This window comes from Eumetopias jubatus, unplaced genomic scaffold, assembly GCF_037043125.1.
Source record: "Eumetopias jubatus isolate StellerSeaLion01/CBP00866 unplaced genomic scaffold, mEumJub1_p1.0 scaffold_15, whole genome shotgun sequence".
Taxonomy (NCBI): domain Eukaryota; kingdom Metazoa; phylum Chordata; class Mammalia; order Carnivora; family Otariidae; genus Eumetopias; species Eumetopias jubatus.
The window spans coordinates 41,536,953-41,681,131 of NW_028274821.1; the positions used below are offsets into that span (position 1 = coordinate 41,536,953).

The following is a 144,179-nucleotide window of genomic DNA, read 5'->3' on the forward strand; positions in this document are numbered from 1 at the left end:
TGCTGTTGCATCTGAAAAAACAAGGAATGTTTGTAAAATCAGATGAAAATAATAATGTTAAAAATAAGTCTCAGTCTAATATTTGAGGAGCTCTGGGAGAGTGGAGAAGGATCAAAGATGACCTTGATCATCTGCAGAATAAAATGATGAAATGGAAGTTCATGGGCCCTTGAACTTCAGAAAAAGCAAACCTCACAGATACATATTTGAACCAGAATTGGAAATACACCTATGGTGATTGGGTGATCATAGCAGATAGCAAGTAAAGGCCAGAACTCCAGGAAGCATGCTTTTGGGAGAACTTTTCTTTAAACAGAACTGCAGCACATATAAATAAGCACTCCCTGACACTTGGCACCATTCCAACACAGGCCACTGGCCTTGTTTCAAGGGCTCAAGAGTCCCATAGGGCAAGTGGCCACCAGAGTGGACAGAGTAGGACTGAGGGGAAACAACACCATCCAGAGGCTGGGGGGATGGGCAGAGGGGAGGAGATAATTTCCCAAGACCCATTCCAGGCCCTATGAATCACAAAATCTTAGGGCATCTAGACAATCACTAGAATCTTCATTAACTCATTTTAACTAAATGCATTTGAATTTATGATTTATAAAGATGGAGAAAATAAGAGAAAAACAGAAATATGTAAAAAGAAAAGTCAATGAAGAATTAATCAGAGTAATTCCAAAAATTTTTCCAGTTAGTCATAAAGACCTTTTCAATTATTATTTTCAGTCAATTTAAAGGAAGGATGAGAAGTAGAATCATAACGACCATTGAGACTATTAGTGCCTCATCACAATGTAACTGTGTTTACAGTAGTGTCAAAAGAAGAAATACTCACTTGTCTTCAAAAGGGGGGAAACCTTCTTCTTTATACACATCCCACTGATTTGAAGCCCTTATCAAAGACTCATAGAGTGACCTCAAAGTTCAACTCTAAGTTCCCAGGCCAGGTAGGAATGACAGTCACATAGCTCTGCTAACCTGCCTACTTTGCCAAAGACATAGTTATACTGTTAGATTGCTTCAATGATTAAAAATCTTCCTTGACACTGATTAATTTGAAGTTCACTTCCCTACAGCTTCTACCCACTTGTAGAGGAAACAGAATCAATGAACTTCCTTTTCCTATGTAACTTGAGACTTCCTTGTATCCAGGAGAAGCACAGAAACATTCAAATATATGTCCATATAGGAGTTGATGTAGTTAATCTTCCATTAATTATCAATAATGCCCTTCTTGTCACTGATCCTACAAAGCAGAACCTCTGCTTCAGTCTTAAAATTTATACAGCACTAATCAAAACCCTGGCTCTCCATTTAAAAAAAAAGAAAGAAAATTATACCAAAAACTATACAAATTGCACAAACTGTCAGACACATTGGCAGCCCAAACCCATCACATATGCCCCTCCAAACATTAGATAAAATATTGTCACTTCAGCACTCGTTCTTCACAAAGCACCCTGAATCCAAAGTAACTCCAAAAATGCAATATTAGCTGATGCCACATGGAACTGGTGCCACCAGGGTATCAGGAACAGGCCGGGAAACAGATAAATATTTGTAGTGTTTATGATATTACAACAATTAAACAGTCAATGGATAGACTATCCATATTATCAGGTAACTATAAAGAGAATAGGACAATCAAAGAAAGACAATTATCGTATGGTTTCACTCACATGAGAAATGAAAGAAACAGCGCAGAGGATCACAGGGGAAGGGAGGGAAAAATGGAATGGGAAGAAATCAGAGAGGGAGACAAACCAGGAGAGACTCTTAACTATGGGAAAGAAACTGAGGGTTGCCGGAGGGGAGGTAGGTGGGGGATGGGGTAACTGGGTGATGGGCATTAAGGTGATGAGCACTGGGTGTTATATGCAACTGATAAATTACTGAACTACATCTGAAGCTAATGATGTTCTATATGTTGGTTAATTGAACTTAAGAAGAATAGGAAGTAAAAACAAAAACAATAGAAGAAAAAAAAAAGACAAATTTTAATGAGATACAGGAACTTCTTTTATATTTGTTTGGTAATGCAGAGTTAAAATAAAATAAAAATAACCACAATAGCTCATATAGTTTTGAAATTATACCAGAAAGATAAGTTTTTACTGACTTTCGCTCTGACCTACAGCTTCTCACAAAAACATTGTGGGTGTATTTATACTTTTAAAAAGTAATGCTACCAAAGCTCTTCCATGGAATTTATAAACTATTTCTCAAGTTGCATATAAAATAATTATTAAACATATTTCCACTGCTGATATTGTAATAACAGTTCATTTTATTTCCTCTCGCCTGGACCTAAAATAAAGCTACGTAATTCATATTAATAGCACATAGTGAGAGCTCTCACCATGCTCTCTGAAGGGCTAGTTCTCTGACTCAAGTTGTATTAATCATCTTCCACTGGAAACATATCTTCAGTATTGGTCAAGAATTAGCACCTTAAAGAAAACAAGACCAAAATACCTGCTGGGTTACAGACTCACGTCGCAGGGAATGAACAGCAAGGAGCAAATTCATAATCTGCGTTATTGTCTGTGACAAACACATGAATAAGTTTAAAGGTATTTGAATTTCTGCACTTCCTTCATTTTACAGCAGAGGCCACAAATTCAGCCAATATTTTTGTGTTGGTATTGTAATCAGTGCATAAAAACCATAATTATTACAGCAACTCATATATTCATATAGACTTTCACAGTTTACCAAAAGCTATCATAGGCATCATCTAATTGAGCCGCCACGAGCACCAAGCAGTTGTGTTGCCTTCCCCCTCACCCCCGACCCCGGGGAAATGGAGTCACAGAAAGAATGAAGGACTTACTCCATCCACGTCAAAGTGCTACTGACTAGCATAGGTGGGCTCCAGATCCCAATCTGGGGATGTTCTGTTAAACTACAGAGGTTTCCATGATAAGTTACTCTTCAAAATAGAACAGAAATAGGACCACACCCTGATTTGTGGATCCATGAATTATTTTTCCTCGCCCTGGATGCAATCCTGTCATTAACCCCAACATACGGGCGGGGAGTGGGGGTAGACAGAGATGACCGTAGAATAAGACTCGCACTTTGTGGTAACAGTTTGAGTTAAACAGTTTGACACTGTGTGCTGAAAATGCCTAATACACAGACTCACAGTTATAAAACCAAAAGAGACCTTGAAAATTCATCTGTTCTTTTTCCATTTCACAGATGAGGAAAATACGCTGATGCAGAGAGCAGGGGGCTCCCTAGAGGTCACCCCAGTGACTGCTAAGCAGTAGCAGAGCCAGGCTCTCTCCCGCATTCTGCCCTGATTGTGTTTCCCAGATAAAGGATGAAGCGTGGTCCAGATATTTACAAGGAACCATCACAGTGCTAGATAGATTAGAAAATTAGATCTTACTCACCAACATCATGAGTATAAAAATTATTGATATTTTACATACCATTTAAAGCAGCAGGAACTTTGCTTCCTATAGAAAAAATAATCAACGTATGTGTTTTAGACTCTCATGGCTAAGATTGAGGATAATTTCTAAAATATGACTTCTTCTTCCCTTTAGACAATTTTTTGAATTTTGTTATTATAATAGACTTAAGTACATTCAAAAAAAGGATAGTCACTCAAAAACGTCACCACCTTTAACTTACATGAAGAATAAAAAAAACCCAAAACCTAATATTTCACCATCTTTTCTAGACACAGTTCCCTTCAACCCATTAAGGACACTATCCTATCCCTATTCACACCCACGGCCTGTCTTGTTCAGGAGACTTCAGGTTTTTGTTAATCTATTTTGAATGTAGGTGATTTTTATTTCCCCTCTTAAATTTAAATACTAGGCAACAAAATATCTCTGACCAACAAATCTAAAAATGGCTCAACTTATCAGCCCTTTGCTACTTAAACATAAATTTCCACATTAAAAAAATAATCTAATCAGACTTTATTGTACCTGTGAGTCCTTTAAAAGACTTCTTCACTCTCCAATTCAAATCCAATATGAAATTCTTCTTGGAGAGGCAAAATATAAGAATTTTCTAGACAGTACTGAACATTGAACATCGTTTCATAGGAAAAAAAAAAAACTGACGCAGACCAACAGTAAACCACACAGATGATAAAAAATATTGACAATAAAATTAGTTTTTTGTCTCTCATTCACAAGATCACTTTTCCATTTTAATACAAGGTCTAATCTAGAGCAGATGTCAGTGCTAACTGAGGGGAAACTCCATCCTTCGTGTTCTGATCAATCGGAGGAAGTTTTTTTCCAGAGGTGAAGAGCTGCCTGAATTCGGAAGTGTAGCCTGGACTCCATGGAGTAATCTTTGTAGTTGTTTCTGAAGAAAATAACAATGAAATTGTAATGTCAAAATCCCTTTGTATCCAAGAGCAACACCACCACCTCCCCTTCTTCTCATCTTCATTCCTTATTTGCTTCCAAACGTGAATATGCATTAACAGCAGATCTTGTTAAAATGTAGATTCCGATCCTGTGAGCTAAGGAGGATGGCAATATTCCCTATTTCTAGAAGCTTCCTGGCAGTGATTTGAACGTCATACTTTGAGTAGCAAGTTCCTATTTAATGACCAAGCCATTCACAAACACAGCCAGAAGCTTATGAAGAGGGTTTAACAAATTTTGTGAACTATTCTTAAATAGTTGACTTCCTTCTCTAAACCAGGAATTTTAAGGCAGCTTCACGTGAACATTATCAATCACCCCCCCAGAGAAATCATGCTGAACATTATCAACCGCCCCCCACCAAGAGAAATCATGCTGAAACCATCATGAAACAACTACAACAAAGAAATCAGGATTATGTGGTGATACCAAAATTACTTACTCCAATTCTCACAGGCAAATATCAATCACTTGGCCAATAGTTATGGGACAATGTCAGAAGGGGCCATAGAAATCCGCAGATTAGTTAAAATGTTTACTTAGCTCATCCATGTTCACTTCTGTCTGCTAGAATTGTTAAGAATCAGCACAGTGGAATGACTTTGACTTTGGGCTCCTGCTTTCACACACCACCTTGGCCCGTGGGTGAACTGTAACTCCTTTGCATGGCAATACTGTCCTTCTACAGCCCTTCATTTTAGGGAGGGCTAAGAGCTACTCACTGGTAACCTTGATAAGGGTTAATATTCACAATACGGGTTACCAGAGGATGTAACTGAGTATTTTCCTAAATGCCTGGCCACTAATTTTGGCAACTTTGAGAAGCTCCAACAGAATAAGGGAAAATGCAGACAATTGAAAGTCTTGAAATTACTGGGAAGTCCGTTTATGGTGGCTTCATTAGCACTGGCTTAAGTTAGTGGTGACTTTTGATCACTGGTGGTCTTTTTAGTAGTGAATTACCAATCTTTTATTCTCATCATTATAAATTTGTCTTATTGTGCATTGCTCAGATAACACCAAGTAGGTCCAAACAATAAATACTGCAAACAACAGTAATGAGAGTCCCTAATTTTCCAACAGCTAGATTTGAAGATACATACATGTCAGCTGAAATACGAGTCATTCTCACTCTCAACAAAATTAGCTTTAAAAGTGACTCACTCTGATATCACCCTTTATTTTCTTTAAAGATTTTTATTTATTTGGAGAGAGAAAGAGAGCACAAGCAGGGGGAACAGCAGAGGGAGAGGGAGAAGCAGGCTCCCCACAGAGCAGGGAGCCCAATGCGGGACTCCATCCCAGGACCCCGGGATCATGACCTGAGCCAAAGGCAGATGCCCAACTCACTGAGTCCCCCAGGCGCCCCTGATATCACCCTTTAAAAAAATTAGCAGCAGCAGCACCCTCTCTCGGTTCTGTAATGCCCCCGAAGCTTCTTTCCCATTACCAGGCTTTATTCACAGCAAAACATCCTGAAACGTTGCCTGAAGTAGCTGACTCCATTTTCTCCCCTCACAGGTCAAAGTCACTGATAATCTTCATGCTGCCAGGTTCAGCAGCCACTTCTCTGGACTCACCTTGCTTGACCTCTCAGCAGCCATCCTCACAAATGACCACTTGCTTCTCTTTGAAACACTTTGTTCACTTGGCTTTCCCGGATGTCTTCCTAACTCACTGGCCACTTCTTCTTAATCTTATTGTTTCATGTCTAAAATGATGAAGTATCCCAAGGCTCTGTGCTGAACCTCTTTCTCTAGTTATATTACTTCCCCAGAATCACTTCAAGTATCATGGCTTTAAATATCACTGTCTCTGTGCAGGTGACTTTGAAATCTCTACATTCAGCTTTGATGTTTCCACTGAACTCCATTCTTATATATTTTGTCCATCTCCACATGGACACCCAACAAGCACCTCAAAATCCCATGGTCCTAAACAGAAGTATGTTTTCTCCTTTCCTGGAACCTGCTCTTCTAAGCATACCCCAATTCAGTAAAGAGCATCAGGTACTATCTAGTGGCTCAACCGCCCAGTTTAGAGGTTTCCTAGCTGTGGCTTCGGCCAGGAATGCTCCCCACCCAGTCTTTTGGTGACTGATCTTCTCAAGACTGGCTTTAAATATGCAAATCTCAACTACAATATCATCTCCTCAAGGAAACCTTCCAGACTCAACTCAATTTAAGGTAATACCCAGGAACTCCGTATCATACTATAAATCTCAGCAAAGCATATACCATTGCTGGTTTTCCTACTTGTTGGCTTATTCAACATCTCCCTCTAACTAAGCAAGAGGAAACGTTGCCTGTTTATGTATAGATGTCTGTCTAGAGTCTTTACTAGTGTCTGGCACATAATAAGTGCTCAGTGAATACTCACTGAATTTGAGTAAATGAACAAACCAATGAATCACTAAGCTATTTATGGCTTAAAGCTATTATGTCATTCTTTCTCTGCTGTAAGAAGTACTCAAGGCAAACAGACCATAGGGTTTTAAGTGAGCTGTGATCACAAGTCTGAGAGCCATTGTCTAGCAGAAATGAAAATGCTTTGAAATTATCACAGTAGACAGAAAGAAAAGAGAGCCAGGGAAAGATACAGAGGTCTTCTTCCAATGAGCGGCTCTTCAGGGAAACGAGAGATATGGTTGAAGACACCAAGGGTCAGCAAACTATGACCCAAATAATGGCCAAATCCAGATATACCCATTTATTTACAAGCTGTCTTCTGTGGCTGCTTCAATACAATTAGAAGTTGCAATGAGACCTTATACTGTAAAACCAAATATACTTACTATCTGGCCCTTTACAGAAAACATCTGCCAACCCCAATCCAGAAGAGAATAGGTTAGAAGTCTCGCATAGAGATGCCCACAATCACAACACTTGTAAACAGCCATAGGGCCAGGCATTAAAAAGGTTGGAAATAGCACAACTACAGCAGAAGTCATGAGCATAATAACATTATTACTCATTTTCATTCATGTTTTAACTTCTAAGTATATAATATTACTGCTGTGGTTACACTGGTGTTGATGTTCCTGACTCCATACCAGGCAGGAAAAGCTGCCATCGTCACTCACCTTGCAGTTTCTAGGGTCTTTATGGCCTTGTCAATTTCCCCTTGGCTTTTGTACAAAAAGGCCAACTCAAACAGAGTAAATGGCACTAGATAGTGATCATACTTCAGTAGCTTTTCACTAAAAGAGTGAAAGAAAAGCGATTAAGTCTTAACAGAACAAGAAACAAATCATTCATTTTCAATGTATGTACTTTCCCCATTCCTCAGAAAACAGGTACAGCACTAAGCCTATTACCAGAGAGAACTGTCATTATACAATCAAGGAATCTAATAACCAATGGCAATAAATAGTTTGTTTTGAATATATTCATCTTTTATTTTATTCTTTAATCTAAATCCAGTACTGAGCATTGTTTACGACCCTTAGGAAGATGAATGCATGCAGATCTTCAAAGATTAACCCTGGGAAGGACAAAGTCATCCTCCTAAAAACCGAATGTGTTCAGGAAATGACTCCATTTAGAAATAAGAACACTGTATTACTTTATATTGTTAAGTCTTCTAAGGCTAAGAAATAAAAACACTGTATTACCTTATATTGTTAAGTCTTATAAGGCTAAAAAAAAGTCAATAAATAAGTGGTCGACACTTCTGTTTTCAGCAATATTATGAAATCTGACCATAAAACATCAAGAAGCCATAAAAAATATATATATAAGTAATGCCCTTCCAAATGCATAACTAAGCTCACAAGAACATAAGAAAAACTCTCAAACTGAAAACAAAACAAAGCCAGAACTCTAAGTGTGTGGATGATGTCAAAGTAGTCCTGGGATCTGTTTCAGCCTTAATCAACCAGGGCTTTATATCTCAGTGTCCATGCAGATGAGGCCTTGAGTCCACAGAAGAGGAGAGCCCTGAGACCTCTATATAAAGCTGGGGCCATTCTCCATCAGAGAAAGGGCAGATTGGAAAAACCCATTCCCTGGCATAGGAGGAAGCAAAGGGCACTTGGCTCCTCAGCCTGCATCCAGGTTGGAAGGAAAAAACACATTCCATGGGAAATTAACAACCAATAGGCTTCTCCTCACATGAAGCTGCAATTCAAGTTTACGTGGCCCAGAGGATCCAAGAACCTCTAGGCAATGACATTAACATGAAAGTGGGCCTGGGCTGAAAAAGTTTTGGGGGCACCTGGCAGAAATAAAATCAAAATCACTTTAGAGACTCTTCTTCCATCCTAGCCTCATAGGTGTCTCAAGATACACCCCACTGAAGGGGAGCTCACGATCCAAAATGACAAAACCCATGAACAAACAATTCACTGTAGATTTGATAAACGTAACACATAGCTCAAATGGCTCATCCTTTTGGTCCTTCCAGAAACACCAGTAAAATTGAATTCAATGGATACTTTTTTTTTTAATTATTTTTTTTTTTATCAATGGCTACTTCTTTAACATGTTTACTAAAAACAGAAGATTACTTATTTGGGAAATAGACATGGTCCCTTTCCACTTTATAAGGACACCAGTCCTCATCAGTCCTCCGACATTCTCACCCAAACTAGTGTTTAGTTTTCATGGAACTTAGTGTTCCCCTCCAACACCAAGTAGAAATGCATAAAGCCATGTTCCACTTAGGCTCCAAGTCCGCTCTCAAAGGACAAAGAGAGCACTACTGGATTCTCTTCCTGGTAACAGCGAACAGTCGCGGCAGGAGAGCCCGTCACTCTCTCCCAGCAATTCCCTGGAAACCGCAGTCTGCGCTCCACTCGGCCTCCTGGTTTGTCTGTACCTTTGGAGGACGTGATTGAAGCACAGTTCGGCCTGCAGGGGTCGCTGTAGGTTCTTCAGGCAACAGCCCTTCAGCAGCTTCACCAGGCACTCGTCGTCCACAGAGTAGTCACTTATGTCTAAAGCCAAACAAACAGAAAGCACACACAAAAGGAAAACCACTTTTTAACATCCCAAGGAAAAATAAAAAATAAAATTAAATAAATAAGTAAATAAATAAAACCCCAAGGAAGAGGGAGAACGAATAGCTACGAGGTTTCGGGGGGATCACCGAAAAGTAAGGAAACCATTTCTAGCATTTGTTATGCTTCACTTAATAAAGCACAATGAAAATATTTTAAATGAAAAGAGGAGGCAGCTTACTACCTTAATACACCATTTTACTGAAATAAAACTTGAAAATCTCTCCACTTGAACATCTTTCTTCAGGTGCTCAGTGCTCATTCTCTGAGTTAGGTGGCCTTACCTGTAACAATAGGAAATCTGAACTCTAAATAGAGTAAGAGCTGTATTAATTCTATAAAAGGTAAAGCAGTGAGGAGCAAGAAGGTTGCCTCCCCCTGTGGCTCTGATCTCTAACAGTGCTGGCTTCACGCAGGGGAGGGTAACACTTCCATATGGAGAAGCAGATGGCTTCCTACCCATTAAAAATTCAGGAAGTAGAATACCCTCTCCAGACCATTCTGTTTACAACTTATCAATTCTCCCAGGTTTTGTTCTTTTGGGGGGAAATTCTGTCATAAAATTAGACAAATGGTTCCCAAGTACATGCAAGGTACCTAAAACCCTCACAAACTTGCAAGTGCTCGAGGCTAATGTAAAGGGTTTTCCTTTCACCACATTTTCCCTTTTGAAAATGACTCTTTGCCTTCTACAGCCCGAGGCTGTAGAATATTAAACAAAAGGAACCATATCCCGTGTGACACCAACCTGACAAAGGTAGACATTTCACATCTAACACTTTTGAATTGGGGAGCTTTCTCAAGTGACTGCAACTTAGTCATTCCCAAGACAGACTGATAATTTACACATGTCAGGCTGTGACAATACAGGGGGTGGGACGGGCAGTAAACCGAACCACTGAGGCCTGGGAGTCCTCATGTTGAGATTCCCCTGCTTTCGGTACAAACCTCAGAAATCACCACTAACACATGCTGGTGTTTTGAGTTAGTAAACTGCTTGTTTATGGGAGGTTAATGATGCTACTTAACCAACTGGAAGGGGGTCACTTTACTTCTAGGCGCTAAAAACAGCTGATATTCACCTCTCACTTCCAAGCTCTGATAGTTCATTTACCAAGAAGAATCACAGATATCAAGATCAAGTTGATATTCCTATTACTTAAGGACCATTTTTCAGCTCCCCCCCACCCCCTCGGCCACAAACACACACACAAACATATCTACATGTTTCTAATCATGGATGCTCACTGAAATACATATATAAGAAGCAGTATCTTTCCAGGCCGAGAACAAAACCCTTAGGGTCCAAACTGGATGCTAGTTTTTAGTATCATTTTTGTGCATTCTACTGAGTTCTGTATTAGCATTTTATGACAGTTTGTCTTAGCATAAAATTCTGGTGCTCAGGGCATGATGGTTTTGCTGAGGAACAGACATAACACTATGGAAAATTCAAATTAAAGTACCACTAAAGCCGCCCTTAGCTTTTATTAGATCACAAGTTAAGGACATGGAGAATGGGTCCGAAGATACCACCTTCCTCCAAACCTTAGCAAAACCATTATTTCCTCAGACCACAGAGTACTCTCTGTCAGATGATTATTTTCCCTTAAAATCTGAATGCTTTATCATGATTCTCAACCTCCTGGGTGAGTTCACAGATGAACGTTTCAACACAAAATTTCCATTTTACATTCCAAGAAAATTATAAAACAATGCTGCCAAAGCACATTTCCATCACAAAAGATCTGCTTAACTTACTAAAACAGAGGGTAGGCTGAGGAAAAAGAAAGTTTGAAGCCCAAACTACAAAAATATCCACACTGAACTTTATAGAAACTAGCTGAAATGCACCAAAGGAAAAATTCAAAAACAGATTTAGAAAGTGAAAAGCCCATAAAGTAGCATTTTCCCTTTTATGTAACCCTGATTATGTTTGCTACATAATTTCACAAAGCAAATTAACTGCAACAGAGAGTCAGAGAAGAACTACTGTACCAGCTTCTGGCTCCATGTTGAGTTTAGTTAGAGTTCAAATGGAATACTAATGGAATTAGTGGCAGACACTGACTCCAGGCATATTACACCGAGTGTGCTTCACTTATTAAACTGTATCCTTCCCTTTGTACCCCGAGCGGGCCTCTCATAATCACATTGTCAGAGTAAAACACCAACTGTATCTTCCACCCTCTTTTACTTTAGAGACACTTGCCAAGGGGAAAAGCAAAAACACATTCAATTCCCAGTACTGGGGAGAAAGGGGGTGGAGGCTGGAGTCACCTCGGGTTTACAACTTCACTTCATTTTTTCAGTTTTGGATGTTTTTTCCCCCTTGCTCTGAAAGATAAGAGCTTGATTACTAAAAGGTCATTACTGAGCGGAGCAAGGGAGCAGAGATGGAACTCTGGTAATTTTCCTGCATAAAATAATGGACCTGGAAGAGATTATCATAAATTTTGTGTACAAAAGCTTTGGGAAAGAAAACTTTATTATTATTATTATTTTACCCAGAGGGAACACATACAAAAACAGAATTGTACAAAGTACAGTGCATCTGTCTGTCTGAGCTTTCCCCAGCCCTCCTTAAACATCTCTAAGCCTATCATCTCAATAGATCATTAAAAGAACAAGGAATGAATGGAGAGAGCAGTCCGGTTTTTCAAGCCTCTATTGCACTGTACATACTTACTCTGATACATATATAACTGCTTTACATTTTCCCCCCAACCAATAATGGGACAAAATAAACTTTGAGGTAAAGGCTGAAGATCCTGCTCAAATAGAGAACAATCCAATGGTCCCTCAGGACTTCTTAATATACAAAGGCCCCACTCTCTGGTGGTAAATGTTAGTCTATACTGCAAAGGATAGACATTCAAATGTCAGAATTTATTCAACTGAACCAAAGCCCTTACATTTATAGAAAAAACACAAAAAGGGGCGCCTGGGTGGTTCAGTCGTTAAGCATCTGCCTTCAGCTCAGGTCATGATCCCAGAGTCCTGGGATCGAGCCCCGTACTGGGCTCCCTGCTCGGCGGGAAGCCTGCTTCTCCGTCTCCCACTCCCCCGGCTTGTGTCCCTGCTCTTGCCATTTCTCTCTGTCAAAAACAACAACAACAACAACAACAACAACAACAAAAACCACAAAGAACAAGATGGTCCACTTTTCGGGGGTGGAGGGAATACTCTACAAATGTTTTCATTAAAAAAAAGAGGTTTTCCTTCACCTCCCAGTTTTTACATATCCTTACTTATTAAAAACATATCCATTTTCCCATTTGGTTTGTGGATATGTGGGTTTTAATTATAGATAGTTCTGCTGGCAGGAACAGTGTTTTCTCAGCCTATCACAATTCTGTATCTAGTATGGAAAATCTAAGAGTGTTCAAATGAGCAAGTTAATAAAATGTAGCCAAATTAGTTGAACAAAAATGAACACTAAAATTTGTTTAAAAGCCCAAATGGATTTTACAAAGGTGCATTTTGTGAAATCTCATTTTTTAAGGTGAACTTTCATGGAGTTTCATTTCATCTAAAATTCAAAATGATGTAACTTCATGTTGACTTTACACTCAAATCAAACTGAAATCTTTTTCCTTTTTTGAAGGAAAATAGTAAAGATCATCTCACATCCATTAGAATGGCTAGTATCAAACAAACAAACAAACAAACAAACAAAAAAACCAGGATATTACAAATACTGGTGAGGATATAGAGAAATTAGAACCTTGTGAACTGCTGGAGGGAATGTAAAATGGTACAGCCATTACAGAAAACAGTATGACAATTCCTCCAAAAATTTAAAATAGAAATGCCACATGATCCAGCAATTCTACTTCTGGGGATATATCTAAAAGAACTGAAAGTGGGGTACCTGGGTGGCTCAGTCAGTTAAGCGTCTGCCTTAGGCTCGGGTCATGATCCCAGGGGCCTGGGATGGAGCCCTGCGTCGGGTTCCCTGCTTGGCGGGTAGCCTGCTTCTCCCTCTACCCCTCCCCGCCGCTTGTACTCCCTCTCTCTCTCTTTCAAATAAATAAATAAAATCTTTAAAAATAAATAAAAGAACTGAAAACAATCTCAAAAAACTTTTACCTACCTATGTTCATAGAAGTATTATTTGCAATAGCCAAAAAGTGGTAGCAACTCAATGTGCAACAGTGGATAAATGGAAAAGCAAAATGTGATATATACATTCAATGGAACATTATGCAGCCTTAAAGAGGGAAATTCTCACACATGCTACAACATGGATATACCCTGAGGCCATTTTTTTTTTAAAGATTTTATTTATTTGACAGGGAGAGAGAGAGGGAGAACACAAGCAGGGGGAGAGGCAGATGGAGAGGGAGAAGGAAACTCCCCACTGAGCAGAAAGCCCGACGTGGGGAGCTTGATCCCAGGACCCCGGGATCAAGGCCTGAGCCAAAGGCAGACACTTAACCAACTGAGCCACCCAGGGACCCCATTCTCTGAGGCACCATTATGCAAAGTGAAATAAGCCAGTCCTAAAAGGACAAATAATACAGGATTCCACTCATATGAGCAACCTAACGTAGTCAAATTCATAGTAACAAAAAGTATAACTGTGGTTGCCAGAGGCAGTGGGTAGAGGGAAACGGAGAGCTATTTTTAATGGGTATGGAAAAGTTCTGGAGACTGGTTGCACAGCTATGTGAACATAACATTACTGAACTGTACAGTTAAAAATGGGGCACATGGTAAATTTTGTGTACTACAATTAAAAATTAAAAAGAGGGGCACCTGGATGGCTCAGTCGTTAAGCGTCTGACTCTTGATCTCAGCTCAGGTCTTGATCTCATGGTCATGAGATAAAAATAAAACTAAATAAAATAAAATAATTTTTGAAAATTAACAAGATATCATTGTAAAAAGAATAGTAAAGAAGCTTAATGAAACTCTATATATAGAAACTATGTAGATAATATATTACTAATGGAACACCTAGAACATAGAAAGAAAGTCTAAAATGTCCATATAATGAGACTGTTAAGTTTGTTCTTATACATACACTCTTTTGGTTCTCTGTTAAATAATACAAACTTTAGATTTCTCTTTTTGATTTCAGTTTCCTGAGCCTTTTCATCCACTTGTTTCCCTGGTACCCAGATATCACAGAGAATTATCAGTCCATGAAGATAAATACTTCAGTATTTTGGCTACTCTACCTAAGCCCCAGCTCACAGGGGCTGAAGTTTAACACTTTTCTGTAAGGGGGAGGAAAAAGGAGAGAAAGGGAACCACAGTTCTTTTATAAAAATGCTGTCTTCAATATGGGAGACTGACATTACTCACCCTCCATCAATAGAGGACCTTTGCAGGTGACTTTTTTTAATAGTAAAGTAGAATATTCCATTTACCTGATCTCCCTGTGATTACGAGTTTATATTCGCAGAATGGTTATTTGGGAGAACTGGGGGGCAGGGGTGCTGGTCTGTGGCCTCAGAACATCACTGCTTTTTGTTCTACTGACTTCTTCAGCTATCCTGCCTGAAACCTTGACCTTATTAGCAATTAAGGCCAGTGATTCAGCTTTCATTCTTTTATATTTCTTCTCCTTATTGAAGGCAATCTAAAACTGGAATTATTTTAAATATGGAAAGCAGCCTAAATGCCCAACAATATTGAAAGAGTTGATTAAATTATGATACATTAACTCCATGGAGTGCTGTGAAGCTTTTGAAATTACTATAAGAGCCATTTAACAACAATTTAAAAGTCTATGATAAAAATAGAACTACCATATGATCTAGCAATTCCACTTCCAGGTATTTATTCAAAGAAAATGAAAACACCAACTCGAAAAGATATGTGCACCCTCATGTTCATTACAGGATTATTCACAATAGCCGAGAAATGGAAGCCATAGAGGATGAATGGATCAAGAAAATGTAGTATATACATACCACGGAATATTATTCAGCCATAAAAAAATAAAATCTTGCCATTTTGCAACAACACGGATTGACCTTGAGGGCATTATGCTAAGTAATGAAATAAGTCAGACAGAGAAAGACAAATACCATACGATCTCACTTATGTGAAATCTAAAACAAACAAAACAAAACAAAAAAGCAATCTCATAAATTGGTGGTTGCCGGGGGTGGGGCATGGGAGGTGGGAGAAATGAGTAAAGAGAGTCAAAAGTATAAGCTTCCCACTATAAACTAAATCATGGAGATAGAATGGACAGCATGGTGACTATAGTTAATAATACTGTGCTACATACTGGAAAGTTGCTAAGACAGCAGATCTTACAAGTTCTAACACAAGAAAAAAAAATTGTAATGTATAGTAATGTATGTTAACCAGACTTATTGTGCTGATCATTAGAGAGTCCACAAATACTGAATCATTATGGTATACACATGAAACTAATATAATGTTATATGTCAATCATGCTTCAATTAAAAAAAGTTTGATATATTAAGTGAAAAAAAGTAGTCATATGTGTCCAGATACACTATGATTCTAACTATAAAAATAAGGCTAGGGGATGGAACAAACAAATATTCTAAATTAATTGTGTTATAGTAGCAAAAATATGGGTAACTTTTTTCACCTACATCTATCAATCATAATTATGTGTTTAATTTTTTAACAATAATTATAAAGAAGAATCTCATTTAACATTTGAGAGCTCCAAATACAAAAATGATCCAAATGAGGTCCTCATCCCTGAAGCTATGTTCAATATTTCATTTCCCTTGGGGAGAATATATTGAGTATGGGGCTAGCCACTCCATCAATGCCCATCTTTTTCCAGTTAAGAAATAGGAGTTAACTGTTATAATTTTCCCTGCCTTTTCCTGAACTTCTGTGCCCTTTGCCATGTTTGTCGCCACGAAGTTTCCATTTTACTTCCGTGGTTAGAACATTCCAAAGGATAAGACCTGAATGATTGGGAGGTTGATAAGGATTACAAAGGCTATCATTTATAGCATCATTTATCAAAAGATAGATCCTCTATTTAAGCTAGAGAAGTAGACAATGTCAGAGCAGGAAAACTTTGGAGATTATCTGTGTATTTTTGGATGTCATCATCCCATTTTAAAAGAAACCAGAGGCCCAGAATGATGAGGCATGTTTCCCAGAGTCTTAGAGCTGCAGAGCTGGGACTGTAAGCCCAGAGGGCCTGATTTTCCTTCTACTATAAGCTGCTTCCAGGAACTGGAGCTCCAGTCAACTGGAGAGAGGCCTCTAGGACAACCAACAGTAATGAGTAAAAAAATTAAACTGTGATAAAATTTCAACTGGAAAACAATCTTCTGTGTCTGCAAAAACATAATAGTCATTACCAAGCAAAAGGAGCCATGGAAAGAGCCACAAACTAAAAACCAGAAATGCACTCTAAAACTCGACTGATTGTTCATCTTTTTCAGTGACAAACTTATTCAGATATAATTCACATACCATACAATTCACCCACCGGAAGTGCACAATTTGCTGGTTTTCAGTATGTTATAGAGCTGTACAGCCAATACCACAGTCTTAGAACATTTTCATCACTCCAAAAAGAAATGCCATACCCGTTAAAAGTTATCACACACACGCCCCAGTTCCTCCGTCCCTAGTTATAAAACCACTAGTCTACTCTCAGTCTTTACAGTTTTACCTATTCCCAATATCTCATATAAATGGAACTACGCAATATGCTGTCTTCTGCAACCGGCATCTTTCACATAGCCTTGTGTCCCCAAGGCTCGTCCACACTGCAGCATGTGTCATTCCTCCCTTCCTCTGATTACAATCACCCAGACCCTTGCGGCCCAAGTGCTTTGTCCTTGTGACGCACACAAATGAACATGGGCAGATATGCACAGGGAAAAGGCAGGAGAGTGGTAATAAAAAAGATTTTCAGGCTTTTACTTTTCATACTTACTTTCATTTTGTAAAGCAGCCTCAGCCTTTTCGACAGTGACCAAGAGATTTTCGGAAAGGTCTCTTCTCTTGCTCACTATTGGAAAACCATTCCAGACATACATCATCTCCTAATGAGGAAGAATGAAAAGCCATTTGCAATTATGTGAGGTTATCCAATGTCCTTTACAACAATGAAACTACTCTCTTGGTTGCTACGGATCTCAAGACAACATTCAGAGATCACTTTCCTTAGCTTTCCTTACTTGGAGTGTAGTGAATATAATTTCCCCTTTTCTCATTTTATTATATGCCTTTTGCCTTTAATACTATGAAGTAATTCAATATATACAGTATATTACATTTTTACTGAAAAATTTACTCATTCATTTAAGCATCTACTACCGGTGTTCCATCCTTTTGGAAGATAACAGTTAACAAACACAAAAATAAATAGAATATTTTTAACTGATACTATGAACAATTGTATTCGATACAAAGTTTTGTTGTTACTTTTAAGTAAAGGGAAACATTTTTAAAATATCTGCCAATTGTTTACATAAAATGGTTCCAAGGACTTCACTGGAAATGAACATAGAAACTATTTTAATGGTTCTTTTATCCCATTAAAAACATGTGACAGTCCAGTGATCAACATGCAGGAAATGCATTTACTTAAAGGCCATATGGCTGAATGACAGCCCCTGAAAATGTAAACTAATGATTTCTCATTGCAAATTAAATCTCATAGGCTAACAGATGAGAAATATTTTGGACCAAAAGCAAATATGCTTTTGCTTGAAAATATTTTTCTAACTTTCCTGGTAGTACAGTTCATATTTTTAAGGGTATGAAATAAGCAGGGTAATTAGTATCTTCTTCGAGATAAATGAATTTTAAAATATGGTAAAGATATTGTTTGAACAGCTCCTTACAGGGAAGTAGTGGAAATGAGGAAAATACATTCGAGTGGCAGCAAAGTCATCTCTACTCTATGGCACTGAAAATGAAGATCACAACACTCTAACTTTTTTTTCTTTACATCTAACAGTTTCTTATTGCTAATGGTGTACAAGCTCGATTCAATAATTAATGGAATAATTAACTGATGATCTTTAAATTTTGTTTTTATTGATAGACTATTTTATCAGAAGAAGGCAAGCTCACATCTGAGATTCTATGAAAAATAACATTTTGGTGAAATTCCTAGTTAACCACAAATTCAAACCAATTCTACACCCTTAAGCCTGTAGAAAGAAGTGCCCTGAGTTACCCTTCCTGAAGACCCTTACTGATCAAAGTAAGATATAGTTATGTACACACCAGCATCTAAGTTCTAGGGCACAGAAAGGGCTATTATGCTTTAGAAAATTTTCACGAAAGTTCTGTGACACAAAGAAAAAATTTCCCAGTGCAAATCACTTGATAGAAATCAATCATCAGGAACAGATCTAAAAGCTGTAATTGGTGAAACAGCAATAGGCTCCCATGTTAGCTGGAAAAGGGGGATGTTTGGTCATTTTTGTGATTTGCATGGTGTCCTGTTTTTATCTGTGCTCAGATTTGATGACAGAGTGCTACTTTTGTCTCATCCCATCACAGGCACAGAATAACCTGCTCTGATGGTGGTGCTCTCTGAGATTGTTGATGAGATGATAAAAATAGAACTACCATATGATCTAGCAATTCCACTTCTAGGTATTTATTCAAAGAAATAAATACCTGGACCTAGGTATAGGTTAGCTCCTATCTGACACCTGTTAGAGGCTGCAGTTTTCTTTCTCACAAAATATATAAAGAGCTCCTACAAGTCAATGACAAAACAATAAACAACCTAATGAAAAATTACATTAGTATATGAACAATTCACAAGAGAAGAAATAAAAATAATAAGCACACGAAAAGATGCTCAACCGTACCAACAGGGAAATGTAAATTAAAACGGTGAAACACTGTTGGTAGACATTTAAACCAGTAGAGCCTTTCTGGAGGGCAATTTGGCAGCGTCAAAATAATAAGTGTATATACCCTTCAACCAGGAATTCCATTTCTAGAAGTCTTTCCAGAGAATTATATGACCATGCACCAAAAAAAAAACAACATAAAAGAATATTCATTGTAACATGTTAGTAATAGCAAAAACTGGAAACTAAACTGTCAAAGGGGAATCACTGAATAAACTCTGGAATATTAAAAAAAAAAAAAAAATCAAGAAACCCCAAAGGAGGACTGCAGACTTCAGCTTGCATTTAATGGTTTTCCTGTGCTGACTACCTATGCAAAACTAAAGCCCCAAAGAGCCAGAATAATTTGATATATTCAGTACTTTTAAAGAAGTATTCACTAAAAAAATTTAAGTGGAAATTATGCTTTTCATGAAGTCTACTCTAAACAGCATCACGATTAAGAATGTGAGCTCCAGGGGCACCTGGGTGGTGCAGTCGGGTAAGCGCCCACTCTTGGTTTCGGCTCAGGTGAGATCTCAGGGTCGTGAGATCGAGCCCCGCGTTGGGCTCTATGCTGAGCATGGAGTCGGCTTGAGATTTTCTCTTTCCTCTCCTTCTGCCCCTCCTGCTCACGTTCAAACAAACATTTTACATATATTGGGTTAAACAAAATATATTCTTAAAATTATTTTCATGTTTACTTTTTTACATTTTTTGACATTTTAATTTTTAATGTGGCTACTTAGAAAAGGTAAAATCATCTAAGTGGTTTGCATTAGAATTCAACTCAACTTTAATTAAGCCAACTCACCTCTCTGCCTGAATTTCCTTATCTGTAAAATGGGGCTAGAAAGTACCCCCATAGAGTTACTGTAAGAATTAAATTATGTATTTTTTAAAACAGCCTTTCAAAAAATATTAGACAACAGATTTTTTTGACTATCGTAATGCCTAGAACATACCAAGTAGTCAAAACATTAGCTATAATTTTTATGATTATTAATAATTCGTAAATGTTCACCTTACAAACACCCTTACAATGGCGTTTAATTGAGCTAAACTTCACAGCAAACAGCTAAACTTCACAGGTGTGCTTCCTGCTGTTATGAACAGATAATTTCTAAAACACGAACAGTAAATAAAATAAAGGCAGATACCAGGGCAGGCACGATGAGCTTCACGGGTGCAGGCAATGAGGCAGAGTAACGACGAGACTTCCTTACAGCAAACTTCTCAGTAGGGATAGATTTCCCCGCAATTCTCTGCTTCAAGCTATCCACCTGTCTGTGAAGGGCCCAACCCCAGCCCCAGCAAAAGGTCATTAGAACACATATGTAATTGATACCTGCAGTTTTCACACTGTGCTCCAGCATGCTCCAGCAGCAGCAGCAGCATCTGGAGATGTGTTCTAAACGCAAATTTTCAGGGTGCCTGGGTGGTTCAGTCGGTTAAGCATCTGCCTTCAGCTCAGGCCATGATCCCAGGGTCCTGGGATCGAGCCCCGCATCGGGCTCCCTGCTCAAGCAGGGAGTCTGCTTCTCCCTCTCTCTCTCTGCCTCTTCCCTGGCTTGTGTGTGCTCTCTCTCTCTCTCTCTCTCAAATAAATACACAAAATCTTTTTTTTTTTTTTAAGATTTTATTTACTTGTCATAAAGAGAGAGAGAGCACAAGCAAGGGGAGTGGAAGAAGCAGTGGAAATGTGAAGTGGGGGTTGAGGATCGGAGAAAACATGCTTTGGACAGGAAATCGTGTGGTTTGAAGACTGCAGAGTCTGGGCGACTCTCCTCTCATTATCCCAACAAATTAGATGCTGTCATATAGCAGACCTCAAGCTTTCTCCTGAAAATAGGACTGGTTACATGTTTCAGAGAAATTGTTTTGATATGGAGAAAATTACTCTAAAGTAGAAGAAACAGAGGGAGATTTAAAAGATTTCAACATATTTTAATATTCCATTCCATTCCATCCATTGTTCGTGTGAAACATGACATGCATTTTATCAGTAAGATGTGGCATGAATCCTACCATGGCTTCCACTGATGTTGATTCTATAGTTAGTAACATGGTCCTTTTTTCAAAAAGAGCTTTTAAAGAGAAGGTGAAAGAGTGGTCTTGGCCGTATCTTCAGATTTGCCCTGACAAGTCTTGAGGGGTCCAGCTAAGATAATATTTCTCATAACATGGGCACCGAATGCAGGATTCCATGTAAAAGGTTTTGTCATTAATTATGTTTGAAGAATGTAGCAGAGGCTCTGTATTCCTGAACTTCCTCATCTCCAGTGGTCAGCTCCTCCCCTCTACCACAGCCTCCCGCCCCTGCAGTCCTATCTTAAACCACACTTCCGCACCTGTGACTTTTCTACCTCGAAGCACAAATTCAAGCACACCACTCTGAATACCATTCTCTTCATTCTTACTTGGCTGTTCTAGTAAGACTGTGTCAGTCTACTGGCCCTTCAACCTTCTCCCTATCCGCAATCTCCCTCTGTCTCACTGTGCCTCCATATTCCTGCTTAGATGGCCCTGACCTTTACTGCTACACGCTCTAGCCTCAGTCCTAAACTCCCTCGTCCACTGCCTAGTCACTATGCTCATCTGGCAAAAACCCAACCCTGGATGAGGCTCAGTGTTCATTTTCCCTGCACCTGCACTGTGAGCAGACTGTAAAATCACTGTAAATTAATCAGCACCGACCTCAAATGGGCCCTTGCGCTACCAGCCATTCCTCCTACAGTGTTTCTCTCATAACTCCACCATCCCAATCTCTGCAACAATGATTTCAAACATTCACCATCCCCCCCTCACACCTGCAGCCCGCTCCCTTCTCTTTCATTCTCAATAGAGGACCCTGCCTCCTATTTTGTAAAGAAAAACACAGGTGCAGAGCCCTCCCTCTCATGCTACAACTCATATGCTTGCCTGCCTCTGCACCTATTCTGGACTTCTTCCCTTCTGATACAACAGAGGACCTGGTCATCCTCCTAGATAAAACCAACCGTGCCATCAGTGCTTTGGATTCTAACTCCTCCGGTCCTTTCCAGACACTTAGAAATATCAATTATCCCATTTCTTGCTTCTATGTGTAACTTTTCTTCAACTGGATCCTTCCCAGTGGTTCTTGAGAATGCTCACAACTCTCCCATTAAAACATTTTCTGACATGACATCTCCCTCCAACTACCACTCTCTCTCTCCCTTCCCCTTCATAGTCAGAATTATCCAGGGATGCATTTATGCTCAACTCTGCATTTCTTTTCTTCAGCCACCTCCAGTCTGACTCCCACCTCTACTTGATGACCTTATCAGCCCCTGCTAGGGTTACCAATGATCCTTGTCACTCTGTCTTATTTATAAATGGAAGACTGTGTTCTCGGAGACATATTTTGAGTCACCCTTGACCTTTCTTTTCTTTTGACCCATAAACAGCTGACCCTTGAACAACATGGGGATTAAAGGCACCAGCCCCCCCACAATTAAAAATCCACATATAGCTTTTCACTCCCCCCAAATTTAACTGTTAGCAGCCTACTGTTGACCAGAAGCCTTACTGATAACATAAACAGGGTTGATTAACACTTATATTGTATGTTGTATGTACTAAATACCATACTCTTACAATACAATAAAGTAGACTAAAGAAAAGAAAATGCTATTAAGAAAATCATAAGGATGAGAAAATACATTTTCAGTATTGTACTGATTGAGAAAATCCATGTGTAAGTGGACCCACACAGTTCAAACTCATGTTGTTCAAGGGTCAACTGTACATTAAATGTGGCATGGTGTCCTATCAAATATCACCTTTTAGTTCTTTAATGTGCAGTGCTCCTTCCTGCAACAGGCTCATCTCACATGTTGTTCCTTGGTCTGAAACTATACCACCCACAACTCCCTGCTGCCTCAGCAGCTCCTACTCCACCTTCAGATATCATCTCAACCATTACTGCCTCTACGTGCATATACATACCCCTCCTCCCACTGGGGACTGGGGGACACAGTGGGTAGTGTTGGCAATGCGGGTATTATCAGTTTCTGGCTTGCCAACTGTGGTCCCAATCACCAAAAGAGGAAAGAATACCAGGTTTGCTCAGGAAGACTGAACATGGTAAGTTTAAAATGTTTTTGGGGCACCTGGCTGGTGCAGTTTGTTAAGCATCCAACTCTTGGTTTTGGCTCAGGTCATAATCTCATGGTCCTGCGATCAAGCTCCACATCTGCTTGGCATTCTCTCCCTCACCCTCTGCCCCTCCCCCGCCCTCTCTAAAATAAATAAATAAATAAGATCTTTTATAAATAAATTAATTAATTAAAAAGGGGTGCCTGGATGGCTCAGTCGGTTAAGCGTCTGCCTTCGGCTCAGGTCATGATCCCAGGGTCCTGGGATGGAGCCCCGCATCGGGCTCCCTGCTCCGCGGGAAGCCTGCTTCTCCCTCTCCCGCTCCCACTGCTTGTGTTCCCTCTCTTGCTGTCTCTCTCTCTGTCAAATAAATAAATAAAATCTTTTAAAAAATAAATTAAATAAATAAATAAACAAATAAAATGGTTTCACACATCCAAGGAAAGGTGACAAATGGGAGCTGGCTATATGGGTCGAGAGCCTAGTCACTATGAGGAGGTCTGAACAAGGGACTTAAACTTCACCTGGCTGAGATTTCCTAAGGTTGAGGCTCTAAGACATCAACATTTAAAACCTGGATAAAACAGGATGAGCCTACAAAGATACTGAGAAGGAATGGAAAGAAAAGTAGTAAGGAAAAAAATTACTCATGTATTATAATTTTGCAATTATTTGTGTAATAACTTCACTGATGTCTGGTTCCACTACAAGATTACAAACTCCGCAAGGACAAGAGCCATGCCTGTTTATACAACACCTAACATGGTATCCTTCACACAGCAGGTGTTCAAAAACAAGGTTACAGATGACGGATGGATACTGATCTAAACAAAGTTAAACAGATTCGTTCACGGCAGACCTTCTCTGAATATGGTTTTTAAGAGTGCCTGCATTGAATGAATAGAAATTAAAGAAGATATGAAGGTAAAGTCTGGGAGAACACTTAGAAAAGAAAGATGTATCCAGGATCTTTGTTATAGCAATAGTGCCTTGCTTACCTGAATAAAGTTACTATATCCTCTTTAGTTGTTACTACATCCTCCTCTGGAAGCATACTCAAAATTGCAGCTTTCAAGAACACATATGTTGCCTTGAGGAAAAGGAGAGAAGCAGCTAGTTATAGGGCATCTCTAGGTACATGACATTTCTATCTTGCAAGTCGGGAATGACCTACAAACTGTTCAGATGTAACATTTAAAAGGCATCAAAGAAATAAAAGGAACTGAAGTCTTATACTGCCTATTCCTATTCGGAATAACACTTTTCAGTTAATTTTGACTATTTTCCTATTACACAACTGTAGCATTTATGGGCAAGAAAGCACACAGAATGAACAAGAAATCATCTCATTTCTCCCAACTTCTCACAAATAGATCAGAATTAATTTTAATTATTATGAAAAGCCTTGTCATCAGGGCATCATAAAATCTACAGAAAAATTATCAAGACTGTTGATACTGAATAACTTTTAAATGTAAGTACATTTCATCCTCAGAGGTAAAACCTCTTTGTTAAAAAGCACTGTTTGGATGGCTTTTAAAGCATGTAGTGCTAAGGACAGTGCTTATAAGCAGTAGGTACTTAATGCCTATTTCCTCCTTTGATGAATCCCTAAGTTGAGAAAGTAGTGTTGATGTCATACTTCTGACACTACATCAACATTTTTAAAGAAAAATCATCCTGGACACTTACTGGCAAACAGAGAACAGTAATGAAAGCATAGCACTTTACCTTGGACCATTTACTTTCTTTGCAAAGCAGATCGGAATAATAATATGCCTCCATCCAGTTTTGTTGGAATACATAAATCCACATCAGCTCCCAGTAACAGAGATGGTGAAATTGTTTCCATTCTTCTTGAACTGAAATGCATTTTCGAAATATCTCTTGTGCCTATAAGTCAATTGCATAAAGCTGATCATCCAGATATTACACAAGGAGATAATAACCTAATGGAAAAATACATAAATCACTTTGTACAAAAAGAACAAAAGCATCGCTCATTAAACCACTCAATGTGATGATACATGTTCCTTTCCCTACATGCAATTAAGTTCTGCCTCTTGATTTAGCTTCGTGAGGGGGCTGTGAGACTTTATATGTGGGAGTAGTGAAGTTTCTTCCCAAGGAAGATATAAAATGCAGAAGTCCTTTACCAAAGGACTGAAAATAAAAGTCAGAACTCCCAGAAGTTAAAATACACCTTAAACAAAGTTAAAGGCAGACTGGGAGAAGATATCACTACATCCACAACTGGCCAAAATTAACCCTTATCATACAACAATTTAATAAAATCCTTTAAAAAAAGACAACTCAATGGGGAAATTGTCAAAGATATGACTAGGTAATCAGAGAAAGAGATATACAAGTGACAAACACACATGAAGAAATCTGTATGAAAAATATAAACTTAAAAATTAGATTTCTGGGGCACCTGGCTCAGTCGGTTAAACATCTGACTTTTGGTTTCGGCTCAGGTCATGATCTCACTATCCTGAGATCAGGCCCCACGTCGGGCTCCAAGCACAGCACAGAGTCTGCTTGTCCCTCTCCCTTCCACTCTGCCTCCCCGCCCCACTCCTGAGCGAGTATGTACATGCTCTCTCTCTCTCCCTAAAATAAATAAATAAAATCTTTTTAAAAATTAGATTATCATATTTTGGCTATGACCTGGGCAAAAATACAACAGATAGTGTGCAGACTTGCCAAAGTGCATTGGAAACAAGTATTCTTATATCTTTGTAGGAGTTGAAATGGAATAACCTTAGTTAGAAGGTCAATTTGGCTAAATTTAACAAAATGCAAACATCTTTGACCTAGAAATCCTGATAATCAGAATCTGTCTTATATAAATATACCTGTGCACAGAAATATACACATGACGATGTTTACAACACTATTTATAGTAGCCAAATGTCTATCAATAGTGAACTGCTTTACTAAGTATCATATATCCATCTCATGGAATGAAATCCAGCCATCAAAAAGAATGCAGGAGATTTAGATATACTGACCTGGAAAGAAATCCAAGATGTATTGTAAGTAGGAAAAAAAAAAAAAAAAAAAAAACAAATCAAAGAAAAATACGTATGTTTGACCTCATTTGTGTAGAAGAAAATTATTTGTGCGTATACGTATATGAAAAGCTCCATAGTCGTCTTCTTCAAGAGAATTAGCGAATGATTTCCTTTGATGAGGAGTATGTGCAGTACAGTGAGGCTGTATCTTATTCAGGGGCTCAATCCCAAAGTCAATATGCAATACAGAAACTGTACTCCCTTAAAGGTGCCCACTTGTATTTTGTATATTCTACTCCGAGCTGCCTCACATACTTAATGTGTAAGTATAGACTGTATTCAGTAATCTACATATAGAAATGCATACACAAAATTAAAGTGGGGCGTTTTAATAACACATGTCATCTTTACTTCTGTCTAGTGCATACAGCTGAATTTTCTTATGTTGAATGAGTGTGACACAACTCCACCTTACAGACAACTCCCCAAATTACTCCCCCCAAATAAATTACCTCCTCCACATTCCCTTTGAGCAGCTCTATCCGGGCATGATAAAACAACATGAGGGAGCCCTGGGGAGAAAGGAATCAGAGAGACTGATCAGTGGTCGGCCCCGCCTGACAGGTTATGGCTGAAACATGTACTTGAAATTCTAAGCATACGTTTGGGAACTGCTGGAGGAAGGGAGCAAGAAGACTCTCTGCTTCCACAACATTCACTTCTCCTGTACCTAGAAATTCAACAGGAAAAGCCTCAGTCTTCACACAGGGTAGATACTTATAAGTAATTCTCCACATTTCAGTAAAATATAGCAAACACCTATTCATGGAAAAGATAAGAACTGTTAATTTGGCAAGACAAGTCCCACCCATGACTTTAGTTTAAGAAAGCTCTAGGACCGACTAATTCTTAAGAATGGAAGGAGTTATCGTTGAGTCCTAATTGGGCTTTCTGGTTTTCAAAGCAATATTAACTTAGTCCAAAATTTAATTTTCTACTCAAAAAGAAATCTTATATGAATATGCTAAAACAGACCAACTTAAACAAATTTTACAGAATGTTTTTAGCAGAGAACAGATACAAAATATTCAGGGAAAGAAACCCTCCACCCCCTCTGCCAAATGTTACTATGACAAATGTCACTATTTTGCATCTTTACTCAAAAAAAGAAAAAAAAGTAAACAGATACAGACTGCTAGCTCTTAGTGATTTTTTTTCTAATTGTTTTAATTGAAATATAATCAACAAACAATGTTATGTTGGTTTCGAGGGTACAATCTAAATTTTTTACTTACTCAGATGAAAGGTAATCTATCTTCAATGACATAAAATGTAATCGGTCCTTACCAAGGATTAGGGAGATGTAAGTATGAAAAGCTAGTATAGTTAAGCAGCACAGCGGAGACCTCATGCTTCTTCCTGATGCACCTTCCTGTAACTGCAGGAGGCCCAACTCCTGCAGGAAGCAAATGCATTTCAGAAGGAGAAAACATGACTGAAAAATCACATTCAGATACTACAGAGGCAGAGGCCAAGTTCCTGTGTCTCCCCCCTCCAAGAAGGTGGGGTTTATTTTTCAAGAGCTTAGAATAGGGGCAATGCCTGACCAGAAACAAAGTTTACATTTTATTTATTTATTTTTTTAAAGATTTTATTTATTTATTTGACAGAGAGAGAGACAGCAAGAGAGGGAACACAAGCAGGGGGAGTGGGAGAGGGAGAAGCAGGCTTCCCGCGGAGCAGGGAGCCCGATGCGGGGCTCGATCGCAGGACCCTGGGATCATGACCTGAACTGAAGGCAGAAGCCCAACCACTGAGCCACCCAGGCGCCCCACAAAGTTTACATTTTAAACTGACATAAGGGGGCGCCTGGGTGGCTCAGATGGTTGAGCGTCTGCCTTCGGCTCGGGTCATGATCCCAGGATCCTGGGATCGAGTCCCGCATCGGGCTCCCTGCTCAGCGGGGAGTCTGCTTCTCCCTCTCCCTCTGCCTCTCCCCCTGCTTGTTCTCTCTCTGTCTCTCTCGCAAATGAATAAATAAAATCTTTAAAAAAAATAAACTGACATAAGATGATCTCACAAATTCTTTCATATTATGTGATTCTACGGAGAGGACAAAGGCAGTGCTCATTTCATAGAAATGTTGTATTTCTCTGGTAAAAATATTAATTTATTAAAACATGTTGAGGATCTAAGTGCAAGGCATTATGGTGGGTATGAACAAATACAGGGTTTTTTTTAAACATTTTTTATTTAAATTCAATTAATTAACATATAATGTTTTATTGGTTTCAGAGGTACAGGCCTGTGATTCATCAGTCTTATATAATACCCAGTGCTCATTACATCACATGCCCTCCTTAATGTCATGAACAAATAATAGTTTTGTCTTCAAAGGTAATTTGTCCATCAAACAGGTAAGACACTACACGAACACACGGTTGTATTAGAATATGGTGAGTGCCATAGGAAAGATAAATGATTCTGAGTCAGGAATACTTGAGCCTCACTGGGAGAGAATAAGGGAGAGTTTGAGGAATAGCTGACATTTATCTCAAACCTAATGGATGGAGAGGCTCTCAAGAGAACCTTATTTGGGAGGCTGCTGGCTAGGGAGGACATCCAAAATAGAGAATAGCAGCAGCACAGAAAACAGAAAAGCACAGGACCTGTCTGAGGGGATAAATAACAGCTTCTTACACTTGTCCTCATATAGTTCTCAAAACCTGCCCTCTTCACTAACAGGGACAGCTTTTGCAATAAGGCAACCCTGGTAATAGCATATTGAGTGTTAGGTTTAATTAATGTTATACATTACAAAAACAACCACACGGAACTATAATGAATGAGACTCCTGGAAAACAAAATTTCCTTGCTTAGTTTTATCATGTAACTTATAAAAGTGCAAGGAAACCCAAAATACTGTAACTATACTTGATCCATGTGAGACAAAAAACATGAGACATGGAAATCTAGCCTAATTTCCTGGTTTTACACAACACTCTGGGGTTGCTAAAAGGTTAAGGAAGCATATTTTAACCACACAAGAGTACTAAAGTCCAGCAAGGAGCAATGTTAGTAAAACAAAATTTTTAATCCCAGAACTTAGGTAACAAATATAAAAATTTTTAGCTTTCAATAGCAAAACCATCTCAGCTCCTGAAAAGTACTATCAAGACCCCAATGACTTTTTACTGTCCTGCAAACAAATTGTCAGTAATTGTCATGCTGGTCATGAGGATGTGCTGCATTGCCCTTGTATTCAGGAAACAATGTTTTATCTTTCCTGTCAAAATCAAGATAAAATTAAATGTGTACCCTGTTTCCTGAAAATCCTATAAATTCTAGTAGTCTGATAATCCGTGCTGGTAAAAGGGAGAGCATCTGCAAGAAGAAAAAAAAAGCATATTTGTTAGTGTATCTACAGATAAATATTAACCTCAAACAACTTAAAGTTTTAATAATTCAGTAATATGAAATATTAGAACCAAGTTTGAATCACTATACCTATCTCAATCATCACATATTGCACATATGACTTAATTTCATTTAGCTAAGACAATGAACCTAAAAAATTTTAAAAAACAAAACACACAACAATAACAACAAAAACCACAGCCTTTTCAGGACACTCTAGAGAATACTTGCTCCTCCTATGTGCAGTGATTAAGTGCTGAGAAGGCAATCCCTCAGTGCCCACTTCCAAACAAGATCTCTTTTAACCTCCTTTTCCAGAAAGCAAGTCTGTTGAATTCTGCATAATATGCAGGCATCACCCAAAAGTGAAGAGCATGGCACTACAGTTGCTTTCTAGAACATCCCTGGGGAGCAGCGGGGAGGGGAAAATCCAGCCAGCGCAAGAACAGGTCACCTGCTTGTTCACTTTGCTTGGAAGGAGAAATGGCCACATGTGTGATTCTATACGGATTCATCGGCTGGAGCCAATGGTTTGGCTGGATGGTCAGGGATTTGGAAGGAATATCATTGGAATATTAATGACAAGGAAGTCTAGGGAAGAGCACAGACCTCTCTGAATGAGCAAAAAACATGAAGATATTTGTGTCCATTATGAATGTTCACCGAAGCCTGACCTCAGGAGAGGAGGATTTGAATAATCAAGTGAATACGGTAATGACCTGTTCTAACAGCCAGCCAGCCTCTTTCCTCAGCCACCCCTATCATTGCCAACTGGGCTCGTGAACTAAGTAGCCGTGGTGATGTACACACTCGTGTATATTATTCCCTTTACCACTGCATTTTCTCATTAGTTCCAGTCAAACCTTAATAAATTTCAAAATCTCTAAATAACATATTACAATTTGACAAATATCTACTCAAACTCTTTGTCGCCCTCACAGCATCAAAATCATGCCTCAAGCTATATGGCTACTGCCTCACCCATTTTCAATTCCAGAGCCGCCATTGCTAAAGCAACAATATTTCTGATGTGGAAATGGAACCGGATTCCAAGCTCCTTATTACCAAGTATGTTGCTAGTCCATGCAGAGTGATGCATGCTTCTCCTCTTGTACAATCCAAACCTACTCTGAGCATGTGCAGAACTTTACAACGCATACTGGCCAAAGTCACCACTGGGTCACAACACAAAAAAAACTGATCCCACTCTAGCGACTTGTCAACCAAACCCAGGTAAAGGTTCACACACAGTAGAGAAGGCACTGGAAACCTTAGGTTCTTTTATTTTTTATTTTTTTTTAAAGATTTTATTTATTTATTTGACAGAGAGAGAGACACAGCGAGAGAGGGACCACAAGCAGGGGGAGTGGGAGAGGGAGAAGAAGCAGGCTCCCTGCAGAGCAAGGAGCCCGATGCAGGGCTCGATCCCAGGACCCCGGGACCATGACCTGAGCCGAAGGCAGATGCTTAATGACTGAGCCACCCAGGTGCCAACCTTAGGTTCTTTTAAAAAGGCTTCTGGCAGCTTTACAATTATTTACTTACCAAATTAAAGGCACCAATTCCAAGCTTGACACCCCCTTCAAACTCATAGAAGAACTGCTGTTCAACTTTGTTCTTCTGAATTACATGCAGGATAGAAAGACATTCTCTGGATTGAAGACAAAAGTTATTGCGTAAGTTTCACTATGGCTCTGAAAATTAATGTGAAGTCAAATTTCACACTGACACGCTGTAAGATAAATGTCATTAGCCAAAATGCTCAGGGATTTTTCAATGGAGGCGGCTGTGCTGAGTTTAACCTTAAAGGCAACTCGGGTAATAGTCATTAAGGAAAAACTGACACACCCATTTCTGCCTGGTTTATCAGGACCAGTTTTTCTGGGCTGAAACGAGACAGGGTTCGAACATCAGCACGCAGGACTTCAGAGCCCCAGGACCACAGAACTGTGACCTCACAGCTTTCCAGCAAAGTCTCACAGAAGACTTCTCAGGGGTGCTCCGTCTCTTGGTTGCTGTGCACGCTTGAGCAACCCTACCTTCTGCCAAGTACCTGAGGAGCTGCTGCCAAAAAGATGTGAATTTCAGTGGGATGGCCATGATCTCAAATAGACCAAATAACTTAGAGCTTGCCAGTAGGAAAGGCTGAAAGAGGACAGCAAATTCCATCAAACTGCACCATTTGTCTTTCTTCTTTCTACTCCATCCAAGCAAATCTTTCCGATTTCTCATTTTAATTTCTTTTCTGTGCATTTCCCCCCTTCCCTTCACATCTTCAAAAGGCAAATACTTAATCAGAGAAATGCAAATTAAAACAATGACAAAGAGATAAAACTTGGTAACGAACAGGAACTGCTTACCAAATTGACAAATATATATTTTAAAGGCAGTAAGAAATAACCAGACGTTATGTATCACCTTTTGTAATATAATTATAAAGCGTACAACTTCATTTATGATGTAGTCTAGCCAAATTTATTTAACCTGAATCCAGTAAGCCTACAGATCTAATTGCCAGCTTATAGGAAATATTAAGCGCTAGAAGAATGCTATGGACTGAATTAATTATGCCCGCCTCCAAATTCATATGTTGAAGCTCTAAGCCCCAGTGTGAGGATAGATGAAGATAGGGATTTTTAGGAGGTAATTAAGGGTAAGGTCCTAATCTGAAAAGACGGGTGACCTCAGAAGAGAAAGAGAGAGCATCTCTCTCTTGGCCCTATAACGGCTGAGTGAGAAGGTAGTTATCTGTCTGCAAGCCTGAAAGAGAGCTCTCTCCAGAAGCTGATCATGCTGGTACCCTGATCTTAGACTTCCAACCTCCAGAACTGTGAGAAAATAAAATTCTGTTCTTTAAGCCACCCTGTCTGTAGTATTCTGTTACGACAGCTTGAACTAACTAAGACAAAGAACAAGCTAAATGAAAAGTCAAGAAAGCCATCACACAAATCCATGGGATATTCTGCAGGACAACTGGCTCGGGCTTTTCAACAACCATCATGAATATAGAGACTGTTCTAGAATAAAAGATATTAAATGGACATAAAAAGGGGATGCAGTAGACAGTCTTGTGTTGCATCCTGGTATAGACATACCAGCAGTAAGAGAAATTTGGGGCCAACCAGGATAATGTGAAGATAGACTAAGTATTACATGAAATGAAGATTTATTGACATGGAAAAGTAAAGAACACTAACTGAAAAAAGCAGGTTACAAAAGAGTATGCACATTAAAAAGAACATATATCTTTAGATTTGGATAGAAAAAATTCTGAAGTAATATATACTAAGGTTTTGCAGCCATTATCACTGTGTGAAAAGAATATGGAGTATGCATGTTAATAGCTGCTCACCTACATTCCTAAATATATATGCCACTTTTGTGATAATAAAGCATTATTTTAATTTTTTTAATGGAAAACCAGTGCTGGCAAAGGAAAGAACAAACAGACATATTCATCTACTTTGGTAAAAGGTAGTTATAGTATGGAGATTGGCAAATTATGGGGACATAAGCATGCTCATTCATTCATTTATTGTCTATGGCTATTTATACTCCAAATAGAGTTAAGTAGTTGCAACAGAGATCTTATGACCCACAAGCCAAACATATTTACCATCTAGCCCTTTAAGAAAAAGTTTGCCAACCCAATTATTTTTCAGAATAATTTTGCAATATATATCAAAAATCTTAAACACAGGTGTACTTTTGACCCAATAAATCCAATTTTATTCTAAGGAAATAGCATGGATAAACACAAAACTTACCTGTAAGGAGAGATACTGTATTACTATTTATAATGAAAATGTATAAACAAACTAAATAGGCAACAACGGGAAATTAAGAAGAGTCACATGAGCGCATATATTTATACATACACACGTGTGGTGTACCCACATAATAGAATGCTATGTAGCCATTAAAACCCATGATGAACTAAAAGCATTTGATGACCTAAATTTTTGTGACATGAAGTGAAAAAGGAAATTTCAAAATGACATGAAGTATATGATTTCATTACATAAAAAGATAATTATATATGCTCATATGCATGCATTAAGAATGCAAACATGAAAATATCAATAGGATGGCAGGAGATAGAAATGATTTTCAGAAATCTTTTCTTTTTTTTAGAATTCTTTTTTAGTCAAAATATAAATGTTCTTTTTTTTATTATTATGTTATGTTAATCATCATACATTACAACATTAGTTTTTGATGCAGTGTTCCATGATTCATTGTTTGCGTATAACACCCAGTGCTCCAAGCAGAACGTGCCCTCTTTAATACCCATCACCAGGCTAACCCATCCCCGCACCGCCTTCCCCCCCAGAACCCTCAGTTTGTTTTTCAGAGTCCACAGTCTCTCATGGTTCATCTCCCCCTCTGATTCCCCCCCTTCATTCTTCCCCTCCTGCTATCTTCTTCTTTTTTTTTTTTTAACATATAATGTACTATTTGTTTCAGAGGTACAGGTCTGTGATTCAATATGACCTCACTGATATGAGGAATTCTTAATCGCAGGAAACAAACTGAGGGTTGCTAAAGTGGTGGGGGGGTGGGAGGGATGGGGTGGCTGGGTGATAAATGTTCTATTTTCTGATAATAGATGATTGTTACAAAATTTTCAAATAACATGGAGACAGCATAAGTGCCCCTGCATGACTATCATGCAGAGAGATAGTCACTGTTAACAGCCTGGTACATAACCTTCTAGGTGGTTTTATGCTTTAGTAAGAATCCAATCTTTAAAAACCACAAATGGGATTATATAGTATATACTGTCCTATAAGTTATATTGATGATTTTTCCATGAAAATGCATGAGAGCTACCTTATTTTTAACAAGTGCATATTATCTTATTCTATGGAATAATTTATTTAACCAAATTCCATTGTTAAATATTTACATTGTTTCCAAATTTTCCATATTATAAACAGTGTTGCTAAAAGTGTGCTTCTACATTCATCAAGTACTTTTCCTACATCAAGTACTGTAATTATAGTTAATCTATCACAACTATCCTTAGGATAAATTCCTAGAAAAGGGACTTCTGAGATCAAAGGTGATACACTTTCTTAATTTTGATACATACTGTCAGAACATCCTTCAGGAAAACTCTTATCAATTTAGATTCCCACCAACTTATGAGCTCCTCACACTGTCATTTTCCCTGAATCATTTGTATCACATTTCCATTTGTATTTTTTATTATGGTATATTTTGCCCTGACAAAAACTGAAATGTTTATTTGGTCAAGTCAGTCTTTTATGGTTCCTGATTTTGTCACACTCAAAAAGGCTTCTGAAATTGACATCATGTATCTGCTGATACGATACACTACAGAAAGACACAATATCACTTGTATGGTATTCTTGCCATAGATGCGAAATCTGGATGTAATCATGAAGAAACATTAGATTAGATTAGTCCCCGCTGAGAGACATTCTACAAAATAACTGCCCAGTATACTTCAAAAATGTCAAGATTATAAAAATAAAGAAAGACTGAGGGACACTTCCAGATTAAAAAAGAGTGAAGAAACATAACTAAATACAACATCCCCAACCCTGAATTCAATTCTGAGCCAGAAAAAGGACATTAGTGGGACAATTAGAGAAACCAGAGTAAAATCAGTGGAGTAATTGATAATACCATATCAATGTTAGTTTCTTGGTTTTAATAATTATTACTGTGGTTCTATAAGATGTTAACATTTGTGACTCTGGATGAAGAATATATAAAAATTCTTTGTGAAAATCCTGAAGTTATTTCAAAGTGAAAAAAATTTAAATAAAAGTTTAAAGGCTTTTGTGCTTTAGGCTATAAAAAAATTTTCCTTATGTTTTCACTACTACCCTTTGAAAAATATTTTAATATTAGAGAAGCCTGGGTGGCTCAGTCAGTTAAGCATCCAACTCCTGGTTTCAGCTCAGGTCATGATCTCAGGGTTGTGAGACTGAGCCCTGTGTTGAGCTCTGCTCAGCACAGTCTGACAGGGATTCTCTCTCTCTCTCTCCTCTTCCCTCTACCCCTCCTGCTCACGTGTGCTCTCTTCTCTCACACAAAAATAAATGAGAGAGAGAGAGAATGAGAGAGAGAGCTTGAGGGGGGGAGGGTCAGAGGGAGAAGCAGGCTCTCTGCTGAGCAGGGAGCCCCATGCGGGACTCGATCCCAGGACTCCAGGATCATGACCTGAGCTGAAGGCAGTCGCTTAACCAACTGAGCTACCCAGGCGCCTTTAAAAAAATTTTTAATATTAAATATACATGGAATTTATTTTCATGCTTTCTTTTTCCAGAATGAAGAACCAATTTTCCCAAAAAGTATCTATTTTTCCCACTATTTTGAAAGAGACCTATGTATACATAGGAATTTCACATATTTTTAATTCCCAAGTAAATGTCTGTGTGTATGTACAAAAGTACATGCATGCACACACTGATAGGTTTGTACCATTTTAAGTCTACTTGAATTCATTACAGTTTTTAAGTTTTGATGACTAGAAAAGCAATTAGCTCTTTAACATCCTTTTAAATCATCTGAAAGTATTTGTTTTCTCAAAAATTTTATTTATTTATTCATGAGAGACAGAGAGAGAGAGAGAGAGAGAGGGAGGGAAGCAGAGGCAGAGGGAGAGGCAGGTTTGCCACGCAGCAGGGAGCCCAATGCAGGACTCAATCCCAGGACTCTGGGATCATGACCAGAGCCGAAGGCAGATATTTAACCAACAAAGCCACCCAGGCATCCTTATCATCTAAAAAGTATTTCAAGAGGGGCGCCTGGGTGGTCAGCCAGTTAAGCGTCTGCCTTTGGCTCAGGTCATGAACCCAGGGTCCTGAGACTGAGCCCTGCATTGGGCTCCTTGCTCAGCAGGGAGCCTGCTTCTCCCTCTCCTACACCCTCTGCTTGTGTATGCGCTCTCTCTCTCTCTCTGTCAAAAGAAAAAGAAAAAAAAAAAATCTTTAAAAAAAAAAAGGTATTTCAAGAGGAAAACTAAAAACAATTGGTCAATTTCCCAAAACTGCCCCCTACCTCCATGATTTTGAATGGAATATAATTTTATAAAATCACCTTGGGTAAAATTATCTCTTAAAATACTAAATCTTGGTTCTGCTCTCACTAATGGGGATCTGCTTCTAATAATGACACACATACTATAGCTTATATTAGATTAACCTTCCCACAGATAACAATTATAACTTTGGAATTTAAATATATATTTAAAATGCATTTTCAGGCACTGGAAAGTGAAAACAAAAAGTAGTAAGAAACTGGAGAAGAGCTGAACTGTGAAAGATGGGAACATCTCTCACACGGACTTTACATTTACATGGCTAGTCAGCTGAAAATACTCTCGAATCCACTCAACGTGGGATGCCTAGAACCAATACAGAAAGCCACAGTCCTATTGTTGGGGCGACTGGGTGGCTCAGTTGGTCAAGTGTCCGACTCTTGGTTTTGGCTCAGGTAGTGACCTCATGGGTCATGAGACTGAGCCCCAAGTTGGGCACTGTGCTCCGGGGGCAGTCTGCTTGAAGATTCTCTCCCTCTGCCCCTCCCCCCATGCTTGGGCACACCACACATGCTCTCACTCTCTCTCTCAAATAAATAAATCTTTATGAAAAAAATTTGACACTGCATTGTGGGTCTTATAATATATGTAAGTGTACTATCATAAGAATAGTATAAAAGACAAGTGGTCAATGAAACTATATATTCACAAAGTTCTTACATTTTATGGGCAATAGTACAATATTAACTCTAAGTTGACTGGGTAAGTTAAGAAGGATATTATAATCACTAGAGTGACCTTTAAAAAAATTGAAGAGGTAAGCTTAGAAATCAATAGAGTGATTGATTACATTAGAATATATATATATTTTTTAAATTTTAGTAATGCAATAAAAGGCAAAAAAGAAGTGAGAAAACCAAATGAGGCAAGAGAACAAGAAAAATGGCTGCAAGTGCAAACGTATCATTTGTTATACTGAATAAAAAAGCAAGACCCAACTATAAACATCTATAAGAACTGCAATTAAAATATAAAAACAAAGATAGGTTTAAAGTATAAGAATATATGTCATGCTACACTTACCACTAATTATAAAAATGCATGAGTAGCTATATTAAAAACAGACTTCAAGACAAATATTTCTTATAAGGAGTTAAGTAGAGACATTTCATAATGATAAAAAAGTTAATTCATTAGGAAGATAAAATAATTAAAATATATATAAACCTAATAACAGAGGCTCTAAATATACAATGCAAACACTGACAGAACTAAAGAGAGAGAAATGGGTGATCTCAGAATCAAAGTTGGAGATTTTGAACTCTGTGAGCAAATGATAGAGCAACTAGATAAAAATCAGTAAGGATATAAAAGATACAGACAACACTGTGGTCCACCTTTGAATCACTGCAGAAAATTCTATCAAGCAGTGCTGCTCTAGAGTCTGGATCAAAGACATACCTATAATTTTAAATATATAAATTGATTTTAGGAGAGAGAAACTAAGATTATGTAATTAGAAATTATGTCGGTAGCTTTTTTTCAGCTATTTTTTTCAAGATTGCATTTAAACTTAAATTCTGTTGTCCTATAGCACTGAATACATACACAGTAAGCCAAAAAATCAAGTGCATTCTTACCAACAGCAAATAAAACCTAGTCATACTTCATGAGAATTTTGAAGTACGAACTGGACAGAATATAAGAATCATTTAAAAACAAGATCTTAATTTTTAACTTACTTATATATTTGGTAACTTGTCCTAATTTTGAGTCCACCCTTGATGAAGTTGATCATATTTTCATCCTGAAAACAATTCAGTTAAATAATTAGATCACTTAGCAAAAGATTCTTACACTGTACAGTTATGTATTTGTGAACAAAACACTATCTTTTGAGGACATAATTTTTAATTTAAAACATTCTTCTTGCTTTACATTTGAAATGCTCTTCTGTAATTTTCCTTCCAACTTAGATGGCAATAAAAAGAACACATTTTAAAAATCTCTGCATTACTTCAAGCAAGTAATTAAGGAAGTAACCCTTACCACTTAGTGGCCAAATATGTTAGTCCAAATCTACTGTGAAAAACATCATCTAATACGCAATTTTCTTCTGGGTTCAAAAGAATCCAAAATGGGTGATTTAAGGATATGCTCTAAGGACTTTCCAGTCCATCACACTCCAGTAAATGGGATGATGGTTCTTCTTTTGCAGGGTACTTCAGCATTCAGTCTATTTAACACTGTAAATTTCACTCATATACATTTCTAGAACAAAAATTACTGATCTGGATTCTAAACTGATCGTCACAATATGCAGTTTTGTTTTGGAGAAAAAAAAATCATTTCACTTTTCTTTGCCCGATGGTCATCAACCACAAAGTTGAGGCAGAGGGCCTAAATGAGTATCATTTTCAGGGTCAGCATTCTAGGATTCCAAGAGAATCTCTTAATAAATTATATCAAAACCTGCTCAAAAGAAGTTAATCTAACAGTGCTTAATGGAGACAGTCCCATATTTCACATTTCCAAGGAGAATATTTTTCTAATCTATTGATAATGGAGAGATGCTCTGGTATTTATTTCCTGGGCACTTCAGCATCCTTCTAAAGCAAGAGGAAAATTTACTTCAGCTTACAAATTTCATTAAATATTAAATCTTTACCATTTAAATTATTCTAAGAATCAATAAATACAAAATTCACTACACAACTTAAATGTTTATCGTCTTATTTAAGGAATCTTATGATTACACAAGTTCCAAGATTGGCCAGGAAAGAATTTCCAAAATCACATTAAAATCTGCCTCAAATAATAATATTTCGTTTCATGATTCACCAAACATTTACTGAATGCCTATTTTACACCAGGCATCTGAATGCAACATCAGTCAAAAGCAATACAAGGTGCTAAGGGCTGGAGTCATGCACACAGAAGGAGATATGCACAGGAGGTGAGGAGAGCTCAGAGCAGGGGAGGGGGTGACATGGAGAGGTCCACAGAAGCTTCCTGGAAGCATCGGGGCTTAAGGCACAAAAAATGATTGGGAAGTGGCCAGATGAAGGAAGGCAAAGCAGATGCGAACCTTGCGAGCCAGGGAATACTCAAGCGGAAGGAAAGGCAACGAAGCATTAACGATCATGGCATGCTTGGCCATCTGTGCTTAGGTAAGTCAGCGCTGCCACAAAGTTCCCACAAAGACAGAACGAAGGAGTAAGAAAGCTACCTCTTCCCGTGGGGTAAGAGGGGAGGAGGGAATGTGGGAGAAGATACCAGTTTAGTTTGAAAAAGCCTCCCCCCCTTGCTGATATTCTGATACGGGACCACTACCAACGTCCGTGAGAGGGACTCAGAGCTGAAGCACAGCCGTGAGGGGGTGAGGGTCTCATCCCTGAGAGGGTGCTCAGCTGCACAACGGACAATGAGCTGGAGGCTAAGAAATTAGAGCCAGAGGGTCACTAGGTCGCTGTGCCCTCTGGAGAAGAGCTGAAAAACACCCCCACTAGAACAGTCAAGAAGGAAGAGGAGTCTTGGATTTGGCGCTGCTAAATCCTCACAAGGTAAAAGAAACGTGAGCATTAAATGGTTATGGAGGCATGAGGAAGAGGGAGGAGTCTTGGATATCTCCCAGATGTTTAATTACAAGTCCCCACATATAAAATAAGATTTCAAATCCCAGATTTGACTGTCAAATCCCCATTTGGAAAACACATCAGAAAAACCGGAGGGCCTCCATGACTAGCATTATGTTTCCCGAGGCAGTAAGAATGAGGTTTTCAACCAGACTTCATAATACATAGGGTTTTAGGAAACAGGGTCATAGACCAGATTGGTTCAATTTTACTAAACCGGAATCCAATCTAAGAAGTCAATCTCCAAGAAAAAAAAAAAAAGGAAAGCAACTCTCAATACAACGTAAAACATTGTGATTGAGGAAGATTTTCAATTTTACAATTGCATTTTTGCTCCCTTACAATCTTGACCCTACCTCTACCCCCAATGTATCCATCACCACCACCCACGGGGACATGATGTTAAAATCCACGTTTTTTTAGAAGCATTGGAAGATACAATGTCACGCAAGGCGCTGGTTATAACAGTTCCTAGACGTAAAATTAAAATTTCCCTTAAAGAAAGCTATTCATGGTTTGGTTTAATGACTTTTTAAATCTGCTCTTCCAAAGGAAGAAATAAAAGCAAGAAAGGGGCATGAGAATAGAAAGAGGGGCAAAAATAAAATCTGAAGTGTATATGAAAAGCTTGGCACTCAAAGCATGCATACCTGAGCTTTGCTGAATCATCTGGTGTAAGAAGGGAATGGCCAAGGATGAAAATGCCTCTTTGGCCCGGGCCTGTAGCCTCTACCACTAGCAAATGCAAAGAGGAATAATCCCACTTCTCATACAGAGAAGCATCCAGAAATTCGGTGCAGTAGTTGCAAAACAGTTCATAAATTTATAAGGCAGTGGGTTCCCAATAGACTGAAATTTGGAACAGACTCCAAGTGCATTTGAGTAGGAACAAAGCTCCCTGGGGTCATTTTTCAGTCAAAGTTTATCAGAACAACAAGTATCTTCCATTACAAATCTAAGTCAAAAGAACTGAAGCACTGACATAGAATGAGCCCCATTTTTTCTGTGTGGCACTGGCAGGCTTCCCCGGCGTACTGATTCGAAGCCAAACATTTATTACCTGCACAAACGTGAGTGCTGCTTTCTGTAGGAGACACTCGGCATAACAGATTTCGGCATGCATTTCCTCTATTAAAAACAAATAAAATTACATTAAGGAAAATCCTATGTCCACAGTAATTGCTCTGAGATGTTCAGGAAAGACTCATAGCTCAAAGAACCCAAGAGAGACACAAAAATCTAGGTTGCTTTGGTACTTCCATAAAAGCAGAATGATGACCTCGGTTCTCAGTCCCTCGGCAAGATTTTCCTAGAATGTGTAAAAGGATTTAAGGAAGTCATCTTTGGCCCCATTCAAATATAACTGCGAAGAGTCAGGTGCTTGGTGCCAGAGACCTAAACTCAGCTCACAAGAGGAAACCAAAATTTAAAAGTACTTAAAAAAATATTTTTTAACTTAACAGTTACATGTAAGTTTAACACAGTTATAGAAATTGAAAAAACTATCTTAAATTTATGAATTCTAGCTTCTAAAATATGAAGGTATGATAATCATGGCAATGATCAGACACCCCATTAACTTAAAGAGAAAGCAGCAATTCTCTGAGGTCTGTGAACAAGTATGGACCAGCACGCCCAAGGCATGACTCCTCACACATCGAAGACATGATATAAAAAGAGCTCACACTAGCACAATTTCAGGCTATTTTGATCACCGAGCTATCTAGCACAGGAACAAAGCACTCACAAAAGGGACTCTGTAAAGCCATGTATATCCCAGGGACATATGGAATGCCCCAAAACACATGGCCTGTCTTCCTAAACAATACCTTTCACTTGCAGAGATTGGGGTGGGAGGGAAATCTTTGCATTTTTGCATAAACAAAATTAGCAGATTCCTGTTTTATCCATGGGATGCAAACTGGCATTTTATTTAAGTAAACGAGCTTGGGGGATTTAACAGCTTGGGTTGGAGGAAAGGTTCTGCCGTGTTGTGGGTATCCACCTCTCTCGGCTGCGGGCCACCTCATTTATAAAGTCCAGCTAGTACCGTCTTCACTTCACAGCTAAAGAATCAAATGAGGTGCTGCACAGAGCTCACTATGGAGAGTGAGCACTGGATTTTTGTTAGCTACTTTCAGTACGATTACTGCCCTTGGTCCACATTGGGCTTTTTGGTAAAAGCTCAGAAAGCAGGACATTTTTATGTCAAGTAAGTAGCTGAAAAATAGGGTCCTTCTGTGTTTGTGAGAATGCTGTTGGGTCAAAGTGGATAAGGGCTAGCGCTGTATTTCTTTCACTCACACACACAGACCCCATCCCCATCCCTTCCATCTGACACACAACAGGCTGATTCTCACAAACTGGTTCCAATCCCTACCTCGCTCATATGCCAAAGGCTGAATTTACAAAGAAGCAACTAGGCAGTGAAGATCCTTCAGCGGCCTGCCTACAGATGGGGCCAGGCTTGCAGAGTCAAGGCCTTCAGCAGCCTGCCCGCAAATGGGGCCAGGCTTGCAGAGGCAGGGCCTTCAGCGGCCTGCCTACAGATGGGGCCAGCCTTGCGGAGTCAGGGCCTGTGCACATCCTGGCGGCCGTCACCAGCCAGGGTCTCGGTCCTTCTGAGTCTGTGCAGAGGTCTGAGCAGAAGGATTGGCTGCATCAGGGTTAAGTTAAAGATGGACACACCGCAGAGCAGCTAAAGGACGTGACAAGAAGGCAGAGATAAAAGGCACGAAAATTTGAACTCTGTATACCATATGTAAGCATCCTTCATGTTAAATCCCTTTCACATCCTAAGTACTGCATTTACATATCTGTTTTTAAAGGAAATTTGAAAACCATTCAGGGCAATATGCCAGCTCCGAGAGAAGAAAGGGTGTGTTCCATGTTAAACCCACGAAAAGTTTAATATACTGACTCCTGCAGACAACCAGCCACTCAAGGACGTAAATGAAAATTACCAAGAGGAAAAACAAATCACATACTAAAGCTACAATGTTTTGACATGCACCCTTGAACACAAAGTCTGTCTGGGTTGCAGTGACAGCCAAACTCATTAGAAATAAAATGCAACTTAATTTATAAAAGTCATATTCCTTCACTCTCGTTGATTTATATTGGGCAGTTCCCCAGTTCTCAAAATTAACCATTTGGCATTTATGAATAGATACCTTACCAGAACATCTCTTAATTATAAATTCCTTAGTCTACTGAAGGAAATAGCTTCACCCTGTGCTAAAATGTTAGCTAAGCATGCCTTTGGATGTAAAAGTCTAAATAAACCTGTTTTTCAGAATACGCTATAGTCACAAGCTAATTTATATTTACTGTTTTCTAATTAAGACTTTTTAAAGCAGTTTTAGGTTGGCAACAAAATTGAAGAGAAGGTACAGAAATTGCCCACGTATCCCTTGCCCCATGCATGCTTAACCTCCCCCTGATGAACTGATGAACTTCTGTTGACACATAATCACCCAACAATCCATAGTTTATGTTATAGTTCCTTCTTGGTGATGTACATTCTATGGGTTTGGACAAATGTATAAAGACATGTATCCATCATTATGATATCATACAAAGTTTTCTCACTATCCTGAAAATCCTCTGTGCTCCACCTATTCATCCCTACACCCCATTCCCCGGCAATCACTTATCTTCTCACCGTCCCCACAGTTTTGCCCTTTCCAGAATGTCATATGCTTGGAATCATACAGCATGACACATTTTCAGATTAGTGTCTTTCACTCAGTAATACACATTTAAAGTCACTCCATGGCTCTTCATGGCTTGAGAGTTCATTTCTTTTTAGCACTAAATAATATTCCATTTGTCTAGATGTACCACAGTTTATTTATCCATTCACCTATTGAAGGATATCTTGGTCGCTTAGAAGTTTTGGCACTTATAAATAAAGCTGCTGTAAACATCCACATGCAGACATAAGTTTTCAGCTCCTTTGGGTAGATACTAAGGAGACTGATTGCTGGATTCATGGTCAAAGTATGTTTAGTTTTGTAAGAAATTGCCAAACTGTCTCCCAAAGTAGCTGTACAATTTTGCATTCCCACCAGCCGTGAATGAGAGTTCCTTTGACTCTACATCTTTGCCAACATTTGGTGTTGTTGGTATTTTAGATTATGGACATTCTAATAGGTGTACAGCAGTATCTCATTGTTTGTTTTCTTTTTTAATAGTTAGTAATAAGTAAATACGTAAATTATTCCAGATTTTCTGAAGTGCCATGTACAAAAACATTATAAAAAGATAAGAACACAGCACCATCTACTTTCAAGATGTCTAAAGAGGAATGATTCATCATTTCCCTCATCCATATGTGAACATTTTGTTCCCTTTTCTACAAGCCTATCAGAGAAAGTGTGGGGTACAGTGGAAAGAACTGTGGCTTACAGAAAGGCAGATCAGCTTTGAATCCCACTCTGCTACATGGGGAATCCTGGGCCATTAACCCAACTATTGCCAGCGGTTACTTCTGCAGGGTGAGTATGATGGCAAAGAGAAAAAGATTTTCCATTTCCTTTTTATTCTACACTTAAGTACTGAACTTTATGAGTATGATCATGTTTTAATTTTCAAAGACAGGAAAAACTTCATCTTTAAATGAGTCTTACCTTCAGTCAGCTGTTCCAATGATCCCCTAGAAAGAAGACTTGAGAAAGATTCTACAACTGTGCATTTTTTCCTGTATCTGTGGACAATAAGCAGAAGGGGAGATGGGAAACAGAAAGAAAAAATGACAATAAATCAGGCCAGGCTTATTTTCCTTTGACATTCATTTTTGTCACAGTCACACCAAAGAGTTACCAAGGAGAAACTCTAAACCCTGAAGTCTGTAGTGCAGAGACCACCCTTTTTCAACACCGCACACCCAGCGCCAGCACTGGGCTAGCATCCTGTGGGCACTCCATCCGTGCTTACTGGACACGTGTGGACAAACCCACACAAAACAATGAATGCTAACCCTGCCAAGCACCTGCCCTTATTTGTATGGCTGAAATCGATATTTCTGGGGTAAGAGGTATCCACAGGTTAAGAATCACTTAGAGGGCAGTATTTGGAAACTCTCTTCATTTGTAGGGTTGCAACATAATTACATGAGGACATAGTTTCATGTTAAACTTCACCAATGCTAGTTAACAGCTGTTGCTGGGGTCTTGCTATACACACAGAGCAAAGATTAAAATAAAACTGAAAATCCGTCTCATTTTCACCAACCAGAGGTGTTCAAATATGTCCTTTTAGGCAAATACACCTCTCCCTTCTGAATAGGCAGCATCTCCCACATAAAAGAAGAGTGTTCCTTGCTCGGCCTCGCGTGGCAGGCGGTAGCTGAAATCATCCACCCCAGGGAGACCCTTGAGAGATGCATGCTGCTGACCCCACAGACATCTCCCTCAGTTCTTCTCAGGAAGGAAGGAAAGGGAAGGAAAGGGAGGGAGGGAGGGAGGGAAGGAAGGAAGGAAGGAAGGAAGGAAGGAAGGAAGGAAGGAAGGAAGGAAAGAAGGAAGGAAGGAAGGAAAGGGAGGGAAGGAAGGAAGGAAGGAAGGAAGGAAGGAAGGAAGGAAGGAAGGAAGGAAAGGGAGGGAAGGAAGGAAGGAAGGAAGGAAGGAAGGAAGGAAGGAAGGAAGGAAGGGAGGGAGGAAGGAGGAAGGGAAGTAAGAAAGGAAGGAAGGGAGGGAGGGAAAGAAAAGAAAGGAAGAAGAAAAAGGTGGAGGTATAGATGCCAAGTGTTTGGCCAAATAAGAATCAACTATAATTCCTAATAGGAAATTTTAACTCTATTACATAGAACTATGTGAGGCTAGGAAGCTTTGAAGTACAAGCCCCTTACTACAATTGGGGCGAATTTCAAACAGAGCTCTCTCCATCAGGCAAACCACACTCACATTGTCACACAGACATAAAGGTTTGTAGTTTTATCTCAAGTATTTAATTACTCAGTTCATACTTTTGGCAGGTTTGTAATGCGTCCTTCATGGCAGAAATGCCGTTTTGGATGTCCTGCTGCTCGAAGGTCATGACCGCCTGCAACACCACAATAGTACTGTAGCCCAAGGCATGGTACATACTCTCCTTAGCCCTGGGGGCAAAACACAGGGAATTAATACATCCCAACTCAACTTAAAAGCATGCACGTCTTGTCTGATACTAATCAGGAGAAATCCTAGTAAATGCATATGATGACTTTGATAGTGATAACTTGTACTCAGACACCATGATCACTAAAATAATATAGACTGAGAAAGGCATGTCCTAAAAAACTCAAGTATTAAGGACTTTCCAAATTAAGCCTACAGAGGCAGCACAGAATGTTCCAGGTTAAAGCAGAAGCCGCCAATTGTTTTGCCCTGTTTCAGCACAAGGGGGCAGCCTGCGGATTCTTTTCTTTCAAAGCAAACCAATTTTTCCCAGTTGAACACCAGGCAATATACTTACTATCTTTAGCTCTGATATAAGTACTAAAATAAAGGCCCCTGGAAATGCATTTTGTGACAGAGAGATTTTGATATATTTTCGGACAGTCATTTAAAAAAAAAAAAAAAAGCTCCTTTCCATTCCCAGCCAGAGGCCAAAGAAAAGCAAGATTTTTGCAATAAATTAGGTCAGCCACAATGGGCCCAGGCAAAGTATATTTTAGACCTCATATCTAATCTAATCCCATTATCTACAATTCCTTACTAAAGTTCTTAACAATTCCAATTACTAAATTATCAGTTGAGAATTGCTTGGATTATTTTTTTTTTTTAAGATTTTATTTACTTATTTGAGAGAGAGAGAGAGAGCACGAGGGGGGTGAGGGGCAGAGGGAGAAGCAGACTCCCCACCGAGCAGGGAGCCCATCATGGGGCTTGATCCCTGAGCTGAAGGCAGAGTCTTCACCAACTGAGCCACCCAGGGGCCCAGAGAATTGCTTGGATTCTTAAGGGCATTAATTAGTCTTTTTTTTTTCTTTAAATTTTTTATTGTTATGTTAATCACCATACATTACATCATGAGTTTTTGATGTAGTGTTCCATGATTCATTGCGTATAACACCCAGTGCTCCATGCAGTACGTGCCCTCTTTAATACCCATCACCAGGCTAACCCATCTCCACACCCCCCTCCCCTCTAGAACCCTCAGTTTGTTTTTCAGAGAAGGGCATTAATTAGTCTTAATGTACGGCACATCCCAGACTTTCGCGCTGTGAAAACCTCACCATTTCTTTCTCAAAACTTCTCATTAGGTCAATCTGTTACAAGATTTAAGATATTAATGCATGATTTTGTTTTTAATTCAAATATAATGCCCAACAGCCCATGGCTATGAAAACAAATGCTGGCCACATTATTCTTTTCCCCCATGGAAACAGTCTAAACATCCTTTGGTAATTTGCAGTTTGGCCTGACTAGTGAGGTCACTAGCTGTTCAAAAAACCCTGCAAGGAGTTAAGATCAGCCTAAAGTTAATCATTTACTGTGGTTTTAAACCTCACATTTTAAACCAAAAGCTCCAAGAGGAAAACGATTCAAGCGATTCAAGTGGGAAAAACATATGTTAACGGTGAAACTTGCATAAAGATCAGAGGATATAAAATTTGACCAAATAAAATAATCACTTCTTTTCATTCCATGTTACAACAAGCTGGGTGTCTGAGACAGAGAAAAAAAGGAGTCCTGTGTGAATAAAAACACAAAGGAGACAGGCAGGCAGGTTGAGAAAGGAAGACAGAGAAGTAGAGACAGAAGATAGAGAGAGAAAGAAGTCTGAGGGACTGGCAAGGACAGAGGAAAATGAGGCAGGAGACAGGCAGGGCAGACAAGTGTTGAAGACAACGCTGGACAATTTCCTTCAGCTGTGGACTGTACCATCTATTTTATCATCTGTTCCTAACCTCTGAAATACTCATTGATCACAGCTCCTCTACATCAAAATAGAATTACCAGAGCAGCTTCTCAGGAGGTAATGTAATTTTTTTTTAATTGCAGTGTGCAGTTGACATACATTTCGGGTGTACGACACAGTGATTTGGCAATTCTATATATTATGCAATGCTCACCACCATGAGTGTAGCTAAGACTGAAAGTCTATGATCAAAATCACATACCCTACTGACCAAAGAAATGAGATTCCTACTATGGGCCCAAGTAACCTTCTAAAAAACTATTATATAAGGTCTAAACTTCATCCAGGCAAGTGACTGTGTTTGAAGGCACAATGTAAGATTATTCCTGTCAAGCTCCAGGCACACTGTAGAGCTGGGGACTGTGGTCAAGGTGACAAGCCTAGTATCAGGGCTGAGCACGGGAGTTGCTGCCACATTTGAAAAATGAACAAGTATTATTAGCTGAAATTAAACTGCTTAACTTGTTTATCACATAAATAGGGAGTCCCAATAACATTTTTTATTATTTTAAATTTCTTTTTAACATTTGAGATTAGCATATTTTAGTTCTTTTTATCCCATTTCAAAGGAAACTTTTTTCAATGATATTTAAGCTTTAGAGGCATATCCATAAAAACATTTCACTGAAGAAAGGAAAAGGAAGCTCTACAAAACTACATACAATAACAATATTTGAACACAAATATAAATTAAAATATGAGAAAGAGTCAGAAACTTTCTACTGATTACATTTGAAAAGACAGATTTCTTAACTGGATATTAAAACTGACCAACCAGTAGGGGGTCTCAACCAAATTAGCTTAGAAATATTCAGGTAGACATGCAGATAAATTAACTGACAATCATGACATCAAAGAAAGAATCATCAGAAACATCTGAAAAATATATATTTTATCTGAAAGAAATACAGTTAATTACCACGGTCGAAGCAATTCTAAGGCATCTGTAAATTTGTTACTTAGAAATAAGTTCAATGCCACCGCACATTCTTCTAGGCCACACTTGAGATCCACCTTGTTTGATGTTGACCTAAAGACCAAGAAAAAAATACACAGTATTTCTATAGCTTTTACTATGAGCATGTTGCTGCACGTGTGTGTTCACATGACACTGTGAAGAAAGAAAGGCCGGAGTTCTAACTCTACCACTTAGTAGCAATGTCTTTAACCTTCTGAAGCCTGACTTGCTCATCTGTAAAATGGGAACACCACCACTGCCTACTTCATGAAGCTGTTGTGAGGATGGAAGAAACTGACAAACAAGGCTCATAGCAGGCACAAAGACCACAAGCGTGGGAACTACCTTTACTCATAGGAGAGGGAAAGTTATTGTGTTTTAGTTTGATCATGCAGGGGGAAAAAACGTGTGTCAGCGGAAAACTATGCATGATTCTCTATACTGTAGAAGAGACCCCTTTGGATTGCTTTTTGATTCCAGGGAACTGACTTGCAACTCCGAAAACTATGTTTTCTTTTTAAATTAGAGTACAGTGGACACACAATGTTTCATAAGTTTCAGGTGTACAACAGTGATTCAACTTTTCTATAGTTACGCTAGTCTCACCACAAATGTAGCTACCATCCGTCACCACACAATGCTTTTCTAGTATCACGGACTATATTCCCTATGCTGTGCTTTTTATTCCCATGATTTATTTATTCCCTAAGTGGAAGCCTGTATCTCCCACTCTCCCTCACCCATTTTGCCCATCGACCCACCCCCCCTTCCCTCTAGCAACCATCAGTTTGTTTTCCATATTTATGGGTCTTTTTGTTTGTTTATCCATTTGTTTTGTTTTTTAGATTCCACACATAAGTGAAATCACATGGTTATTCGTCTTTCTCAGTCTGACTTATTTCACTTAACATTATACCCTCTAGGTCCATCTATGCTGTTGCAAATGGCAAGATATCGTCCTTTTCTACGGCTGAGTGATATTCCATTGTACATATACACCACATCTTCTTTGTCCATGTTATCTATGGCTGGACACTTGGCTGTCCGTATGTTCCGTATCTTGGCTATTGTAAATACTGTGCAATAAACATGGGGTGCATATATCTTTTTGAATTAGTGTTTTCGCTTTCTTTGAGTAAATACCCAGTAGTGAAAATGGATCATATGGTATTTCTATGTTTACCTTTTTGAGGAACTTCCATACTGTTTTCCACAGCGGCCACACCAGGTTATATTCCCACCAATAATGCACGAGGGCTCTCTTTTCTCCACATCCTGGCCAACATTTGTTATGGTTTTTTGTGTTTTTTTTAGGCATTCTGACAGATATAATTGGTATCTCACTGCGGATTTGATTTGCATATCTCCAATGATTAGTGAGGTTAAGCATCTTTTCATGTGTCTGTTGGCCATCTGCATGTCTATTCAGGTCCTCCACCCATTTTTTAATCGGTTTTGGTTTTTTAGTGTTGAATTGCAACTCTGTAAATTTTAACTGATAGCGATGCAAAATAATTGTCTATAGACATGCAAATTCTATCCCTGACTAGGAGAGGTTCAATTACCTCCTTCACTGTAGTTTTACTGACTTTGGACATTAATTTCAACACTCTTTTACTCCATATAAATTTGTGCTGTTTCGATTTCTCCTTTGAATCAATTATAAAATCTGCCTAGTTCCCTCACTGATTAATGAGTTAAATAAAATCTTTCAAATGTGTTTATTTTTACATCTGTATAATCAATATGATTTTACCTTTTATTAAAACTTATCTGTTATTTATGATTGATGGAAATTTTGCTCTTTAAAATTAGGCCCTCAGGGAGACTGACTTGATTTCAGCTCAGGTCATGATCTCAGAGTTGTGTGATTGAGCCCTGTGTCGGGCATGGAGCCTGCTTAAGATTCTTGCTCTCCCTCTGCCTCTGCCCTTCCCACCCACCAAAATAAACAAATAAATAATAATAAAATAAAATAAAATTAGAGCCTTCTACAAAATGTTTTGTGTAACTTTTTTTTTTTTTTTAAATAAGCTCCATGTCCTGCATGGAGCCCGACACAGGGCTTGAACTCCAGGACCCTGAAATCAAGACCTGAGCTAAGATCAAGAGTCAGATGCTTAACCAACTAAACCACCCAGGCGCCTCTGTGTAACAACTTTTAATAGGAAAATATTTCAGTAAGTAAATGAGCAGGATGATGATTTATTTAAAAGAGCTTAAAGTCAAAGGTCCATGCCCCCAACCTCTCCAAATTCATTCCTTCAAACATGGAAACAAAATCCCACTTCAGTTACTCTTCTACCAGAAATGGGTTCTGATGATTTTGCCCAACTGCAGGCTAATGTTAAGTGTTCTGAGCACATTTAAGGTAGGTGAGGCTAAGCTATGATGTTCAATAGGTTAGGGCTATTAAAGGCATTTTCAGTTCACGATGGGCTCATTGGGGATGTAAGCCCACCGTAAATCTAAGAAGATCTATAAATGTTGATGCAGTAGTTACTTAGGAAACTATCAGATGAGTTAGAGGTTAACCCTGAGGGAGAGACTCATATTTCTAAAGAAAGCTCAGATTTCCATAAGCAGAGACATATGGAATGAAATCGTAATGTGAAAAATAAACGCCTTAAAATCCTTAGGAGTTATTTTCAGCTTCATTTCCAGTCATCGATCCTCAAATTATTGCACCCCTTTGTTGTACTGTGAGAGCTGAGTCCTAAGGCAAAATGCCAAATTCATGAGTGTTATAAACACACTTACAAGTAGCTGAAATTTCAAATGCAAAATATCAAATGCTACAACTTAAAGTTTAATAACCCTACAAGGATAGATAAAAAGCCCTTTCTCATGGTACTAAAACATAGCTTTCACAGAGTTGTCTTTAATCTCTGATAAACGAACAATATACATGTTCGAAAAGAAACAACTCATTATATTAATTCTAGAATGGGCAGGAAAGGAATATTACTTAGCAAATGTGATATTACCAAAAATATTAATGGAAAGGAAAAATGTCATGATACATTAACTTTTAAAAACAGACACAAAAAATAAGGTGGAGGGGCAGGGCAAAAAATAATAAAATTTTTAAAAAGCAGGTTACTAAATAGTATATCGAATGTGATCCCAATTAATAATAATAAAAAAAAGAACTTGCTCTATATATGAAGAGAAAAAGAAAGGACACACACACACACACACACACACACACACAAAGTTACAGTGATGGTAATATACATTTTTCTCTCTCCTTTGTGCTTTTCTATATTTCCTGAATTTTCTATAATCAATGTTTCTTAAAATGCTCTTTAAGCCAAGGTTACAAGAAGAATGTAAGTAGAAAAATAATCATACTACAACATCCAGTGAAAACCCCATGGCTGCCTCCATAACAGAGAGAAGCACATGCCCAGGAAAAAGATGAGAATGAATACAGTTTAAGAGGTCATATTTATGGTGGATGCTTGGCAATGTGGTTATATTATTTTATAAATGAAATCAATGATTTAAAAAATTTTAAGATAAAAAAGACTCCAAAGAGAGCTGTGCCCCAAATGTTGAATTTACTTTTCTTTTTATGTAACAGCGCCACCCATTCACATGTCCCTTAGCAGCTCTGTCTCTCCTTCCCTAATTTGTAAAATGGACACTACACCTGCCTATTTCGCCAGTCAGTAAAATACAAAGCCCTGTTCTAACATCAACATTACAATTCACCAAAGGGCTGGACTGCTCCCCGCTGTTGTCCCGAAAACACCTGCACCCTCTTCCTAACCTGCTCACATTAGATGATCCGAGCCGTCCAGAGGCCAGTTTTGTATCAAAGGATGCAAAGGGACGGCTGCTTGTTGCCATATCTGTGCGAGAAAACCTATTAATAAAAAAAAAACAAAAAACCAGAATGAGGTTTTTATTTCTTTGTCTTACAGGAAAAGTCCACATAAATTCAAGTATACAACATAAGCCCTTCAATTATTTTGTACATCTCACCTCCATGTCTAATCAATTTTATAAATCAAATAACAAAAATCTATGTGCTGTTACATGGTGAACATTTCTGAAATACAGCACCAATAAAACAAACTTATTTTGTTTACTCTAATACACAAAAAAAGAAATTAAATCACCCCCACAGCTCTCCACCCAAAGACAACATTGTATCCTGCATATAAATATCCTCCCAGATCTTTTCCCAAGTAAATCTATACATGTATTTCTATACTTTATTAAAATGGAATATTATTGTAAGGAAGGAAAAAGTTTTCCTTGACCCTCTTAGAGTCCCTGACTGGGCCTGAAAATAAAACGGACAAAGACAGATTAACAGGAAAAAAGTATATAAATGTTATTGAATTTGTCCGTACATGGGAGCCTTCCCAAGAGAACGAAGACCCCAAAGAAGCAGAAAGCTTTTTATATTTGTGAAGAATTGGCAAGACAAAGGGGTTGGGGCTTGGAATAGTAAATGATGAAGAAGGAACTAGGAAGACAAGGGTTACTTTAAAAAGGTTTGCAGATTGTCTGAGCTGATACAAATGTCTTTCTCCAGTAAATGGAGAATTTGTTTCTGGCCTATAGGCAGGAAAGGGGGAGCTTTTCCAGTGTTTACTGCTTCTTGACAGCCTTCAGCTCAAAATGATTTTTAGGTCAAATCATGGGGTGACATATTCTAGTTTCCTTCATTATATGTTTAATTTATCCTGAATCTTTTCTTCTTGACAAATAGAGTTGCTTTATCACAGTTACTCTAACATAATTTGCTACCTGCCCCTTATTTGGGAGCATGTATTCAGAGTGGGCCAGGCCCCTGGGCGAGACACAGCTACCTCTGTTGGCATCTTTTTAATACCAGCAACACAGCAGCTCCAGCCACTGAGCAGCTAGAATGAAATAGAGTGGAAAAAAAAGAAAGGAAATGGTGTCTCCTAGGCGAGTCCCAAACTGGGGTTTAATAACTAATCTGATTCTAGTTTCAACCTCCCCCAGAAAAGTAGTCTTACCCAGTCAGTCAGGAATTTTCCTCATCTGGGCCAGTGAGTCTGCAATGAGTGGCCACAGGGGCCCTCTCCATTCCCCAAAGGAAGATGAGGTAATCTGCATGGTAAGACCTGCTACTCTTCCTCCTTAAGGGAAAGCGACCTTGCCTGGAACAATCCATGTTTCCTTTTGCTAACAACTGTCTTGACCCACCCTTCTTCCTATAAAATCCTTCCATTTTGTACAACTCCTCAGAGCTCCTCTCTACTTGCTAGATGGGATGCTGCCCAAGTCATGAATTGTTTAATAAAGCCAATTAGATCTTCAAATTTACTAGGCTGAATTTTGTTTTTTGTTCTGTTTTGTTTTGGATTTTTTAGCCTATAGCACCCGGTCTTCCCAGGCAGTCTCCCATCCAAGTACTAACCAGGCCTGACCCTGCTTTGCTCCCGAGATCAGATGAGATCAGGCACGTTCAGGGTGGTATGGCCGTAGACTGAATTTTGCTTTTTAACACTATCTCTACAATATTACATTTTCACATCTATACACACATTTATTCAGGTCTTATCTTATTTCCTTTAATAAATGTTTCTAATATATGGAACACTGCACTGAGGTTCAGATATCCTCCATGTTAATGCTCCTTAGAGTGCTTCAATTTTAGAATCTGTACCACCAAAGTAAGCGCAATTATTAAAAATTTAACTGAATAGAATCACTTGACTGCTCTACTCCTGAGCATAAGCTAGATGTTATATTCATAAGTTAGAAGGAATGGATTTCTGGCTAGTGAAAAATATTGTTAGTGGGTTAATAGAGAATAAGAAAAACAATACATCGTATTTCAATATTTTCAATTATGTTGGAAAATTTGTCTTTTTAATTTTATTTATTTTTGAGAGAGAGAGAGAAAGAGAGAGAGAGAATGAGGGGGTGAGGGTCAGAGGGAGAAGCAGACTCCCTGCCGAGCAGGGAGCCCGATGCGGGACTCGATCCCGAGACTTCAGGATCATGACCTGAGCCGAAGGCAGTTGCTCAACCAACTGAGCCACCCAGGCGCCCCTGTCCTTCTTTTGCCATGATTTTATGCTTTTTTTTTTTAAGTTTTTAAACAGCTTTATTGAGCTATAATTCACAGACCATACAATTCACCCATTTAAAGTATACAATCAAGGGCTTTTAGTCTATTCTTAGAGGTGTTCAACTATCACCACAATCTAAGATTTTATTTATTTATTTATTTGAGAGAGAGAGTTGAGGGAGGAGCACGGGGGAGAAAGAGGGAGAGAATTTCAAGCAGACTCCCTGCTGAGCACCAGCTCAATCCAAAAGCCCTGAGATCATGAGCGGTAACCAAGATTCAGATGCCTAAATGACTGAGCCACCCAGGTGCCCCTATCATCACAGTCTGACTTTACAACATTTTGTCACCCAAAAGAAACCCTGCATCTATCCATTAGCACTCACTCTGCATTTCCCGCTCCACCTCTAGTTTTAGGCAACCACTAATCTGCTTTCAGTATCTACAGATTTTCTCTAGCCCAGACATTTCATATTAATGGACTTATACAATATGTGGTCTTCTGTGACTTGCTTTTTCACTTAGCATAACGTCTTCAATATACATGTTGATGATATATCGGTACTTCATTCCTTTTTATTGCCAAATAATATTCCGGTGTCTGGATAGAACACATTTTATCATTTTATTAGTTGATGGATATATGTGTTATTTCCACTTTGGGGGTATTTTTTTAAAAGATTTATTTATTTTAGAGAGAGAGGGAGAGAGAGCACTTGTGTGCAAGAGTGGGGGGAGGGGCAGGAGAGAGAAAGAATGTCAAGCAGACTCCCTGCCAAGCAGAGCCGGATGCGGAGCTCAATCCCATGACCTGAGATCATAACCTGAGCTGAAATCAAGAGTCAGACACACAACCAACTAAGCCACCCAGGTGCCCCCCACTTTTTAGGTATTTTGAATAACGCTGCTATTAACATTCATGTACAAGTTCTTGTGTAGAAATATATTTCATTTTTCTTGGGCATATACCTAGGAAGATAATTGCTGAATCATATGGTAAGTTTATATTTGACATTTCAAAAAACTGCCAGACCATTTTTCCAAGTGGCCATGTGACTTTACATTCTTACCAGCAATGTAGGAGCATTCCAATTTCTCCATATCTTGACCAATGCTTATTATTGTCCATCTTAGTGGGTGTGATGGTATCTCCTTGTGCTTTTGACTTGCATTTGCCTAATGACTAATGATGTTGAGCATTTGTTTAGGTACTTAAGGGCCATTTGTATATCTTCCTTGGAGAAATGTCTATTAGGTTCTTTGGCCATTTTTTAAATGGGCTATTTGTCTTTTTATTATTGAGTTTCATACTGCTCTAATTTTTAATCACTAGGTAAAACTATTTTCAAATGAAAAGCTTACAGCTATTTTTTAATAGTTTTTCCTCTAATTCAAATCATAATTAGCAGAATCAATTCAAATTTAATTTCCCCAATAAATCCAACACAACGTGCTATGTTCCTGAACAATGAAATAAAAGCTAACCCATTTTTAAAAAAGATTTTATTTATTCATTTGAGAGAGAGCATGAGTGAGGGAGGGGCAGAGGGAGAGGGAGAAGCAAATTCTGCACTGATCAGGGAGCCTGACGTGGGGCTTGATCCCAGGACTCTGGGATACTTAACCAACTGAGCCACCCAGGCGCCCCAAAGCTAGCCCATTTTTGTTTAAGATTTTACTTATTTTTTTGAGAGAGAAAGAGCACAGAGGCAGAGTGAGAGGGAGAAGCAGACTTCCCCACTAAGCAGGGAGCCTGATGCTGGGCTTGATCCCAGAACCCTGAGGTCATGACCTGAGCTGAAGGCAGACACTTAACCAACTGAGCCATCCAGGCGCTCCACTAGCCCATTTTAAAAAGAAGGAAAAAGTGGAATGAAATTCCAAAAATTAATAAAAAGACACTTAGTATCCTTTAAGCTTTTTCATCAAAGTTAATATTTGTCTTATGGGGAGAAAGGAATGAAAGTAAACAGGCCAAGTGTTATGCTCTAGGAGGTACCATTTATATAATCTACAGTCTAGATGGTGTCCACTGGAATTATAAACACAAGACTCCAGTGGACACCACAACCAGGTTTCCAGGAAATCTGCTGCTTAGTATTTTTGACCATATGATCAGCTTGTGTTTCTTACTAAAGAAAACTGCTCACCAGAACCAATTCTGCCCAATGGATGATTCCTTCAAATAGCCATTCTCACAGCCTGTGATCAAAGAAGAGGGGAGGTATGGCTGCTGCAGCTGGTAGACCAAGAATGGCCCAGAAATCAACAGGTACCCCCAAAGACACTGCACTGCCAACCTCAACCCCAGCCTGTCACCGGTGCTACAGAATCAAAGCAAAGGAATGCCACCATTTTCTCTCCACTCAAGTCCTGTTCCTTTATAGGGAGGACCTACAAAGCCGGAAAAAACCAAGGACAAGGGCCAACAAAGTATATAATTATTCTATTAAGTCAGATACTAATGAATTTATAAACTAACTAACCTGCCCCCAAATAGTCCATGCTTGGGCTTACTACAATCAAAACTGTAAACTTTCTTTCATATTATCTGTAGGGCTTGGGTGATTTTTATATTCTTTGTGCTTTTCGATGTTTTTTCAAAGTTTTGAAAATGATCATGCACTATTTTTAATAATTGGGGGAAAAGTATATATTTTGAGCAGGTTAAGTTCAAATTCATGAAGGGGACATTCAAATATTAATTTAAGGAAACACCCTCTGATCACCCCCTCTACTATCACACACAGCTTACAATAGTTCTCTGGAAAAAATACAAGAACAGTATATTATTTTTAGTCCTTTCCATGTGAGGAAGTTAGAACACATCACTGCCCAATGTGTTTCTAATGTAATTTTAGACCTTATCGAACTCTTCCAAATTTTCACTACTTTGAAAAAGTCAGTACTTCAATGTTGCAGTTTTTCTAATTTTATCTTTTCTGTTTCCTACACTGACAACACATTTCCAAGCTATTTTACGTTTTGAACTTAAAATACCTGTAATAATACATTCCTAAATTGTTTTCAAACTTGTTATTTTATATATACATTTATGATCTCAACCTCATTTTTAAGGTATCTACCTATTTGCTAAAAATGGGTTTATTCCTTTACGGAAAGGAACTGGCTCTCACAGGCAGAAATCAGTAGACACTATCATGGGTTCTCAATTCTAACCCCATTTCCATCTTTGGCAGATCTGAAAAATGCAGTACACGGGGCCCGTGTGCACATCAACAAGCTATATGCTTATACCAGAGATGGAAAGTGAAGGTCCATTAAAGTAGATGGATTCACTGGAAAGGTACTTCCTTTTACCCTCACTTTACATTTTTATTAGAAATTGGGATTAAGATAAAAAACAAGGGAACTAACTCTGCAAAAACAAATATATAAAGCTAGAAAAGGTAGCAGGGAATGGACCACAGTCTAAAAAAGTAATGCACCAAATGAAAGGGTTAAATTTAGTCAATTAAAGTTTAATTTTCACTCACCAACATCTACAGCACCACATTGCAGGCACTATATCAGATGTCAGATACATAAAGTCATACAGTTCATTATCTCAAAGATGATATCTGAGAATAATTATAGATTTTAAATAACTTACAACTTTTTACCACCATGTTGCTAAGTCACATCTTTTTTTTTTTTTTAAGATTGTATTTATTTATTTGAGAAAGAGAGCAAGAGAGAGAGCAAGGGACCCAATGTGGGGCTCGATCCCAGGACCCTAGGATCATGACCTGAGCCAGGGGCAGATGCTTAACTGACTGAGCCACAAGTCACATCTTTTTTTATCTTCTTTATAAGTTCCTAAATCTGGATCAAAAGTCCAACTAGGAGCACCTGTGTGGCTCAGTTGGTTGAGTGCCCAAATCTTGACTTCAGCTCAGGTCATCATCTCAGGGTCCTGGACTCAAGGCCCTTTAGGGCTCCACGCTCAGCGGGGAGTCTGCTTGAGGAGTCTCTCTCCCTCTCCCTCTCCCTCTGCCTCTCCCCCCACCCCCTAGTGCACACGTTCTCTCTCTCTCTCTCTCTTTCCCCCTCTAAAATAAATAAATGAATCTTTAAAAAAAAAAAAAGTTCAACAAAAGCTTGCATGCATGTCATCAAGCTGTCTGCCAAGCGTCCGCAGGCAGACCTGCCACACAAGTGGAGACCCTGACTGCCTGAATAAACAGATAAAGGAGCAAGTGGAAGTCAGCAGTACTCCCATCTGCTCCCGACAACACACCTGGCCTGACAACCACACTGTCCTAAGAGCACTAACAATTGGAAATGCAACTAGGAGCCAACAGCCAGGGATAGAAAGGACTCAAAGCTAGTTCAGTAGAAGGAAGAGTTCAAGAGCGTGGAGAAGCTTAACTGGAAAAAGGAGAGTTGGAGGAAAGCAGATAAAAAGGAAAGAACAAATACTCCCTCCCTTGCTCACTTGAGGAAGATTCCAATGCCCCCTTCTAGACCACCTTCTCTGGACTGCATCCTACTCCCAAATGACTCAGAAAGACATAAAATAATGTGCATACAGAGAAAGAATAATAAAACAAATGTGGCAAAATGTTAAAAATGGATTAGCGATATGCAAAAGTTCTCTTATTCTCATACTCTTTTGCTCAGTTTGAAATTATTGCAAAATAAGGTGGTTTTTTTTTAAAGATTTTATTTATTTGAGAGAGAGAGAATGAGAGATAGAGAGCACGAGAGGGAAGACGGTCAGAGGGAGAAGCAGACTCCCCGCTGAGCAGGGAGCCCGATGCGGGACTCGATCCCGGGACTCCAGGATCATGACCTGAGCCGAAGGCAGTTACTTAACCAACTGAGCCACCCAGGCGCCCCCAAAATAAGGTGTTTTTAAAAGACAACTTGGATGACCCTGGAGCAAAAGGCAAATGAGAGTGGCCATGGACCTCCGCCACCCATGGACCAGCCAATGCCAGCAGGGAATGCCAAGCCCTTGGGGTCATGAGCATACCAAAAGATCCAGCTATCACAGGAGCTTTGGTGACAGAGACAGTGACGACAGAAGTTAATCAAAAACAAGTGGATGGGGCTGTCACCAGAGGGCAATTCCCAGAGTAGGGCTCTATCTCCATGGAACTTCTTCCTGCACCCAGGTACTATTGGGAGAGAGGGCCAGGGGGAACCTTTGAGAAGGAAAATATAGGCCTGATACAGAGTTTAAATTTTTACTTGACTGGGCACTTACCTCTCCCACTCCCCCCAAGAAAACCTGCGTCACTCTAAAAGAGACTATTTGAAATGTGAACAGATGATGGGATCTTTTACTGACAACTTAATGTTTTCTTCTGTCCTCACTGGGGATGAGAGCTCCAGAGCAAAGCAAGAACAGTTGAAAATTACAGAAGCTCATTTTCATGTAAAATATAAACCATGCCCCAGACCCTACTCACTAAGAAAATGGACAGCAGCACTGTTTCTTCAGGGAAAAAAAAAAAAGAAAGAAAGAAACTGCCCCAACAGATGCTGTTTCTCTTGCCCGCAGACAGAGCAAATCAGACAGAGCTGGAAACTAAAACCAGGGCCTGTATCTTTTCAAATTCTTTCCTTAAGCAAAGCAAACTGTACTCCTTCACAGTCTTTCAAACAAACAACAATGGAATGTCAGATTGACAAGAGATACATAGGCAGCTCCTATTTCATTTTGCTGGTTTTTTAATTTAAAAAAAAAAAAATCCCTTCCCTATTGGAGGGTTTTCTTATTTCTAACGGAAAGCTGGTACCTAGTCTACCAATCACCCTGCTGGGTTTCTGTCCCCGGTGTTCTGGTCATTTGCAAACAGCGACACGCTGGACCCTTCGCTCACCGCTAGGGATTTCAGTGTCCTCATGTGTAAAAACAGAGAAGGGCTACAAATCACAGAAAGCAGAGAGGTGGTGGCCAGGGGCTGGGGAGAGAGGGCCGTGGGAAATTATTGCCTAACGAGTACTGAGTTTCTGCTTTCCCAGATGAAAGAGTTCGGCGGATGGACGGTGGTGAGGGTGACACTACAGTGGGAATGTTCTGCACACCAGTGAACTGTACACTGAAAAGTGGTGAAGACTGTAGAGTTTATGTTAGGTGTATCTCACAATAAAAAGAAACTGGGAGCAAAAAAAAAAAAAAGGCATAAGACAAAGAGCCAGAGGAGGGCTAACAATGCCTGCCCCGTCTACCCTGCACGGAAGTTCTGAGGAGGAAATGCGCTCCATTTTGTAAAATCACTTTTGGGGCTGAAATACCACATAAATGCGGTGCTGATGTTGTTAAAAGAGTTAAGTGATTGGGGCCAAGAACTTCCCATTGACAGAACACTGCAGTCCAGCTGGGTGTTTCCTGCAGCCCTGGGGGTGGGGGCTACTTAGGCAGCGCCTGGCCGGTTTCAGGTCGTCCCACAAAGGAGGAATGCAGGTATTTTCAAGATGCAGAGTAAAGGCAGGTTTTCAGTGGGGGGCGGGGAGGAAGGGGTTATCATTTCTTCTCAAACATTGCAAACCACAACAAAGAGTAGCCAAAAGAGAAATATTTAAAAAGCAATGCTGGAAAAAAGTTTTCCTTTCATTTGGCTCACAATCCATGAAGGAGAGAAAAAAATAAAGGCTACCTAGAAGTCATTTCTTTTTTCAGGCTACATAATGTGTTTCTTCTCTGGGTTCTTTGGTCAGGATTTAAAACTCATCATAGTATGATTATTGCTTTACTTTCAGTTGTGGGAGGTAGATGATGAGCTTTTTAAGGACAGGAATTCTCTGTCTTAGCACAGAGATGCTCAATGAGTTTTTGATGAATAAATGGCATTTATATTAATTCTATATTAGCACTCTTGTGCCAAATACATTCTCAATACCTTACATTTTATATCATGTATGTAGATGGAAAATACCCATGAATATGTTATCACGGGAGTCCTGCATTCACAAACAAGTAGCTTTCAGTAAACATTAGGTAAGAGAAAAACAAACCAGAAGGGGAAGCATATAAGTACTCAAGTAATTAAAGTTTAATTTTCTCTAGCTCCTTAATGTGTGGCTATTTTCATAGTATGCTGTATATATTCAGCCTGTGGTATCAAGCAGGCACACAAAATGGTTTTGGTATACAGGGATGCTATTGCTTTAAAAAACAAAACAAAACAAAAAAACAAAAACACCTAAGCTAACATTAAGGAGGGGATGGCACATATGAGTCCTATGTATTAGGACTCTGTTTGCTGGATCACAGAAAGGCTCAAATTCTGCCCCACCCAGTACCCAAGAAGACAATGACTATATAATCCCAAAGCACAAGAGAAATCTGAGTCTTGTTCCCATACTTCCCTGCTTTCTAAAATAGAGTCATCTATAAGGGCTTGAAATAAGATATGCTATAACACACCAATACAAAAACAATCACCAAAGAAATCCATTCATACTACTTGAATGGTCACTAAAGACTTTCCACACCTGTGGACCAAGGAAATATCAAAAGAAAAGTAAACCATGCCTGAAATTCCTGTCAAACCAATACCCACATAATCTGCCCATATATGCAGTCTGCCCTTTCTAAAATGAGCCAGGGGTGCCCTGGCTGGCTCAGTCAGTGGAGCGTGGGACTCTTGATCTCTCGGGGTTGTGAGTGTGAGCCCCACACTGGATGTAGAGATTACTTAAAAAATGAGCCAAAGACATAAGTATAAATGTGGTGTTAAAAAGTGGAAAGCAGGGGCGTCTGGGTGGCTCAGTCGTTAAAGCATCTGCTTTCCGCTCAGGTCATGATCCCAGAGTCCTGGGATCGAGCCCTCCATCGGGCTCCCTGCTCAGCGGGAAGCCTGCTTCTCCCTCTCCCTCTCCCCCTGCTTGTGTTCCCTCTCTCGTTGTGTCTCTCTCTGTCAAATAAACAAATAAAAATCATTAAAAAAAAAAAGGGGGAAAGCGTGGGGCGCCTGGGTGGCTCAGTCGGTTGAGCGTCTGACTCTTGATTTCAGCTCAGGTCATGATCTCAGGGTCATGGAATCAAGCTCCGTAGGAGGGCTCCGTGCTCTCGGGGAGTCTGCTTGTCCCTCTCCCTCTGCTTCTCCCCCACCCCCACTGCTCTCTCTCTTTAGTAAATAAATAAATGAAATCTTTTTTTTTTTTTTTAAGTGGAAAGCAAGTGAGAAATGTTAGGAAGATCTCTGGGTATAAGGCCCCCCCCAAAAAAAATCACTTTTCATGACACATGTATCCAGGAGTATACTGTGGCTTTATTAAAAAAATAAATAAATAAAATGAGGAGAGGGCTGTCTATACCCCAGTCCATCTATGGCTAAGGGACTCAATATAACAGCTTTTCAAGGGGCAACTCATCTTCCTCATCTATAAAATAGGAGGGACCAATTAGCACAGATTTCATTGAAAATACAAAGACAGACTCACCATGGGTACTGGGACTGAAACAGACATTTTCTAAAGATTCTAGTTCATTTCTTCCCCACCAAGATATGAAAATCTTTAATGGATGACACAGCAAAAAAGGAAACCACAGAGGACCTCAAAATCCCCTACACTTCATGACAGGCCTCAAGCTTTCTACTAATCAAATGAGAAGTCTGTCACTGCATTGGAAATCAAACATATTTTCTATACAAATATTGATATTTATCTCTTTGTGTGTATATATGTGCATACATACATAGGTACAGATATACACACATATGTTAAATTCTCAGCCTATGCCATAAAGTCCATTAAGCCCTAAATCATCAATAACTTTGGGCAGAGTATTAGAACCAGGAGTGAGGTATCATATAGGATTGAGGCACACTCTTCCCCACCCGCCACCCCAGTCTCCACACTGTGTCCAGGTCATCCTGTCTAAACACAAGCTCATGCAATCCTCACAATGAAAACACTTCAGTGGTCTGTCACCGCCCTTGCCACAGCTCCTTGGCAAGACACCCTTGACATCTGTCTTCCTCTGACGAGCCTATCCTCACTAGAACTGCAGGACTCCCAAGCTTCTTGATAAACCCTGAAGGGAACATGGTGAAGGGGATCAGAGTATGTCACCCCGAAAGATGTCACTTTGACATAAAGACTGTTTTGAGCTGAAGCAATTAGCTCTTACCCTCCCCATCAGGCCTAAAAGCAGGGCATAAATTTCCTTTTGTAAAGGTGTTTCCCTTTCCCACACAAGGAAGAGAATTACTTCAGGGATAAATCTTACCACCTGAGAGGACTCTTATCTGCATAACAAACCTTACTAAACAATCCTTACTTACCACACATTTCCTAGTCATCTTCCTACAATTTAATGCTCATCCAGAAGCCCAAAACCCCCTCTTCTCCACACTTCATCATACCTCGTTAAGTTCGTACACAACCAGGGCGCCTGGGTGGCTCAGTCAGTTAAGCGGCCGACTCTTGATTTTGGTTCAGGTCATGATCTAAGGATTGTGAGATCGAGCCCCGCCACGGGCTCTATGCTGGGTGTGGAGCCTGATTAAGATTCCCCCTCTGCCCCTCCTCTCTCCCTCTCTTAAAAAAAAAAAAAAAAAGTATATAAGCCCCAAATTCTAGCCACCTCCTTAAGGTACATTTTTTGGTGAACTCCCGTGTGTGTATGCCATTAAACATTTTTTTTTCCTCCTGCTAATCTGTCTTTTGTACATTGAATTTGCAGGGCCCAGGAAATACATTTAAGAGGGTAGAAGAGAAAGTCTGGCCTCTCCTACAATGGTCTCTCATATCTCAGGGCCTTTGTACTTAATAAACCCTCCTGCTATAACAGATTGATCATGTCCCATATCTAGCAGTATCTGCCTCAATTCAGACATCTCTTTCAGAAAGTCTTCTCAGGTCAGCCTCTGCCCAGACTCCTGCCCATCACCCTAGGTTGGGGGAGGCACCCCTCATCTTTGTTCCCACAGAACCCTGACCTTCTCCACACCACTGCATTTATCCCACTACATCCCAATGACACTTTTTTTTTTTTACTAACAACAGAGTTTCCTATCTGTATCCCCCAATAAATTCTAAGTGTCTGAATGACTATTAGTAAGCCAAGATATTTTCTCTGTTTAAAAACAACAACAACAAAAATCCTAACTGTTCATCCCAAGTAACCATCAGGCAGCACAGGCCGACTTCTGAATCAGGGCTGTGAGGAAAGGCAGTTCAGGCCACCAGGGACTCTTCTTCAAAGCCAAGGCCAGCCAAACACCTTTACAAGTTCAGGCTCTTGCTGTTATTTTTGCTTTGTTTTGTTTTACTTGGATGGTTGGTTTGGGTCTGTTCTCTGCTTTTAATTCTGCTTTTGGTTTCTTGGTATCTTCTAATACACTCAAATAAAATAAACAGCAGCAAGGAAATCTGGTTACTGGCCCCATTTTAACTCGTGTGACCTCTGTCCTCGCTCTCTAGCTGTCTGTAAATTAAGGGAGTAGTAGAAGAAGGGTTCTTAAACTTAGTTGCCCACAGTCACCAGGGAAGCCTGTAATAAACACTGTTCTCCCTCTGGAACTCAGGTCACTGGTGAGCAACCAGGTTTGGAGAGCACCAGAAGGGGCAGAGATTGGAAATCAAGTCACACCTGGGATCAAGTTCTAATTCCTCCACTCACTTCCCGTGTGATCTTCCGCAATTTCACCTCTCTGTACCTTGGTTTATGTGCTTGTTACAACAGAGATAGTTAAGTCGTTTATAGGATCGAAGGGAAGATTAATGTAGACACAATACCCACTAGTGGCTGGCCCACTGCAGATGCTCAGTAAACGATAGGGAAGTCCTCGGGCCCGTCCTGTGTTTTCCTCACGGCACCCTATCATTTCTCCACTGTGGTCCTTATGAGTTTCCAGCCGGCAGGGTGTCTCTGCCATATTCTCCACCCCATCCCCGGTGCCCAGCACAGTTCCCATAACAGTGCCCAACATCACAGCAGACACTCAATAAGTATTTATTGAATTAACGAATCAGTAAGATACTAAAACATACTAACATAACCAATTTCCCTTCCCCTCCTAGACTGTAAGCTCCTCCAAAGCGGGGACCATTTCTTATTTACTGATCTGAAACCAGCACTTAATACAGTGCCTATCACAAACTTGTTGAACTAATCAAATTATTTTCACAATCTTTTTCCAGCTCAAGTATACCAAGGATCTGTTGCTTCAGAAGATCTGGGACAGAATTAGCTGCAAGGATCTGTATGCTCTGTATATGTCTGGCCGCAAACTATCTACACTTCCACAGTTGAAAAATTACCACAGTTGTAATGAAATAATGAGGCAGTTTTGAATGCTCTCCTCACCTGCTAAAAATATCTGCTCCATGAGGGCACATAAAATATCTTGTTCAGCAACATACCCCCAGAGCCTAGCAAGAGCTTTGCAACAAATATAAAATATAAACCTTTATTGAATGAACAAATGAATACATGTAAGTTCCTTACAAGTCTAGGTAAGACAGAATTTCCTATTTTTAGGAATCCTTCCTAATTAAATTCAAAGTTCCTACGTTTAGGTCTAACAAAATGTTTAAAAATAAAAACACCAAATGTTTGATCTCTGGGTGGTGGAGTTTCTTTTTTAAAATCCTTGATTTCTTTCACACTGCAGGAAATCAACCAAAATACTGAAACCCACAAAGCTCATATAATATGTGCCCCTCAGTCAAATATATTTTACGGCTACAAAGATGACTGTCACTGTTTAAAAGTATTTTGACTACTGATCTCTGAACAAACCAACTTTTAGGAATTGCTTTAGCTAACGTGATTTTTAAGATAAAGGAATGAGATCAGTAACCAAATGACATGAATCACTGAAATCATAAGACTTTTCATATAACAAAGACAAATCAAGAACATATGGGGGTTTTGATGTGAACCAAAACTTAACAAAACGTTCAAAACTGATTCCATAATAATTCAGCAAGGATACAGTTCTAGCCTCCAGTGAATTCCAAAGGGGGAAAGTAGGACACAGTGACTAAGGACAGATGTTTAGGCTAAAGAATCTACGTCATCAGAAAAAAATGGCACCAATTCAAATGCACAATTAGAAAACGGGTGGTCATGCAAGGGTCACTTTTTAGTAATTCCCACCCCCTGTAAAAGGCTACAAAGACACCGGGAGAAGCCAATGCAGGGCTTCCCGGTGAGAGGTAAAGTCTAGGACTGCAAACCCCAGCTATTCTGAGAACATGCCAGCGTACTTAATCTTGCCTTACGGTTTTAATCACCCTAACAAAACAACACCCTATAACGAAGCCAGCAAGGGCCGTAAGAGGGACGAAGTGACTCCACAGTGGGCTGTCATCCCCCTTCCATTGTTCTGCAGTCCCATGCACACCTTGCAGCAGCAGTAAGCCAGCCAGCCATGGCATCCCCAGAAGACCACATCCTCTGCAGCGGCAAGATTCACGATTTTCTCCCCTCTCAGCACTCACCCTCAGGAAGCCCAAAAAAGGGGATAAGAGCCCTGGCCTGCCTGACATGAAGCCTTTAATAAAGACAATGTCCACAAACAAAACCTGCAGGTCTCCAATGCGATTTAACTCCTATTTTTAAAATGTGCATGGCTTTCCTTAAATTAAATCCTCACAGATCTAAACAGAACGTTGCAATCAGACCCCCAGGCACAGCTTTAAAAATGCAACATACTCACAGATTTAGAGCAGCTGTAACTTTGGAGGAATGAGTCTAGCTCACTGTGGAGATGCCTTTCCCTCTCTTCTACCAGGTTTTTTAAGGCAAACAGAAAGAAGACAGTCCTCAATTTAAAGGCCAACAAAAATCCTCGGTTTCTGTTTTTTGTCTTGGTCTCCAGTGAGACTCTCAATTGAAGGGCATAAGAAGAGAAGTTGCTGAGGCTGCGGACAGCATCCCAGAGCTTCGCAGAGCAGAATTCAAGACATGTCAGTTAAAGTGGCAGCCACACTCATTGCCGTGGCTGACGCTTCTCCGGGAAGGGATGCCGGGAGTTCGCTCCCCACCCCCACCGCCCCCCACATCCCTGCTGCAGCCTAATTCTGATCCATCACTGTTTAATTATCCTAGGAAACAGGCAAGACAAACACAAATGGCCTGGATTTAGCAATTCTCCGGGGTCTCTTAGTGATTTTTCACCCAATCCAAGGATTTGTCTCCATCTAAAGAGGGCCAACTGAGGAATGAAATGACTTCTTTTTCATTTTAAGGAAAATATAAGAACAGGCAGATATTCCCAGGTGAGAGTTAACTTTTATATCCCAGGGACTTCTTTAAAACACTATTTTAGTGTTTCCCTTATTTTAAGGGAAAATCAAGTTCTCTGAGGTTTTTAATCTAACAGGTTAAATGCACAAAATTTAAATTTAAATTAGCAAAGTGAAATATACACATGACATGACAGTCACACCACTACAGCTCTAAATAGCACTTTAAAATTAACATTAGATAAACAATATTTGAGCTGGTTTTGATGAAACTAAAAAAAAACAAAAGTAGGCTTAGAGATGGTCAGTGACTTTGCAACTTTCTTGTCTTGCCTTAAGTACTCTTCCACATATTAGAACTGAAGCATTTTTGGGGCGCCTGGATGGCTCAGTCGTTAAGCGTCTGCCTTCGGCTCAGGTCATGATCCCAGGGTCCCGGAATCGAGCCCCACATCGGGCTCTCTGCTCGGCGGGAAGCCTGCTTCTCCCTCTCCCCCTCCCCCTGCCTGTGTTCCCTCTCTCGCTGTGTCTCTCTCTGCCAAAAAAAAAAAAAAGAACGGCACCATTTTTATGATGGGGCTCACCATTTTATCTGATTTTAAAAGTATTGGGTAAGGTAGTCTAACATTTCCGGATTATAAAATAACAAACTCCCTGAAGAGAAATGGAAAACAAAGAAGAAGTAATTACAGCCGTAATCTCATAACCCAGAGACAACAAGTGTTAGTATTTTATAATATTTATTTCTAGTCTTTTTCCTCCATATATATGGAAACTGTATATATATATATATATATACACACAGCTTTAATTCTATTGTTTTACATGTCGTATACTACCTTTTCCACATGGCTTTATGTTATGATTATTTACCCATACATGTGACCCATTTCTAAAAGTGCTCCAAAGAGTTAGCATATGCAGTGTCTGTCAGTCAACACATACTTGTGCACCTACTGTGTGCTGGGCACAGGGGACACAACAGTGAGCAGAACACACATGGTCCCTGCTTCTCTTGGAGCTCTCAGTCCAGCAGGAAAGCCAGATATTCAGCAAATGATAGCCTATATGATAGGTACTACAGTTCAAAGGAAAACTATAAGACACTTTAGAAATATGTAAGAGACCTGGTCTTTTGACGGTCAAGGTTTCTCAAGGAATGGCAAGCCCAACTACAAAATTATTAGTACAGGGGCACCTGGGTGGCTCAGTCGGTTAAGCGTCTGCCTTCGGCTCAGGTCAGGATCTCAGGGTCCTGGGATCGAGCCCCGCATTGGGCTCCCTGCTCAGCGGGGAGTATGCTTCTCCCTCTCCTTCTGCCCCTCCCCCCACTTACGCTCTTTCTCTTTCTCTGAAATGAATAAATAAAATCTAAAAAACAAAAGAAAAGAAATCTTCAATGTAAAACTAACTTAGCCATGCTCATAATCTCATAAAGACTAAAAGATTCCTTTGAGAATGTTGGAAGAAAGATGACAATTTGACATGAATCTGACATGACCATAATGATGCATTCTAAGGAAAAAACAAAAAACACACATCCAAATAAGTTATGTAGATATTCCAGGTGATCAAGGTCAACATCAATAGTGATAAATCATTTTGGTAGCAGGTACTCTTGAAATGATATGATAATAACGGTACTTTAACCCTGTGGTCTCCCTTCCCAAAACCCATAACCCCAGTCTTACCATGAGAAAAGCACCACAAATTCCAATGCAGGGCATCCTACAAAGTGTCTGACTAGTACTTCTCAAAACTATCAAGGTCATCAAAAAGAAAGAAAAGCCTGAGAACCATCACAGCCAATTAGGGAAAAACTAAGTAAATCTGAATAAAGTATGTACTTTGGTTGGTCATAACATATTAACATTGCTTCATTCATTATAATAAATTATGCTACTAATGTAAGATGTTAATAACGGGGGAAACTAGGCGTAGGGTTTATGGAAACCCTTTGTACTATCCTCTTGACCTTTCTGTAAATTTAAAACTGTTCAAAAAATAAAGTCTATTTTTTAAAAACATTCTCTTTCCCAAGTTGAAATTAACTTTATTTTTTCGATCATGAGTAAAACATATCACATAAAAATTTAGACAATGCAAAAAGATATAAGGGGCTCTTTTGAAATGATAAATACCCTAAAATCCTACCATGTTCAGATAACCAATCCCAAACAAAATAATTGTGTGTTTTTGTGTATTGTTCGACCACACATGATATTTTTAGCTGTGTTAAACTCAATAACAGTCCCCAAAGATGTCCAGGTCCTAATCCCCAAAACCTATCAATGTTACCTTATATGAGAAAAGAGACTTTGCAGGTGTAATAAAACTAAGGATCTTGAGATGCAGAGATTATCCTGGATTATCTGACTGTGCTCTAAATGCAATCACAAGTATTTGATTGCATCAAATTATATCCTTTTAAGAGGGAGGCAGAGAGATATCTGACACAGAAGCCAGAAGATGTTGTAACCAGGGCGCCTGGGTGACTCGGTCGCCTGGGTGACTCGGTCAATTAAGCGTCCAACTCTTGGTTTCAGCTCAGGTCATGAACTCTCGGCTGTGAGATCGAACCCCACCTCAGGCTCCACTTTGAGCGTGGAGCCTGTTTGGGACTCTCTCTCTCTCCTCTCCCCCTGCCCTCCCCCCATCAATCCCTGTTGCTCATGCTCTCTCTCTCTCTCTCTCTAAAAAAATTTAAAAATCAAAATAAAAGCTGTTAAAAAAAAGAAGAAGAAGAAGAAGATGCTGTGATGGTGGAAGCAGAGCAATTTGAAAATACTATGCTGCTGACTTTGAAGTTGGGGGAAGGGCCATGAGCCAAGGAATACAAGAAATGCAGCCACAGAGGCCGGGAACAGGCAATAAAATGGATTTTCCCCTAGAGTCTCTCAAAGGAGCACGGTCATGGCGACACCTTGGTTTTGATTCAGTGAAAAGCATGTCAGACTTCTTTTTTTTTTTTAAGATTTTATTTATTTATTTGAGAGAGAGAATGAGAGCACGAGAGGGGGGAGGGTCAGAGGGAGAAGCAGACTCCCCGCTGAGCAAGGAGCCTGACGCGGGACTCGATCCCGGGACTCCAGGATCATGACCTGAGCCGAAGGCAGTCGCTTAACCAACTGAGCCACCCAGGTGCCCCCAAGCATGTCAGACTTCTGACCTCCAGGACTCTGAGAGAATAAATTTATATTTTTCAAACTACCAATTTTATGGTAATTTGTTACAACAGTTATAGGAAATGAATACGGTACCCTTAAAGACCTGTATTTCTTCTTTTTCAGTTATTTGCATATATCCCTTGGACAATTTTTCCATCAGTGTTCTCTTTCTTGATTTGCTTTTTGGGATTAACCCTCTTTCATATATGCTCAAAATATTTTCCCAGTCAATTCTCTATTGACTTGGTTTATTGATCAAAACTATCACTTTTTTTTCCTATTGGTGTCAGGCTTAAAACATACTTTTCAACCCAAAGAATACAGAATTCCTTACTTTCGCTTGCTTTTAATATTTAAAAAACAAAATCTCCAACTTTTTTTCTTTATTACTAAGAACCATGTAAGGTTATACAACCCCATACCCATGTCCCTCCACACTTCAGTCCCTGGACTAGCATCCACACCAAAACTTGGACAGAGAACAAATGTCCAGGAGGGAGACCGGAAACTTCCTGGAGACCCCCAGCCATACCCATATTCCCTATGTCAAGTCTGTCCCCTCAAACTAACTGAGTGCCTCATGTAGAGAACGAGTTTGGCAAACATTTGGGAAACTATACAAAAGAGGCAAGCTCACCTTATCCCTGGTCTGATGAGGTAGATCTCAGAAATGGTAAAATAGACTATGGGGAAATAGTCAAGGATAACAGTTACTCTTATTTCTAAATATTCATTAGATTTAACTAAATGTCTTTTCTTTCTTACTTTTTTAAAAAATGTTTTTAGGGGTGCCTGGGAGGCTCAGTCGTTAAGTGTCTGCCTTCGGCTCAGGTCATGATCCCAGGGTCCTGGGATCGAGCCCCGCATCGGGCTCCCTGCTCGGCAGGAAGCCTGCTTCTCCCTTTCCCACTCCTCCTGCTTGTGCTCCCTCTCTCGCTGTGTCTCTCTCTGTCAAATAAATAAATTAAATATTTTTTTAAAAATGTTCTTATATCATGAGGTAGCCATTTTGAGGCAGCATGAAAATAGTTATATCAAAATTTCTTATAATTGGGAGGAATAGTGGTTTTATAAAAACAGCAGTGCTCCCAATATGACATTATACATTAATTAATTGATATGTATGTTACATCTGCTTTATACTTTGCAATTTTTTAAAATGCAAATAAATTCTTTCATAGGTTAAAGACGTATGTTATGAAATAATTTTTTTACTTACACTGAGCTGTCTGAAAAGGTATCCTTATACTATTTTAGTGACTAAGTTCTACTGAAAATATAGGATCCACCTATGTATCTAAACGATAAAATTGTACTGAGACATTGAGAATGTTCTTTCAAAATACATATGCTTTAAACAGTTGATCATGGAATTAATTTTCTTGTAGTAAGTACACAAAATTATTTTAATCAAAGCAAATCAATATATTATTGGCATAATTTCTTTTAGATTACGGGTGAACTTTTTAATTGGCAAAGAATCTCTTAAATCAATGGGGATCTGACACATAGAACTTTATACACACACACACACACACACACACACACACACACACACACACACACACAGTTTTTTTTTTTTAAGCTGCATAAAAGTAGAAAGTCAAGCTACCCCTGCAGAAAATAGAAACCAAAAGCTCGTAACTATATTGCCTACAGGGGAGACTAAAACTATGCCTATCCTTCTAAAAATGATAATTCATCAGAGTTACATGGAGCTTTAACACATTTTGAGTTCTAGTTATAACATTCTGCTTTCAGGTAATAAAAAAATACTCGGGGCACCTGGGTGGCTCAGTCGTTAAGCATCTGCCTTCGGCTCAGGTCATGATCCCAGGGTCCTGGGATCGAGCCCCGCATCAGGCTCCTTGCTCCACAGGAAACCTGCTTCTCCTTCTCCCACTCTCCCTGCTTGTGTTCCTGCTCTTGCTATCTCTCTCTCTGTCAAATAAATAAATAAAATATTAAAAAAAAAACTCCTAGCACTCCGGACAATTAAATAAATAAATAAATAAATAAATAACACAGAAATTACTTTACACAATAATAAATGTCATACACAAATCCCCAAATACCTCTTCAGGTGTGGGGTTTGTTTTTTTTTTTTAAGATTTATTTATTTATTTTATAGAGAGAGAGCATACAAGAGTGCACAAGCGGGAGGGACAGCGGGAGAGGGAGAGGGAAAGAGAAAATCTCAAGTAGACTCGTGCTGAACGCAGGGCTGGACGTGGGTCTCAATCTCATGACCCTGCGGTCATGACCCTGAGATCACAACCTGAGCTGAAACCAAGAGTCAGAGGCTTAACCAACTGCGCCACACAGGTGCCCCAAATACCTCTTCAGTTTTAAGCAATATCAGAGTCCTTTAGATTAGGCTAAGTCTTCAGAGTATTTCTTAAATGTATATGACACATGATACTGAAGTACACATTATACACAAATGCACCCAATGCAAATGTTTCTCCCCCTTTGAGGAGTTCTACCCATAATGTTCTACAAACACAATGACACAAAAGGGGGACAGTGAGAAGGGAAGAAAGGGAGAACCAGAGAGAGAGATTAATTTTCCAAACATAAGCAGTGGAGATGTTTGACACATTTCAAAAGGCAAAGTTCTCAAGTAGCTACTTTTGAGGGGTTTGATTAGTCATTTTAGGTTGCTATTTTTATCGAGATGGATGAAGGTGTCAAAACAAGGCAGATAAAGATGGTAGAAAGTTAACAAAAGGCAGTCTAGCTCACTATCTCCCTGAGGATTCTGACAGTTTGCTTACATACTCCTCAGATAGAAAGAGCGTCAGCCCCCAGTTGAGAAATGGCAAAGGAGACACCAATAATCCTGGATAGTGTTTACTATGCCCAAACAATTGGACATTACCTAATTATGTATGTATTTGGGTTGAGTAACCAACCAGCTGCAACTCAAACATTAAAAAAAAAAAAATACACACCCCAAAAGCTCTTTTAACTCACTCTCCCTCTGAACAATCACATACATTATCATTGTGCCCTGTACTTAGTAAATTCTCAATAAATGATGCCTGGATTTTTTTAATGCACTGAAAATCCTTGCAGTCCACTTTGAGTACTCATCTACATTTTCTGACTGTACATTAATTCAATAAATTCATTAATTTGACACATACAAATTGAGCATTTACTATATGCCAAACATGGTGTGTGGGCGCAGGGCACACCATGATGAGCAGAACAGACCAGTCCCAGCCTCCTGGAACTTAGAGAACAAAGGAACAGATGGTCAAAAGTAAGCAACAATTAACTACAAAATGACAAATGAAATAAGAAAAACAAACAGGATGACAGGATAGGGAAGCGGGGGAGGAGTAACCCATTTAGGAGTCATTAAGAAAGGTAGGAAGGATTCAAGCTGACAGGTGATGCTCAAGTAGAAGACCTGGGAGGAGTGGGAGGAAGTCACCCTAGTCTGAGACATCAGCTCAAATCTAGGCCAGCAAAGGGCTTGCTCAGTCAAAACCCTGAAGGAGGCGTGTGGCTGGAGAGCAGTAAATGAGAGTGGGGAGTGCCCTGCACGAGGTTTCCACCTGTATGTGGGGGCCTGAGCACCTCAAGCCTTGTGGACCCGGTAGATTGGGGGCTTCATCCTCAGAGACACATAAACTCATGGACGGATGCTAAGTAAGGGAGTCACATCATGCAATTTCATTTCTAAAAGGATCATTCTGTCCGAATTCAAACAAACATGCTGTTAAAAAATAAATTAGGGGACAACCAGGGAAATTTGAACACTGATAGTATCTTTGATGACTATTAATTTTTTTAGGTGTGATAACAGTCTCATGATGCTTTTATTTTTTTTAAAGATTTTATTTATTTATTTGACAGAGAGAGACACAGCGAGAGAGGGAACACAAGCAGGGGGCATGGGAGAGGGAGAAGCAAGCTTCCCGCGGAGCAGGGAGCCCGATGCGGGGCTCGATTCCAGGACCCCGGGATCACGACCTGAGCCAAAGGCAGACGCTTAACGACTGAGCCACCCAGGCGCCCCTCATGATGCTTTTAAAAAGAGACCTAATTTTTATACTTGTGTATGAAATGATACCATAGAAGACATATAGATTAGATAATAGTTCTGTATCAATGTTAATTTCCTGACAATCTCTTAAAGGTAATTTTGTAAGAGAACATCTTTGTTTTTAGGAAACACATACTGAGATATTTAAAGGTAGAAATAAATTATAATGCAGCAGCTCTTTCTGCCCACGGGTCCTGTCCCCATGCTTTAATAAACCACCATTTTGCACCAAAAAAAAGAAAAAAAGAAAGAAATTATAATGTCTAGAATACGATTCCAAATAACCTAGGGGTGGATTATAGTTGAAATAAAATTGGCCTTGGGTTCACAATTGTTGAAGGTGAGTGATGAGTACAGGCGAGTTCAGCTTCCTATTCTCTCGGCTTTTTGTACATGTTTGAAATTTTTCATATTCAATTCTTTTAAAACTAAGATAACTTTGGCTGCTGTGTGGAGACTGAGTGGGGTGCCGTTGGGAAGGTGGGAGGACAGAGAACAAAGGAAGCAAGAAAACACGTTAGGCGGCTCTTAAAGTCATTCAGGCAAACCTGAGACTGCCTTGAGCTAATGAAACAGAAAGGAGAGAGAGTGAAAAGTGAACAGATGGGAAATAAATTCTGGAGGTAGACATCATCAGACTTGGTATCATGGAAGTTAGGGGAAAGAGAAGGAACCAAAGATGTTTCCCAAGTATCTGGCTTGAGCGAGTGAGAGTGAAGATGGGGAAGCCCAGGAGAGAACAAGGTTTCAGATGATGAAGGCTGGTGAATATCACGAGTTCCGTCTGTAACATGTACATAAAGGTGTCTGGGAAACATCCAAGTGAGTGATCACATAAGCAGTGCCTGGACTGATTTCCCATCACAACTATGGAAATAGCCCCAGACAGAGCAGAAAAGAGCAGTGGCCATGCGTCGAAGGGCACTAAATGGAGGAGGTGAGGAACTCAGCACTGGGAGCAGGGTCCCTCTGGCTTTCAGACACAACTTGGGCATTGCTAGGTGGGGTTGAATGACGGTCAGAGAGGCTCCTGAGTCCGCAGAAAAGGCACCCACAGTGGCAAAGGCCCTACTCATAGGGGTTCACCAGCCCTTCATTTTGCCACCAGTAACACCACTTCTTCCACTGGGCCTCCTTGGTAACAAGAGACAACTGGACCAAAGGGGCACTAAGGAGCTTTCCTTCAAGCTATGAAATCCTGTCAGTCCTCCTCATAGTGAGTGAAAGAGAGCATTTTTAGAATATATGTACCTTAACTCAAAATGTACATATACACTCTGTCCCCCAATAGCCTTACATAAAGAACTTCTCATTTTGGAAGTTCCCAGTACAGTAACAGACCATTAAAGGACACCTAAAAGTACAAAAGAAAATGCAAAGAAGAGCAATTCAAGTAGTGACAATACAGGTGAAAGACACTAGGGATACTGCTCAGTCTGGGCTTTTTTAGGGAACTTTATTTCCATGTATTGTATTCATTAACTCTGACACACAATTTTTCATCATGTAGTAGTATCCTTGAAACCAGGATGCATCTTAAAATTGACAGGAACTTTGACTGGCCTAGATCAAAGTTCTTATGGAGAGGATCTACATTTGCTTCTGCCAGTTACCTAAGGGCACCACCAACCTGATCCACTTAAAATTAAATTACCTGCTTGAGGTTGTTTGGGCCACACTGATAACTAATATTCAGACCGCAAACCTGCTTGTTACCCAAATTCTCAAGAGCGTTAAAAAGGTAAACATAGGACCCATCAATTCCATTCCTAAGCAAGTATGCCAGAGAATTGCAAACATATGTCCACAAAAGACTTGTACACAATTATTCCCAGCAGCATTATTTACAGTAGCCAAAAATTGAAAACAATTTGAACATCCATCAACTTGTGAATAAATAAACAAAATGGGGTGTATCCATACATTTGAATATTATTCAGCCATAAAAAAGAATAAAGTACTGATACATGGTACAACATGAATGAATTTCAGAAGCCAAATACAAAAGAACACATATTGTGTGATTCTATTTACATGAAACGTCTAGAGACACAAATCTAGAGACAGAAATTAGATTAGTGATTGCCTAGGGGGCGGGAACAGGAATGGGAAGTGACAGTAAAAGGGCACAAGGTGTGTATTTCAGGTTATATAAAGTGCTTTAGAAATAGATTATAGTGATGGCTATATAATTCTGCAAATACGCTACACTTAATTGAATTGTACACTAAAATGGGAATTTCATGGGATATAAATTAGCATTGCAGTAGGGCTGTTTAAAAAGAAATGACCAGGGCAGAGAATCTCATGAAAGGTTTTTCCTTTCCCTCCCTACCCAGTACCAAGATTGAAATACACAATTTCCCTTACCATGTCCTCCTGCATGACAGTTTTATTTTTCTTTTTCCCTTATGCAAGGTCTCCTATAAATTCTTTTTTTTTTTCCTCAGTGGTATATAAGATAATGAGGGACACCTGGGTGGCTCACTCAGTTAAGCATCCGACTCTTGATTTTGGTTCAGATGATGATATCACGGTCCTGAGACGGAGCCCTCAGTGGGGCTCCACACTGAGCATACAGCCCGCTTAAGATTCTCTCTCTCCCTCTTCCTCCACCCATCCTCCCCTGCCCGCATGCTCTCTCTCTCAAAAAAAAAAATTTTTTTTTTATTTAAATGCCATCTTTGATCTAATAAAATAATTGTCAACCTGGTTGAGAAAAGGCAGGTGGGTTGGGGGAGGAGATCCTCTCCAGATTTGGGCAATAATTGTATTGCCTACGAGGGGAGAGTTGAGCCAAACAAAATCAGAGAAAAATGAAAGTAAATCCAAAACGGCCTGGAGTTACTATTTATAATTTCACCACTATGAAGAAAAACATTAACTAGATGTTTTCCAACTAGCATTCACTGACTTTCACCCCAAATAACCTTAAAACAGAGCAAACTAGTCAATCATAATTGGTTGATCTAACCTAATAAGAAAACAAAATGGCCTCGAAAGCTTTATCTCATCATAATCTACCATTTATAGTTCAAAAGAGAAGGTGCAGAGAAGGAAAACGGGAAAAGTCCCTAAGAAATGTTATGCTACAAAATATTCTTATTTCCATCGTAAGCTTCTTACCACTCAGTTAAAAATGTCTATTTCGATTTCTAGAGGTAAGGACAAATTCACAGTAGTTCTTACACATAAACACATTCATCCCCACTGCATTCACACTGCCTCAGGACTCAACACATCCCCATTTCTAGGTAAGGATAAATTCAAAAACTGAACAAGATGCTATGGAATATAAGAGATTACTGCTGAGAACATATTAAACTCGCATCTGTTCTAACAGTCTTTGAATAAAAAAGAAAATCTTAATTAACTCGTACCCGACCAGGGCCCTCCAGTTAATTAGATTTTTGGTCCATTGCCCCCTATGGTCTTTATGAGAAAGAGATTAATCAAAAACACTACCAAGTCATGAGGGCGCCTGGGTGGCTCAGTGGGCTGAGCGTTTGGCTCTTGGTTTCGGCTCAGGGCATGATCTCATGGGTCCTGAGATCGAGCCCTGTGTTGGGCTCCATGCTCAGTGGAGGGTCTGCTTGAAGATTCTATCCCTCTCCCCCTCTCATGCTCTCTCTGTCTCAAATAAATAAATAAAATCTTTAAAACAACAACAACAACCACTACCAAGTTACAATGATTCCAAGTGGTTAATCTCCACCCTCCACTCGACAGAGGCCAGGGATCCTCGGTGACGCATCTTCACTTTGTCCACAGGGGGGTCAGGTAATTCTGGTATCCCTCAAAACCCAAAGGCAGTGCCAGCCTCCTATCTCCTAGCTCTCTTTTGGAACCCCTGAAACATTTTATTTATTCTTTGAGTGTCATATCACAGTCGATTTATAAACAGACTCTTTATATCCACCATTATACCGTCAGAGATGATAGTTGTGAAAAGAAGGATACTGGTCATCAGAGAACCAAGAAGTAATGCCAGCAGGGAACTGTTAAATCAGGAAGCGAGACACTAAAGCACCGCTAATCCTCTGGCAAATTTCTATAGATCGTAACATGGGTCTAATTTAGAGTCCCTCCCAAAAAGGTCACCTCCTTATGCCGAGCAGATCAGAAAGTTCCCAATTTAATTTTTAAAAAGGACCCGTTCAATGTGCCACTGACCGTTGAAAAAAAAGTCTCTTCTTTTCCCTTCAGTTCTAAATGGTAGAGATGTTTGTATGATCTAGCAGTTTGCAAACCTAGCAACTTTCCAAAATAGTTAAAATAACACAGTGGTTACCACAAAGATTCAGAAGTAGGAAAATCTGTTTGCGGTGGTAAATCCATTAAGCAGAAAAAGAAAATAGGAAATACTTTTGTGGAAACAATTTAAGGCCTCCCTCATCTGTTAGCTTGCATCTTTTCATTAGAAATTCAGGCAAAAATATTCACAGGAATAAATTAATCATCAGGTTGGCACGGGGACCATATCTTGCTACAGAGAAGTTGAAGCATCACTACCGGCACTAGAGACATAAAACCAAAATGTGTGGTTCAATCAGCATGAGGAAAAAGCCTCTTCTGAGCTTAGCAGCTAATGAGTCATGAAAGGAATGTCACAGCATCACAAAGGTAAGAGGAAACAAGAGAAAAATATTGACAAACTGAAATAAGGACAGACTAAAAGTTCACACAAAAAAATAACTGAAGAATTGTTAACAACATGTATTTGTAATCATAGGGAAAACAATTTGTAAAAGGAAAAAGGCTGAATAATGGATTACTTCTGCAATATTTTTAATTTCAAAAAGGGTCAGTAACACAGGAGACTTAAGTACAGAAACACCACACTCTGTGTTGAGGAAATAAAAGGAACCATCCAAGGGAGGTCTCCTGCGAATGAAGTATATATCCTAACTTTCAAAATGTCATTTGAAAACATTTCTGGTCATTCTAAAATTTCCTTAATATACATGACACAAGTCTCTATCTTCTTAAATGGAATATATTAGATATAATTTAACCTTTTTCCAACGTCTCAGAGACAGAATTATGAACATGATTTTCTCATTGGAGACTGAAGAGCAATCGGGGTTGGGGGGTGGGGAGAATAGGAAGGTACCAATATTTACAGAGCACCTACTATGTGCTTTACTCCATTACCACATTTAAATTAAATTTCATTTTATCTTCCCATAAATCTATGCAAGGATGAGGAAACTGAGACTCAGAGAAATTAATCCCATGCCTCCCAGCCAGTAAATGGGACACTGGGACTGAATCACAAGTTAGCCTGTCAAATCCAAGGGCTGGTCTCTCTAGAAAGGTGCATCTGGTTGTGTCCACCTAAGCAAAGTAAAACCCTGAGGCTGTGCTTTGGAGTGCCATGACTGTATGTCACATTTTCTTTCTTCTTTTACTGTCATTTTTTGTCACCATCAGCAAAGTGACCTCTAAAGCTACCCCCCTCACCATACCTTCCAGAACTCCAGCAAAATTATGCCAAAAAGCAAAGTTTATTAGAATCAGGTCAAAATTAATTGTAAACAGACTCTGGATGGAGCCCACCACTACAGGTAAAGGGCAAGAGTTTTAGAGCATGAACTCTAATATCTACTTTGGCCACCCATTCTGGCTTTGGACTCTATTTCAAAAAGGTAAGGTTCTCTCTTAGGTGATGTATTACCATAATATATCTGGTGATATATTACTATAACGTGTTGCTACATACAAGAACATGTACCAAGGACATTTTGGCAACATCAAAAAGGAAACAAACTGTTTAAGACACTGTTTTCAGGGACACAAGAAATAATGCACACCAGAAATCTAAAAGAGCAAGATAAATTCTAGAATAGGTAAAACTTAGGGTTTGCTAACCTGAGCGGGACAGGGAAGTAAAAATTAAAAAAAGAAAGAAAATGCTGGTGGATATATACAGCCGAAGAGAGGCTGAAAGAGGCAATGAATGGAAAATAAAATGCTAGATACTTCAGGAGTGTGGTAGTGTTCAAAAGCATCACCATCACAGGGGTCATTGTTGGGACACTGTTCTTTTAAGAACCAGTCATACTAACATTGAAACACCTGAAACAGTTGAACAAAAGAGCAATTTTTATGCAGACACAGACACACAGATGAAAGGAACACAACAGAAAGCCCAGAAACAGAGCACCATTATTTTAATGATTTGTTATTTGATAAAGGAAGCATCATACATAAATCTTCTTTCTTTCACAAACAGCAAATGGTGTTGGAATAGTAGGCTAGCAATTTTAGGGTTAGCAGGAGATAGGGATCTAAATTAAATCCAGTTGCCTTAAGTTCAGGGGTTTTCGTTTGGGTAGTTTCATTTTTAGTACAACTATGCCCTTACTGATTTCTGCCAACTGGATCTGTCCATTTCTGAGAAGGGCATTGAAGTCATCAACTATGGTAGCAGAGTCACCTATTAGTTTTTGCCTCATGTACTCTGATGTTCTGTTGTGAGACACATACACATTAGAACTGTCATGTCTTCCTGGAGAATTGATCCTTCTATCATTATGTAAAACCCTTCTTTATCTCTGATAACTTTCCTTACTTTGAAGTCTGTTCTGTCTGAAATTAATAGCTACTCCTGCTTTCTTTTCATTAGAGTTGGCATGGTATATTTTTCTCCATCCATTTACTTTTCATCTATATGTGTCTTTATATTTAAAGTGAGTTTCTCATAGACAACAAGTAGTTGGGTCCTGTTTTTGACCCATGCTGACAATCTCTGTCTTAACTGATACATATAGATGACTGATACGCAAAGTGATTATTAATGTGGCTGGATTAGCATCTACCATATTTATTACTGTTTTCTAATTTTTGCCCTTGTTCTTTGTTCCTATTTTGGTCTGCCTTCTGTGATTTTAATTGAGTATTTTATATAATTTCATGTTCTCTCCTTCTTACATATCAGTTATATTTTTTCCCTTTTGTTGGTGGTTGCCCTAGAATTTGCAATATCCATTTATGACTAATTCAAGTCCATTTCCAAATACTCTCTGTACTATCTTCACAATAATTTTATAAATCTAAAACTATTCCAAAATAAAGAGCTTATTTTTTTTAGTCCTAATCACAACTTTCTTCTTTTTCACATAAACAAACATTCAACAATATAAACATTAAAATTTTTGGACAACATAAAAATGTGTAACTAACATAAAGAAAAATAGCAATTAGGGAAAATATCTGAAGCAAATATAACAAAAGATTAAACTGTATATCTGTTTTAAAGTTCCTAAGTATGTAAGAGAGACAGTGAGAAAAAGTTAAGCATGTTAGACTAGAACTTATATAAAAGGAACTACAATGTGGTAAACAATGGTAATAAAGAAAAATTTTAAAAACTTAAGCAATTAGTTATTACTTGAGTAGCAAAACCGTTTCAAATAGCACCCAGTGGTGATGCTAAATTTTATTTTCCTTAAAGATTTGTTTACTTATTTGACAGAGAAAGAGAAAGAAAGCAAGCGTGAGCAGGGGGAGGGGCAGAGGGGGAGGGAGAGAGAGAATCTCAAGCAGTCTCCTTGTTGAGCGTGGAGCCCGATGAGGGACTTGATCTCACAGCCCTGAGATCAAGACCTGAGTAGAAACTAAGAGTCAGACACTCAATCAGCTGAGCCACCCAAGCGCCCCGTGATTCTACATTTTAAACCACTTCACTTACACAGTATTGGTAACCACATAAACTGACAAAACTCTTTTGAAAGTGTTATGGACTGAATTGTGTCCCCCAGAATTCATGTGTTGAGGCCCTAACCTCCACTGTGATGGTGTTTGGAGATGAAGCCTTTGGGAGAAAATTAGGTTTAGATGACGTCCTGAGAAGGGGACTCCCATGATGAAATTAGTGCCTTTGTATGAAGAGGCCTGTTTGTCTGTCTGTCTGTCTGTCATGTGAAGACCTAAGAGATGGCAGCCATCTACAAGTGGGATTGAAACGCCATCAGGCTCTGCACTCAGCGCAGGATCTGCTTTGGATTCTCTCTCCCTCTCCCTCTGCCCCTCCCACTCGGGCTCTCTCTAAAATAAATAAATACATCTTTTTTTTTTAATATTGTATAAAGAGCAATAAAAATCTCTATCCCTTTTAATCCAGTAATCCTACATCCGTGAAGTTAATCTTTGGAAATAATTAAAAAACATGACAAAGCTATATACATGAAAATACTCATTACTTAGTTTTAAGTTTTTAAACTGGTTAACAACCTAAATGTCTAACAAAGGAGAAATGGATAATTGTAGTGTTCCACTTGCTCTAACAGGGTATCATGTAAAATCAGTACAAAAACTATGCAGACTTATAGGATATGCTTGTAATAAAATTAAGAGCACACCAAAAGTGAAATTCCACAATATGAGGTTACTCATGTAAAAACACATGCACAAGATGTCACAGGGTTGGGTATAAACAAATAAATTTGTTGGAAAACATTTCTTCTTTTTAGTTGAATTAAGGTTACAAGAAATAATACTCAAAAATATATTTGCTAGTAACATCAGATAGATTCTTTCTTAAGCGTTATCACATTCTAACTCCTGAATTACAGAACTGATTTCTTTTTGGCAGTAGTCACAACCTCAAAAAGTAAGGAAGAAATATTTACACATTTTATATAAGAGAACCATCAATTTTTCTTTACTATATACTTTTAATTATGTTACTACTTACATAGAGATGGTTTCCATTGCATCTTCAAAGATGTCCTAGAGGGGAACAAAAAATACAATGAGTTTCTCAAGAATTAAGAACTCCAAATGTGAGAAAATGAGTATGTACATAAGTGCAGGAGCGAGGGTTAGGGAACAATCTGGGTGGGATGCAGTAGATTCACTCAACTTTTACTAACAGGCTGTCTTCCAGAGAAATCAAGCAAATGAATTTTAGTGAGGTTCAATTTTTTTAAATAATTAAGACAGATAAAACTAGCAATCACACTGGGCTAATATGAAGAGTGTGATTTCCTTAAAGGAATTATGTTTCAGTTCTCAGTCTCATTCATCCAGATACAGAATAAAACAACTGGATATGCCCAATTTATTTTTTTTTAAAGATTTTTATTTATTTATTTATTTGAGAGAGGGAGAATGAGAGAGAGAGAGAGCACATGAGAGGGGGGAGGGTCAGAGGGAGAAGCAGACTCCCCACTGAGCAGCAGGGAGCCCGATGCGGGACTCGATCCCGGGACTCCAGGATCATGACCTGAGCCGAAGGCAGTTGCTTAACCAACTGAGCCACCCAGGCGTCCCTGGATTTGCCCAATTTAGTCTTCTCTTACTCCACAGCCAAGTTTCTGGGCCTTCCTTTCACATCCAGCTCCACTAACCTCCTGGCTAGTCTTCCTCCCACCAACTTTGCCCCAGTTAATCTATACCACAAAGGCAGCCCTTTCCTTCATGCCACTGGCCTGCCCATTCAAAAGCTACAACAGGAAAAAACTCAAGTGTGCACACACACACACACTCATATGCACTTACAAATACACACACACACCTCACAGATACACACTCACACCCACTCAAACTCACAGTCACACACACACACTTACAAATACACTTCCACTCACAAACTTACCTACACACAAAGCTCCCTCATAGCTGCAAAAATCAAATGCACGCTCTCATTCAGATATTCGGGACTCTCCGTAAACTAGTCCACTCTTCAAAGCATCTTTCTCCCTACGTCTGTGCCACCACCATCATACCCCAGCACAAGGAACTCACTGGTCTCCCCACTCCCACGCTTGACACCCTCCATCTGAGTTTTCACACAGCTGTATTCTTTTCTTTCTCTTGTTTTCATAAGCTTGTGCCATTTCACTGTCCTAGGCCTCTTTTTTTTTAAAGATTTTATTTATTTATTTGAGCGAGAGAGAATGAGAGATAGAGAGCACGAGAGGGAAGATGGTCAGAGGGAGAAGCAGACTCCCCGCCAAGCAGGGAGCCCGATGCGGGACTCGATCCCGGGACTCCAGGATCATGACCTGAGCCGAAGGCAGTCGCTCAACCGACTGAGCCACCCAGGCTCCCTGTCCTAGGCCTCTTTATGAGCTTTCCATTGCACTTATAAAAAACCCAAATTCCTTCCCATGATCTACAGAGCCCTAGATGGCTCTACCACCCTCTGACCACCTCTCCACCGACCTGCACCCTGGCTCACCCCATTTCATGTGCAAGTCTGTCTTTCTGTGACTTGAACAAGCCAAACTCATCCCACACCTCTCTTCATCATGCTCTCCTTCCTAGAATGCTCTCCACTCAACTCTTCCTGTGGCTGACTCATTCTCATCCTTCTATTTCCAACTCAGATAGAGAATGTCTCTAATAACCTCAATTAAAATTACTAAGAATAGCAGCTTAAAGTTTCTTGTCATCTGATTTATTTCGTTTATAAAATTTATCAAAATCTGTAATCATCTTGTTTACTTACTTGGTTACAGTCTGTCTCCATCAGAGCAGATTCTTACTTATGTCTACAGAAAAATCACCAGGGCTTGGCAGAGTAGTTGGTCAATAAATACATGTTGCCTAATGAATGAGTAAATTGAGCTCAGGCTATCAAGGCACTGATTACATCATCTCATTTCCAGCTATGATGCAGAAATGAGGAAAGAGGGTTATAGAACTTTTCCCTTGTGTGACAATTGATACTAAACAATGTTTAGACTACATCGAGCTCTACATTTAGGCAGGAAAGAAAAAAAAGTATACAAACACTAAGAAGAAACAACACTGTAAGTAGTGGCAGAAGTTCAGACTTCAAGGGGGCTCCTGGGTGGCTCAGTTGGTTAAGTGTCTCTCTTCAGCTCAGGTCATGATCCCGAGGTCCTGGGATCAAGCCCCATGTTGGGCTCTCCGCTCAGTAGAAGCCTGCTTCTCCCTCTCCCTGCTGCCCCCCCTGCTTGTACTCTCTCTCTGTGTGTCAAATAAATAAATAAAATCTTAAAAAAAAAAAAACCTTAAAAAAATTTTTTTATTAAAAAAAAAAAGAAGTTCAGACTTTAGGATCCCTGACCCATTAATCTACTACATTGGGAGGTAGGTATAGTCAAGGCAATTCAATCTTAATCGCACTTTCCTGCAGCAAAAGCAGAAGCTCATAAACCAACTAGTAGAAGAGAAATGAGCTAGTCCTGAAGCAAAAGAACCTAAGCCAAGAATAAAAAGATGCTTCTCTGGCCACTATTAAAAATGACCAATTGAGGGGCACCTCGGTGGCTCAGAGGGTTAAGCATCTGCCTTTGGCTCAGATCATGATCTGAGTCCTGGGATCATGCCCTGCATCAAACTCCCTGCTCGGCAGGTAGTCTGCTTCTCCCTCTCCCTCTGCTAACTACCCCCTGCTTGTGCTCTCTCTCTCTCTCTCTCTGTCTCAAATAAATAAAATGTAAAAAAATAAAAAAAAAAGGAATGGAGAAAATCTACCAGAGTTCTAGGATATTATTCTAATAAACTAGAGATGAGAAAGAGAGGGACAGAGAGAGAGAGAGAGAACTTCATCTATGAAGGCCAGCCAAAAGGTGAAAAACGTTTTTCATTTAAAAAGAGGAAAAGTGGGGCGCCTGGGTGGCTCAGTCATTAAGCATCTGCCTTTGGCTCAGGTCATGATCCCAGGGTCCTGGGATCAAGTCCCACATCGGGCTCCCTGCTCGGCGGGAAGCCTGCTTCTCCCTCTGCCCCTCCCCCTGCTTGTGTTCCCTCTCTCACTGTGTCTCTCTCTGTCAAATAAATAAAATCTTTTAAAAAAATAAAATAAATATAAAAATAAAAAGAGGAAAGGTGGGGCACCTAGGTGGCTCCATTGAGCATCTGGCTCTTGGTTTTGTCTCAGGTTGTGATCTCGAGGTCACGGGATCCAGCCCAGCCCCAGGCTCCCATTCATTGAGGAGTCTGCTTGAGATTCTTCCCCCCTCCCTCTCCTTTGCCCCCTTCCCTTGCTCACAGGCACTCCGCCTCTCTATATATAATAAATAAATAAAATTTTGCATATATATAAAAAAAAGGAAGGTAAAGAGAAGAACTAAGATTGATCGAGCCCCTATCATGTGCCAGGAATTTTACAAAAGTTTTCTCACTCGTTCCTCCCCATTCATAGCAAGTAAATCCAGGTCAGTCGTAGGTAATTACCTGACCCATATTACACAGCTGGTAAGGGAAGGAACTGGGATTCAATCTCAGATCTTCAACTCCCAGTTGTTTTTTTTAACGTCCAAACTATGCACAACCCGGAACTCAGGCAGCTGGGCAGGAGCGGTGGGGACCGAGGGGGGGAGAGGAGGGGACAGTGTCTTCTCAAGGTCATACCGCAGCACTGTTGAACAATTCCTCCCAGCAATTCTCTCATTCTCTAGGAGAATATCCTTGTGTTTGACTTGACTATTTACTATCTGATTAGAACGCAGACAGTGTGAGGTTACACGTTAACTTCTAGATTTCTGAATGGCAGGAAAACCTTTTAAAGACTACAGTTTTATTACCCTGTAGGGCATTACCCAGTTTTACGTATGACCTAGCAATCTTAATCTACCCTTGTTTTTTAAGCCTATAAATACCCAGTTCCTCAAATACTCTTTCAATCAGTTTACCATCTCACTGGTTTCCTCCACTGATGGGTCAAATTAAACTTTGACACGTTCATTTTATATCTTTATGGGAATTATATTTGTAATTTGTGGAAATTATACATTAACAGCAACAACACACTCTCTCCCTAGGTACCTGCAAATATGATGGTTTCCCAGATCCGTGAGAAAACTGATGTGGACTCTGCCGGGGGAAGAAAGACCAGAAGTCAGAGACATCTGCTCAGACCTCCCGCAGCATATACCCAGGAGCCCCAATGGCTTCCTTTTCCTTCTGTTTCTCTAGGTTTCAACACCCAGCTCAAATTCTATCCCTCTGCTGCCGCTGCCTCAGGAGCTCCCTTCCTCTGTGGATTCCCATCAAGATCCCTAGGTCTGGCATTAGACCCGACTGCTAGTCAACAGCCTCCAACCCAGCACCCGCATATATTCTCCACAGAGCATAACTAGATTTCTCTACCTATGGCCTCTTTATTTTATTTCTCCACTCACCACCAACTTCCCAGTGCTTCTCCACTGGTGGTTTTTATTTGCCCAGTGATCGCCGCAAGCTGTTTCCCTTAAACTTCCCAGTCCTGGGTAGGCTCAACATGTGAACTCCAGTTGAAACACATACGATCAGAGAAGCATCCAGAGTCCTTCCAGTTGAAAGACAGTAAGAGAGGCAAGATCATGCTGCTGACAAATATGACATGCTCATAGGAAAGCCCCTGTGTTTAGTTTCTTCCTGGAAGGCTGCTGCATTGGCCTCCCCCATTCCCACGCTGGGCCAACCCTGAGGAGCAACTACCCTTGGGCATAGTGTAACAAATGCTTATTTGAGCCACACCTGGCTCCTAATCATGCATTGCCTCAAAATGGTACCTTTTTCCAGAGCCTATTTTGACTCCCTGGCTGGAGTCAAGGGCCTTCGTACACCTTTCGAATCCACTTTATAACCCAGCATAGTATTTTGCACTTCACAGACTCAGCAAATAATCGTTGCTGACTGGCTGGCTGAGTACCCTTGTCTTAAGAGGAAAGGTCCTTACCTTGAGCGGTTTTATTTTGATTTAGCAAATGGGCTAACCCTGTATGTGAAAGAGTCCCTGGAGGACCTTCTGGATGAAAGGCTGGCACTCCAGGGCCTGCTCCTGCTGGGTGGGGAGCCTGAAACCTCCCCCTGCCCCCAGATGGATGGAGGACCCTGGTTATGGGAAGAGACACAGAAGTGAGGAAGGGGGATGGGGTGCTGCATCAACTATAAGGCTTTTTAAGCAATTTTCATCTCAATTTGTTACATTTGTCATATTCTGAGTGGCACAAATGCATGCAGGTGCATTTAGGCGACCCTAAGTTCTTAACAAATATCTATCTAAGACTCTTAAGATACCGCTGATGAAAAGGTTTACATTCTGTTAATCCCTAGTGGGGCATGGCAAAGAATAAAAATGACAAATATGCTATTACCAGTAGTAATTTAAATATTCTGTATTGAGGCACCTGGGTGGCTCAGTTGGTTAAGTGTCCGACTCTCGATTGCAGCTCAGGTCATGATCTCAGGGTCGTGAGATCGAGCCCCACCTTGGCTCTGCACTGGGTGTGGAGCCTGCTTGGGATTCCCTCTCTCCCCCTCTCCCCCTGCCCCTCCCCCACCCCCACACATGCACAAGCATGCTCTCTCATAAATGAATGAATGAATGAATGAACACTCTGTATTAACTTCCAAAGAGACCCAATGGATTTACAACTTTTCAAGCCCCTCCATCTGAATTTTATTTTGCAGTATGAAAAGGACTATGTGGCAAATATTACTCCAAGAAAAAGCTGGAAGAAACATGATGAAAATTAAAGCTAGCTACCACAAATCCAAAAGGCTGAATCACTTCCCTAGGCCTCTTCGTTTCTCCCTTACCCCCTCCTCTTCTTCCTCCTCCTCCTCTGCCTCCACCTCCATTCTGCCCTCTCTCATATGGATGACTTCCTGGGTCTAGGAGTTGATGCTACCCTGTTCTCATTGAACTGTTGTTCTTTAGGATGACAAGGTTTGATGGGGCTCTGTAGACACCTTCCTCCTCAGTGCGAGACCCCCACCCCCACCCCATAGCCCCAGACCCTCCTCCCTGGAGCTTTCACCCACCATTCCACTCTACTGACCAATGAAGCTGTGTGTTTGGTACCAAGGACTCAAAGAACCCTAGTGCTGCCAAGAACTCTGACAAGTCACAGATTCTACCCCTGGCCCTGGGGCACGTCTGGACCATTCCCAGGACATGAGACATGAAGAGGATGCCCAAACCTCCCCGGGGACTAGGGTGGGGATTAACAGCCATGGGTGTTCGGGTCCTAAGGACTGCAAACATTCCTCTGCATGATGTTCACCCCTGGTGAACGAAGATGTTCAAAATGGTTGTTGAACCACTATACTGTACACCTGTATTGTGCACCTAATATAACACCGTATGTTAACTGTAATGGAATTAAAATAAAATGTAACTTAATTTTTAAAAAGATGTTCAAAATGGGAAACCAGACTGACATCCGTTGTTATAGTTTATCACAGTGACATACCAGGAGGATCTTTTAGATATTAGATGTAAATCTTTCCACACATAAGAAGAAGGGGCACATTGCTAGTTAAGAGAGAAATATATAAACTTAAGTGACATCATTCCCCACTATAATGTCAACAAATATTTATTTTTCTAAACCAGGGTTAATTCATTTAAAAGACTAAATCTTTATTGTGTGTCCATGAAGTGACTTTTATTTTTTTTAAGATTTTATTTATTTATTTGAGAGAGAGAATGAGACAGAGAGAGAGAGAGGATGAGAGAGGGGAGGGTCAGAGGGAGAAGCAGACTCCCCGCCGAGCAGGGAGCCGGATGCGGGACTCAATCCTGGGACTCCAGGATCATGACCTGAGCTGAAGGCAATCGTTTAACCAACTGAGCCACCCAGGCGCCCCTCATGAAGTGACTTTTAGAAGAAAGACTGGGGGGCGCCTGGTGGCTCAGTCGTTAAGCGTCTGCCTTTGGCTCAGGTCATGATCCCAGGGTCCTGGGATCGAGCCCCACATCGGGCTCCCCCACTCTTTGGGAAGCCCGCTTCTCCCTCCCCCACTCCCCCTGCTTGTGTTCCCTCTCTCGCTGTGTCTCTCTCTGTCAAATAAATAAAAAAAAACTTAAAAAAAAAAATAGAAGAAAGACTGGGCAAAGAACTTTTTAAAAAATATATGCACCCGGAGCTCACCTCTCAGGAGTAATTTTTCATTATGCTCACACCTGCCATCCATTTCTCTGTAATCTCTTTGTCAAGCCCAAGAAGGAGCCCATGGCCTTGTGGAGCATATAAACTCCCCAACTGCATCCAGAGGGTTACCACCAGCGGTGTCTTATATGCAACGCTACATTTTTTTTTTAATTTCATATTGTATGAGGGAGCAGCAAGGTCCTGAAACCCACTGAAGCCAAATATAGAGCCCAGCTTCAGCGTGGGTAGGAAGGGTGCAAACACCGCTCATACTCCTATTAGAGGATTAACATCAAAGCAAGTTCTCTGTGAAAACTTAACTGACCCACAGGGCTCTTAATCAAAGGGAAGGAAAGCAACTGGGGCCCATACACTAGACACACTCACATTCCGAGTTCCCACCTGCCTTTGCAGTGAACAAAATGTGACCCTCCCAAGGTTTAAAAAGATCAGACGATGAACATAATTCTCAAATGCAGCAGATAAAAAAGAAAAAAACATGACAGCCCATCTTCTGAATCTGCCCAGAAGGCTTGTAAAACCTGATTTTGAGGGGATACACAAAGTAAAAAACTGGAGGTTTTCAAACATTATTCAAAAATAGAGCTTTTTAAAGGGGCACCTGGCTAGCTCAGTTGGAAGAGCATGCAAGTCTTGATCTCAGGGTCATAAGTTTGAGCCCCATGCTGGGTGTAGAGATTACTTAAATAAGCTTTTTTGTTTGTTTGTTTTTGTTTATTAAAGATTTTATTTGACAGAGAGGCAGAGCGAGAGCGAGAGCGAGAGCGAGAGCGAGAGCGAGAGCGAGAGAGAGAGAGGAGAGAGAATACAAGCAGGGGGAGTGGGAGAGGGAGAAGCAGGCTTCCCGCCGAGCAGGGAGCCCGATGTGGGGCTCGATCCCAAGACCCTGGGACCATGACCTGAGCCGAAGGCAGACGCTTAACAACTGAGCCACCCAGGCGCCCCAATAAACTTTTTTTAAAAAATAGAGTTTTTTTAAATTCTAATAATACAAACAGTAAGTCAGCTGCCAGAAGAAAAAAAAATTGTGCCTTAGAAGGTGGCGCAGTCCATTAAGCAGCTGCCTTCAGCTCAGGTCATGATCCCAGGGTGCCAAGATCGAGCTCCATCTCGGGCTCCTTGCTCGGCGAGGAGCCTACTTCTCCCTCTGCCTGCCACTTCCCCCTGCTTGTGCGCTCTCTCTCTGACAAGTAAATAAATAAAATCTTAAAAAAAAAGTTTTTATTTTAAACAGTCATCACTTGAGATTGAAAATAATTTCACACACTCTCCAAGTACTGCATTAATATAGTTCTCTAGTTCCTCTCATGCCAGAAAAGTACTCTAATATTACCCCACAAGTTCTGTTTTAAGTTTCACATTTACCAAAAATCACAGATCTGATCGTGAAAATTGGGGATACAGAAAGGATTACTTTGAAGACAAAAATAAATTGAGCACATATTTACTAAGCAACCATTACATGTTGGCGAGTGAGGTTTTATTCAATGATTCACTCAAGCATTAAAGTGGTTTAGGCCTGGAAGTTGTATTTAGACCTGCCTGGGTCGGAATCTCAGCTCTACCCCTGACTCTGAAGGGTTCTCACCCTTATAATCCTCCACTTCCCCACCTATAGAATGGGGATTCCAACCACCTCCCTGGATTGTAGCAAGGATGCTAGTGAGATAATGCATGTCAACAGGTCTGACTCAAAACAGAATCAATAAATACAATGCCATAGGGTACTAATAAGCACTCAGAAATGGGATGAATCAGTGGACTCATAGAAACAGACCTGGAATCCCTCACTGGATTTCCTCGATAACTCTTTCACACTAAAGATTCTACATCCTCTTTTGGAAGAGAGACAAAAAAACTGAATGGGGGAATATTTATAGCAAAAAGGTGCTCAAAAATGTTAACTGCCTTTAATTCTCCCATCTTAAAATGCCTTCACCTCACATCCTTTAATGTCAGTGCATTACCCAACATGATAAACATAACTTAAAGGCACAGAGCCCAGGACCTCAGCTCACGGGGGAGCAAAGTGACCTTGACCAACAATGTAACTTTGGCCAATACACCCAACCTCTCAGGGTTCAAGCCTTCTCATGAGTAAGGCAGAGAGGATGGCACAGGTATCATCCCTTACTCAAAATCCTAAGTTCTCCGAACTAAACAGAAATCCCCCCCAATAAGGCAGCTGTTTGTCCATTATACATGCTAAAATAAAATCTCTCAGGGAAGATTGGCATTCAGAAGGACTACATCTAGAAGGAATGCTGGGCTTTTCAGAGTTTGAGCCAAATCAGTGGTACTGACTTGATCCTCAAAGGCTACTTAGTGTGGGGTCACCTGGTGGCTCAGTTAAGCACCTGCCTTAGGCTCAGGTTATGATCCCAGAGTCCTGGGACCGGCCCGTGTCAGGCTCCCTGCTCCGCGGGAAGCCTGCTTCTCCCTCTCCCTCTGCCTGCCGCCCCCCTGCTTGTGCTCTCTCTCTCACTCTCTCTGTCAAACAAATAAAATCTTAAAAAAAAAAAAAAAAAAGAAGCTACTTAGTGTGTAAAGTATCAAGCAAAGCAGCTCACACAACAATTCTCTGGAATTGCCGAGAACTTCTAGTCAAGCACAGAGAAACCATGAGAATTAAAAAGAAACCACCAGATGTCACTCTCACAACCACTGAATTGCACGGCGTTGCTTTAGTTCCTAACACATAGATGAGCGTGGTACAAAAAAACAAAAAAAGAAAAGAAAGAAAGAGAAAGAAAGAAAGAAAAGGAAAGAAGAAAGAAAGAAAGAAAAAAGAAAAGAAAGAAAAGAAAGAAAGAAAGGAAGAAAGAAAGAAAGAAAGAAAGAAAGAAAGAAAGAAAGAAAGAAAGAAAGAAAAAGAAAGAAAGTAAGAAAGAAAGGAAGGAAGGAAGGAAGGAAGGAAGAGAAAAAGAAAGAAAAAAGAAACTGTTAACTTTACAAAGGGCGAAAAGAATTTCTCTTTCTGCATTTCATTATAAATATGAAGCTGAGTTGCAGCTATGGCAGGGATTAAGCTCTAGGGTAAGCATTTAAAAGGAAAATTGTGTATAGTCAAGGTTAACAATGAACAAATCCTGTAAATTACCATTATATAATAGAGTACACATGGTTTTGGATATAATCTCACAGAGGAATGGGTACATAACAAATGTAATATGTGCATAGTGATGTCTGGTGTGTAATTAACAGTACATATGCAGGGGCGCCTGGGTGGCTCAGTGGGTTGAGCATACAACTCTTGATTTCAGCTCGTGATCTCAGGCTGGTGAGATCAAGCCCCGCCTCGGGCTCTGCACTCAGCAGGGAGTCTGCTTGAGATTCTCTCTCTCCCTTTTCCTCTGCCCCTCCAACCCTCCCCCCCACCGCACCCCTCACCGGCGTGCACATGCATGCATGCTCTCTCTCTAAAATAAGTAAACTTTTTTTAAAAAAGAGTACATATACAAAATGTTTGTTACAATTGCGTATTATTGAATTTGTTTAACATAAATGACTAAATTATTTTACTCACCGGCATATAGTCCTCAGCTACTATTTTTATGGTGGTAAAATGAACCTCGCCAACCACTTAATATGTCAGGCACTCCAGTCCTCTGGTGCCAGCCCTACTTAATCTATTGTAAACAGAACAATATCTAGGATGTACCATTTTTGCAAGGGAATAATTTTACACAGAACAAACAAACAGCAACAAACAGAACCAACAGGCTGAGTTTTAACATTTTAAACTATTTAATTTTGAAACTTCTGAAATTTTGAAATCACTAGTAAAGGTATTTTAAAATTAAAAGAAACACAGCTTATAGCCTCTTCTTATGAATAAATAATTACAAAGTCCATTTAACAACATCCAGACACTATACTGGACTCTCGGATGCTTATTTCTAATTCACAATCATAAAAAGTGAGGTTTTCACCTCTACTATTACTACTGTGTTCTCATAATAATAGTAACAGGTAACACCACTGAGTGCCAATCCTTACCATGTATTAACTCATTTAATCTTCATTATTTCCAAATTAGAAACCAAGACTCAGAGATTTAATTAAAATATCCAATATCCCTAGCTGTGCCTCAGTTTCTCCATCTGTGCAACTGTTTTAATACCACTTAATTTATAGCCTTGTGAGGTTTAGCCGAGATAACGTATTTAATGCACCTAACACCGTGTTAGCACAGCAAATACTAATGAACAATTTTTTCTGTTATCATTAAAGTGTTCTTACAGGGGCGCCTGGGTGGCTCAGTCATTAAGCATCTGCCTTCGGCTCAGGTCATGATCTTAGGGTCCTGGGATCGAGTCCCACATCAGGCTCCCTGCTCAGCGGGGAGCCTGCTTCTCCCTCTCCCTCTCCTGCCCCCGTGCTTGTGTTCCCTCTCTCGCTGCCTCTCTCCGTGTCAAATAAATAACCAAAATCTTTTAATAAATAAATAAATAAAGTGTTCCTACAGCTTAAAGTCTCCAGTGCAGCCTAAGGATGAGCAAAATGAAACCTCTTGCATCATCTTGCCGGACCCTCGAATTTTCCAGCCATTACAGAAAAATGGCAGAGTTAGCATTCCCTTTGGTAGCTCACTCCAAAGTAAATGCCTTAAAAATAGACCACCGATTCTTGTCACTTAATATGAGTGCTCAGAAGAGGCAGTTCCTGAAGAATATGGCTTCAAAGGAGACCTCAGATTGAGAAAACCCAAAGTTCAGGAGAGATAAGGAGGGAAGACTTGAGCTCAAGTGGGTTCCAATCCCAGTTTCACCAGTCACTAGCTCTGTGACCTTGGGTGAGCTACTGTCCTTCTCTGTGCCTCAGTTTCCCATCTCACTACGTTGTCCATGGATTAAAGGACACACTGAAAAGCACGTAGATCAAATACTGAGTACAAAACATTAGTTCTTGCCCTATTATTGTTGGGACTTGTACTGCTAAAGGCACTGGTTAGTGATACTGTGTGCTACTGCTTTGACAGCTGCGGAGTGGACAGGGCACAACACTTGGCACTAAGTATCCTGGTTCTGCCTCCCTCTGGTTGATATGTCCTGGTGTCCCCAAACAGATCAGTCCACCACAGCAAGCCCATGCACCAAATCCGCCCTGCTGCCTATTTCTGTAAATAAAGTTTTATTGGAACACTACCACACTCAATTATTTACATATTGTCTACGGCTGCTTTCCTTTTACAACTACACAGTTTAGTGGCTGCAAGTGAGACCAAATGATCTACAAAGCTGAAAATACTATCTTGCCTTTTACCAAAAAAGTTTGTTTATACTTACACAAATGGATAGAACATCAAATTTCCTTCCCTATCCCACTGGATGTTTTGAGGATAGAGGAAGAAATAGATGTGAAAAAATCTATAAAATATAGGGATTATTTACCAAAAGCCCACAGCCTTCAAGCTTTATTATTTTTTTTTTAAGATTTCATTCATTTATTTGACAGAGAGACACAGCGAGAGAGGGAACACAAGCAGGGGGAGTGGGAGAGGGAGAAGCAGACTCCCCGCTGAGCAGGGAGCCCGATGTGGGGCTCGATCCCAGGACCCTGGGATCATGACCTGAGCCGAAGGCAGACGCTTAATGACTGAGCCACCCAGGCGCCCCGCTTTCAAGCTTTAAATTCAAGAAGGAAATAATGCTCAGAACATGGGCTGTAGAGTCCCACCATCATCGCCATCATTTATTAACTATGCGCATCCTTGCAGAAGTTACTTAGAGTCTCTAAGATTCATATTCATCATTGTAAAATGGGAAAAGCAACAGTACCAAACTTGTGGGGTTGAAGAATTACACAAGATGTATGAAAGGTTTAGCTTGGTATCTGGTCTATAAGTACTCAATAATGTCACCTCTCATTAAATTATTACTTTTGTTGTTAATACTGCAGAGAAAAATTATGCGTCCAAATATTGGACCACTCAGACAATACTTTGCCTCCCAGGGTTTTCTACCCTCATGAAAATTGTAGGTACTAGCAAAGCAGAGATACTGAAAACTGTAATCTGTGCTTTGGGGGCATTCGAAGGGAGAAAAGGCTAAGACTCCAACTTACTCATTTCTCTCAAGACTAAATTCTCCTTCAGAGCCTGAGTGGCTCAGTCGGTTAAGCATCTGCCTTCAGCTCAGGTCATGATCCCAGGGCCCTGGGATCGAGTCCCACATCGGGCTCCCTCCTCAGCGGGAAGTCTGCTTCTCCCTCTCCCTCCGCCCCTCCCTCCTGCTCGTGCTCTCTCTCTCTCATGTGCTCTCTCTCTCAAATAAATAAAATCTTTAAAAAAATGAGGAAGCAATTAAATATGGAAACTTACTCAAAACCAGCAGAAAGGAGAGGCTGCCAGAAGGGATTAGTAGAGTAAATCATATAATTAGTATCTTGAATATGTTATACATCAAAAAAAATTTTAAGAATTTAAAATTCTAAACATGTAAAAGACAAAAACTAAAAATCTGGTAAAACTAATGCATTAAAAAAGAATTTGAAATACCTGCAAAGGGGTACCATGGAGCAGATGCATTTGGGGCTGAGGCAAACGTTCAAGATCTCAGTTATAGCGGTGGTTAAATGGGTATACACAATTATGAAATTTAACTTGTACATTTAATATGGATGCATTTTAGTGCATGCAAATTATACGTCCATAAAGATGATTTTTAAAAGAATTTGGAAAAAAGCTAATATAAAAAATTTTCATATAAAGTGTTAAAAATTTGGATGCTGATATCATAAGAAGGGTATCATAATAATGGTGTCAGTTCTGCAACACTCCATACGTGCCAGGCACTGTTCTAAACGCTTTTACATGTATTAACTCATTTGTTCGTCTTAACAACCCTCTGAAGTGGCTTAGTATTAACCTCCACTTTACAAATGATGAAACTGGACACAGAGAGGTTAAATAACTTGCCCAAGGTCACAAGGCATCTAAGTGACAGATCTGGGATTCGAATTCAAAGTTCAACTTCAGAATCTCTGATTTTATTCACTGTCATTAAAACCTTTAACACTGGGGCTCCTGGGTGGCTCAGTCGTTAAGCGTCTGCCTTCAGCTCCGGCCATGATCCCAGGGTCCTGGGATCGAGTCCCACAGCGAGCTCCCTGCTCAGCAGGGAGCCTGCTTCTCTCTCCCCCACTTCCTCTGCTTGTGTTCCCTCTCTTGCTGTCTCTCTCTCTCTGTCAAATAAATAAATAAATAAATCTTAAAAAAAAAAAAACCTTTAACACTGGGCACCCGGGTGGCTCAGTCGGTTGAGCGTCTGCCTTCAGCTCAGGTCATGATCTCTGGGTCCTGGGATCGAGCCCCGTGCCAAGCCCGCCCCCCCACCCTCCTAACCACCCCCACCCCGTGGGCTCCCTGCTCACGGGGAATCTGCTTCTCCCTCTGCCTCTCCCCCACCCACCTCGTGCTCTCTTCTCTCACTCCCTCTCTCGCAAATTAATAAATGAATAAATCTTTTAAAAAAACCCTTAAAACTGCTTCTGACAAATTTTGTAAATTCAACAAACTGTGCCATTTGACAAAAATGACCCTCACCAAACCCAACCAGAGCTATGGAGATACAAATTCTCCTCCCACCATGTATCTCACTTGCAGACTTAGGTACCTGGTTATTTTGTTTTGTGTCTGAGTTCCACGAGGCATACCCAGAGCACCAACAAAGCACAATGCCTACACGTGGTAGCTGCACCAACACTACTACTTGAAAGAATAAAGAAACAAATGAGTGGATCCAGGAATGAACAAATGCATTGGGTTACACCTCAAGCATCACTGTAGATAGAAACTCTGTTCATCCGTATGTGTATATATACGTACACACTAGTTACTTAAGTCAATATAATAGCAATTCTTTTTTTTTTTAAGATTTTATTTATTTATTTGAGAGAGAACAAGCTAGAGACAGAGGGACAGGGAGAAGCAGACTCCCCACTGAGCAGGGAGCCCGATGCGGGACTCGATCCCAGGACCCTGGGGATCATGACCCAAGCCAAAGGCAGATGCTTAACTAACTGAGCCACCCAGGTGCCCCTGGGCTATTCTGATTAATAAGGTACAAAACTGTTATTGAACACATCAAATCTCTGTCACTATGAGAATATATAAAATATTTAGCATGTTTATACACCAAGCATTGTTTTGCTTTTTAATATATTGTCTCATATAAACCAGATAGCATTGCTCTAAAAGAAGTGTAATTATCATCTCAGAGCTAATAAATGGTTTATACACAGGCCTGACTCCATAGACTGAGCTCCTATCCATCATGCCAAGAAACCTGATAAGTAGTTCTAAAGGAAAACAGGATTTTTCTGGACAAATTAAAGCTGTGGAATTGGCACAGGAATATACATATATATGTTCCTGTGCCATATTATATATATATATAGAGAGAGAGAGAGAGAGAGAGAATAAAGAACACAAACACAAATTCCTGTACATATAGGAATTTATTTTATGATTCAGTTACATTTTTCAATTGGAGAAAGAAGAATAAATTATTTAATAAATGATGCCAAGTTAATTGGTTTTCTCTTGGGACAAAAATAATATTAAACCCATACACAAATTTTGATATAGATTAAGTATACACACACGCACACACACACGAGAGATGAATGCGTGGAGAATATATTTTTTTTTAAGATTTTATTTATTGACAGAGAGAGAGAGAGACAGTGAGAGAAGGAATACAAGCAGGGGGAGTGGGAGAGGGAGAAGCAGGCCTCCCGCTGAGCAGGGAGCCCGATGCGGGGCTGGATCCCGGGACCCTGGGATCATGACCTGAGCCCAAGGCAGATGCTTAACAACTGAGCCACCCAGGCGCCCCGAGAATATTTTTTTTATAATCTTGAAATAGGAACAATCTTTCTAAGACAAAAACCCAGAAACCATAATGAAGAGAGTGAAAGGTTTGGCTACGTGAAATTTTTAAACTTCCGAAACAAGCATATGGCTAGGAGAAAATATTTAAGGCACCTTTACTAGACAAAAAATTACTATCCATAATAAATAAAGAACTCTTACAGGACAGTAAGAAAGAGACAAACAACCAAAAAGCTCGATAAAGGATGTGAAAATACAGTTCACTGAAGAAGAAATCCAACAGCCAATAAACTTGGAAATATGCACCTAAAAGGGGCACCTGGGTGGCTCAGTCGACTAGGTTAAATGCTCGACTCTTGATCTCAGCTCAGATCTTGAGCTCAGGGTCCTGAGTTCAAGTCCCATGTTGGGCTCCACGCTGGGTGTGGAGTCTACTTAAAAAAAAAAAATGCACCTAAAAAGTAGTAGCATTTTGTCCATATGACTGACAAAAATGTACAAGATTGATAATATCGACACTTGGCAGAGACGCTGGAAAGTGAACATATACCTTTGCTACAGTCGATTTAGAATTCAGCCTTACAGTATCTATTTTAAAAATTAAATACATATACATTGACACAGCAATACTACTTCTAGGATTCTATACCATTACGATATCTACACACATGCACAGGGGTCCACCTATTATGGAACATATTATATCGGGAAAAAATTAGAAACCACGTAAATGATCTTGAATATAGAAATAGTAAATAAATAATGGGACAGTTACATTACCCAATTCCCTTCAGTCATTACATAAAGAATAAAGCAAACAGTGGAAATACCGCTAAGATATATTAAATGAAAAGCCTAATCCCAGGAAAGGTGTATAGTATATTCTTATAACAACCCTGATGCTGATTTCTTCTGAGAAGGAGAAGGGAGGGAATAGTAAAGGAAAGACCACGTTTTGACTTCTGCCTCATTTACATCTTTTGTAACAAGAATGCTTTTATGCATTATTTGTATAATGTAAAAGAGAATGAGCAATTAGAACAATATAAAAAAAGGTTAAAGTATTACTTCAAGATAAGCAGGTTCAACATACCTAGAAAAAAACTCCTGCACAGTAAAATAACATGACATTTTAGCTGGTTTCATAACCCATTGCCTCCATGTCCAGGATAAGTAAACAGCACTTTCAGTCCCTAGGTAACTTTTTTTAAAACTATTTAGAAATAATTTTAAACTTAAAGAAGTTACCAGAATATGAACAGTAAAAAGAACACCTGTGTGCCATTTACCCAGATCCTCTATTATTTACACTTTGCCCTGTTTGCTTTATAATCTACTCTCCCTCCCCTCTCCTCCCACTTCCCTTCTCCTTCTTTTCTACCTAGCAGCTTAGCTAATATATTTTCTGAACCGTTTGAGAGTAAATTACATATATTGTGGCCCGTTGCCTGTAAATACTTTAGGGTGTATCTCCTACAAATAAGGATAATCTCTTAGGTAACCACCGTACAGTTATCCACTTCAATAAATTTAACTACCTGAAACTACTGTCCATATTCCAATTTTGTCAACTGACCCCACAATTTTCCTTTTTGGCATGTTTCCCCTACAATACAGGGTCTAGCCAACAGTCATGTCTCCTTCACCCCCTTTAATCTGGAACATTCTCACTGCTATTTTTGGAGGACAGCTCTCCTCTCCTTTTTTTTTTTTTTTTTTTGTAAATAGAATCTTCCTTATTTAAAGTTTCTCTGAGGGCCCCCTGGGTGGCTCAGTCAGTTAAGGGTCTGCTCAGGTCAAGATCCCAGGGTCCTGGGATCGAGCCCCACATCGGGTTCCCTGCTCAGCGGAAAGCCTGCTTCTCCCTTTCCCTCTGCCTCTCCCCCTGCTTGTGCTCTCTCTCTCTCTCTCTGTCAAACGAATAAATAAAATCTTTTTTAAAAAATAAAAACAAAAGGATAAAGTTTCTCTGATGTTTTCCCACAATTAGGTCTAGGTTAGGCTACTACAGAAGGGACACTGTGTCCTTTTTTTTTTTTTTAAAGATTTTATTTATTTATTTGAGAGAGAGAGAGAGAATGAGAGAGAGAGAGCATGAGAGGGAAGAGGGTCAGAGGGAGAAGCAGACTCCCTGCTGAGCAGGGAGCCTGATGTGGGACTTGATCCCGGGGACTCCAGGATCATGACCTGAGCCGAAGGCAGTCGCTTAACCAACTGAGCCACCCAGGCGCCCTGGGACACTGTGTCCTTGTCAGGTCATTCATATCCAGAGGCACCGATGTTCATCTGCCATCACTGGTGATATTAATTTTGATCACCCAGCCAAGGTGTTGTCTGATTTCTCCACTGCACAGTTAAACTATTTTGTCTTGCAATTAATAAGGAGTTTGTGGTGAGACAGTGTAAGACCATGTAAGTAGGGGTGCCTGGGTGGCTCAGTCAGTTGAGCATTCAACTCTTGGTTTTCAGCTCAGGTCATGATCTCTCAGGATTGTGAGATCGAGCCCTGGATTGGGCTCCGTGCTCAGGGGAGGAGACTGCTTAAGATTCTCTCTCTCTCTCTGTCCCTCCCCCCACTCATGCTTGCGCTGGCTCTCTCTCTCTAAAATAAATCTTAAGAAAAAAAAAAAAGACCACGTAAATATTCTCTAGAATATTTACCCCTAGATTCAGCACCTATGGGGATAGCTGCCTGACTCAATCTTTACTATGATGGCTAAAGACTGATTTTCCAAATCCAGCACTCCCTCCTTTTACTGAAAGTGAAAGCCCTCCCATATCCCCCATTTATCTATCTAGTTAGTTATCATTAATATGGGCTCAAGAAGTCCTATTATTTAAAATGAACTGTATACATCACTGCCCTTCATTATTTTGTGCTCAAATTGTCCCAAATTTGGCCTAGGCAACTTTTAATCTTCTCACTCTTTATCCCCTCCAAGCATATTCTAACACTTAGAACTTGCTTATAATGAGAATTCTGTTTTGCTAAGGAATCTTACAAGGTTAAGGCACATCTAAATTTTAGCAGTAATATTCAGTGATTTTTCTGATTCTCCTAATGACAACTGAGGTATGTAGCCACTGACTTACACACCAATGTACATTACAAAATGGACTTTATTACAATGAGAATATTAAAGGTCTGCCTAATTTGCTGCCACCTGACGCTGTTTCATTACCAGTTCTTAGCTGTTTACTCATTGCTCTAAATACTTGGAGGGGAAGCTAAAGAACCTCGGCATTCACATCAGAATAATAGACCTCTAACTCTGAAAATCTCTTTAAGTCATTTTAATTAAGAGAGAGCTATCTATAGTGAAAACGGGCAAAAATGTGCAGCCAATCTGAAAACAAAAAACTGCCAAAATTAACAGGCTGATGGGGCGCCTGGGTGGCTCAGATGGTTAAGCATCTGCCTTCGGCTCAGGTCATGATCCCGGGGTCCTGGGATCGAGTCCCACATCGGGCTCCTGACTCAGCGGGGAGCCTGCTTCTCCCTCTCCCTCGCCTCTCCCCCTGCTCATGCTCTCTCTCCTCTCTCTGTCTCAAATGAATAAATTTTTTAAAAAATCTTTAAAAAAAAAGAAAAATTAAGAGGCTGAGAAGAAGCTAGAGGCAACAGAAGAAACCAATCATAACAGACATTTGAGGAACTTCAATACACTTTACAGAGAGGAGCTCCTGAGAGCCTTGTAGATTTGCAGCTATAAAGGAAGTGAACTGACTCTGGGTGAAAATTAAGCTGTACTAAGATACACCAGTACAGGAGCCAGAAGGCTGAGGCCATTTTCCCACCCCTTTCTGACCTTTTCTGCTGTCAAACACAAGTGAGGAAGCTGAGGTAGTTTATATACTTTTTTTTTTTAGTAGGCTCCACATCCAGTGCACAGCCCATTGCAGGGCTTGAACTCACGACCCTGAGATCAAGACCCAAGCTGAGATCAAGAGTCGGACACTCAACCAACTGAGCTATCCAGGCATCCTAGAAGCTGAGGTAGTTTCAAAAGCAATGCTCCAGCGTCTATTTTCCAGCTTCCTGTGTCTAAAAAGCAGTGGCAATCAAAGCTTCTGGATTCTGGCTTCTTGATCCCTGAATGACAGCTACTGCAAAGTGCAATGAACATTTAGCTCTAGAATCGTCAGCCAAGGAGTATGAGCGCTTCCCCTAGGGAGTCACCTCTGGATGGGACTGAAGGTCATTCCTGGAGGCTCAGCCTACATCTGCTCCTTCAGCCCCTCTGCGCAGTTTGTAAACACAAACTTCCCTTCTTAAACTCATGTTACTTCAATGACCCACAGCAGTTTCTACTTCTGGCGCTGAAACCTGATGGAGACAGATGACACAGAAGGAAATAAACAAGATAATACAGACTGTGATCATATCAAAGAGGAAATACTCAGGATGCGTAATAGAGAAAGAGAAAGGCTGCTTTGAAGACAGAACCTCAGGAAAGCCGCACTTGGAACCTGATCTTTAAAGTGAGGATGGAAAGTAAGAAGGAGCCGGTCACGTGAAGGGCTGGCTGAAGCCTGCCAGGCTGGAGAAACATGCAAGAGCACCATGGTGGGAAAGAACAGGGCATGTTCAGGAGATCTACCGGAAGCTAGGGTGGGTAGAACAGGAGGTGAGCCGAAGGAAGGCAAAAGCCTGACCACAGACCACAGGAAGGAGCATGCACTGTATTCTAAACATTCTAGAAAGCCACGCAAGTTTAAAGCAGGTTGGTAACACGTATTAATGTCTGTGAATGAGTATGAGGGCTGAAGAGTGGAGTGGGCTGCAGAAGGCAGAGGGAGCAGGCAGACCAGTTAGGATGCTGTCCAAGAAGGGAGGGCATGAGAAGACGGTGGTGTGGATGGAGAGAAGGAGCAAGCCTACAGTAAGGAGCCATGTTCTGGAGCTAGATTTGACAGGACTAGCTGATGACAGAAATGTCGAAGAAAAAGAAGGGGAAAGTGAGGGGAACAGAGATGGGGAACCGTGGATGAGGCAGAGGGAGGGCTGGTTTGGTTGGGCAATGCCGTTTTAAATTGTTCCCCCAAAGCCTTGTGTTTGCTGTTGAAATAATTACAGAAAGGACAACCGTCTCCACATTGCCACAAGTGAAATGGAATGCTTTGTGGTCTTTAATAAAGGGACAGGAGTTCATTTAAGCATGTCACATGTCCCCGAGGGGAGCCTAATCGCCTGTCCCATGAAAACTGCTTCCCCAGGCATGCAGACCCCAAGTGCACGCTGGGACTGGGCTTGTGTATATCTAAAGGGGGGACCCTTATTTAAATTCAAATGTAACCTCCTCCTCTGCAAACTACAAAGGGAGGTAAAAAAAACAGGTAAGCCTTTAGAAGAAGAAAATGATTCTTTCTAAGATAGTAGCTTTACTTTTTTAAATGCCAAATATAATTAGATACATTTTGATTTATGGAGCCTCATGTCTAAGTCATCTCAACTATTTATGAAATTAGAGTAGATGTGCTTTATGTTTGATGAAAAAGAATTCCAGGAATCTCAATGTTTTCCATTTGGAAAAGCTGGAAGGAATACCACCCACCCACCCACACACACACACACACACACACACACACACACACACGCGCGCGCTATTATTACTAAATTAGCAAACTGTTAGAAATGTGAACAGCTCAAGCTTCTAAGAGCATTAAGTGTATGAGTAAATTATAGTCATCCTCATTTTGTGAACATTCCCTATCTACCCCAACCAGACAGCATATGTTATTTTGCTCAGCCCCTCTGTGGGAGCAGGAAACTATGGCTCCAAGTGCCTTGCCTTTGGTTACCCAGCTTGAGCCACTTCTCCAAGGCCCCACCCAGCACCTCTGTGAGGTGGGCATTAGAATCCCCATTTGACTGATGAGAAACTGAAGCTCACAGAGAATCAGATTAAGTAACTTGATATTGATAATGTCTGCTAACCTGCAAGCCCATCCGTATTCTTTCCCCTCTCTCTCACATGCATTCCTTTTTTTCTTTTTTTTTCTTTTTTTTTTAAGATTTTATTTATTTTTGAGAGAGAGAGAAAGAGGGCCTGAGGCAGGGTGGGGGGGTGGGGGGTAACAGAGGGAGAAGCAGACTCCCCGCTGAGCAGGGAGCCCGATGCGGGACTCTATCCAGGACCCTGGGATCATGACCTGAGCCGAAAGCAGACACTTAACCGACTGAGCCACCCAGGCACCCTCTCACATGCCTTCCTAAGAAGAGACACACAAATCTGAAATTCAGGGACACATAAAAAGAGGCTGATTTCATTTGACTCTTTGTCCCACTTGAGACTTCAGCTATGGGGACAGTCCCTTTTATTCAACTGCTTAATGGCTTATAAAGGCAATTGCTTGTTTATTCCTCTAGCAGGAGTTAAACGTATCGCATAAATAGCATCTGCCTTGGGGAATGAACTAGAAAATAAGGAAAAAACTTTATCCATGTACACTACACATCTGCTTTCCTGCAAACAGGACAGATTCTTCATTTGGACAGGGGTAATTCATGCAACCCTCAAACCTCTCTTCTGATGATCCATCAAGTGCTGACCAAAATGTGCCCTGTTAGGGGCACCTGGGTGGCTCAGTTGGTTAAGCATCTTCCTTTGGCCCAGGTCATGATCCCAGAACCCTGGGATGGAGCCCTGAGCCCCATGTTGGGCTCCCTGCTCAGTGGGGAGTCTGCTTCTCCCTCCGCTTCTGCCCCTCTCCCCAGCTTGTTCTCTCTCTCTCAGATAAATAAAATCTTTTTTAAAAAATGCATCCTGTTCTCCAGTCCTGTTTTTTTGATGCCTAACACTTTTGCATTATCCTTATCATATATACTGGCATCTCCTTTTTATTTCTGCCTGAGAAATTTTATCTACTTCTGGTGATTTTAAATTGTTCAATTATTTTAAATGTTAAAAGTGTATTGAGATAAGAGCAAATGGGTACGAGGAATCTTTATGGGGTGATAGAAATGTTCTTAAATTGGATTGGGGAGCAAATGGATGAAGGGGGTCAAAAGGTACAAACTTCCAGTTAAAAAATAAATAAGTCCTGGGGATGTGAGGTACGCCATGGTGACTATGGCTAATAATAATATATTGCATATTTGAAAGTTGCTAAGAGAGGAGATCTTAAAGGTTCTCAACGCAAGAAAAAAAAATGTCACTAATGTATGGTGACAGATGTTAACTAGGCTCATTGTGGCAATCATTCTACAATATGTACAAATTATCAAATCACTATGTTGTATACCTAAAATGAATATAAAGGTTTATGTTAATTATACCTCAATTTCAAAAAAACTGGATTGTGATGATTTGTGCATAATTCTATAAATTTAGTAACAATCACTGAATTGTACACTTAAAAGGAGTCAATTTTATGGTATGTATTTACACCTCAATAAAGCTGTTTTGTTTTTCAAGTGTATTGAAATCAGATAGACTGTGAAATCAGATAGACTCCAATAGACTGTGGAAGCAAATTCTCCTTCCTGGTTAAGATAAAAATACCACTTTGTTAGAAATCCCTGAAGGGAGTTCCTTTTCTGCTCTCGCCTGGAAAAGAACCACCCTTTCCCTTAGGAACAAGGGGACGGTTCTGTCCCATCTCTGCCAGGTGTCATGGCATGTGTGCCAAAAGATGGGTATTTCTCCTTCTGGGCAGCCAAGAATGCTACATGGTTATTGAGCACCTGGAGGGGAGGGAAGGAGGGAATATCTAGAAAGGCTGGAGGAGGAGAGGTGCCCACAGGTCTTAACCAGTGAAGAGGAACTGGTCAGGTGAGGGACAGCATCTTAAAACCGGGGCCTGACCTTTTGGGAGCTGGGGAGTACATGGGGAGCTACAAGCACTTCAGCACTATTAGTCTTGTTAGGAATGCAAGCTTCTGGGAGCCACCCCAGACCTACTGAATAGGACTGGTTCGGGGGGGGGGGGGGGGGCTCGGAATGTGCATCTTAACAAGTCACTCGCTCCCTTAACCTGGGGACCTATGCACACTAAAGTGTGAGAACCATGAGCTAGGTCCTAGGGAAGGTCTTACATTACCATGCTAAGGTGTCTGCATAATACCTCAAAGGCAATGAGAAGCTGTGAACAGATTTTAAACAGGACTTGAACTTTAGGAAGAGCAGTCTGGCATGGCACATTGCTGTGGGGTTGAGCAAGAACTCTAGAACCCCCTCCAGGGCCAGGAGTGCTCGTGTACACACACTGTCACCTCCTTTACCTTTTAACTTCTTACACCAAGTAACGGAACACAAACATACCTTTTACAAGTCACAGTCTCCTGTTAACATCGAGGTGCTACATGAGAAGGCTGCAAAGACTGTTACAACATTCTCCAATGTTAAAGAGGGGACCATCCTACACAGCAAAATGTTTGGAAAAACCAAAGGTTACATACCATTTATGTGACGATGGGGAAATGCCATCTTCAAAATATAACTGACACCGCCAAATGGCCCCCTGACAAATATTAACACTGTTCTGCACCGAGCCCCTGTTTTCTACTCTCCTTTGTGATAAGTGGTTTCTGATCCCTCCTCAGGAAAGTGTGAAGACTATAAACTCACAGAACTGACCCGGCTGGAGCCTTGGGATTGACCTGAGAGCTAACTGCTTCTATCCTAAAGGGATCCACCTGCTGGATGGGAGTTGCGCTGGAGCCTGGAGGGGCCGACCTTCACACAGCCAGTTCCTTTTTTTTTTTTTTAAGATTTTATTTATTTATTTGAGAGAGAATGAGAGATAGAGAGCACGAGAGGGAAGAGGGTCAGAGGGAGAAGCAGACTCCCTGCTGAGCAGGAAGCCCGATGTGGGACTCGATCCCGGGACTCCAGGATCATGACCTGAGCCGAAGGCAGTCGCTTAACCAACTGAGCCACCCAGGCGCCCCACACAGCCAGTTCCTTATCTGGCTCGGAAAACAATGTCAATCATCTGCATGTGCAGTCTCCATCACAACAGAGCTAAGAGCCAACCTTTGCACCCCATAAGCTAAGCACTTTATATGGCTTTAATCCCCACAATAACCCACTGAAGTAGGTTATATTCTCTTCATTTCACAGATGAAACTGAAGCTTAATTTATCCAAGCCTGTACATGGAGGATCAGGGGTTCAAACCCATGTCTGTCTAACTCCAGAACTTGTACCATACCACCTCATGGGATGTGTCAAACAGATTTATATTTTTTCCTAGTTTTTGATGCCTATATGAGTATTAAGTTAATAAGCAAATTTAATTCATAAGGCTTACAACACATTATAAACTTACACATAGCCCCTGAAATCACCTAGCACAAGGGTCAGCAAACGTTTTCCATAAAGAATCAATAAATATTTAGGCCATCTGGGCCATATAGTCCGTGTCCCAACTATTCAACTCTGCGGTTATAGTGTGAAAGCAGTCACAGGCAACACCTAAACAATCAGGCATGGCTGTGTCCCAATAAAACTTTATTTGTGGGGCGCCTGGGTGGCTTAGTTCGTTAAGTGTCTGGCTCTTGATTTTGGCTCAGATCATGATCTCAGGGTTATGGGATCGAGCCTTGAGTCAGGCTCTGTGCTCGGTGGGGAGTCTGCTTGAGGATTCTCTCTCCCTCTCCCTCTGCCCCTCCACGTTCTCTCTTAAACTGTCTCCCTCTAAAAAAACAAAACAAAAAACAAAAAAACTTTATTTACAAAAACAGGCAGGAAGGGGGCAGAGTGATTTGTCCTCTGACAAAGTCTGCCACTCTCTGACCTAGTGGGAAGGGTACTGAATGTAGAGTTAGAGCACTTGGCTTCTAATGCCAATTCTGTGCCTGAGTCAGTTGAATGACCCTGGGCCAGTCACTTCCTGTTTCTCAGATGTGGGCTTACACAGAATTTCCTTCTCAGCTGGCTGCAAAAATAAGGTAAAACTATATTTGAACACACATTTGGGTAGATTCTTCATTAAACCCATAAATAATGAACAGTGGCAGCAAGATCTTAAGGTAAAAGCATATGGAAAAAGAGAACTACCATTTTGGGAGTAATTCTATATGCCAAGTGCTTTGTCAAGTAGACTATTTCAACCTCATCGGCAACCTTATAGAGTAGGTATCATTATCCCCATTTTATAAACGAAAAGCATCAGGCAGGTTAAATAGCATGCCCAGTCACACAGCAAATGGGAAGCTGACCCTCTTCAGAAGCTCAATACTACCCTGCATAGGGAGTAGCTGCTCTTGGGCAATAAGCACCCCGTCAATGATTTCGCCAGGATGATGACACATGAGTGCTTCTGGGAGAGGTTTTGGAGTCAGGCCCCACTTCCCTCTCTTCAGGAATCTCCCACTCGGTCATCTGTCTTGCCCACCTCCTTTCGAAAAGATCACACCCCATTTGGCCTGAAAAATGATGTGAGAATCTGAGGTTTGTTTCCTTTAGTTCTGAACAGAAGGAACCGTGGCTCATGAGTTGAAAACACACCGGGACCCCCAGAACTCTGGAACAGAGTGGTCTAAGGAAGCAGAGAGGGAGAAAAGGACTAAGGCGACTCCCCGAGAAACCTGGACTGGTCCTGCTGAAGCGCACCCGAGTGGTGGGTCATGTGGTTCTGCATCTCAGAACTCTGGAAGAATCTATGTGACGAAACATAAGCCTATGGGATTACTGAGGCATGTCTGACTTGTCTGCCTCTTTAACCACTGCACTGCAGTTGACAGTCATTAGTTTAAAATTTCAAGAATGAGTTGGGGGGCACCTGGGGGGCTCAGTCATTAAGTGTCTGCCTTCGGCTCGGGTCATGATCCCAGGGTCCTGGGATCGAGCCCCGCGTCGGGCTCCCTGCTCCGCGGGAAGCCTGCTTCTTCCTCTCCCACTCCCCCTACTTGTGGTCCCTCTCTCACAGACTCTCTGTCAAAACAAATAAATAAAATCTTAAAAAAAAAAAAAAGAATGAGTTGGGAAAGGAGAAAGGGAAACTAAAATAGAATCAATCACAGAATCATCACTGCTTCCTTTATGGGAAGGCAGAGATAGAGAGAGAGAAAGAAAGAAGGGAAGAAGGGAGGGAGGGAGGGGGGAGGGAGGGAGGAAAGGAGGGAGGGAGGGAGGGAAGAAAAAAAGAGAAGGAAAGACCTTCCCCAAATATGGAAGGATACATGTGTCTCCCCACTGTCAAAAAAGAAATGAGAAAAAAACCAAACCCAAGCTCCTTAGCTGAGCACTGAAGGTCTATCAGAACCTGCTACAACACACAGTACGACTCCCCTGCCTCGGCCCACAGCTCTCGCTCACCCCCTGCTTCAGCACCTCCGTCATGCTTCATCCATGCCTGAGCGTGTTTCCTCTGCTGCTCCCTCTGCTTGAAGGAATGAAGGTGTGATCCGTTCCACTGCTGCCTACTGAAATCCACCCCTCACCATCCAGATCAAAAGCCACTGTCTAGATCACAGATGTCAAAGTTCAAAAGAACTTCAGAAACAGATGGTCCCATTACCTATGAGGAAACCGAAGCCCAAAAGGCTTAAGGGACTTGCTCTAAGTCACCCAGCTGGGTAGCTCCAAGTCACACAAAGATTTGGTCAGGAAGCCAACTCAGCTGACTTGCAGGTAGGGGCATGCCATCCCCATGATGTCCTGATGACTGCCCTGTGAAAAGTCCTCACCTCTTCCTAGGAGTGCCAGGGTGCTTACACTCTGTCTGGACTCTCCCCCATTTCAGGTCAGAGTTGTGTGCATGTGTCTGTATTTCCAGGTATCTGCTCTGTGTCTTACCCATCGTGTTATCCCACTGCTTAGTTACCCTGGCATACAGTCGGCCTTCAGTGGGCTCTAACAGTCACTGGACAAACAAAACAAAACACCAAAAAACTACCTGCCTCCCCACCTCAGGTCCTGTCTCCCTCCCACCAGCCTCCACGCACTGCCAGAGAGAGCCCCCCCAACCACCTGCTGATCTCTCCATACCTCTCCTCGATTAAACCCTTAAATGCACACAGTGGGATCCACAATTTGGCATGGAAGACTCGTACGGCCTTTCCTACCCTTCCAGACTCGTTCCCTGCCACCCAGAACACCAACAACTCTCCCTCACCTCTATATATTATGCCTGCCATTGCTTCTCCCTAGGACACACTTCAAGAGTTCCCCTGGTTCCCAACTTGCTCCTATGCAGCCGACCCCTATTCATCCTGTAAGATCCAGATTTTCTAAGAAGTGGCCTCCTCCAGGAAACTATCCCTGACTCCCAATCCCCTCCTTTAGATGAGGTGCCCTCCTCTGTGTTCCCAAAGCACCCTGGTATCTCTCCTCTATGGTTCTCAGCCCAGAGTATTATGTCTATTTGTCTACACCTGCTCCCGTTCCCCACCAGATCATAACTTAGAGCTGGAGCTGTGTTTGCCCCTACAGCACCTAATGCAATAATATCCAACACATTAAATCAGACTGAATAATTCTTATTTACTAGCTGCAATCAGACCCAACAAATACATATATGTGGTATTATTTCATTAAAATATTTTAAAATATGTAGGCCCTATATATATGTCAGCATATATCAGCAGTACTAAGGGGACGTGTCCTCAGATCTCGGCAAAGAACTTACTACCCGAAGTCTTTAAATAAAGAGTGTAAGTTGCATAATTGTATTATGAACTGCCAGGCATTCAACACTTGAGGAGTCCCTTAGAGAGGTGTGATGACCCAACCAATACAGCCAACCAGTGAGGGTATATGACCAATACCCACTAAGCACATGAGTGGAAGAAGAGAGTTCTGACACAGGCAGGGACCAACAGCAAGCTCTCCCCAGGAAGCCTCACGAGCACCCGGGCAGTCTCCATGTATTCATCTTCTGGAAAGTGAGCACATAGTGACTTCAGGAGACCCACCTGAGAAGGCCAGTGGGGCCCCCAAAACTTGGGGCTAGGGAGATGTCAACAGATGGTCAGGTGGAAACCGTGAGCCTCACAGAATTCACAGTATCAGATTCGCACTGTGGATAATTAGTAACAGCACCCTTGGGCACAGAACCAAAGTAAGAAGGCAAACAGCTAACGCCGGGAAGATCTGAGACCTGCCTCGAGAGAGAGCATACCTCTGCTGCTGGACTTGAAAGGAAGGAAGGGGGTATCCAAGTACAAAGGGAAGGGGAAGAGAAAATGAAGGCAAGTTTCCCTGAGAAGGTGGCATTCCAAGTATAGATGGCATCTCAGGAGACTCAAGAATGAACATTTCGGGAAAATTGCCTGTTGGTTAACCTGAGCAGGAGTGAGAGGCTGAGGGTATAAACTGATGCTATTTTTTCCTCCCACTAACCTGCAGAACCAATCTACAAACACGCTTTCTTAACCTGGCCCAAACTCATGGCCTTACAAACAAAGGGTTCATGCTCCCCTTGGTAAGGAAAGTCACAACGAGCCACAAAGGTGAGCATATTCTATGTGAGGTCCTCCCCCATCCTCTACACCCACTCCTCCTGTGTTAACAGCACCACCGCCCAGCCACACAAGGAACCCAGGATTATCACGGAGCAGCTCCCCACCTCTTCCCATCCACTGACCCTCAAACTGAGGAAAAGGTCCCCAAGCCCGTTCTTCCTCCATGTTCTCCCTGACATCTGGCCTCTTCTCTGGAAGCCTGTGGCCTCTGCTCCACTTCAGTTCTCACCTCCTCCCACATTAACTGTTGCAACAGCCACTCACCCTTCCTGCTGCCACCTCCACAATCTGGCTGCATCAACTTCACCACATTTATTTTCCTAAAATAAATAACCTTACCCCCTCGCCTAGCTAAAAAAGCTCCCAGACTCCCATTTTTTAGGAGATTTAACCCAAACTCCTGAGCATGATGTTCCAAACGCTGCACCACATGATCCAAGCTGGACTTTGCAGTCTCAGCCCTCACCGGCTCTCCCTCCCTCGTGCTGAGTGTGTGTGCCCTGCTGAACCCAGGTGTGCTCTCATCCTTGCCCATCTCAACTTCCACCAAGCCTGCGCCTTATCCCACTTGCTCTGCCCAGCACAAGCCTGCTCACCATTCAAGACCCAGTTCAAATATCATCTCCTCATTAAAGGCCCTACCAGCCCCTAAACTAGGGTGGCATCCCTGTGTTGCACCTGTTTTCCTAGGGTGATTACAGAAAGCATCCATTTACTCTCATAGTGCCCTGCTATGGATGATAAATTATATGGCCCTTCTACCTAAAACCTACCTTGACCCAAAGATAGAACTAGTTACTTGTGTAACTGTGTCTTTTGCTAGAGTGTATGTTCCTCAAGGGCAGTAATGTGGTCTTATCTTAGTGTGCACTTAAGTGTGTACTTCCAGCATCTATGGACTGGTAGCACCTCTCAGGTGCTCAACACTGGTGGAATGAAAACAAATCTGATTCTTAAAAAAATTGTAGCAAGCAGGGCACCTGAGTGGCTCAGTTGGTTAAGCGTCTGCCTTCGACTCAGGTCATGATCCCAGGGTCTTGGGATTGAGCCCCAAGTCGCGCTCTCTGCTCAGCGGGAAGTCTACTTCTCCCTCTCCCTCTGCTGCTGCCCCTCTTTGTGCTTGCTTGTTCTTGCTCTCTCTCTCACTCTCTCTGTCAAATAAATAAATAAAATCTTCTAAAAAAACTTTAAAAAATTGTAGCAATCACTCTTATCTAAACTTCATCTAAAATTCCAATGGATAAATTTTCTAAATTAGAATTAGATCTGGGGCGCCTGGATGGCTCAGTCGGTTAAGGGTCTGACTCTTGATTTCAGCTCAGGTCATGATCTCAGGGTCCTGGGACTGAGCCCAAGTCGGGCTCCACACTCAGCAGAGCATCTGCTTGTCCCTTTTCCTCTTCCTCTGCCCCCGCCCACTGCCCCGTTCCTGCTTCTGTGCTGGCTTGCACACGCTTGCACTCTCTCTCTCTCAAATAAATAAAATCTTTTAAAAAAATTAGATCTAAAAAGAATCCTGAGCCAAAAAAAAAAAAAAATTTAAATTTAAATTAAAAAATTTTTTAAATCCTGGGCCAAAAAGGCAGGCCATGAAAGCATCTGCCAAATGAGCTATTTCTTTCTCCAACTTTCTCAACTTTTTTCATTATTGCCCTCCTAAGGAGCCCTATTAGACATTTTTTCCTAACCACACCCACCATGAAATTTTAAAAGCACTGAGAGATATATATATGTGTGCTTTATACATTAAAAGAACAAGTATAAAGTTTATTCTTTTTATTCAATAATGAATTTGGAATAACTAAATAAATATTTTAAGTCAAATTAAAAATTTTAAAGCTGAGCGCCTGGGTGGCTCAGTCGTTAAGCATCTGCCTTTGGCTCAGGTCATGATCCCAGGGTCCTGGGATCAAGCCCCGCAGGGAGCCTGCTTCTCCCTCTCCCATGCCCCCTTGCTTGTGTTCCCTCTGTCACTGTTGTCTTGTTCTGTCAAATAAATAAATAAAATCTTTAAAAAATAAATAAATAAAAATTTTAAAGCTATTAATATTTTTATAACTCTTTGCTGAGTAGCTTTTAATGTAATATATCAAATTACACATGCAAATTTCCAATTTCTACATAATAATAGCAATGTAACCAAATTTTTAAAAGACATTCAACACTGCTATTTCTCCAGCAAAAGTAAAACAATTGAAAAATTATCGTCTTAAAAGTTATTTTTTAGGGGTGCCTGGGTGGCTCAGTCATTAACCATCTGCCTTCGGCTCAGGTCATGATCCCAGGGTCCTGGGATCAAGGCCCGCGTCGGGCTCCATGCTCCACGGGAAGCCTGCTTCTCCCTCTCCCGCTCTCCCTGCTTGTGTTCCCTCTCTCACTGTATCTCTCTGTCAAATAAATAAAATCTTTTAAAATAAATAAATAAATAAATAAATAAATTCTTTTTTAAAAAAGTTATTTTTTAGAGAAGCCTAGGTGGCTCATTCAGTTAAGTGTCCAACTCTTGATCTCAGCTCCCCACGTTAGGCTCCACGCCGGGCATGGAGCCTACTTAAAAAAAAATTTTCTTTTTTTTAAAATTTTTTTATTTATTTATTTGACAGAGAGAGAGGGACAGCGAGAGAGGGAACACAAGCAGGGGGAGTGGGAGAGGGAGAAGCAGGCTTCCCACAGAGCAGGGAGCCCCATGTGGGGCTCAATCCCAGGACCCTGAGATCATGACCTGAGCCAAAGGCAGACGCTTAACAACTGAGCCACCCAGGCACCCCAAAAATTTTTATTTTATTTTTTTAAGATTTTATTTATTTATTTGAGAGAGAGAGAGAATGAGAGATAGAGAGCACGAGAGGGAAGAAGGTCAAAGGGAGAAGCAGACTCCCCGCTGAGCAGGGAGCCCGATGTGGGACTTGATCCAGAGACTCCAGGATCATGACCTGAGCTGAAGGCAGTCGCCCAACCAACTGAGCCACCCAGGCGCCCCTTTGGGGTGCCTGGCTGGCTCAGTCAGAAGAGCATGTGACTCTTGATCTCAGGGTTATGAGTTCATGCCCCACACAGGGTGTAGAAATTACTTAGATAAATAAACAAAAATAAACTTCAAAAAAAAGTTAATTTTAGTGAACTTAATTTTGTTTCATCTGAGAAAACAATTTTTAACTTAGGTAGCTGCTAGATATTCATTCAGATACTACCAATATCTTCTCTTTTCAGTACTTGACAACTATTGGTGGACTGAATAACTTTAGTAGGATTAAATAATAAAATATAAACTATTCCTATTTAATTCTCAAATACCAAGTCATGCACAAAAACACTCAGGGCCAAACATATGCAACATCCACAAGGCAGCCAATGGGGAGCCTGAACATATGAGGCGGTCACCAAGAAAGAGATGACTTCCAGATCAAGTAACTGATAGAAAGTCCTCCAATCCTAGCCATCTATTTGCCACAGGCTTATAGTATTGACCTTGCATACATCCTGTATATCTCCCAAGAACTTGATGTCAACATTGCTTACATAATACCCAAGAAAAAGAGAGAAATTTTAATGTTAATAAGATATTCTTGACCAAGCTCTGAAGGGCTACAAAACCATTGCAATATCTAAGATGCTTCCGCCTCCCTCCAGAAACAATTTTTGCAACCCTTGAGGTCATAAGCCCTAACCTCTATGTTCCCACATTTATCCTCCTAGCAACTAAACAGGAAAAAAAAACAAAAACAAAACAACAACAACAAACACCAGTTCACCCAGGAAAGCACCCCATCCACCAGCTGTCATGACAGTACCTCTACTACAATCATCTCCCTAGAAACTTCGAAAGAAAATTACATTATTAGCTCTTCTCCCAAAACGGAGCCTCCCCCAAAAAAGCGTAGACTTCTAGAACTGGAAGAACATCCAGCCTCTCCTTCTTCAGATGAGGAAACTTAAAAGAACCCTAAGAGAATGAGAGACTTGCTCAATGAAATTACTAGTTAAAGACAGATACCTGATCAGTCTGGTTCACTGCTGTATCTGCAGGCAGATGTTTGCACACATAATGAATAAATGGTTACTGGACAAATTAGTGACAGAGAGCCCAGTTCATCTAATCCCTAGCCTACTACTTTTCCAACTACACAGCTTTGTCCCTTTTACTTCCCTAGAATATAAAATAATGGCCACAAAGACTATCAAATGTATATTACGTGTTTAAAAAGTTCCCCAGCTGAAATAAGCCATTTTAGCCTCACATGCCCAGTAAAACTGACAAACAGGGTCTTGTTCACTCATGGTATAGCACTTCAGCCCACTGCAGGATTAAGGACTTTCTACAAGTAAGTCAAGTGTACCCAGTCCAAAATGCAGTACTTCCTACTTGCTTACCCTGCCTTGAGCTCTATTCCAGAGTTCTTTTTTTTTTTTTTAATATTTTATTTATTTGACAGAGAGACAGCGAGAGCAGGAACACAAGCAGGGGGAGAAGGAGAGGGAGAAGCAGGCTTCCAGGCTAGCAGGGAGCCCGATGTGGGGCTCAATCCCAGGACCCTGGGATCATGACCTGAGCTAAAGGAAGACGGTTAATGACTAAGCCACCCAGGCGCCCCATTCCAGAGTTCTTATACACATGTCCTATCTCCCTACCTAGCCAGAGAATCCTAGAGAGCTAAAACTGTGTCTTCTCCTTCTAAGGCACCTACCAAGTTTGAGCACAGAGCAAATGTTCAATAAATGTTTCCAAAATTTCTACCAATAGGAATGGTGTACCATGGAAGGAAAAAAGCGAATTTGGCATGAGCAAAAAATTCTGTTTGTACTTTGCTCATCTCCTAGAACCATGTAGTACCTTACATGTAACAGGAACCTAGCAGTTATTGAATTTAATAAATGAAAGATATAGCAAACACTGAGAAGTCATTAAGCAACATCATTTATGCTTTTATTCATTCATTCAACAAATGTGTATTTACCAAGAATCTGTGTGCCAAGCTCTCTGCTGTTCAAAACCGAACTTCCTCCACAGACCTAGAGTCCTCCTCCCTAGCTAATGCATCTCAACACCTCAGTTCATCTTGTAGACAGTGGGTAGGGCTAGGGTGGTTATAGGTCTCAGTATGCCCAGGACAGTCCCAGTTTACACCTTTTGTCCAAGCGTTAATTACTAGCAGCATCCAGTTTCTCTCTCAACAATGCCCTGACATGACAATTATATAGCCCTAAGAGTACCAAATCTTTTTAGACAAGCAGACTAGGGATTCAAAAATTTCAATCCACATTTACTAGGTACTGCCAGTCTTGTTTCCTCATTTATAATACCCGTATAACATGGATTAAACTAACTGATTATACATACGGAAGCAGTTGGGGATGGGCTGGAACATCATATTGAGATCATACTGTAGAGGGCCTTGCATGCCGGACATATAAATACTCAATATACGACAGCCATAAAAACTTTTGAGGAAGGGAATGTATGTATAGTCAAAGCACGATGAAAGGGTTACTACCTCGATTCCAGAAAAGAACTAAGACAGGAGGAAAGAAAAAAACAAAAGCCTCCAGGTCATACCAAAAGACAATCTAAAGCTATAAATAAAGAAAGGTTGTCATGGATGAAAATAGCAACAAATACGCTATTTCATCATCTGCCTTTACGTGTAGTGTAAAAGTTTCAACAATAAAAAGATGCAACTTAGCAAGCTCTAGTTCATTGGCCTGTGGTCTTGGGGGTCCTCATTGCAAGGGACTGGCTGTAAGGAAGGTTTTAAACAGCCGGGCTTGCCCTCTTGCCTGTCAATCGTGTAAAGGAGTTGTAGTTTGGTTTTTGTTTCGCTTTTATTTTAAGGGCTACACTGAAAACACAGTATTCGTTGTCAGGAGTTTCCCAACATTAAAGAGATGGACAGGAATATTACCCGCCTCCTCCAGATCTTCCACTATTGCATCATTTGAAACTAAACCTCCTCCGGCAGCGACTTGTAAAATTCAAGTCAGGTAAAATGGCAGCAGCAGCAACTGTGGGTGCTGCGGCGGCCGCTGGTGCCGCCGGCCTCAACTTCCAGCGCAAGAGGGAGCGTCTCTCCGGAGCTCCCAAGTGCTAGAAGGAACAGTCAATAAATCAACAGGTCCAGCGCGCGCGCCCCAGGGTGCTCAGACCCCCGCGCGCCGGCCGCAGGAAGAAGTGACTAATTACTTAAATACAGTCGAGAAGTCGGGAAGCCGGAGTCGGTTCTCGAAGCGCCTTCTCCCACGTCCACCACCGACACTGCGGACCTGCATAGGAAAGGCCTGTGCCCTATGGACGGAGGAGAAAGCACCAATTCCTGGGCTGCTGCTCTGGTCCCCTAGCCCTCCGGCCCCCTCTGCAGCCCCTACCCTGCCCGCTCGTGCAGACACGCCTGGGGCTCCTTCTCCCCCCTCCGACCCCGGCTAGCCCCCTCCTGTCAACTGTAAGCCTGTCGGTTCTGCCACCTGGAAACTTCCATAGAAGTGATATTCCACAAACCCCAGAGGGCCAGTGTCGGGACTTCAGGGTCAGACCTCAAAAAGCCCAGGCGCTCCTGAAGAAGCTCAGATCCCGCGCTCCCGCGCGCTGGCACCCATCCACCCCCAGACCCGACGTGGTGTCCTCTATCACCACGACCCCACGGTGCCGGCGCCCAGAACCTCCGCAGCGCCTCCGCTCCGAGCGCCCTCCACGCTCGTGTCGGGACAGACCTCCCAGGCCGGGTGCCCCCACCCGCAGCCCCTGCCCCTTCCTCCGGACGGGAAGTTGCCTAGTCCGGGACTGGGGACCAGGGGGCGGGACCTTGGTCGTCCCTGCCGGGCTCGCTCATCCCTCCGGGACTCCAGGGGCAGTGCCCGCACCCCCACCAGCCAGTACCTCGTCCGCCTCCAGCTCTGCTCCGTTGCCTACGAGCGCCATGTTCCTCCTCAGGCTGCCGCCACCCAAAAACCAAACAGGGAGCTTAGGGCCGACTCCGTTTCTCCGCTCGGGGCTCAGCCCAGCGCCAGCGAGGGAGGAAGGGGGCGGCCCCGCGCTCCGGCCGGGTCCCGGGCGGGGCCAGCGCGCAGCCGAGCGAGTGCTTTCCCCGCCCCCGGCGCCCGCGGACCTGCAGAGCATCCATTTCCCCAGCGGGCGCCAAGCTGCCCAGCGGACCGCAAGCCCCGCCCCCTCAGGCCTCGCCCCGCCCCGCCCCGCCCCCCCCACGCGGCCCAAACTGAAGAGCCAACCAGGTTCCCGCAACGTGTCTCCGCCCCGAGCCGGCATCAGCCTCGGACCCCCGTGTGGGCGGGGCCATCTCGTGGGCGGGGTCTTCTCGCAGACTGGGACTTCGGTAGTTTGGCCCACCTTCTGGGAGAGTGGTACTTGAGGGTACCCGCTTCCACCGCTGTGCTGAGGGCTTGTGCTAGCCTGCAGCCGAGAGAACGCCGGGTTGACGAGATCAAGGTCAAGGCCACGCTACCCCTGAGGCGGATGGAATCATCTACCTGGTCCTTCGGCCAATGCCAGTCCGCTTCCCTCGCCAGGTGGACACCCCGTCTCACAGATTGTGGGACCAGAGGGCAGCCCTGGGTCACTCAGGATCACCCGTCACCCAGAAGCCTCTGTCACGCCACGTTCCCAAACACCATGGCGGATAGAGGTACGCTGTGTTTGCTTCTGTGTATGTTTGAAAAATTAAAGAAAATCCACGGGACAGATATTTATACAACTTGGAGCTCCTCTACCCCTCCTCCCACTCCCCTGTCACGGTTATGTCCCCATAGCATCCCACAGTGACCCTTCGTGTAACCCCAAACATATGTATCTAATTCGTGCTTGAACTGTAAGCTCTATGAAGGTAGAGATGCTGTCCTCTTCAAGGCTGCTTCCCCAGCACCTAGAACAGTGTCTTGCACATAATAGGTACTCAACAAATATTTGTTGACTGAATTTAGAAATTTATTCTTTTTTTCAATTAAAAAAAAATTTTTTTGAGAGAGAGGGAGAGGGGCAAAGGGAAAGGGAGACAGAAAATCTTAAGTAGGCTCCACGTCCAGCGGGATGGGGGCGGGGCTCGATGTCGACCTAAGCTGAAATCCAGAGTCCCGCCCCCCTTATCTGACTGAGCCGCTCAGGCTCCCCTAGAAATTTATTCTTCTAACATGTAAAATAATTAAACTATCTAACTAGGAAGTTAAAAGCTGTATTTTTTTGTCCACTTTATTTTACACACAATAAAATTCACCAAGTTTAAGTGTGTAATTCCATGACAAATGTTTACAAAACACCATCCCAATCATAATGTAGAGCACCCTAAAAAGCTCCCTGTGCCTCTCTGCTATCAATTTCCTACCCCCACTCCCTTGCCTCTGTCAACCACTGATCTACTTTCTATCACCATCGTTTTGCCTTCTCTAGAATTTCACATAAATTTAATCAGAGAGCATGGGGTCTCTGTGTCTAGCTCATGAAAGGCTATTTAATGGCCATCCATTGATAATTATAAAAATACCTAACATTTATTGAGTACTTACTATGTGTCAGGACTATGCTGAGCACCGCATACATATTATCTCATTTATCCTTCATAATCCCATGAAATAGGTACTATTATCGGTAAACTGAGGCTCAGAGAGTTCAAGTAACTTGTTTGGGGTCAGACAGCTATAAAGCAAATAAGGATGCCTGAATCTGAACTCCAGCAGACTGACTATAGGGGTTGGCTGATAACCATTGTCCTGTCCGGCTTCCAGCCACTCTGCCTCTCTTTCTCCTTGTTTCAGTAAACCAACTGCCTACATATGTCTGTTACACACATTTTCAATGAGTCCCCTTTGCATCCTTGAAACTTGCTCTAAGATTTTAACAAATCACTATGTAACTTTATAAAAGAAAAATAAAGTGGTTCCTATCCCATAAACAACATGAAAAAATAGGGTGATGGATGCATAACTGTGAATTTTCTACAAATCATTGAACTGTATGCTTATGGGTGAATTTTATGGTTATCTACATAATATCTCAATAAGGCCTTTTTTTCACTGGTTAACACATTCTTTAGATGCTCTTAGAAGCAAATAAGTGGGGCTAGAAGGGAACTAAAGGTCTTTTAATTCCAATACCCCTGAAAATTTCCATTCCTCCTCCCTTCCACTCCCTTTTCTGTTTATGCTTCACTTTCTGAGGCGAGATTTCCTGCCTGGGTCCAGGTTCTACTCTGTATTACTCACAGATGATTCCGCTTTTTAAAGTTCATTGTTTCCTAAATTAATATCACATCTTTTTGACGTGAAACCATCTTATTGGTGGCTTCTTCCTCTCCTGTATGCTTTGTTATTGTCTTACAAATTTCATCTCAAATTTTGAAGAGATACAAAAGAAGTTGGCTCTAATTAGTGGTATAACGATGTTATAATGAGAATCAAGTCTAATTTTTCAGGAATCTATTCTTATACATAAAGTCCGGTAGGTTGTTTTTGTTTTTGTTTTTGTTTTATATATATCAGGGATCAAATCTGAAGCTCTGTATGTCTTAAATTCACGTCACTAGGTAAGCCACGCTCCTATTTCTAAGGAAGCCAATTGTAAACACTGAATGTATATGTTCTAGCCACTGGAACATCTAATCAAATTTGCTTTGCTCCTGGCAGATGCTGACTTTCTCTGCACACGTATGATTTTGCAAGATCATGAATCACAAATATAAAAGAGATTTTTTTCAAAAAACAATTAGGGGGCGCCTGGGTGGCTCAGTCGTTAAGCGTCTGCCTTCGGCTCAGGTCATGATCCCAGGGTCCTGGGATGGAGCCCCGCATCGGGCTCCCTGCTCGATGGGAAGCCTGCTTCTCCCTCTCCCACTCCCCCTGCTTGTGTTCCCTCTCTCACTGTCTCTCTCTGTCAAATAAATAAATAAAATCTTAAAAAAAAAAAAGGAAACAATTAGAATGGATTCATTTTTGCAACAGAATTCATTGCCAGTTTGCTGATAACGTACTCTTAGAGTAACAGTCAAGTGAAATTACTCAAATATTTCATTTCCACAAAGTAACTAACATGGGGATTAAGCAAGAGCGAGTGACTCATTTTTTCTTTAATTTTGAAAGCACACCTACTGGGATCTGTTTGGATTTCAAAATAATTGTGATACTGCTCACCCTCTTATCTTTAGTATTCCTGAACCTGTTACCCTTAGCCAACTAGGGCTTTTTGTTGATGCTCCATTTAAATAAAAGTTGCATCTTCATCATTTGTGTAGTGGGAGATGGAATGGTCTTCCATTTAGAAACGAAAATTTTTAGATGCTTGTATCCATGAAATAAGTGCTCATTATAAATTATGCATTTGTCAATGGCTTTGTCTCACATTCCTATCTTAGCTCCTCAAGAACTTTCACCTCTAACATAGCCATTCCCTCCCACTTACATGCTTCCATGTCCTCCTACTGCCTTCATAGCACTTTTTCCTATCTGAACTATCTTGTTCATTTGTTTACATGTTCATGGTTTATCTCCCTCAACAACAACACCCCCTCACACACACCATAATGTGAACTTCATCAGGGAAAAAACCCTGTGTTTTGTGTTTCTAATAAAACCCCAGTGCCCTTGGGGCACCTGGGTGGTTCAGTCATTAAGCATCTGCTTTCAGCTCAGGTCATGATCCCAGGAATGATCCCAGGGTCCTGGGATCGAGCCCCGCATCGGGATCCCTGCTCCACGGGAAGCCTGCTTCTCCCTCTCCCACTCCCCCTGCTTGTATTCCCTCTCTCGCTGTGTCTCTCTCTGTCAAATAAATAAAATCTTTAAAAAAAAAAAAGGAGCGAACCAATAATAATGAGGGAGATTAAAGACGGCAAGTTACAGGAAGTCCAAAAAGTACATACTGTTTTTCTTAGGATAATGTGCAAGGCATGATAACTGTCTTTTTTTTTTTTTTAGATTTTATTTATTTATTTGACAGAGAGAGACACAGCGAGAGAGGGAACACAAGCAGTGGGAGTGGGAGAGGGAGAAGCAGGCTTCCCGCGGAGCAGGGAGCCCGATGTGGGGCTCGATCCCAGGACCTGGGATCATGACCTGAGCCGAAGGCAGACGCTTAACAACTGAGCCACCCAGGCGCCCCATGATAACTGTCTTTAATGCCAACTCATTTTTTTTTCAAAATTATAAAAGAGCTAAGCACTTAGAGTTCCCTCTGACCTAAAAGGGATTAATTCATGTCCCTGGGAGAAGCTTAAATGCTAGGGGAAAATCCTCATCATTTGGTGGAGGCTGAAATCCTCCCTTAAGAATATCCCAAATCTAGGCATTTGGAGCTGGGTAAACATTCATTTTGCCCAGTTTATCAGCTCTTTGTTATAAATATATATTTGTATGTAAATATATATTTATAAATTATATATATATATAAAATCTTTCCAATCACCTTCCTATTTATTTCCCCTATATGTCTTTAAATTACATTAATCTCATTTTTTCAGATGAGGAAAGTGAGACCCAGAGAAAAGAAATGCAAAATAAAGACTAATTTTGGCAATATGAGGCCTAGAGTAGTGTTGGAGATTTAAAACCAAGAATAAATATGGAATCTGTGACAGAGACTGCTCATTGCCACCTGCTGTTCAGTCTCCCTTTGTTCCATCAGTAAGAGAACCTGATTTTTTTTTAAAGATTTTATTTACTTATTTGACACAGAAAGAGAGCATAAGCATGGGGAGCTGCAGAGGAAGAGGGAGAAACAGGCTCCCCACTGAGCAGGGAGCCTGATGTGGGGCTCAATGTGGGGCTCCCCATGGGTCTCCATATGGGGCTCAATCCCAGGACCCTGGGATCACGACCTGAGCCAAAGGCAGACACAAAACCCACTGAGCCACCCAGGCACTCCAGAACCTGATTTTATATAAAGCAGCCCGGTACCCAGCCAAAAGACTATATTTTCAAGGACTTCCTTACAACTAGGAATGGCTGATATAATTAAATTCTGGCCAAGGAAATATATTTAATATTATATTTAATTTCCAGGAAAGCTGCTTAAAGGGAAATGACTCAATAGAGGCATGTGCCCTTCTCCCTTCTGCCCCTCCTCCTTCCCACAGCCTAGAAGAGATGTGATGGCTGGAGCTCCTGCCATCCTATTGGACCATGCATTAATACCTTGAGAATGGAAACCATGAACTAGTATAGTGGATCAAAGAGACAAAGGAATCTGGAGTCCTGATAACAGCAGAGCTGCCTCACAAGTACTTGACTACCAATCCTACATTTATATCACATGAATGACATATCAATTATTATCTTGTTTAACCCACCATTATACTGAGTTTTCCGTGATATGCAAACAAACTTAAATCTAAAGGTATACATATCTAATTCAAAGTGTTATTAGATGTTCTGGGTTCCCACATACCTCCCCACTTATCCAGCTAAAGCATTTATAGCTTCTGATAGGTGTTGGATTGGAGTAGGTGACTTGGAGCAGTTTAGCAGTCCTGTACACCTACTCTCCTGAGGATACCTCCCGCAAGTCCTCTTTCTCTGGGCAATATTGGGCCTTCTTTTCTGGCATGTTTTTGTTGTGGTGGTTGTTTTAAGATTTTATTTATTTATTTGAGAGAGAGAGCAGAAGCAGGGGAGCAGCAGAGGGAGAGGGAGAAGCAGGCTTCCTCCAGCAGCAGGGAGCCCAATGTGGGGCTTGTTCCCAGGACCCTGGGATCACAACCCCAGCCCAAGGCAGATGCTTAACTGACTGAGCCACCCAGGCACCCCTGGCAAGTTTCCCCTCACGTTGCTAGTCTTTTATTGTCTTACAAGTCCAAATATTTTCCACATTCTGAAGGATACTAGCATCTTTTTTCAGTGATCTTCCCATTGTTTTCATGCATAGGTTTAGTAAAACCATAATTGTCCTTAACCATCATCAATTCTATTCTCATAGCCTCTTTTAGGCCCAGTATCTGCAACACTTCTGATTGGGCACTTTGGGTTTATATCAAAGCAGTTCCTGGGCGCCTGGGTGGCTCAGTTGGTTAAGCAACGGCCTTCAGCTCAGGTCAGGATCCTGGAGTCCCAGGATTGAGTCCCACATCAGGCTCCCTGCTCGGCAGGGAGTCTGCTTCTCCCTCTGACCCTATCCCCTCTCATGCTCGCTCTCTCTCTCTCTCTCTCTCTCTCTCAAATAAATAATCTTTAAAAAAAAAAAGGCAGTGCCTATGCTCACCTATAGGAGGCGTCACAGATACAAACCTTCTCCATCAGACTTACAGGTCATAACATCTATCTTCTGAAATCAGTTTTGACTTAGCACTGTAATAATTAGCTCAAGTGTCTCAAAAGCAGTGATTCTCAAGCTTGAGCATGCATCAGAATCATCTAGAAGGCTTGTTAAAACACAGTTACTGGCCCAACCCCCAGTTTCCGATTAGGTAGGCACGGGATGAGGCCCACTTCTTCCTACGGCTATTGGCTGCTGCTGGGGCTGCTAATTCAAGAACCATGCCTTGAGAACCACTAGTCTAAATTACGGCAAGCACCTTGAGTCCTCCGGGCACAAGCAGCCTACCTGCCAGATAGAGCCCACCAAGAGTTCAGGATGAGAAACGAGAAAAAGGCTATTGTGTTGCTAACGTACAAGGTCTGACATGAACATTCCATTTCAATGAAGGGCTGTGACAGCAACAACAATAAAATCTAAGTGGTAAGAATATATCTTTATTTTCCATGTGATTCAATAAAACTACATTCACTTCATTTTCATACACTTTTATTTTTGTCTGGTTCACCAATGTGAAAAAAAGGGAGGTCCTCAGTGTTCCAAGTGAGCCTGACTTCCAGGCAGATTATCAGACCACCAGTACTAAAGTCTCATCTTCCAGCTCCGTGAGACCTGGATTTGTGACCTTTGAACAATCCACTTCAATTCTTTCATGTCTTTGGGGACGTGTCAAATATAGAATAAGCGGTTAATGTATATAAATGCTGGGATTCTTACTGTTGGACTGGAAAAAGCCTTTCTAGGGGCAACTGGATGTCTCAGTCGGTTAAGCGTCCAACTCTTGATTTCGGCTCAAGTCCTGATCTCAGGGTCGTGAGATCCACACAGCGTTGGGCTCAGCACTTAGCGGGGAGTCTGCTTAGGATTCTTCTCTCTCTCCCATTCCCTCTGTCCCTCCCCCCACCCCCCTCACATGTATATTCTCTCTCTCTCTCTCTCTCTCTAAAAAAATAAAAAATAAAAGAAAGAAGCACTTGGGGTGCCTGGGTGGCTCAGTCGGTTTAAGCGTCTGCCTTTGGCTCAGGTCATGATCCTGGAGTTCTGGGATTGAGCCCTACCGGAGTCTGCTTCTCCATTTGCCCCTCCCCCTGCTTGTGCTCTCTCTCTCTCTCTCTCTCTCTCTCTCTCTCTGTCAAATAAATAAATAAAATCTTTAAAAAAAAAAAAAGGAAAGAAAGAAGCACTCCTTCATTTACAGTTATGATGGCGTGTGGGTGGTGAGTGGAAGTAGCCAAGTAGATAATTTTCCATGTTCCCAAGTTCCCCGGTATCTCAAGTAATTTCCACCACAATGTCATACTAGCCAATGTGCTTGAGAGGGAAAAAAAAGCCTTGTAAGGTGAAATCATTTATGCTATTTGATATACTTTGTATTACCTATATATTTTCTCTTATTTTTGATGTTTCCAGCTGACTTGGAATCCCCATTGGTTTCCCCAATGGATAGCTTTATCTGGAAACATAGTTAAATATTGAAAATTAGGCTCATATAGTCAATAATATTGTAATAACTTTGTATGGAGAGTTGTAACTTGTAACTAGGCTTACAGTGGGGATCACTTCATAATGTCTAAAAAATATCGAATCACTATGATGTACACCTGAAACTAATGGGATAGTATATGTCAATTAAACTTCAAGTAGATGAATAAATAAATAAAAAGAGAGGAAGGAAGGGAGGGAGGGAGGGAGGGAGGGAGGGAGGAAGGAAGGAAGAAAAAAATTATAAGAAAATAAAGTAGGCTCCAGGGTGATGGCCCTCGGGTGCAACCGGGGAGCCTCTGACCTGCTCAACAATGCGTCTAGGGTGAGAGTCAGCACAGTATTATTTCTGCATGTCTGGACTGTTCTCTTGTCTCCTAAGCACTTTCATGACAACCCTGTGAGGTAGGCAGGGCTCCCATGACACATGAGAATGCTGAGGCTCTCAGATGACTTGCCCAAAGTCACTACTGAGTTGGGATGGGCCCTTTACTAAAAGGTTTTTTTTTAAGATTTTATTTATTTCAGAGAGAGAGTGCAAGCACTAATGGGGGAATGGACAGAGGGAGAAGCAGACACCCCACTGAGTGGGAAGCCTGAGGTGGGGCTCGATCCCAGGGTCCTGAGATCATGACCTGAGCTGAAGGCACATGCTTAACCGAATGAGTCACCCAGGCGCCCCTGTAGCTAACAACTCTTCACCCAAAAAAAACCTGCCCAAAGGCACTGAAGAGAGACCCAAAGAAGGTAAATTCTGAAGACAGTTGAGGTCTCACACTTGAAAGAGTATTTACTAACTTACTCTGTGACCTTCTTGTTTCTTAAGGCATTAGCCAAAGGACAGTCTGTGCCATTGAATTGATTCAAAGAATGCAAGGACAGAGTACAAGGCAACCAGAGCGGCTAGAAGTTGAGAAGAGATACCCAGGGAAGGGAAGAGGTAGTGGGGAAAGCTCCAAGGTCTGGGGGCATAAACTCTTGCCCAAATCTCTGGCTGACCCCCAAGCCATGCATAAGTGAGGCCAACTCCAAGCAACCCAGCTAAGCTTAAAAGAACCAAAAGGAAATTTCAGCAGCCACTCACCAACAGGGAAAGAGTGTTTATGCTTGTGTTCAACCAAATTAACCTATTAAAAGATAATAAGGGACCATAGAGATCACTGCATAATGTCTATAAATGTTGAATCACTATGTTGTACACCTGAAACAAGTATAATCCTATGTATCAACTATACTTCATTAAATAATCATAATTCAGTCCTCTTCAGAGGATCTAAAAGAATCCAATTCAAACTCTGGCATGCTTGATTCTAAAAACTATCTTCTCTTTTCAAGCATTGTAGGTTGCAAATGGCAAAATTAGCACATCCTCCTTAAAAAGTTTGGCCACAAAGATCAAGAGTTAAAATTGTGTATAACTTTGGAATCAATAATTCCTCTCTAGGATCTTATCTTTTAGAGACAAGCAGACAAGAGCACAAAGATATATGAAAAAAATTAATTGTAACACTGCCTTTAAATTTTAAAATTGCTTATTAACTATCAGATAGGCAAAGATCAAAAAGTTTGATAAAACACTGTGTTGCAAAGGGTTTTTACTGATAGTGGGGCTCTCGTGGTTACAACTCTAGGGAGGAGAAGTTTGGCAATAATCTACCAAAATTACAAAATCCCAACAACCCCACATCTGGGAATTTATCTTACAGATACACTCACATATATGCAAAACTACCTATGTTCAGGGGCACCTGGGTGGCTCAGTCGTTAAACATCTGCCTTTGGCTCAGGCCATGATCCCAGGGTCCTGGGATCAAGTCCCGCATCAGGCTTCCTGCTCAGCGAGAAGCCTGCTTCTCCCTCTCCCTCTCCCCCTGCTTGTGTTCCCTCTCTTGCTGTGTCTCTCCCTGTCAAATAAATAAAATAAAATCTTAAAAAAAATTAAAACTACCTATGTTCAAGGTTACTCACTGCAACAGTATTTGTAATAATGTAAGTTTGACATCTAACTACCCATCAACGGAGATTAGTAAATACTTCGTGATACTTCCAAATAATGAAGTGTTATTGAGTCTTAAAACAGAAAATACATAAGAATAAGGAAGCTCTCTTAAGTACTGATACAGAATCACATCCAAGATATATTAGGGAAATAAGTGAGGCGTGGAACAGTGTTAATTGTTCCCCAATATTCTTTCACTCTTCTGCCAAAATTTTTAGCCAGATATTTAGTCATTTGGAATCCATTGTTTTTTCCAGTGTCCCTTACAGCTGGGCATGGCCATGTGCTTGAGGTCTCCTCAATGAGGTGTGAGCAAGACAGTTATGTGGCAGCTTTCGGGACCCTTCCTTAGGCACAAGTGTTCTATGATTCTCCCCCCTTTTCTTCTTGGAAACATCCTTCATTCGCTACACTCCATCTGACTGCCCAGAACGTGGCTTGTCTCATGCTGGTTCATGGCTTTGCTGGAAAGAACTTGAATCCTTCTTGGAGCTGAGGCAAGGACCAGCTCTAGACCACATTCTCTTGGGATTTTACACGAGAGAGAAATAAACTTACATCTTGTTTAAGTCCTAACTACTGTGGGTTTTGGTGTTATGTTAAGTTGACCCTAATCCTAACTCTTACACAGGTATAAACATTGCAAGGCTTCCATTAGATATGGCTAAATTGCCCTCCAGAGAGACTGTGCCAAGTGGTATGGCACAGAGCACTGTATGAATGGGTAGAGGGCTCTCTTTGCCGCACTGTTCTACATCTCAGATGCCAGAGACCAGCTGTCTTCTGGATCCAGAGACAGATAGAAAGGAACCACAAGGGGCGCCTGGCTGGCTCAGTCGGTTAAGCGTCTGCCTTCAGCTCAGGTCATGATCCCACGGTCCTGGGATCGAGCCCCGCATCAGGCTCTCAGCTCAGCAGGGAGTCTGCTCCTCCCTCTCCCTCTGTGCTTGCTCTCCCTCTCTCAAATAAATAAATAAAATCTTAAAAAAAAGGGGGGATCCACAGATGTGACCCGGATGCCAGGACGGGCAGGGGCACCAATACCAGCACGAAGGAACTTCAGAGGTCCAGGCTTTCTTTCCTGACACTGGTTTCACCTAATCCTTCCTCTTCCACTTTCTGCAGATGCCAGAGCTCTTTGTCCTCTCCTATTCTGTTGTTGTTTTCTTCTAGTCTGAGTCTCCTGTGTTACCTGATGTGCAGACCCATTCCCCAGTGGAAAACTAAGAATTTGGATGCCTGCCCCTCAAATAGAGCAGGAAAGAACAACAGCCTTTCCTCCCCCGCTCCCTAGGGCCCCTACTTCCTGCCCCCCGAGTCTCACACTGGCCAGCAGGGTGAGGCTCTCAGATCCACAGTCCTGACCCATATATCAGACTAGCAGGAAATGTAAGATACAGACAAGCAGGAAGCAATTTAATTCTTTCTCCCATTGCCCCTTCTTTCTGGTTATGTTATTTCCTGCTCCTGCGTGGAATCAGGCAGGTGCCATAGCTTGTAACATCACTTAGAGATATTCTAGAGTGTAGTCCAGCCTAATAACCATAAAACTCCAAATGTCATTCAGTTTAAAACTTCCTCCCACCCTGTATCCAGCTTTGGCAGCAGGGAAGGAGAAAACAGCCTGTTTCTTTTCTCTTTCTCCCTCTTCCTCCCCACCTCTGTAACTAGCTACAGTTTTGGGACCCTCATTGGACAGATATTGGAGGGTACAAACTGGTAAGTAAGTCCTGGAGATCTAATGCACAGTAGAGTGAATATAAACAACATATTATATGACAATCATCAAATTTGCTAAGAGACTAGAACTTAATTATCCCAACCACTAAAAGAATGATAATTATATAATGTGAATTATTGACTGCTACAATGGCAATCATATTATAATATATACATGTATCAAACTAATATGTTGTACACCTTCAATTTATACGATATTAGATTTTAGATGCATCTCCATTAAAAATTAAGATAGTAAAAATTTTAAATTGGGGGACCCTCCAGGGTTAGAATAACAGGAATAAAGGGCACAAAAGTTCTTACTTGACTAGTCAGGTGCCCTCTTTGTGTGAGAGATTGCAAATGTTGATCCTTTCTCTCACAGGGGGCCTTTGCAGATTCTGTGGAAACTTCTGAAGGTATGGGTTTTAATTTTCCTCATCCCCAACGCTTCTGACAAAAGATGCTTCTTTTGGGGACGCAGTCGGGGGTGGGGGGGTTCTTCACCTCTTCCAGTGTTTTTGGAAAATGTCTGAGAGCCTCATTAACGACAACCTACCATCAGCTCTCTCATGAAGACCTCATCTAATGGTGTCTGAGAAATACACACTTGTCCCTAAGGTCAGAAGATGCCCAGCTTGGGGTGATGGGGTGGCTCAGTCGGTTAAACGTCTGCCTTCGGCTCAAGTCATGATTCCAGGGTCCTGGGATCAAGCCCCATGTCCGGCTCCCTGATCAGTGGGGAGCCTGCTTCTCCCTCTCCTTCTGCCCCTCCCCCCGCTTGTGTGATCTCTCTGTCAAATAAATATATAAAATCTTCAAAAAAAAAAAAAAAGAAGAAGAAGAAGAAGAAGAACCCCAGCTTGCCACCAGTGAAGCCCTTCCTTCCTGTTCAGTCCGCAGCCAGGCTTCACCTAGACCTCCCCCAGCATAGGCAGATACCAATGGCTATGCCCCAAGCTCCAAAGGATGCCTATCATGTTTTCTGAGTGGTCCTATTGAAAACTCCTTTGCTGGCATAGAAGAGAAGGCACAGTCCCCAGCTGCCTATTTTCTTCTGCCACAGTGGGGTAGAGGGAGAACTGCACGGGACACAACAACCCTCTCCTCCAGTCAGCTTTACTCTTATTACTCCAGGGACTGCTAATGAATTCTTAGCCTTCTCTTGCATCACCTTGAAGTGGGTAATAATCTAAGGTCACAGAGCAGATTTGGGAACTTGCTCTCTTTGCATGTGCTGCAGAGTTGGTCTAGTCTCTGCCTTGCCTGTAAGTGTTGTGCCTTTGGCACACAATGTTTTATAGGCCTTTGGGGCTTCCCAAATGGAAAGGCAACAAGAAGTATCACATTCAGCATCTTCTAGATACATATTAGTTATATATGCAGACAGTAATCTGAAAGGATACAGAAGAAACAGGTAACACTTTGCCTCTGGGGGCTCCTGGGTGGCTCAGTCGGTTAAGCGTCTGCCTTTGGCTCAGGTCATGATCCCAGGCTCCCTGCTCAGCGGGAAGTCTGCTTCTCCCTCTGCCCCTCCCCCTGCCTGTGTTCTCTCTCCACCCTCTCCACCCCTCCTACTCTCCCCCTCAAATAAATAAATAAAATCTTTAAAAAGCAAAAACAAAAAACACTGTTTGCCTCTGGGGAGAGAAATTGTTAGAGAACAGAGGGGTAGACAGAAGAATTTTCAGAATTCACTAGAGATACCCTGCCAAAATGTCTCCACTGCTTTTCTGGTAGACTATCTCTTAGTTTTAAATAACCAAGCTTATCAGGGGCGCCTGGGTGGCTCAGTCAATTAAGCATCTGCCTTCAGCTCAGGTCATGATTCCAGGGTCCTAGGATGTAGACCCTTGCCAGGCTCCCCACTCAGCAGAGGGGCCTGCTTCTCCCTCAGCCTCTGCCTCTCCCCCTGCTCATGCTCTCTCTCTCACTCACACTCTCTCGCTCAAATAAATAAATAAAATCTTTAAAAATAAATAAATAACCAAACTTATCAGAACACACATATTTCTCAATACATTTTCATTCAACATTTACATAAGAAAAAAATTATATTGACATCCCCCCAAGTATTTTTCAGGAAAAGTCTTGAGGGATACTCCAAATACAATTGGTAGAATATCAGAATCTCATTTAGATGCTTTTGAAACATCCACTGAGTGTCAACAAGAGGGTCATGCCCCAAAGATGTTGCTGATCCAAAGACACGACCTTCTGCTAAGCAATTATCGTTCACAGCTAGATTGTTTCGTGAGATGGAGCATTTTCCATCCTAACAAAATTGTTTGTTTAACTGTGTTTTGATTACATTTTAAGAAATTTAGGGCAGTTGGGGTCGATATTTAATGCATTATAATTTTTCTCACTTACCGTATTTATTACAGCATTGTCTCTTAATACTGCCAAAGAAGAATTAGGCTCTGTGTAAGTTTTATTTGATATTATTCAATGATTTGTCCCCAGACTCTGTAAAGTTAGATATTAGCTGGTAAACGATTGATAAGTTGCAAAAAAGTTCTGTCCAGAAAAAAAAGGTTTCCCCAAAGGTTAAGGTTTTACTATCCTGTAGTACATTAAGCAGTTTTGCATTCCCCTTACCAACCTCATTTTATATCCTTTCTTTCAATGGCTATAGAAACATATGTTTCTCTTACTCTCCTCTGAACCAGTGTTACTCTCCTACTGGTTCTCTTTTTAATGAATTAGATACATTTTTTTTTTAGCACATGCTCTCCATATGTTTATGAGTCCTGTTTCTAACTCTCTGAAAACTCTAAAATTATAATTTACATGTTGAATGAAGAAATTAGAGAATCACAATCATATCATGACACTTATATAAAATGATGGATGTATATGTATATATAAAAAGAAATATTTGAAATCATTTTGTATCAAAATAGTAACATTCATGTTTTCTCTGTGGCAGGACGCTGTGTTTTTTACTATCTTTTTCATGCATTCCTCTATTGTTTACATTACTTTACAATGAACTTGTATGTCTTAAAATTAGAAAAAATGATAACACAATTCATCCCCATTGTTCATGGTAGTTGGATTCGATAAAGTTGACAAACAGCAAATTAGCAAATGCTGAACCATGGCTCCTAGATGAAATACAGGGTTCCTTTCCTACAACATTTGGCCACACATTTTTGTCAACTGATGCATACATAACAGTGTTTTATATGTGTTTCTGTCCAAAGACATGTATTTATTTAATATACATTGTTGGCTCAGTGTTTTGATTCACAACCAGTAACACTATGACGTATGCTTAAACAAAGTTTATCCACATGTATATTTTCTCTGGGAGGCATATCACAGTCTTCTTGCACTTAGGGACTAGACAGCACTTCAGCATGATGTTTGGGGACCATTTTAAGCAGTAAATTCGGCAACAAAAAGCACAAAAATACACAGCACTAAATGGACTACAAAAAAGTGAAGGGTTTCCAGCAGAAGAACGAAACAAGAAGGCAGAGCATTGCCTTGTCTGATACCTCCTGGGAATGTGAGCATTGGATGACTCAAACGTTCCACCGCTTTGCACGTCAGACTTTAGAACACATAACATTAAAATTCTAAAACTCTAATTTTAGAATGTCAGAAAGTTAAAAACCTGACTCTAATACAAAATACCATGAACACATGCTCAAAATCTATTTCGTTCATCAATAAGGGAAGCAACAGAATAGTACTGCTTGTTCAAAAGAGCATGGGAGAGACCTCAAAAGCACCATGAGTATTGGTTTAGGGGTTAGAAATAAATTTTAGTTTGTAGGTGAATCAAAATACCAAATCCACGGGGCTCCTAGGTGGCTCAGTTGGTTGGGCGTCTGCCTTCGGCTCAGGTCGTGATCCCGGAGTCCTGGAATCGTGCCCCACAAGCCTCCCTGCTCAGCTCATTTCTAAAACGGGGGTTAGCTAGGGCACCTGGGTGGCTCAGTTGGTTAAGCGACTGCCTTCGGCTCAGGTCATGATCCTGGAGTCCCGGGATCAAATCCCGCATCAGGCTCCCTGCTCAGCGGGGAGTCTGCTTCTCCCTCTGACCCTTCCCCCTCTCATGCTCTCTCTATCTCATTCTCTCTCTCAAATAAATAAATAAAATCTTTAAAAAAAAAATAAAACTGGGGTTAGCCAGTTTTTCCTGATACTGGGTGAGTGTTTGGGGGTGATCATTTCTGTGGATCCTTTCAATTGAATTGTCAGCTCACCAACTGAGAATTATAAGAGGGGAATTTAAGTACTTTTTTTAATGAAATTTTTTTGTAGTTATTGTATATGTACCAAGAAAGCTATAACTTAGGGTTTGGTTGTGTTTTTGTTTCTTGTTATTTTTTTTTTCTTTTTTTGGTTTTGTATTTTTTTGGAATGATTTGTTGATTTTTTTTTTCCTAACTTTACCAAAGTTTGCAGCTTTTACCTCAATAGAACAGGAATATTTTAAATCCCATAACTGCAGACAAACTGGAGAGATACTGTTTTAAAAGTTTTTCTTTCCTCCTTATTATTAGGTTTGTTAATGTATTAGGAAGAAACAACAAAATCCTGTGTAGGCTTTTTCTAAAAAGTTCAACATTCTTTGTCCAGATTTTAGATTCTCTCCCTCTCCCTCTGCCCCTCCCCCTCCCCTCTCTCTCTCTCTGAAATAAATGAATAGAATCTTGGGGAAAAAAATGCCAAATCCACAAATAATGCAGATTGACTGTAGAGCTATTTTCACCATTTGAAACTACAATACAAAAATTTTTTAAACTCACCTATGTAAGTTTTGCCTCAGGTACTGGAATCTGAGTTTTAGAAGGCAGGGCTCATTCCTTATTCACCACTAAACCCCCAACAGCTCCCTGAGTCCCTATAGCTTGTACTTAATAAATGTCCTTTTCTCACCATCACCATTTCTCTGAATGACAAACTTAAGGGCATACAAAGATTGGTCTTTAATCCTATAATGAAGTTCTGCTGTTTGGAGATCACCAGGTGGAAGCATGAACCAGTAGAGGAGACGCCTGTCATTGTTTTTAGCTAGCCAGCATGTAAAACTCTAACTGGGTTCAGAGAACTCCCACCTATCAGGCAAAGTTTACCTCCTACTTAAAAAAGCTAAAATGCCAGTGACTTGCGTTCCCAATCACCTCTGGAGCGAAGATGCTATCTTCGTGTCCAAGCGTTGAATTAGAAACTTGTACATGAACCAGCAGCATCCTTCAGAATCCCTCTTGGAGAGGGGCAGTGATCGTGGGAGCTGCTGCAAGGCATTTCCAGAATCAGCTGTAGCAACAGTCCTAGTGGAGGTGGTCGGTATCTATCCACTGTCACTAGCATTAGCAACACCAGGTGCAGTGTCTGTGCATGGTGGCACCGGCCCCGGGGCATGATAATGGGCATTGTTTTTGGTGGTAGACAAGGAGACTCCACACGGATCCCGACACAGGGCTCAGTCTTAGGACCCTGAGATCATGAGCTGAGCAGAAACCAAGAGTCAGATGCTTCACTGACAAAGCCACCCAGGCGCCCCATCCACAGCTTTAGCAGAGTGCAAAATTACAGCAGATTAAATAGTATAGAAGGTTTACTATTTTCTGACAAAAGGTCAAGGTTAGAAGGTGGTCCAGCAAGTGCGAGAGACACAGATCCTCAAGGTCACTTAGGGGCCCAGCTTCCTTCTATTCTGTTCTTCCCTCTAGTCCACGGTTAAAGCCAGACTGGCACTATCAAACACATTTCAGCCTGCAGGATGGGAACAGAAGAGGTGGGAGCAAACAGTAACCTTCTAAGTGTATGCCCTACAATTGTCCACATCAGTTCTCACTTCTCATTAGCCATAATCGAGTCACATACAAAAGAAAATGAGCGATATAGTCTCTAGCCAGGCAAAACTCAGAGGGTTGTACAAAGGATGAAGTTGGGAATTAATACCGGGGGGCAATCTGCAGTTTTGATTATATATTTATATTCCACAAGGAACTGCTAACATTTGGTGAGCATGCACAATGTGCCAGGCACTTCACTTACATTGTCTGATATACTCTATGTGGTAGATTCTGTTTTGATGCCCACTTGACAGATAAGGAAACTGAAGCTTAAAGACATGTGGTAGAGACTGTGGTCACCGTCCCTATAGCCATTCTCCCCTTCCTCCTTAGCAAGAGAAAGTCCAGTTTTTAGCTGTGCATAAGTACCCAAAATAGAGATTTACATTTCTCAGACGCATTTTCTCCGACTGTGACAATGTCAATATTAAGATATATCCAATAATATGTACACATTAGCATTGTATGGGTACTTCTGAAAACTTCCTTAAAAGGTAGTTGGCCTTTACCTTTTGCCCCTTCCTCCTTGCAGGTTGCTGGAATATAGACATAATTGCTGGAACTCAAGCAACTCTCTTGTACTGTGAGTTTGCACACTAAGGATGTTGGACTAGCAGAATAGAGACAACCTAGGTTTCCGATGACCATGCTACCATATCAGCTCTCTACTGCCTATGTCTGGATTTACCTTAAAGAAAAAAATCTCTATCTTGTTTAAAGCAGTCTTTGGATTTTTCTGTTGCCTGGAGATGAATGCTAACAAATATAAGAGGCAGCTTGCCCCAAATCACTCACCTACTGATAAGACTGGAAATGAAACAGTGCCAGAGTCCTTGGCCGCTACACTCTTTACTGGGCTATGCTGCATCAGTATCGTCCTGTATTATATCCAGGATCTGGGAGACTGGTCCCCACTCAGAACTTGGTAGGAGCAGTGTTTTCTCCATTTTAGGCTCTAGGGATCTTCTTATTTTCCTCAAGGCGGAGAAGAGAGGATTCATCTTTCCCTTCCTCCTCGCTTTCCCAAACTTTCACCCTCAGTGGCTTTTTTCCCTCCTTTTCTTCACCTAATCTAAAATGAAAGTAACATTATCATACGCTTTTTGAGTAAACAGACTCCAAGTTAAGAGACTACTTTTTGTGCCAAAGGCAACAAGGATTCACTTAGAGATATGCTTTTATCAATTAATTGAATATGGACAGTGAAAAGTTGATGAAACAGTGAAGAAGGTAAATGTAGGATAATTTTCTCTCATCTTATTTTTATTCTGTTTTCTTTGATAAGGTTTTGTCTCTAACCCAAGTATACCTAGACCTGAAATGCGTTTAACCTACAATCAACTCAAATGTATGTTTCTGGGTGGTTCTCACTGTATTTTACTAGTCAGTTTTAAAAATCTACATAAAAACAACAAAAAATTAAAAATTTAAAAACTAAAATCTACATAAAAACAAAGCTCAATTGGAAGACAAGAGAGAAGATGCTCAGTTACAGAAACTAAAACTAAAGGATTCTTTTGGAGCAGAAAATCAGTTTTAGTGAAATTTTATCTGCTTTTTGTCTCCCATAAAATTGACAGACACCATCTTTCAGATACCTTTATATAAAATAGAACTAAAAATATCTTAATCTTTGTCCTGCTGCCTTAACTAGAAAACTTGATCTAAGCTCCTATCACATAAAATTCTTAAAGCAAAAAAAATAAAATAAAATAAAATTCTTAAAGCAAAGCTCTCCAACCTGATCTTGAATGAAGAGTGTAAAATTTTATACTAGAGAGCCTAGCTCTACTATAATCTCCCTTTTATGAATGTTTAGTGTAGCCTTCTGCGCCAATGGAGGGAAGGTATATAGGAATTATTTTTGAAGCTTCTGCTATATGAAACAACTGAGATTTATTTTTTTTAAAGATTTTATTTATTTATTTGAGAGAGAGAATGAGATAGAGAGAGAGCATGAGAGGGGTTAGGGTCAGAGGGAGAAGCAGACTCCCTGCCGAGCAGGGAGCCCGATGCGGGACCCGATCCCGGGACTCCAGGATCATGACCTGAGCCGAAGGCAGTCGCCCAACCAACTGAGCCACCCAGGCGCCCCAACGACTGAGATTTAAAACAGAAAAGTAAGGGGCGCCTGGATGGCTCAGCGGGCTAAGCGTCTGCCTTCGGCTGAGGTCATGATCCCGGGGTCCTGGGATCGAGACCCACATAGGGCTCTCCCTGCTCAGCAGGGAGGCTTCTTCTCCCTCTCCCTCTGCCTGCTGCTCCCCCTGCTTGTACTCTCTCGCTGTCTAATAAAAAAATAAAAAATCTTAAAAAAAAGTGAACTTCAATTGAATTACTATGAAGCAATATAAAAATTAAAACGTAAATATAAAACAGAAAAGTAAACTGCCGGGTTACCTGGGTGGCTCAGTCGGTTAAGCATCGGCCTTCGGCTCAGATCATGATCCCAGGGTCCTGGGATTGAGTCCCACATCGGGCTCCTTGCTCAGCGGGGAGGCTGCTTCTCCCTTGGCCTGCCGCTCCCCCTGCTTGTGCTCTCTCTCTCTCTCTGACAAATAAATAAATAAATAAAATCTTAGAAAAGAAAACTGCTACATCTACTAGGCCTGACTTCCCCAGATGAAATTGAAAGTACTGAGAATTTTTCCTCTTCTGATCTTCTCTTCCCCACCACAGAGCTATTCATGTGCATTAATACCCTGTTATGTTTCTTAGGAATCATGACCACACTGCCTCTCCCAAATTCTGGGACTTTCTTAACTCATGACTTATTCTGCCACATCTCTTCATTCAACAAACATCTACTGTAGCTTACCTTGAGCAAGTCACCATGCTGAAGCTGTAGGTGTAAGAAGGGGCTTGAATCAGGACAATTCACTCACTATCGACTAATGATAAAAAATGATACGCGGCAGACCCATGTTTTGTGGGCCCGAAATGTTTAAAGTTTTAGCAAAAGAGGAATTGGGGGTACAAAACTAGAAATGTGAAATTAGGTATGAGTATTTAGAATGAGAAAGTAAATAACTGTAAGTGCTAGAGCCACGGAGATTCAGATCCCTGTCTTCTGACATCTCTCTGGGCAATTAATCAGAAATGCTTTCATAGAAATTCTTCCTGGTTGCAACTGGCTTCCCCTCCACCCTTGGAAATACTTTACAACTCCCAGCAACTCCCAGCACCCACAGCAGCCTGAGTAAGTGAGGAATCCAGAAGTTTAAATCTCATTAGCTTCATGGTATTAACAGTTAATCTGCCTCTGGGCACACACACCTTGTAAATTCTCCAAAAGTAAGTTCAAAGTACCAAAGGAGCTTGAGGAGGACTGGTTTTGCTATAGCTGGGGACGACTTCCTAGAGCAGTTAACACTGAAGAAAACCCAACAAAGAAAAGGGTAAAAAATGGAAGAGGAACTAGGATTTCAACCTCGTTGAGAATTTTGGAGTTTACAAAGCACCACTTCAAACCCATTTTTAAAACCATCTTAATTGCGTCTTCCTCCCGGTTTTATCTTTCCTGTGATGCTAAAGATGGCATATTCTCTTTCATTTATGTTTTAGATTCACAGTTTCCAAATGGTTTTTAATCTTTTTAGTTGAACATCCACTCTTAAAGCCCAAAAGATTAAAACTGAATACCAGGGCTCATTAATATCCAGGTTGTGAAAAAAAAAAAAAGTATGTCTAATGGTAAAATTCTAGTTAGAACATGCTCTAACCAACAGAGATGAACATCTCTCGTAAGAGGGAATTTGTTATTGATGATGTCCATATTGCCATGTAGACAGAGGTCTGAGACCTTCTGGTAAGATGCACTCTGCTCCTTATGATACCTTACTCCTCATTCTCTTTCTTCCCTGGGAACTATAGGATCCCATACTTTCCCCCGGCCCCACCCCAAAAGTTGTCATGACACTTTTCTCATCCCATGCTGTCTTCTCTCTGGAGGTTCTTATCCACTGCACATGTAAACTGTCATCTAAGTGTAGAATTCCCAAGTCAGCATCTCCAGCCGGACCTCCACCCCAGTTCCAAACCTGTGCTTTGTCAGCCAGCTTGATGTCTCCTCCCACACATCTCAGGGCATGTCAAACCCCTCCCAGTCAAACTGCTACAACATTCAAGAGTCGCTGTTGACTCATTACTGCTCCACAATCCCACATTTTTTTTTTTTTTAGAGAAGGAGAGAGTGTGGGGGACGGGCAGAGGGAGAGGGAGGATCTTAAGCAGGCTCCATGCCCAGCGTGGAGCCTGATGCGGGGCTTGATCTCACAACACTGAGATCATGACCTGAGTGGAAATCAAGAGTCAGATGCTTACCTGACTGAGCCACCCAGGCGCCTCCCCACAATCCCACATTTAATCAATCACAAGTCCTGTCATTTTACCTCTGTAATGCCTCTTCTCTCCAGCCACCTAGAATCTGGGTAGTAGCATCTTGTCATTTCTAACTTGAATTTTTAGCTGATCTCGCTTGGTCCAATTCCTTGGCTCATCAGTGGACCCTTCACATCAGAGGTAGATTGGCACAGGGTAAGCAGCCAGGTTCCAACCTGGGTTCAAAAAGAATCTCAGCTCCCTTGCTTTGTGACTCTTAGCAAGTCACATAATACAACTAAACTTCAATTTCTTCATGTAGAAAATGAAAGCAATTATAAGTCATACAGATGTTCTAAGGAGTATAAAAATAATCTACATAAAGTATCTAGTACATAGATTATATATATATAATATATTATTGTATATAATATCTAGTATATAGATTATATATAATATATAATATAATAATAACTCCTATCAAAGTTATGATCTAAAAAAATACAAGGCTGGTCATGTGGTAGAATTACTAGTACAAATTATATCTAGGTCTTGTCTACTTTGGGCTATGTGGGAAATCACTTCTTGGTCACCTTCCAGTTAATGGGGCCATGTGACTAGCTCTAGCAAGTGTGCCAAAATATAGAAAATTAGATATGAGATTTTGACGTGTCCATCTGAGTAACCACAGAGCAGAGCCCTGCACCACTTTGCAATGGACACATCGTGTGAGCAACTCAGATTTGGGTGACTCAGGTGTTGTTAATATCTACCAACAACCTAGCTCGCTGTATCCTGACTGATATAAGACACCACACTTCCCACTACTCAAACCTGATGATGAGGGGCACCTGGGTGACTCAGTCAGTTAAGCATCTGCCTTTGGCTCAGGTTGTGATCCCGGGGTCCTGGGATGGAGCCCCACATCAGGCTCCCTGTTCAGCAGAGAGTTTGCTTCTCCCTCTCCCTCTGCCCCTCCCTGCCCCATGCTTTCTCTCTCCCTCTTTCAAATAAAAGATCTTATCTATTTATTTGAGAGAGAGACAGAGATAGCAAGAGAAAGCACAAGCTGGTTGGAGAGGGAGAAGGGGTCATGACGTGAGCAGAAGGCAGACACTTAACCAACTGAGCCACCCAGAGGCCCCATAAATAAAATCTTACAAAAAAAAGAAGAAAAGAAAAGAAAGAAAAACCTTATGATGGACCACCAGACACAAAAGTTCTAATTATTTATGGAAAAAGAATGTCTATAGTTTCAATTTATTTTTCGAAGTTATTATCTCTGTATATATTTACTTGAAAGTGATAAAAAAAAAATGAGGCTAGCTTAAACAAAATAGGAAATTTATTAACCTACATGAGTTGAAAGTCCAAGAATGGAGTAAGTACTGCATGTGCTAGATACAGAGGCTCAAGCTAGTCTCAAGGACTTAGTCTTACTCTTTCTAGCTCAGCTCTGTTTTTGTTTTTGTTTTGGGGTGTGTGTGTGTGTGTGTGTGTGTGTGTGTGTGTGTGTTAACAATGTATCCTGGCAAAGTCTCCCCTTTTTGCCAGGAGTTCTAGTATTAGACTGTTCTTTCTTAGTAACATCCCCATAAAGAATTATTTTCTCAATAGTCTGTCAAGTCTTAGCATTCACTCTAATTGGACTAGATTGAGTCACATACCCACCACATACCTGGAACCAGTGATGGTGACCAGAGGAATACAATATTCTGATTGGCTGCTCTACATGGTCTACTGAGCCCTCATTCTG

General features: G+C 40.9%; 1 protein-coding gene and 1 pseudogene across 2 annotated transcripts; both read right to left on the minus strand.

Moving 5' to 3' along the window:
- Positions 1-4,132: 4,132 nt before the first annotated feature.
- TTC39B (tetratricopeptide repeat domain 39B) lies at positions 4,133-120,842 on the minus strand. 2 transcript variants are annotated; one of them, XM_028107308.2, is made up of 20 exons: positions 120,713-120,842; positions 84,437-84,471; positions 53,074-53,169; positions 49,260-49,370; positions 46,404-46,535; positions 45,067-45,143; positions 41,496-41,563; positions 38,543-38,607; positions 31,331-31,436; positions 29,687-29,752; positions 27,716-27,824; positions 27,031-27,098; positions 26,881-26,940; positions 25,083-25,244; positions 24,350-24,441; positions 20,393-20,519; positions 17,312-17,420; positions 9,231-9,348; positions 7,495-7,611; positions 4,133-4,347 (listed from the first exon to the last, which is right to left on the minus strand). In XM_028107308.2, the coding sequence occupies exons 1-20, from the start codon at positions 120,752-120,754 to the stop codon at positions 4,257-4,259; spliced, it is 1,851 nt and encodes a 616-aa protein (XP_027963109.2). In that variant the 5' UTR covers positions 120,755-120,842; the 3' UTR covers positions 4,133-4,256. The 2 variants fall into 2 exon arrangements, with proteins under 2 accessions (XP_027963109.2, XP_027963110.1); XM_028107309.2 differs by having other exon boundaries at positions 53,082-53,169; positions 120,713-120,800.
- On the minus strand, positions 54,654-54,772 carry LOC114212455 (5S ribosomal RNA; annotated as a pseudogene).
- Positions 120,843-144,179: the final 23,337 nt, after the last annotated feature.

What these genes read in the sequence shown, in the direction of transcription:
- TTC39B (XM_028107308.2), bottom strand. Translation starts at nt 120,754, where the DNA reads ATGGCGCTCGTAGGCAACGGAGCAGAGCTGGAGGCGGACGAG. An exon ending in TTACATCTCCCTAATCCTTG is followed by an intron (nt 27,099 to 27,715) that starts GTAAGGACCGAT and finishes TTGAATTTCTAG; the next exon opens with GTACAGGAGAAGTGAATGTT. An exon ending in AAGAAAGTAAATGGTCCAAG is followed by an intron (nt 24,442 to 25,082) that starts GTAAAGTGCTAT and finishes CTTTTCCTCAAG; the next exon opens with GCAACATATGTGTTCTTGAA.